This window comes from Moschus berezovskii, chromosome 28 (assembly GCF_049115385.1).
Source record: "Moschus berezovskii isolate FMDL1 chromosome 28, NW_MosBer_1.0, whole genome shotgun sequence".
NCBI lineage: Eukaryota > Metazoa > Chordata > Mammalia > Artiodactyla > Moschidae > Moschus > Moschus berezovskii.
Genome location: NC_142487.1, coordinates 18,926,401 through 19,070,579, shown reverse-complemented (window position 1 = coordinate 19,070,579; position 144,179 = coordinate 18,926,401). Strand labels below are relative to the sequence as shown.

Below are 144,179 nucleotides of genomic sequence, written 5' to 3'. Positions count from 1 at the left end.
ACACTTCTGATCCTTACCTCTCTGATCTCATCTTCTGTCCCTCCTCTCCTGGATGACTCTGCTCTGGCCTTACTGACCTCCGCCCTGACCTCAGAAGACACCAGCCAAGCTCGCAAGGTAGGACCTTTGCATTAATTCTTCCCTCTTCTTGCCACCCACTTCCCCAGATATCTGCACTGCTAACTCCCTCACCTACTTTAGTCAAATACCATCTTCTCCCTGAGGCCCACCCTGATCTTTTTAAAATCACAACCTATTCTGAACCCTCACTGTAAACCCCAGGTCCCCCTTCCCCTGCTCTGCCTTCCCATAGCTCTTATCTTCTAACAGTAGACTGTACTGTCTACTTATGTGTTATGTGTACTGCTGATTGTCTGTCATTTCCCCCTGGAATGTAGGCTCCACAAGAGCAGAGATTTGTCTGTAGTGTTTACTAGTTTATCCCAAGTGCCTAGAGTTCCTATTGCCATGGAGGAGGTACTCAATAAATATTTGTTGAATGAATGAACAGAATATTTCATGCTTCTGTCCATACAAATGTAAACTAGAAATAGAGTTGACTCTGAACCCTATTTTATTCCAGCAAAAATATTTTACACTTTAACAGTTGTTTTTTTTTAATTGGAGGATAATTTCTTTACAAAGTTGGGTTCGTTTCTGCTGTAATTTTAATAGTTGATCAAAATTCATGATATGTAATTTAGATGAATTAGATATTCAAAATTGAACCAAAAATAACAAAATTGTATTGGTAATACAATCAAGATAAATGTTTTAAACATAGGGACTCAAAGCTTTTTTAAATTTTTTATAAGGAAATACAATAGGCTGATCAATAAAAGACTTTGCAGCCTAAAATATCACATTAAAATGTTCAGGGGCAAGTGGAATAGAAATACAAGATAAGGAGAAAAAGAATTATGTTAAATTTCTCTTAAAGAATTGCTTGTTCATGTTTTTTTTAAGTGGATGCTAGATACATCATGGTATTTAGATTCCCTTGGATACATTTAAAGAATGATGTAACAATCTTATTTTTAAATGGCAATACCTATAATATGCCAGAAATAACAAACTTTGCCATTATTTAAACTTAAGATGAAACGTTTTACATATGACCTTTAAAAATACAAGAAGAAACATAATTTGTCAAATTTCTTTTAGGAGGTAAGTAAGAAATTTGAAGAGAAGCAAAAAGCAAAGGAGAAAAGGAAAGATATAAGCATATGAATGCAGAGTTCCAAAGAATAGCAAGGAGAGATAAGAAAGTCTTCCTCAGCCATCAATGCAAAGAAATAGAGGACAACAACGGAATAGGAAAACAAGAGATCTCTTCAAGAAAATTAGAGATTCCAAGAGAACATTTCATGCAAAGATGGGCTCGATAAAGGACAGAAATGGTATGGACTTAACAGAAGCAGAAGATATTAAGAAGAGGTGGCAAAAATACACAGAAGAACTGTACAAAAAAGATCTTCACGACCAAGATAGTCACGATAACGTGATCACAGACCTAGATCCAGACATCTTGGAATGTGAAGTCAAGTGAGCCTTAGAAAGCATCACTACGAACAAAGCTAGTGGAGGTGATGGAATTCCAGTTGAGCTATTTCAAATCTTGAAAGATGATGCTGTGAAAGAGCTGCACTCAATATGCCAGCAAATTTGGAAAACTCAGCAGTGGCCACAGAACTGGAAAAGGTCAGTCTTCATTCCAATCCCAAAGAAAGGCAATGCCAAAGAATGCTCAAACTACCACACAATTGCACTCATCTCACACGCTAGTAAAGTCATGCTCAAAATTCTCCAAGCCAGGCTTCAGCAGTATGTGAACCGTGAACTCCCAGATGTTCAAGCAGGTTTTAGAAAAGGCAGAGGCACCAGAGATTAAATTGCCAACATCCGCTGGATCATGGAGAAAGCAAGAGAGTTCCAGAAAAACATCTATTTCTGCTTCATTGACTATGCCAAAGCCTTTGACTGTGTGGATCACAATAAACTGTGGAACATTCTGAAAGAGATGGGAATCCCAGACCACCTGACCTGCCTCTTGAGAAACCTGTATGCAGGTCAGGAAGCAACAGTCAGAACTGTACCTGGAACAACAGACTGGTTCCAAATAGGAAAAGGAGTACGTCAAGGCTGTATATTGTCACCTTGCTTATTTAACTTATATGCAGAGTACGTCATGAGGAACACTGGGCTGGAAGAAGCACAAGCTGGAATCAAGATTGCTGGGAGAAATATCAATAATCTCAGATATGCAGATGACACTACCCTTATGGCAGAAAGTGAAGAGGAACTCAAAAGCCTCTTGATGAAAGTGAAGGAGGAGAGTGAAAAGGTTGGCTTGAAGCTCAACATTCAGAAAACAAAGATCATGGCATCTGGTCCCATCACTTCATGGAAAATAGATGGAAAAACAGTGGAAACAGTGTCAGACTTTATTTTTGGGGGCTCCAAAATCACTGCAGATGCTGATTGCAGCCATGAAATTAAAAGACACTTACTCCTTGGAAGGAAAGTTATGACCAACCTTGATAGTATATTAAAAAGCAGAGACATTACTTTGCCAACCAAGGTCCGTCTAGTCAAGGCTATGATTTTTCCCGTGGTCATGTATGGATGTGAGAGTTGGACTGTGAAGAAAGCTGATCGGCGAAGAATTGATGCTTTTGAACTGTGGTGCTGGAGAAGACTCTTGAGAGTCCCTTGGACTGCAAGGAGACCCAACCAGTCCATTCTAAAGGAGATCAATCCTGGGTGTTCATTGGAAGGACTCATGCTAAAGCTGAAACTGCAATACTTTGGCCACCTCATGAGACGAGTTGACTCACTGGAAAAGACTCTGATGCTGGGAAAGGTTGGGGGCGGGATGAGAAGGGGACGACCGAGAATGAGATGGCTGGATGGCTTCACCGACACTGTGGACATGAGTTTGAGTGAACTCCGGGAGTTGGTGATGGACAGGGAGGCCTGGCGTGCTGTGATTCATGGGGTCGCGGAGAGTCGGACACGACTGAGCGACTGAACTGAACTGAACTGAAGAAATTTTCAATACCACAGTCCCAGAGGAGCTAAGCTGCCACCTTTCCTGAAACCTCCCTGAATGAAACGTCTCATTTCCCAGACCCATCCTGTCCTGGGCAGGCAAAGGCTTGAAAGCTTTCCTTCTCTTTTGTCTTTAATGATGGCTCCACCTCCTGTGAAATGGAACTTCCCCAAAGACCCTGATGGTGGGAAAGATTGAAGGCAGGAGGAGAAGGGGGCGACAGAGGATAAGATGGTTTGTTGGCATCACCGACTCAACGTACAGGAGTTTGAGCAAATTCCGGGAGATGGTGAAGGACAGGGAACCCTGGTGTACCGCAGTCCACCGGGTACCAAAGAGTCAGACACAACTTAACATCTGAACAACAACAGGGTGAGGAAAATCCAAAGCTTTAACCTTTTCATCTCAGAAGTGGAGACAAAGAGCTCTCACCTCTTGCACTGCCCACCTAGGAAGGAATAGGATAATACAGTATTCCTCTGGAAATGGCCTAGCAGTTAACAGTTCACAGCTCCAGGCAAGAGTTAGTACACAGAGATTTTAGAGTTAACCCAGTGTTTTGTTTTGTTTTTACAGTTATCCAAGTTGCCTTTGCAAAATCACTTGACATTGATTAACCTGAATACTATGTGATTTCCACATTCCTAAAAGCACTATAGGTCATCTCCTTTGACTTAAAACTATAACTGACGTGCATTTGACTTATCAAGTGATTTTTTCCTTCAGCTTTGTTTTATTTAGTCACTAAGTCGAGTCTGACTCTTTTGTGACCCCTGGGCTGCAGTCCACCAGGCTCCTCTGTCTTTGGGGATTTTCCAGGTAAGAATATTGGAGCAGGTTGCCATTTCCTTCTTTGGGGGGGTCTTCCCAGCCCAGGGATCGAACCTGTGGCTCCTGCATTGCAGGCAAATTCTTTACCCCGGAGCCACCAGGGAAGCCCTCTTTCAGCTTTCTAGGTGGCCAAAGCCAAACTCAGCGAGGAAGAGAGTAGACGGATGGAGCCAAGGCTCCATTCCCTTCCTTCCTCCGTCCCTCCCTCTCTCGTTTTTCTTTCCTTTGTAAATGGCTGTAAGAGCCAGATCCAGCAAGGGCCACAAGAGCAGCTGTGGACAGAAGCTGCCAGAATCCCAGAGTGGAGCGTGGGGGTGGGGTGGGGAAGGGAATGTGAATGGAGTGTGAATCCGTAGCCTCTGTTCAAAAGCTTAAATTGAAACTTGAAATTCAGAGTGACTAGAATGTATCTTCTTCTCTGTCTCCTTTAAGACTCAGTGATCCTCTAGGATCCCTGGTGTTTGTCGGGATTGGGCACCCTTTCTTTCTGCTCCTAGACTGGACCGTGAGTTCGCTGAGGACAGAGGCTCTCTTTTCTGGCCCTGTGCAGAATGTCTAACACTGCGCCATTCGTGGAATGTTCAAATGTTTGTTGAGTGAATGCGCGGAGGGGAGAGGTGGGAGCTAAGACTGGGAAGATAGGTTTGGAGCCAGGCTGCGAAGGAAGACACACTCCTGAGTTGAACTCCAATGGAAGACGGATATATTTGGGTTTTGTTTACAGTTTTATTGAGGTATAATCTGCATTAGACTATAATCTACACTAACTTTTTTAAGTAGAGAGTGAATTTAGGTAAATGTATACTTGGTGCGATCACCACGATGTCCCAGTTTTAGAACACTTCCATCACTCCAGAATGTTCCCTTCTACCCCTCTGCAGTCAGTCCTCGCCTCTACACTCCAGACCGCAGGTAACCACGGACATGCCTCCTGCTGCTAAGGTTTTGGTTTTTCTAGAATTTCACATAAAATCTTACAGTGTGCAGTTTTTTGTAACTGGGTTCTTTCACTCAGCATGCTTGTTTTTGAGATCCAAAATATTATTCTGTGTGTCAGTAGCTAGTTCCTTTTTATTGTTGAGTAGTTTTATATTGTGCTGTCATTGTTTAGTTGCTAAGTTATGTCCTATGCTTTGCAACCCCGTGGACTATAGCTCACCAGGCTCCTCTGTCCATGGGATTCTCCAGGCAAGAATACTGGAGTGGGTTGCCATTGCCTTCTCCAGGGGATCTTTCCAACCCAGGGATTGAACTCACATATCCTGAATTGGCAGGTGGATTCTTCAAAATTTTAATAATTGGTGACTCGGGATAAAGGCTATATGGAAGTTCTTTGTACTATTCTTGCAAGTTTTCTGTAAGATTAAAAGTTTTTAAGTCACTTGCCCACGTGATAAAGTTCCTTTAGCAGTACCACTGGAATTTGAACCCTCTGTAGCCTCCAGCCCTCCACACACTTTGCTTTGTGGAGCTGCCCAGTGACCCTAATAGCTGTTTGCTGAAGCCAGGCCCCAGCAGTCCTCCTGACCTGCTGCCTCAGGAAGGAGGGGGCCCAGGTGCCTTAGAGCAGGGTTTCTCCAACTTTGAACACCCGCACAAATCACTCTGAGGTCTTGTTACAATGCAGAATCTCCTCTAGTGGATCCAAGGTGGAGATGGAGGGTCTATGTTTCGAACAAGTTTCCAGACGAGGCCGATACTGCTGGTCCCTGAATCAGAGTCCCAAAGGCAAGGCCCTAGACTCTAGGACCCAGAACTCTAGGGCCTAAAATGCAAAATTTATGGGGGACGGGAGGAATAGAAAGGAAACTTTAGGAGGCGGTCCACAGTTGTGATGCTATGTACTTTAAATGCTTTTCAACCAAAAGCTTTCATTTTTCAAACAGTCTGTCATTCAATAAAGACACAGAGGGCGCCATACTTTAGAGTAAGGAGCTGAATGGTGATTAACATTAACTGAAAGAGTTATAATTTATCCAGTCTTCCCTTGTCCTAAGAGACTCCAGATCAGCCTTAAATCTAGACAGTTTTTAGCCCAACAAGTGAACTTGTCATCCGACAGTCTCACTGAGCATCACAGGCACAAGAGAGAACACTGCAGGCCCTGTAAATGATGATTTCATCAAAAGCAAGAACAAAACATTTAAAAAACAGTTGGCATTTGTACTGTGGCATCATTTTAGTGACAGAAGAATTTTACAAAGAGTATTTGTACAAAGGACTTTCAGCTTTCAGCCCTGAGGGGGAGACTGTCTTACCTTAATATCGCCAACATCTTTTATTATTTTTAAAACATTTTTTTGCGGAGACAACCTTGAGGGAAACAATTGACCTTACCGAGGACCAAAATTACTACTTTTTTAGAGGTTTGAGGATAATCAAGTGCCACCTTTAAGGGAAGAGGTATCTGAAGGAGAAGGATCTTCCCTAGAGGCTCAGTGGTAAAGAATCTGCCTGCCAATTTAGGAGCCATAATGCAGGTTCAATCCCTAGGTCACGAAGATCCTCTGGAGGAGGAAATGGCAACCCACTCCAGTATTCTTGCCTGGGAAATCCCATGGACAGAGGAGTCTGGCAGGCTACAGTCCGTGGGGTCGCAGTGTCGGACTCAACTTAGCGACTAAACAACAATTTGAAGAAGAAGAAGGATGCTGTGAGCATTTGAGCAGCATACCCCTCACATCTGCCTCTCAGGAAGGAGCCCTGAAAAGGATAAGGATACCTGGTTCCAAGACTCAGTCTTTCAGTCCCCTTCTTCCAAGAAAACGTGGCCAGGGACCTCCCTGGCGGTCCAGTGGTTGGGAATCTGCCTGACAATGCAGGGGACACAGGTTCGATCCCTGGTCCAGGAAGATTCTGCTTGCTGTGGGGCAACTGAGCCCACTGCACCCCAGAACCTGTGCTCTGCAACAAGAGAAGCCACCGCAACGAGGAGCCTGCAGACTGCAACTGAAGCATGGCTCATGCTCTCTGCAACTAGAGAAAAGTCCGCACCCAGCAATGAAGACCCAGGGCAGCGAATAAATTATTAAAATTAAAAAAAAGAAGAAGTGGCCAGCAGGACCCTCACTCTCCGAGGCTCCCAGAACTCTGAGCCCGCTGAGAGTTTTCTTTCCCTTTCTCCTGGTGGTGGCTGATGCCTCTCTGCTTTTGCTTCTTCCCTTTTCCTTCGCCTCGCTAATTTTCACTTCCCAGGCACAGCTGATAAGCTGCCCTAGCTGCTGCCTTTGAACTGTCCCTACATGCTTCCTGCCCTCTGCTCTCTCCTTGCCGTGGTTATCCAGAGCTGGCTGGAGCCTGGCCTGCAAGGTGACCCCGGTGAGGAAGTGTGGCAGGAGCCAGGGTCTGCTCCTAAGACGTCCGGGGGCCACAGCCCTCTCCCAGGCCAAGCGAGCCTCCTCCATCGCTGGAAATGAGAAGGCCCTGGACGTCCCTTGTGATCGAAGCTGTTTCCTCGCCCTCATCCTTTTTGGTGGAGGCTGATTATCAGGTCATCTCCTACCCGGTTCAACAGTAACCCCTATCCTCTCTAAATAAGACACGCTGGGACTTCCCTGGTGGCCCCGTAGTTAAGAATCTGCACGCCAATGCAGGGGACACAGGTTGGAACTCTGAGCTGGAAATATTCCATGTGCTGCAGGACAACTAAGCCCCTGGGCCACAACTACTGAGCCGGTGCACCGTAGCTGCTGAGGCCCTTACGGCTAGAGCCCGAGCTCCACAACGAGAGAAGCTACTGCAACGAGAAGTCCATGCACCGCAACCAGAGAGTAGCCCCGCTCGCTGCAGCTAGAGAAAGCTCACATGGAGCAACAAAGACCCGGCGCAGCCAAAAATAATGAATAAATAAAAGCCCTGGCTCAGAAGCCCTCTCCAGCCTGGATGCCTCCCCCGCAACCGCTCTCCCCAACACACAGATAATCGGCTTCAAGGGGGAGTTTGGACTTGGTCTGAACTTAACCTGAGGCTGCACTCATTAGAATTTGCATCTGTACCGCCCTCCTAACCGCAGTCCGCAAGGCTCCTTGGTAAGGGTTCTTTGTTGAAGTGTTTGACCCAAAGGCCCCAGAAGGCAGGCTCATGCCCTTCTCCCCTACAGCCTACTCTCCACCCTCCCTGCTCCCCCAGGGAGCAAATCAGAACCGATTCTTCAGCCAAGGAAAAGGCTACAGTGGGCAATCATGGACCAAGCCAGGGGTTTGCCCTCACTCCCTTCCCTACCTTTCCAACTCTCAGTCATCAAAAGCGCCCAGCCCTCTGCCGAGCAATGACTTCATCCCAGCTGATCTCATCAGAAAAACCCCAAGCCCCCAGCTTACATTTGATTCCCTATGGTCTTGTGTGTTTGCATCTCCTTCATTAGGAGACAGTAATATGGTGGTGGGGATTATGGCTGGGCTGTGGAGTCAAAGGGACCTACATTCAAATCCTGCTCCATCATTGTGTTCCCAGGCAAGTTATTGAAACTTCTCAGCTTTATTTTCAGAGACAGCAATGGCAACCCACTCCAGTACTCTTGTGTGGAGAATCCCATGGACGGAGGAGCCTGGTAGGCTGCAGTCCATGGGGTCGCGAAGAGTCAGACACAACTGAGCAACTTCACTTTCACTTTTCACTTTCATGCATTGGAGAAGGAAATGGCAACCCACTCCAGGGTTCTTCCCTGGAGGATCCCAGGGACAGGGGAGCCTTGTGGGTTGCCATCTATGGGGTCACACAAAGTCGGACACGACTGAAGCGACTTAGCAGCAGCAGCAGCTTTATTTACTTCATCCATAAAAATAGGTACCCTCACACTTCTTTAAAGCTTCTTTCTTGAGAGTTAACTGAAAATTCTCTCAACAAAAATTTAGTGAGTGTCTACTCTTTGCCAGGCACTGCTCTAGATGTCTTTAAAGAGCTTGCATTCTAGAGACAATAAGCATGTAGCCAAATAATGTAATATTATACAGTGATAACTGTTACTTGAAAAAAAGACCACAAAGAATGACTAGATTGGGAGAGAGGGTGGTATTTTAAATAGGATGATCAGGAAAGGTTGTCTGAAGATATGACATCCGAGCAGGCCTGAAGTGTAAAGGAGTGAGCTACGAAAAGTCGGGGGAGAGCAGGTATAAAGATCCTGAAGCAGAAATGAGCGTGGTAAAAGCAACAGCGGTAGGATCAGTGCAGATGGAACAGAGTCAGAGGGAGGGGGTAGGTTGGAGACGAGATCAGAGAGGTGATATGTGTGGGAAAAATTTCCCAGATTAACACAGATAGTAAGTGTTCCATCAATTATTCTTAAAGGGATCTCATTTCCCTAACAAGGCTGTATGTTATTTGAGGGCATTGATATTGAGCAAATATTTACTGAGTGCCTACTAAATGTCAGGTGCAGTGCTACCACATAGGAATATAATAATGAACAAGACCATTGTGGGAGAGAAAAATGACGAGAAAATGAACAGGGTACTGTGCAGGATCAGACAGCTGAGGCTGCCCATTGCAACTTGAGGAGATGAACTTGGACTCGGGGGCATCCTGATGTTTGTCATGCTATTGTATGACACTGCCAAAGACAGTGCCCAGTGAATCATTATTCGAATATTAAGAGATGGAAAAAGAGATACAGGACAAATATGAATCAAAAGAAACCATTTACTATCACTCACAATAGGCATTAAAGTAGAAACCCTCAGAAGGGACAAAGAGGACTTCATATACAGTACAGACTGAGAAGCTATAAAGATTACAAACTATACGCACTCAACAATATCACCTCAAAAAATGTAAAGCAACAACTGATAGGAGAATCAACAAGCATAATTGGACACTTAATATTGAGATCTTCATTGACTTACTAAGGACTTTTATGTTGAAAACACTTGAAAACATTAAAACATTGAAAACACTTAATACACTTAATCAACTAATCATGGCTTAGCCTAGCCTACCTTAAACATGCTCAGAATACTTACATTAGCCAACAGTTGGGTAAAATTATCTAACACAAAGCCTATTTTATAATAAAGTGTTGACTATTCCACATAATTTATTAAATTCTGTGTGCTAAGTCGCTTTAGTCATGTCCGACTCTTTGCAACCCTGTGGACTGTAGCCCACCAGGCTCCTCTGTCCATGGGACTCTCCAGGCAAGAATACTGGAGTGGGTCGCCATGCCCTCCTCCAGGGGATCTTCCCAACATGGATTGAACCCACGTCTCTTATGTCTCCTGCTTTGGCAGGCAGGTTCTTTACCACTAGCGCCACCTTGGAAACCCATTGAATACTGTACTGAAAGTGAAAAGCAAAGCAGTTGTTTGGGTACAGAATGGTTGTAAATACATCAGTTGCACACCCTGGTGATCTTGTGATTGACTAGGAACTGTGACTCACTGCCAGGGCCCAGCATCAGGAGAGAATACTGTACTGAATACTGATAGCCCAGGAAAAGATCAAAGATCAAAATTCAAAATACAGTTTTTACTGAAAGGGTATCACTTTCCCATCACCATATAGCTGAATAATCTCAAGTTGAACCATCGTAAGTTGGGAACTGTGCGTATGAACTTAGAAGCTGATAGACTGAATAGTTGATATTTAAAAAGTGAAGAAAAATATATTTAATAACTCAGTCAGCTCACTCTAATAGGGAGCTTTATACTCAACAAATAAAGGATACATATTCTTTCCAAGGAATATAAGGAATAGTCACAAAGATCAGTCATGTATTGGTCACACCCCTCAATAAATTCCAAAGAATTAAAATCATGCAGCCCATGCTCTCTGACCATAATGCAATAAATTTAGAAATCAGTAACAAAAGGGTAGCTTAAAATTCCTAAAAATCTGAAAATGTAAAAAATACTGTTACATACTAGAATAGAGAAATTGTAATAAAGGAAACCGCAAAATACAATGAAAGCTGCTGCTGCTGCTGCTAAGTCACTTCAGTCGTGTCCGACTCTGTGTGACCCCATAGACGGAAGCCCACCAGGCTCCCCCGTCCCTGGGATTCTCCAGGCAGGAACACTGGAGTGGGTTGCCATTTCCTTCTCCAATGTGTGAAAGTGGAAAGTGAAAAGTGAAAGTGAAGTCGCTCAGTCGTGTCCGACCCTTAGCGACCCCACGGACTGCAGCCTACCAGGCTCCTCCATCCATGGGATTTTCTAGGCAAGAGTACTGGAGTGGCTTGCCATTGCCTTCTCACAATGAAAGCACCAAGTGTCAAAGTGTGTATAAGATAATACTTAGAAGGGATTATAGCACCACACACATTTATTTGACAAACAAGATGTATTGAAACCAAAGAGCTAAGTGTTTAGTGCAAAAGATAAGAGCAAAAATCAATGATATTTGATGATGGTGGGTGAGAGGGAAGAAAAGCAATAAATATTAACAACAAAATAAAAAACAATTTGCTGAACAGACTAGATGATTCTGTAGTAAGACCAAGAAAAAGTAGGAAGATATACAAGTAAACAGAATGCAAAAAATAATGAGGAAATAATTTACAGTCAAAATAGTTCTAGAAAGATTATGAACTACTGCATGCTAATAAATTGGAAAATCTAAATGAAAGGAATTAAAAGCTGGAAAAACATAAAATACTTAATGACACAAGGAGAAACAAGTTTGAATAGAAAAATAAACATTCAGTTCAGTTCAGTTCAGTCGCTCAGTCGTGTCCGACTCTCCGCGACCCCATGAATCACAGCACGCCAGGCCTCCCTGTCCATCACCAACTCCCGGAGTACACTCAAACTCATGTCCACAGAGTCGGTGATGCCATCCAGCCATCTCATTCTCCGTCGTCCCCTTCTCCTCCCGCCCCCAACCTTTCCCAGCATCAGAGTCTTTTCCAGTGAGTCAACTCGTCGCATGAGGTGGACAAAGTATTGGAGTTTCAGCTTTAGCATCAGTCCCTCCAATGAACATCCAGGATTGATCTCCTTTAGAATGGACTGGTTGGATCTCCTTGCAGTATAAGGGACTCTCAAGAGTCTTCTCCAACACCACAGTTCAAAAGCATCGATTCTTCGGCGATCAGCCTTCTTCACAGTCCAACTCTCACATCCATACATGACCACGGGAAAAACCATTGCCTTCACTAGACGGACCTTGGTTGGCAAAGTAATGTCTCTGCTTTTTAATTGTGAAATCATAATGTGATTTCCTCACTCCATCAGATACAAACATATATACATATTTGCTTATATTAAAAAATAATGGGAGACTAAATCATAAAAAAAAAACTCAAAAGCTGCCTATGAGGAAGAGCCAATAATAGAGAAGCTAGAATTCTCTAAATATATCTGTTCCGCAGATTTTATTGTAGAACTATTTAAACATTTAACATAATAAAATTCAATTTATATTAAAAGGCAATCCCTAAAAAGTGAAAACAAATTGAAACAAATAAAACCTAACTGTGCATCAAGTTGATTACTCACAGGGAGCTGCTATTCCAAGTGACTTTAAAACAAATAATTGGACTCTACATGACTGGTAGGATATACCCAAAGGATGAAAAAATGGTAACACATGCAGCACACACACACACAAACACATACACACATATAAAGTCTTAAACATTTCTAAGTAATTTTACTTATTTTATCTTATTAACTTATTGGCCATACCACAGGGCATGTGGGATCTTAGTTCCCCAACCAAGGATGGAACACACTCCCCCTTTATTGGAAGCACAGCTTTAACCACTGGACCACCAAGTAAGTCCTTAAAATTTTTTTGGAATCACATTGGTGGTAGAGTTTTGGTTTTATTATCATTCTGAGACTGTTAATGTGTATTACTAGATAAAGGAAATAAGTGTATTGGTGTTACTGAGAACTGAGATTTTGACACACAGAAAAGAGATAATGGTGGAAGATGGAAGAAGTTAGGTACTTTTGAACTGAAAGTATGTGGTAGGCAGAATTCTAAGACGATTCCCATGGGGACAAACCTTTGTATAATTGCTTTCTCCTAAGCGTGGGCAGGACCTGTGACTTTGACAAGATGCAATTCTTGTGATTAGGTTTTATTATAGCTGTGTTCATTGGAAGGACTTATGCTAAAGCTGAAACTCCAATACTTTGGCCACCTCATGCGAAGAGTTGACTCACTGGAAAAGAGTCTGATGCTAGGAGGGATTGGGTGTAGGAGGAGACGGGGACGACAGAGAATGAGATGGCTGGATGGCATCACCGACTCGATGGACTTTGAGTGAACTCCGAGAGTTGGTGATAGGCAGGGAGGCCTGGCGTGCTGTGGTTCATGGGGTCGCAAAGAGTTGGACACCACTGAGCAACTGAACTGAACTGAACTGAACTGAAGGGATAGGATAGGAAAGGATAGGAAAGGATTTGACAGATATAATTAAAGTTCCTAATCAGTTGACTTGAAATAAATGAAGAGCGATTATCCTGTGTGAGTCTGACCTAATCAAGCAGCTCTTTAAAAGAGGATCTAGAAGTCAGAGACTATACACAGTGCGCCCTTAGATTGATCTCTTTTAATTCAGAAAGAAAACAGAAATCTGCTGCCACCACTGCCGTTTATCATAGCTGCTGCTGCTAAGTAGCTTCAGTCATGTCTGACTCTGTGCAACCCCACAGATGGCAGCCCACCAGGCTCCCCTGTCCCTGGGATCCTCCAGGCAAGAATATTGGAGTGGGTTGCCATTTCCTTCTCCAATGCATGAAAGTGAAAAGTGAAAGTGAATCCGCTCAGTCATGCCTATCTCCTAGCGACCCCATGGACTGCAGCCTACCAGGCTTCTCCATCCATGGGATTTTCTGGGCAAGAGTACTGGAGTGGGGTGCCATTGCCTTCTCCAGTTTATCATAGAGGACTACCAATATATTGCCATGCGAAAGAGAGAGACTAAACTGGAGGAAAAGGGAGAAGTTGTTTTTGTCATTTAAATGTCATTTCCATTATCTGGAAAACCCAGGATAATTCACAAATTATTAGGTCTAAATAAAGTTCACTTTCACTGATAGCTCAAGTCAGTAAAAAATCTGCAGTGCAAGAGACTCTGGTTTGATCTCTGGGTCAGGAAGATTCCCTGGAGAAGGAAATGGGAACTCACTCCAGTATTTTTGCCTGGAAAATCCTATGGACAGTGGAACCTGGTCGGCTGTAGTCCATGGGGTCGAAAGAGTCGGATACGACTTAGTAACTAAACCACCACCAAAGTTCAGGAAGGTTGCTAGATAGCAAGGTAATATACAAAAATCAATAATATTCCCGTACACCTTCAAAACCCAGTAAATAAAATACTACATTTAATAGCCATGAAACTATAGCATATGTTTAAATTAAACATATGTTGACCTGGAGAAGGAAATGGCAATCCACTCCTGTATTCTTGCCTGAAAAAGTCCATGGACAGAGGAACCTGGTGGGCTGCAGTCCATGGGGTTACACGACTGACATGCATGCATGAGGGTGGAGGGAGATGGGTTGGTAGCAATAAACTGGTAGAAGTTTAAAAATATATATATATATATGTATGTTGAATGCACATGAAATATGGTTGGGCTCCACACCCTCTGATTCAACCAACTCTGCATCAAAAATACTTGGAAAAAAATGTCCAGAAAGATCCAAAACACAAAACTTGAATTTGCCATATGCTGGCAACTATTTACATAACTTTGACATGGTATTAGGTATTATAAGTAATTTAGAAAGAATTAAAAGTATACAGGAGAATGAGCATAGGTTATATTCAAATACTACGCCATTTGACATAAGATACTTGAGCAGCTACAGATTTTGGTATCTGAGGGGCTTCTGAAATCCGTCTCCCGTGGATACCGAAGGATGACTCTATCTGGATTAAAAATGTAAAAGCCTATTAAAATGCATAAAAGAAAACCTGAATCTAGAGTGAATTTTATGTTCGTTGGTAGAAGGGCTTAACATTGTAAGAATAGTAATTCTTCACAATAATTAATCTACAAATTAAATGTAATTGCATCAAAATCCTAGTTGAAGAGAATCTGATTCTAAACTATATGTGGGAAAAGCACATCTATCGATAGTTAAGACACTTCTCAAAAGAGGGGCAGAAGGGGTATGTACCCTTCCAAATAACGGGATATACTGCAAAGCTAGAATCATCAGGACAGTGTGGCACTGATGCAAGAAGAGCAAGTAGAGCAGCAAACCAAAGGAGGAAAGAAGAAAACGCTGGTAACCAGGGAGACCAAGACGCCACTCCTCAGGGAAACCAGTGAGTCACTCAGGGCACAGCTGGGAGAGTTGCCTCACTTTAAGGAGAAAAGTTCAATATCACAACACAGGTATTAAAAAAACCTCGAGGAGATTAAAGTCCTAACTTTGAAAAGCAGTATTATAATGCCAGTAGAAGCAAATGTAGAAGAATATTATTGGGAATTTGGGAGTAGGAACATTTTCTCCAAGAAGGGGGTTATTGTATGTAATAAACCCTTTACATTGTCTAGCTTTCTATTTACCCATTTCTACGTCTAACATCAAATGCTCTGCACTGGTCTATGCCAGTTTACACTCATCTGGTCAGAATTCACGTAGTAATTGCATGGAGATTTCATTCATTCTATCTCTACCACTCTCACTAAGCCCTTGACGTCATCAACCACATAGAATCAGACCCCATCAACTGTAGGTTCAGGCTACTTCTTTTTCTAGTTCTTTTTTTTTTAAATTAATTAATTAACTTGTTTAGCAGCATCGAGTGTTAGTTGCGGCACACAGGATCTTCACTGAGATGGAAAGTGAGATCTTTCGTTGCAGTGCATAGACTCTGGTTGTGACTCAGGGGCTTAGTTACTCCTAGGCATGTGGAATTTTAGTTCCCCAACCAGGGATAAAACCTGCATCCCACCCACTGCATTGCAAGGCAGATTCTTAACCGCTGGACCACCAGGGAAGTCCCTCTTTCTACTTCTAACCCTGCGGCCTCCCATCTATTTAGTGACAAAAAATTCTACTGTGGTGGCTCTCTCTTTTAATGAAAATAGACTTTGCAAAACTAATGTAGCTTTTTGCAACTGTGTATTCTATAGTATTTTTTTCATTTGGTGATATTTTAAGTGTTGATGTTTATGACATTATGCTTTGTACCATTTATTAAATTTTATAAAAACAAAACTATGATTGCTTTTATTCAAAATTCTGTCTCCAAAAATATCTTCTGCTGCTACATTATGTGGGGTTTTATGGGCTGCTTTAGCTTAAAGTGAGGAGCAGAGAGGCTGAGTACTTGACTGGAAGATTCTCCGCCATGATTCAAGTTCTTTCTTCAATGATTGTTTTTGGTCTTTGAATTCCAAAGTCCCTCAGTTCTAGCAGATGCAGTTAAATACTGTTGGGACTTCCCTAGTGGTCCAATGGTTAAGACTTTGCTTTCAATGCAGGAGGTGTGGGTTTGATCCCTGGTCAGGGAGCTAGGGGGCTTCCCTGATGGCTCAGCTGGTAAACAATCCACCTGCAATGTGGGAGACCTGGATTCAATCCCTGGGTTGGGAAGATCCCCTGATGAAGGGAACAGCTACCCTCTCCAGTATTCTGGTCTGGAGAATTCCGTGGACTGTATAGTCCATGGGGTAGCAGAGAGTCAGACACAATTGAGCGACTTTCACTTTCAGGGAGCTAGGATCCCATGTGCTTCATGGCTAAAAAAAAACAAAATGTGAAATAGAAGCATTATTGTAACAAATTCATTAAAGACTTTAAAAATGGTCCACATTAAAAAATAAATCTTTCAAAACTAAACAAACAAACCAACAAAAACGGTTATCTGCAACATTTGCCTGGGATAAATCCTTGTTGTCAAGGGGTTGGGACCTATCGGGGCTAACCAGAGGAGGCCAGGATTTACTAGAGTCTCACACAGAGACCACTCTTGGCAAGTACTGTCAGGTTCTTTGTACAGTTGGCTGTAAAACTTGGTGGAAGAATTCCTAACTTTCCCTCTGCCAGCAGAGTGGAAAAGGGCACTGGCTGGTGGCTAGAAAACAGCAGAGTCTTGGCTCTGCCACTTGTTCAGTTTAGTTCATTTCAGTCGCTCAGTCGTGTCTGACTCTTTGGGACCCCATGAATCACAGCACACCAGGCCTCCCTGTCCATCACCAACTCCCGGAGTTCACTCACCACTTAGTAAACCTGGGATTGTAGAATTGTGACTATTCTACTTCTAAGAGCGAAAAAGTGAATTTCTAAGTAACAAACTTAGGCAGTTCAGTTAACACCTCTTGGTTCGAATTTCTTCATCTATAAAATGATACTTCCCTATTGCCTACCTCACTGAATGACTGTAACCATTAAACAAGGTGTAATACAGACATAAGATATTGTTATGCACCAAACAAATGTAAAGTTTAATCTTGACACCCTACTCCTGGACATCTATATTCAAACCTGGGATTGCAGAATTGTGACTATTCTAAGAGTGAAAAAGTGTATAGCTTCTCATAAATCAACTTGATTTAACATCCATAGCTTATAAAGAGTTAGGAACTATATGCAGGCTCATACATAGAGTAGCATCGAATTTGGAACATTAGTTAGGATATTACCATACGTAAATGGTTGAAGATACCAAGTATGGATGCACGTAACAATGTAAGTAGATGCTACAAATTTCTGCAAAATATGCCTAAAAACAGTCTTCAGCAGATGCTTCTAAATTCTCTCTAGATAACAGATTTCAAACAAAACAAAAGCCCAATGGATTTGGACCAGAGATGTCTAAAATTTCCTCTACCCCACAACTGTCTTTATTTAGTAATAAATTTTGAGCAGATGGAGAAACCAATAAGCAAGATCTGCTAATAAATTAATGTCACTGAACCAAAGCAGTGGAAATACCTTGAGTGGACTCTACATGTTAGCTGAGCACAAAGAATGCCAGGGCTTCTGCTTTTCAGGAGTTTATAATCTAAATAGTTTACATATGTTATTGTTTGCTAACATTTTTTGAGGACTTAGTATATGCCGGGTACTATTCTTAGTGTGTTATTCATGTTAACCCATTTAATCTTCCCAACAACCTATGAGATAGATAGTGTTATATTATCCAGTTTACAGAGGAGGACACTGAATCTCACAGAAACAAAGTGTCTTTGCCCAGGGTTGTGTGCTAGAGACAAAACAAGCATTCTAGTTTATACTCTTACCACCATGCTAAACTGGTCTTTTACAAAGACACAGATAGGAAGGAATAAAACATCCTATGACTTCACTTCATATTTACTCTATATTTTTTTAACTAATTTATTTTTAATTGAAAGATAATTACTTTGCAGTATTGTGCTGGTTTCTGCCTTACATCAGCAGGAATCAGCCACGGGTATACATATATCCCCATCTTCCTGAACCTCCTCCACTATATATGCTTTATTGTTTTTGCAAGTGCACCTTCCTAACCCTCTTAGAGTGCTTTATACGCCTGTATTTCAGCACTTAACGTAAGCTTGCATGTAGTAGGAGCTCGGGTGGTATTTATTGATTTGATCATGGGCTTTATTATCTTAGATACCTAGATTGCTTTGAACATAAAACCATCATAAGAACTTAAGGATCTGACCAATGTCATGAAAGATGTGTCCAAGCCTTGGCGAGTCCCAATCCCATGATGTTTATACTTCTTTGCAAGTCATTTTCCCTCCGTGTCTCTCCCTGGAGGATGTAAGCCTCTAGAGGACAAGGATAGTGTCCAAGTCCTGGTTGCATCCTCAGCCAGCAGCCCAGTGCCTGATGCACTGTGTTATTGAGGAGGTTTAATTGTGAGTGACAGAGCCCAGCTGGCATTTGTTAAAGCAGAAAGAAATGTGTTGGAAGGATGCTGGGGGAGTTTGTGGGCTGAAGACACAGGAAAGCCAGAGCTGCAGGAAGTAGAGGATCACCCAGGGCTCCATGCTGCGGGAGCTCACTTCCTTTCAATTCATCTCTTTTCTGCCTGGGGAGAGAATACAGCGTCCAGGGGCCCTTACTTGACAGCCTTCTAGCAGAACTAAGAGACACAACAGTCTGGGCGTCTTTACTTGCTCTCCCTCAGCTCCAGTAAGAGCAATCTTGAGGAAGACTCCGATTGGCTGAGCTCAGGTCACGAACTCATCCCTGATCAATCATTCTGGAGCACTCCCACTGGCCAGACCTAGGACATGTGCTTATCCTTGGATGGTGGGGAGTAGGCTACCAAGCAGAGGCTGAATGAAGCACTGGGTGTAGGATGATGGGAGTAGGAAGCATGCCAGGCAGACAAAAAACAGAAGCTACCATATACCTAGTAGGTCCTAAGTAATGATGATCGAGGAGCTTTTCGGCTCAGACGATAAAGAATCTGCCTGCAATGCAGGAGACCTGGGTTCCATTCCTGGGTCGGGAAGATCCCCTGGAGAAGGAAATGGCAACCCACTCCAGGATTCTTGCTTGGGAAATCCCGTGGACAGAGGAGCTTGGCGGGGTACAATCCATGGGTTCACAAGAGGCAGACAGGACTTAGTGAGTACACCACCAACCACCACCAGTGATGACTGAGGATATGGGTTAGGAGTGCAGAGTCAATTATTTCCTTGAAGAAATTATTTCATATTGAAAATGATAGGGCTTCCCTGTCATTCAATTTATATGTGTTCACTCATTCAACAAAATTTTTTGAGTGTCTATCAAGGGCCAGGAACTCTTCTTGGTGTTCGGTATACCTATCAGAAACAAAGTTCCTGTTCTCCTGGATTTTCCTTTCTAAAGGAGGGAGACTGATAACAAATAATCATGCAAATACATACTACGTCAGTTGGTGATAGCATTTTGGAGACAAAGCAGGGTGAAGAGAAGAGGAAGTGAGGAGAGCAGCGTGGGGCCAGGCTGCTTGGATGAGATGACATCTGAGCAGAGACCTGACGGATATGAGAGTGCAAGCTCCGAGGGCGGTTGGTGATGGAATGTTTCAGGCTCAGGAAACAGCAAGTGGAGGAGCCCTACAGTAGGCACACGCTTGATGTGAGAAACGGCAAGGAGGCAGAGAGAGTGGAGGATGTGACGGGTGGGATTTACTGTGAGGCCAATAACACTTGCCTGGACCTCTGCTCCTGCCGGGGGTTTTGGATTTGCAGAGTTTTAGGTGGGGTGGTGAGCCAGGCTGCAATCTGGAAGCATTTCCGTGTACATGTGTCTGATAAATTGCCTAAAGGAATATCAAAGGAGAGGGACTTACTGTTGAGATTTATTCTCTCACTCTAAATTAGCTCTCAATTCCATACTTAGTTTTATATTTGTAGTTTGTATTCTTTTCCTTACTGAAGACCCAAGTCCCTCTTGACCTTCCCTCCTGTTCACCTATGGTAGAAGCTTCAGGTTCGGCAAAACCTGGGTCCCACCCAAGACCAGAGGGATTGGAGGTGGCAATGGCTAAAGCTGGTCGCTAAGGACCTAGTCAACCTTGGTTGAGATTTTGACATTTACTCTTAAGTGAGATGCAGTATCACTGGCAATTTTTAAGCAGAGTAGTAATGTGACCTGAATTATCTTTCTAAAGGATCACTCTGACTGCTGACCTTGAGGCAGACTGTGTGAAGAAGCACTATCCAGTTGAAATGCAATGAGCGCCACATGTGTCATTTTAAATCGCTTATTGTGACTGTGGCTTAGTTGCTAAGTCATGTCTGACTCTTTGCAACCCCATGGACTTTGGCACACCAGGCTCCGCTGTCTATGGGATTTCCCAGGCAAGACTACTGGAATTGGTTGCCATTTCCTTCTCCAGGGAAACTTCCAGACCCAGATCTCCTGTGCTGCAGGTGGTCTCCGGCTTTGCAGGCAGATTCTTTACTGATTGAGCTATGAGGGAAACCCCTACACATATAAAACAGACAAAAGAGACAGGTGAAATTAACTTTAATAATGTACTTGGCCTGGCGTGCTGTGATTCATGGGGTCGCGGAGAGTCGGACACGACTGAGCGACTGAACTGAACTGAACTGAACTGAACTGAATGTACTTTATTTATATTTAACCTAATATGTCCAAAATATCATTTCAACACATAATCAAAATGATTGAAATATTTTACATTCTTTTTCTCATTTTGTCTGAAATCCAGGGAGTATTTTCAGACAAAATGGACCAGTCATTTTGGACTAGTCACATTTCAGGTACTCACTAGCACATATGGCTCGTGGCTTAAACAGGTCCACAGCAGTGTGCCCTGGCCTCAACCTTCCCAAACTAGAGGGTTGTCAGCACTTCCTTTCCCTCCTCTGGGATGGTGAAGCACTCGGAGGGCAATTTCCAAACTCCTTGGCAATTAACCGTCCAACAGGCGGTGGCTGCGCGGGCGCAGGAGGGCCGAGAGGAGCTACTCCGCGTTCAAGGTCAGGAGGGGGGCCTTGAGGAGATACCCCTCGTCCAAGGTAAGGTACAGCAGCTGCACTTTGCTGGAGCGGCTGTGAAGAGATTTTCCATGACCAAGGTAAGAGAAACCGAAATAAGACGGTAGGTATTGCTAGGGGGCACCAGAGGGCAGACAAACTGAAATCATAATCACAGGAAACTAGCTGATCTAATCACATGGACCACAGCCGAATGTGGTCCCCTGGAGAAGGGAATGGCAAACCACTTCAGTATACTTGCCTTGAGAACCCCGTGAACAGTAACAAAGGGCAAAATGATAGGATACTGAATGAGGAATTCCCCAGGTCGGTAGGTGCCCAGTATGCTACTGGAGCTCAGTGGAGAAATAACTATAGAAGGAATAAAGGGATGGAGCAAAAGCAAAACCAATACCCAGTTGTGGATGTGACCAATGATAGAAACAAGGTCCGGTGCTGTAAAGAGCAATATTGCATAGGAACCTGGAATGTTAGGTCCATGAATCAAGGCAAATTGGAAGTGGTCAAACAGGAGATGGCAAGAGTGAATGTCGACATTCTAGGAATCAGTGAACTAAAATGGACTGGAATGGGTGAATTTAACTCGGATGACCATTATATCTACTACTGTGGGCAGGAATCCCTTAGAAGAAATGGAGTAGCCATCATGGTCAACAAAAGAGTCCGAAATGCAGTACTTGGATGCAATCTTAAAAATGATAGGATGATTTCTGTTCGTTTCCAAGGCAAACCATTCAATATTACAGTAATCCAGGCCTATGCCCCAACCAGTAATGCTGAAGAAGCCGAAGTTAATCGGTTCTTTGAAGACCTACAAGACCTTTTAGAACTAACACCCAAAAAAGATGTCCTTTTCATTATAGGGGACTGGAATGCAAAAGTAGGAAGTCAAGAAACACCTGGAGTAACTGGCAAATTTGGCCTTGGAGCACGGAATGAAGCAGGGCAAAGGCTAATAGAGTTTTGTCAAGAGAATGCACTGGTCATAGCAAACACCCTCTTCCAACAACACAAGAGAAGACTCTACACATGGACATCACCAGATGGTCAACACCGAAATCAGATTGATTATATTCTTTGCAACCAAAGATGGAGAAGCTGTATACAGTTAGCGAAAACAAGACCAGGAGCTGACTGTGGCTCAGATCATGAACTCCTTATTGCGAAGTTCAGACTTAAATTGAAGAAAGCAGGGAAAACCACTAGACCATTCAGATATGACCTCAATCAAATCCCTTATGATTATGCAGTGGAAGTGAGAAATAGATTTAAGGGACTAGATCTGATTGATAGAGTGCCTGATGAACTCTGGACGGAGGTTCGTGACATTGTACAGGAGACAGGGACCAAGACCATCCCCATGGAAAAGAAATGCAAAAGAGCGAAATGGCTGTCTGAGGAGGCCTTACAAATAGCTGTAAAAAGAAGAGAGGCGAAAAGCAAAGGAGAAAAGGAAAGATATAAGCATCTGAATGCAGAGTTCCAAAGAATAGCAAGGAGAGATAAGAAAGCCTTCCTCAGTGATCAATGCAAAGAAATAGAGGAAAACAACAGAATAGGAAAAACAAGAGACCTCTTCAAGAAAATTAGAGATTCCAAGGGAACTTTTCATGCAAAGATGGGCTCGATAAAGGACAGAAATGGTATGGACCTAACAGAAGCAGAAGATATTAAGAAGAGGTGGCAGGAATACACAGAAGAACTGTACAAAAAAGATCTTCACGACCAAGATAGTCACGATAATGTGATCACTGACCTAGAGCCAGACATCTTGGAATGTGAAGTCAAGTGGGCCTTAGAAAGCATCACTACGAACAAAGCTAGTGGTGGTGATGGAATTCCAGTTGAGCTATTTCAAGTCTTGAAAGATGATGCTGTGAAAGTGCTGCACTCAATATGCCAGCAGATTTGGAAAACTCAGCAGTGGCCACAGGACTGGAAGAGGTCAGTCTTCATTCCAATCCCAAAGAAAGGGAATGCCAAAGAATGCTCAAACTACCGCACAATTGCACTCATCTCACACGCTAGTAAAGTCATGCTCAAAATTCTCCAAGCCAGGCTTCAGCAGTATGTAAACCGTGAACTCCCAGATGTTCAAGCAGGTTTTAGAAAAGGCAGAGGCACCAGAGATCAAATTGCCAACATCCGCTGGATCATGGAGAAAGCAAGAGAGTTTCAGAAAAACATCTATTTCTGCTTCATTGACTATGCCAAAGCCTTTGACTGTGTGGATCACAATAAACTGTGGAACATTCTGAAAGAGATGGGAATCCCAGACCACCTGACCTGCCTCTTGAGAAACCTGTATGCAGGTCAGGAAGCAACAGTTAGAACCGGTCATGGAACAACAGACTGGTTCCAAATAGGAAAAGGAGTGCGTCAAGGTTGTATATTGTCACCTTGCTTATTTAACTTATATGCAGAGTACATCATGAGGAACGCTGGGCTGGAAGAAGCACAAGCTGGAATCAAGATTGCTGGGAGAAATATCAATAACCTCAGATATGCAGATGACACTACCCTTATGGCAGAAAGTGAAGAGGAACTCAAAAGCCTCTTGATGAAAGTGAAAGAGGAGAGTGAAAAGGTTGGCTTGAAGCTCAACATTCAGAAAACAAAGATCATGGCATCTGGTCCCATCACTTCATGGGAAATAGATGGAAAAACAGGGGAAACAGTGTCAGACTTTGTTTTTTTGGGCTCCAAAATCACTGCAGATGCTGATTGCAGCCATGAGATTAAAAGACGCTTGCTCCTTGGAAGGAAAGTTATGACCAACCTTGATAGTATATTAAAAAGCAGAGACATTACTTTGCCGACCAAGGTCCGTCTAGTCAAGGCAATGGTTTTTCCCGTGGTCATGTATGGATGTGAGAGTTGGACTGTGAAGAAGGCTGATCGCCGAAGAATCGATGCTTTTGAACTGTGGTGTTGGAGAAGACTCTTGAGAGTCCCTTGGACTGCAAGGAGATCCAACCAGTCCATTCTAAAGGAGATCAATCCTGGATGTTCATTGGAGGGACTGATGCTAAAGCTGAAACTCCAATACTTTGGCCACCTCATGAGACGAGTTGACTCACTGGAAAAGACTCTGATGCTGGGAAAGGTTGGGGGTGGGAGGAGAAGGGGACGACGGAGAATGAGATGGCTGGATGGCATCACCGACTCTGTGGACATGAGTTTGAGTGTACTCCGGGAGTTGGTGATGGACAGGGAGGCCTGGCGTGCTGTGATTCATGGGGTCGCGGAGAGTCGGACACGACTGAGCGACTGAACTGAACTGAACTGAACTGGGAATTAAGACTGAAGTGAATGATAAGGGAACACCCCCGGCTCAGATTGGAGGTTTCACAATGTTAACTTATATGTAACACTTTGAGTTCTAATTGTTTATCTGTGTTAAATCATTTCATCTTAATAACAATTTATTCATGGTAATCCTATTATTTAACTTATATGCAGAGTACATCATGAGGAACGCTGGGCTGGAAGAAGCACAAGCTGGAATCAAGATTGCCGGGAGAAATATCAATAACCTCAGATATGCAGATGACACTACCCTTATGGCAGAAAGTGAAGAGGAACTCAAAAGCCTCTTGATGAAAGTGAAAGAGGAGAGTGAAAAGGTTGGCTTGAAGCTCAACATTCAGAAAACAAAGATCATGGCATCTGGTCCCATCACTTCATGGGAAATAGATGGAAAAACAGTGGAAACAGTGTCAGACTTTATTTTTTTGGGCTCCAAAATCACTACAGATGCTGATTGCAGCCATGAAATTAAAAGACGCTTGCTCCTTGGAAGGAAAGTTATGACCAACCTTGATAGTATATTAAAATGCAGAGACATTACTTTGCCAACCAAGGTCCGTCTAGTCAAGGCAATGGTTTTTCCCGTGGTCATGTATGGATGTGCGAGTTGGACTGTGAAGAAGGCTGACCGCCGAAGAATCGATGCTTTTGAACTGTGGTGTTGGAGAAGACTCTTGAGAGTCCCTTGGACTGCAAGGAGATCCAACCAGTCCATTCTGGAGGAGATCAATCCTGGATGTTCACTGGAGGGACTGATGCTAAAGCTGAAACTGCAATACTTTGGCCACCTCATGCGACGAGTTGACTCACTGGAAAAGACTCTGATGCTGGGAAAGGTTGGGGGAGGGAGGAGAAGGGGACGACGGAGAATGAGATGGCTGGATGGCATCACGGACTCTGTGGACATGAGTTTGAGTGAACTCCGGGAGTTGGTGATGGACAGGGAGGCCTGGCGTGCTGTGATTCATGGGGTCGCGGAGAGTCGGACACGACTGAGCGACTGAACTGAACTGAACTGAATCCTATTACTATTTCAGATTCGCAGATGAAGAAACTAGGGCCAAAGAGAGATGAAATAATTTATCCAAGACCACACTACGGTCTAATTTCAGAGTTTGTGTTCCAATCTACTATACCAGTGGTCCTCCCTATAAAATATTTCATTCTTCCTTTTCTCCCTCATGTGTTTTCCATTCTGCTTCCCTTTATTGATAGTATTCTTTATTTTTTTCATACTTTTATTGATCACTCTGTCATATTTTTCTGTAACAAAAAGTTTTTATATGTACTTTACAATCCACTGACTTGGGACTTTAATTCTATTTGCAAAATCCATTTTAGTTCGGTGCTGGACTGCATAGCCAGAGAATAAAAGTCTTTAGAATTCTGCCTGAGTTTTTCACAAAAATGTTCTTTTTTTCACCACCTTTATTGGAGATAGGTGACATATAATTCAAAACTGTTCTTAGGTCAACTTTCCATCAATGTATAACCTACATACAGAAAAATGCCCAAGTCACAACTGAATAGCTTGTTTATTTTCACACCAGAAACATATCCATGTGACCTTCATCTAAGACAAGACTTTAAAGAGTTTCATAATGTATTGTTGTCATAGGCAGCCTCTAAGATGGCCCCCCACAATGACCCCTGCCTCCCGGTACTTTTGCCCTGTGTAATGCCTTTCCCTTGAGTGTGGACTTAACTGATTCACTGCTAATGAATAGAATATGGAAGAAGTAATAGGCTATCATCGTCAAGGTTGAATTGTAAAGAAGACCATGGTTTCTGTCTTGAGTGCTTACTTTCTCTTGGGTTGCTTGCCCTGTAGGGAACCAGCTGCTCTGTCATGAGGCAGCCTCGTGTCCCACGAGGCAGAGGACAAAGGTCTGCTGACAAGCTTCCTCGTGTAGGAACTATGGACCCCGGCAGCTGTCTTTAGATGAACCCGCAACTCTAACTGGCAGCTTGACTACAACCCCATGAGAGATCTAGAATCAGGATTACATAGCTGAGCTGTGCTCAGATTCCTGACCTACCAAACTGTGAGACACTGAACAGCAGTGTTTGGGGGTAATTTGTTATGTAGCAACATATAACCTCTATTAACTTCTAGATCCAAATCGTTTATCAGCTATCAGTTCAGTTCAGTTCAGTCGCTCATCGTGTCCGACTCTTTGCGACCCCATGAATGACAGCACGCCAGGCCTCCCTGTCCATCACCAACTCCCAGAGTTCACTCAAACTCATGTCCATCGAGTCAGTGATGCCATCCAGCCATCTCATTCTCGGTCGTCCCCGTCTCCTCCCACCCCCAATCCCTCCCAGCATCAGAGTCTTTTCCAGTGAGTCAACTTGTCGCATAGCTATAGGTATCAGTAAATATATTCTACCACTCTGTGGCTTGCCTTTTCACTTTTTTGATAGTATTGTTTATAATTAGAAGTTCCTAATTTTAAGGTCCAGTTTAACAATCTTTTCTTTTATTGTTAGTGCTTGTATTCTGTTTAAGAAATCTTTGCTTTTCCCAGGTCAAGGAGCTAGTCTATGCTATCTTCACATTTATATATAAAATCCATCTGTAATTGATTTTTGTGTAGAGTGGTTTAAGGTAGGCATCAAAGGTTACTATTTTTCATTACAGATATCTGATTGACTCTCCATTTATTGAGAAGACAATCCTTTCCCCATTGCATAGGAATTCCATATTTGTCATGAGTAAAATGGCCATATATGTGAGGAGGTTTTTGCTGGGCTTTATATTATTAATACTCCTTTGGTTGATTTGTCCTCCTTAAAGCAATATCACATTGTCTTAATGATTGCAATTTTACAATAAATCTTGATATCTGCTAGTGTTAAGTCTTAAATTTTCTTTCTTCTTTCAAGATTTTTCTGGCTATTTTTGGTCCTCTGCATGTCCCTATAGACTTCAGAAATAACTTATCAACTCCATCATATATATATCCACATAAAATGCTATGGAGCTTTTGACTAGGATTATTACAGTTAAATTTAGGAATGAATGATATCTTTCCAATACTGAATCTTCCAAATTCATTTAGATGGTATGCCATTCTGTGTATTTGAGTCTTCTTTAATAAATATCAATGTTTTGTAATTTTCAATGGAGGAGTTTCACACACCTCTCATTAGATTTATTCCTAGCTTTTTTATGATTTCAATGTTCCTGCAAATGGTGTTACGTTAAGAAATTTCAATCTGTTTATTGCTGAAACATAGAAATAAAATAGATTTTCTTTTTTAAAAAGTATGTGTTTCTTTTTGGTTGCATGGGGTCTTCGCTGCTGCTCTCAGGCTTTCTCTAGTTGCAGGGAGAGGGGGCTACTCTCCAGATGCAGGGCCCAGGCGTCTCATTCTGATGGCTTCTCTTAGTGCAGAGCACAGGCCCTAGGCATGCAGGCCCAGGAGTTGCAGCTCGTGAGCTCAGTAAATGTGGCACACTGCCTTAGTCGCCCTGAGGCAGATAGAATCTTCCCAGAGCGGGAATCAAACGTGCATTGGCACGTAGATTTTTAAGCTCTGGACCACCAGAGAAGTCCTCCCACTGTTCTTTATATACTAAGTGTCCTTACTATATTAACACATGAGTAATAAATTTTACCAAAGAAAATTTCATAGCTATGTAGATTATTTTACCACTTTCCCCCATTTATTTTGTTAACGTGGTGAATAACATTGATTTTGAAGTATTAAACAAAACTCCCTTTGTCAAAATGTTTTATTCTTTTTCCATGTCACTGGATTCAACTCACTATTTTCTTTGGGGTTTTTGTGAGAGAAATTAGCCTGTGATTTTCCTGTCTTTAAGTTTTGGCATCAAGGTTATGCTGATCCTATAAAATGAGTTGGGAAGTGTTCCCTCTGTTTCTATTTTCTGGAAGTGTCTGTGGAAGAAAGGTATCTTTCTTCTTTAATTGTTTAGACTGATTCTAGCGAAACCATCTGGGCCTAGAGTTTTGTTTGCTGTTTTTGTAAGGAGGGTTTTATTACAAATTCAATTTCCTTAATAAATAGAAAACGTGAATAGGCCTATACTTTTTTCTTATGTCAATCAGTCATAGAAAGTTGTGTTTTTAAGGAAGTTGTTTTAGTAATTTTATTTAAAATTAAAGTTATTTATATTATCTTCTTTTGACTTATTAAAAGATCTATAGCAATGTCTCCTTTTGCATTCTTTTATAGGCATATTGTAAACAAATACTTTTATAATCTATTATTGGATTGACTGATGGATAAATGAAATTTGGTATGTCCATACAATAACATATTATTTGACCATAAAAAGGACGAATTAGTGATCTTTGTTACAGCATGGAAACATTTTGAGAATATTAAGTGAAAAAAGCCCGTCACAAAAGACCACATACTATACGATTCAATTTGCATGGAAAGTACAGAACAGACAAATTCCCTGGTGGCTCAGACAGTAAAGAATCTACCTGCAATGTGGGTGACCCCGGCTCAGTCCCTGGGTCAGGAAGATTCCCTGGAGAAGGGGATGACTATCCACTCCAGCGTTCTTGCCTGGAGAACTCCATGGGCAGAGGAGCCTGGCAGGCTATCGTCCATGGGATCACAAAGATTCAGACACGACTGAGCAACTAACAATTGCACTTTCTCTTTCTTTCATAGAGACAGAAAGTACATTAGTAGGTAGAGAGCAGCTTAAGACCCTGGGGTTTGGGGTGAAGGTGAGAGTGACTGCCAAAGAATACAGAGTTCCTTTTTTCCTTTTTTGGCTGGCACAGCACACATGGCATTCAGGATCTTAGTTCTCCAACCAGGGATGGAACCTGTGCCCCCTGCATTCGGAGCTCAGAGTCTTAACCACTGGACCACCAGGGAAGTCACCATAGTTTCTTTTGGGGATAATGTAAGTGTTCTAAAATTGATAGTGGTGATAGTTGCCTGACTTCATGAATATGTGAAAACCCATTGAATTTTATGGTATGTGAATTATATCTCAAGAAAGCAATTAAAATCTATTATTGGACAGAGTAACTACTCCTTGATCTGAACTTGGTTAGATCCTCCTTCAATTCTATCAAAGTAACATATTGGAAACTACCCAAATTGAAAAGAATTTATTACCTAATCATCCATGTTTTCACCACAATACCAGTATTTGAATTATCCCTTTCTTTGGTAGCCTTGAGCATTGTACGATAGAACCAATAAGACAGTTTGCCTATGCTAGTTCTCAGGAAGATTGATTTTAGGAAACATTTTATATGAATGCATGCTTGTATATCCTTGCTGCTACTGCTGCTGCTAAGTCACTTCAGTCGTGTCCGACTCTGTGTGACCCCATAGATGGAAGCCCACCAGGCTCCCCCGTCCCTGGGATTCTCCAGGCAAGAACACTGGAGTGAGTTGCCATTTCCTTCTCCAATGTGTGAAAGTGGAAAGTGAAAAGTGAAAGTGAAGTCGCTCAGTCGTGTCCGACCCTTAGTGACCCCACGGACTGCAGCCTACCAGGCTCCTCCACCCATGGGATTTTCTAGGCAATAGTACTGGAGTGGCTTGCCATTATTCAGGGGCACAAATAACGCTAGTTTGAAGTTTACCGCAGTAGGCTATACTGCCTCTCAGTGTAGCCATGCGAGGGAGGGAATCAATCACGTTCCAGTGTCTACTAGCTGTATGACAATGTGTTCCACACAAGCCCCTTTGTAAGCCAGTCAGGAACAGCATTTGGGTTGCTGCCCCAGACATGGGTACGTCTACAAGGTCAGCTCCAGTCCAGGATGTTTGATGGAGATATGGCGTCATTCAGACAAGCCTATCTGGAAGCCACAACAATGAGCTAGACAAAATAGCCGTGGCTTCATTCCGTGACACTGAGCTCAGTGTGCCTTGGCTCTACCTGAGTCTGCCTGCACGGTTTTGTCAGTTACAGGGGGATTTATATAGCAGGAAACTTAATCCTTTGCCTTTCCCCTTTTACTTTTTCATGGGCAAATTTAATCTTTGTACCTGCCATGTCTGCTGAGTATAATTAGCATGCTGACATCAGAACGGCAGTGTTTCTCAGCTAGCTTTATTTTGGAGTGGAAATATTTGTTACTTTGGATAAACTTAGGCACCCCCTTCAACTTCCTTATCCTGAATATGACAGCTTTTTAATCCTTAAAAATATGTTAAGGGCACATAAATATCTGTGTCCAGACGTCACCTAGAGTTACTCTGCCCTTCTAACCTCCCCACTTGGTGGGTGACATAGGGTCAGAGGCCTCTTCACAGACTCCTGAGAATTCCTGGGAGACCTTGGTCCTTGAGATCGCCTGACTCCACAGCTCTGAGCCGTTTTCGTTTGGGACTGTCTCATTCTTTCACTCCTGTTGTCCATGTTCCACCCAGGCCAACCCAGTGATGGAGTTCAGAACCTCTTCTTGTTTGGTGGCATCAAAGGCTGAGGAGAGATCCCGAAATCCTATGCGCTGGCAGACGTCAAAGAAAATTTGAGGGAAATAGAGGGACTTACTTTCAATCCACACAGCCACTGTAAGATTGAACATCAGACATCTGTGTTCTTAAGGCGATCCCACCATTTCCCTACCTTGCACGGGGCTTCAGATGCCTGCACGGGTTTGCTTGGCCTTCTCTTCTCATTCTTTATATCCTGACTTTCTTACGAAGGAGGAAACAGACAGAACAGGCTCCATCTTGAAAGCAGGACTCCATCTAGGGCTGGACTGTGGACTTTGAGCTCTATGCCTAGTATCTATGGAAACAACATACCAACTGGAAAACCAGGTCCCTGGAAGGAAGAGCCCCAGGGCTCGTACCTAGACTCTCCGCCTAAAAGAAAATCCTAATTATCTGTGTAACCGAATAGAATTGGGGTATGACCACAGGCCTATTGATAATTGTCCACTGTTAACTACCTAGGCTTAAGTCATATGAATCACAGGTCAACTTTGATTGTATCTTTCTTTTCCTTTGTTCAGACTAGTTTCAGGGAATTTGGGGAGGTGGGTTTGGGTATGTACACTTAGGGTATATAAGGTTTTCACGAAAACTGGTCGGGGTCCTTGGCTAAGAGGAGACTCTGCCTTGGGCCCGCCAGTGTATCAGACTGCACTCCACTGTCTGCATCGTCCTTCTGAGTGAGTGTGTTTCCCAGAAACGGAATGGGTGGCTATAACACTTCTGCATAGTGAAAGCCAACATCCTACTTTCTTAGACAGAGAAACTCCTTTTTCCAGCCCTTTCCGATTCTAGGTATCTGCCTGCATTCCTTAGGACACCAAGCTAAAGCTTTAAAATTAGTATTTACAAAAATTTGCTTCATTTGGAGACGTGGGCTTGATCCCAGAGTTGGGAGGATCCCCTGGAGAAGGAAATGGCAACCCACTCCAGTATTCTTGCCTAGAGAATCCCATGGACAGAAGGGCCTGGCAGGCTACAGTCCATGGAGTCGCAAGAGTTGGATATGACTTAACGACTAAACCACCATCATGAAGGTTATGGGCAACCATTCTCTTCCTCCCGGTTTTTAGTTTAGAGATTAAGGGTGAGGATTTTTGCTTTTTTAATATTAATCAGGAAAAATCCCTAGGAGAGAACTGTATAGAATAATAGGATGGCAAGGAAAATGGAACCAATCACCACTATTTACTGAGTGCCTAATATATTCCAGGCACTGACCTAGGAGCTGGGGCCCAAAGGGAAGCACAGGCAGACACAGTTTTGCTCTTGTGATGCTTACAGTGCTGGAGGGAAAGAAAAACATCAGTTGGATATTCACAGGAAGAAAATGAGAATATGAAGTGACAAGCAACAGGAATGTGGGGTGCAGTCACATGCTACCTAGTGGGGAAGTCTGGGAAGGCTTCCAGGAGGTTGTGGCTGCAGAGCTGTGAGCAGAAAGCTCAGGAAGGGTTAACCCGGGGAGAGGAGAAAGCATTCCAGGCCCAGGGAGCAGGGTCCAGGCCCAGGGAGCAGTCTGTGCCAAGACTGGGCAACAACAGAAACCTCTGACAAAGGACTAAAAGGCCCACATGGATGGGGCTGCAAAAATGAGCAGAATAAGATTAGCTTGGAAAGGCGGGTAGGGCAAGGTCATTCAGATCTGGGTACTAGGTTCAGATTTGCATTTTGAAAAAACCTCTTTGCAGTATGGGGAATGGATTGGAATGTTAAAAAGCCTTGAAAGGAACTGTTAAGCTGCCTGGAGCACCCATAAGGAAACCCCAGTTGACATACTTATTTGGAGCAGCATTTCATCTGCTGTGTAGGTATTTTAATGTAATTTTTTAGGTATTTTAATGTAATTTTTTAACTAAATGAACACACACGCGCGCGCACACACACACACAATTCAAAATACCTCATATGTTAGTTGCTCAGTCGTGTCTGATTCTTTGCAATCTCACGGACTATAGCCAGCCAAGCTCCTCTGTCCATGGGATGTTCCAGGCAAGAATACTGGAGTGGGTAGCCATTCCCTTCTCCAGGGGATCTTAAGGACTCAGGGATCGAACCCAGTTCTCTAGCATTGCAGGCAGATTCTTTACCGTCTGAGCCACCGGGGAAGCCAGCTAGAGCCATTAGGTTTGTGTAAGACAGTCCTCGTCACTGTTCCCCCATACTTGCTAAGGATGCCTTCTTCCACTCTTAACCATTCATCTGGTATTCACTATCATCCCGCACCCCAACCCCTTTAAAAACGTAGTGTGGTTAATGCACTCTTTATTTTTTAGTTTTTAAACACTTTTTAAAAGAATTTCTCAATCTTACCCCACATCCCACCACGGCCCCCTCAAATGCTATCCTTGTTCTGCCAAAGAGTGAGTATCACCAGCATTTCCTTTTTATTTTTCCCATGTTAAAAAAAAAAAAAACAACCAATATTCTGACTCATTCAGTACCTAAAAAATCCATCAATCAGTAAGGACAGGATCAATATATTTCACCATAATATATAACTTTGTGAAGACAAAAGTACCTTCACTGTACATCTATCATGAGCATATGTGAAGCAGTAAGGATTTTTACCTTTTAAGTAAGAATTGCATTTTTAAGGTGGCATAAGAATATTCAAGGAAATCATAGTTGAATTATACGTGCTAGTTGTAAGACATAATAAAACTGTTTGCACTAGCAGGCAAAAATAATCTTTATAAGACAAATGTCTGGGAAGAGAAGTGTCAGAAAGGTCATTAATTGAAGATATTCAATATCGTCTATCAATGGAGCAGCAAAACAGGCCTCTCTCCTGCAGCTGAATAGTGTGAGCTAGAAAACAAGTGGAGATTCTTGACCAGAGTCCAGAAAAATAAGTTAGATGTTTTGACCTCCAGAGAAATCAGTGCTAAGGAAATACTCAGAAATATAAAGATTTATGCCTCAGAATATTCACGCCAGTATTATTTACAACAACCTCAAATGCCTCAAAAGTATGAAAACATATATTACATCTATAGAATGGGATAATATAAAATCATTAAATTCATGCTCTCAAAGAACAGTTAATGCTGTGGGAAAATGCTCATGTTAAATGAGAAAAACACTTGAGGTCAACCTGCATGTAAAAATATGTGTGTGTGTAATATACATACATCTATAAGTATGTTTAAATTACATAAAATATATTTATGTACACCTCAGTTTTTCTTCATCAATATAGCTTTTTCTCCGCATGTGGCCTACCACTCACATACTTCAGAATCACCTAGGGAGGGTTATTAAAAATGCAGATTCTTGGGTTCCACCCCAGACATACTGAATTAGTCTTTGGAATTAGAACCCAAGGATCTGCGTCTACCTATGCACACTTGTCCACCTGTGTACCACCTTAAGTGATGCTGACTCACATCTCAGTCTTAGGATCGCTGGACCAAAGCGGTAGCTCTGGATTGGTGGAACTATGAGTGTGAGCATGCTCAGTAGCTCAGTTGTGTCTGACTCTTTGTGACCCATAGACTGTAGCCCACCAGGCTCCTCTGTCCATGGGATTCTCCAGGCAAGAATACTGGAGTGTGTTGCCATTTCTTTCTCCAGGAAATCTTCCTGATCCAGGGATCGAACCCACATCTCTTGCATCTCCTGCCAACTGTACCACCTGGGAAGCCCCCAGCAGAATTATGAGTAGTTATCTTATTTTCTTGAATCTTTAAAAGAAAAAATCACTGGGCATATGCTGCTTTTATGTTTAAAAGTTTATTAAAAGTATACTAATGAAGCATGAGTATTTGAAAACAGAGATGATTTGGGGTCTATTTGGACAAGTCTAAATACCTTTTGAGAAACAGAAAAGTGACTATTTTTTATCTAAATAAGCAGGAGTATGAATTTCTGACAATTGGAAAGTTGGCTTAAGACAAAGAAAATACTATATTTGGTGTAATCATGGAATTTACTATCTCAATAAAGTTTCAGGTAAAAAATATAAATAACATGCTTTTCAATAGTATTCAGTTCAGCCGCTCAGTCATGTCCGACTCTTTGCAACCCCACGGACTGCAGCATGCTAGGCTTCCCTGTCCATCACCAGTTCCCAGAGCCTGCTCGAACTCATGTTCATCGAGTCGGTGATGGACATAGTCGGTGACTATTAATACTTTCAATAGTATTAAGGAATACCATTTCTCTGTGTTATAAGATACTCCTTGGCAAAAGAGGATTCAGTGATCAAATAAGTCTGGGGCACACCACATATTCTAATGCCCTCTAGAGTCATATAACCATGAACAAATAACAGGCTCTGGGAAGTCCAACTTAAGGTTCACTCTTGGGAACTCCCTGGCAAGCCAGTGGTTAGGACTTGGCATTTTCACTGCCATGGCTCTGGCTCAATCCCTAAGTGGGGAACTAAGATCCCTCAAGCTGCATGGCCTGGCCTAACAGGACAAAAAAAAAAATTCACTCAATTCTAGCTCCACAAATTCTTACAATGTGTCCTACCATTAAGAACAAATTCTAGGCCAGAAGAGAGTCCAAGAAAGAATTCTCGCCATGAACTGATAACCCACACTTAATCCAACACATCCATTTGTTCCACATTCCCGTTTTCTCTGAGGGCTTAGCCCACATATATTAATAGAGCCTGATTCTATGGGCACAGCTCAAATCAGCTATCAAATAATGCTCAGGAACAGCAAAACTGAGTGATAGGCTGTAAGATCAGAAAGATCTGAAAGAACTGCATATTCACTTTGGGTTTTCCTATTAGTCTCCACCACTGAGACAGCGAGCTTGAAATTTTGTCTTGTATTCATTTACTCCCAACACAGTAAATGGAATACCACCAATCAAGTAGTTACAATTTTTGGACAAACCCAGCAGTAAAATGGGCTAGGCACAGGTTCTAAATTTTAGGTCTTAAATTTTGTGATCTCGTTTCATTCAGTACACATTTCTGAGGGCATAGTATGGGTGGGTATTCCCAAGAATGTAGAGGTGACCAAACTACAGTCTTTACACACCAGAGCTCCAGGCATCAGAGGTACTAGTACTAGCCACTCCCTCTTGTACAGGTTTGGGCACACGGTGAGTGCATGTGTGCAAAGTCGCTTCAGTTCAGTCGCTCAGTCGTGTCTGACTCTTTGCAACCCCATGAATCGCAGCACGCCAGGCCTCCCTGTCCATCACCAACTCCCGGAGTTCACTCAAACTCAGGCCCATCGAGTTGGTGATGCATCCAGCCATCTCATTCTCTGCCGTCCCCTTCTTCTCCTGCCCCCAAGTCATGCCCAACTCTTTGTGGCCCTGTGGACTACGGCTTGCCAGGCTCCTCTGTCCATGGGATTCTCCAGGCAAGAATACTGGAGTGGGTTGCCGTGTCTTCCTCCAGGGGATCTTCCCAACCCCAGGGATTGAATTCCTATCTCCTGCGGTGGATTCTTCACTGCTGAACCACTGGGGAAGCCCATTTGACACACAGTAGATTAATAAATGCTGGTTTGACTTGAGTTCAGAAATCCAGATACACGTTAGTTCTGGTCCACTTTGGTACTCTGGCAGGCCAGGAGCCTAAAGGAGGGCTGAATCAGCCCATTCTGGAGGCTGCTTCAGAATGACTGAGATCTTGAGTAACTAGACCATTACTATTTCAGGGATTCCAGACCCCTCCGGGAGTCAATTTTTACTAGAAAAGCCCCAGGACTAGAGGAATCCAATAGTATACTATACACCATGACAGTATTTCTGAATAAGTATACTATAAACCTCTCTAGGTTCTTAAGATGTTAACAGATAGTATATGGTGAAATATGACTTTAGAAAGGGGTTCAGTTGAGCTGACGAGCCTCTGTGCTTTAGGACTTCGTGCCTTGAAGCAACGTGCTACGCTCCTTTTATATACTGTCTTTATTTAATCTTTACAGCACTCCTGGAGGTAGGTCTTATTATTTTTCTCACTTTTAGAGATGAGCAAGCTAAAGATCAGCAGATCTAAGGAACCTGCTTCAGAGCACACAGGGACCGTTGTGAGGTGCAGGATGGGACTCTGAAGTCAGGTCCTTCTGGGATCACAGACCGGATGGCGATCACTGAAGCAGTGCTGTTGTTAATACACTGATGGACATTACAGTTCTGCCAGAGGGACCCACAGTATACGGGGTTTCCCACACCAGTTTGATTAACGAACCTTTTTGACTGAATCAGTACTCGAGACTACCTTTCCATGTAATACATTTTGAGAAATACTGTGGGCAAAAGAGTCAGATACCCCAGGACAGACAGAAAGCAGTGGAAGGCAGCTCAGCAGGAAAAGCTAGTCTAGAAAGAACCTTTTACCAAAATGGTGCTCAAAGAATTATTTATCAGAACACGTAAATTAAACCCAAGTCGGACAGATAGTCATTTTTAACCTCCAGATTCACAAGCTCCAGCCAATAGCTCATTTCTGACAAATAATGTTTGATGTGACATTCCAATATGTTCACTTAGCTAGCTTTTTAGGATTTGTTGCAGAATTTGACTTACCTCGTAGTTCAACTCATTATATCACTATTTCTTTTTTTTTTTCTTTTTGAGCAGGGAAGGTTTATTGCAGGGTCATGCAAGGAGACCAGTGATTCATGCCCCCAAAACACCTGAACTCCTATGTCATTGAATTTTTATAAAGTACGTTCACAGTAGGAGTGTAAGTTTTAACTTGATGTGTATTTCAACAGACCTGCAATATGCATTGTGGGAGGAGATAATTCTTCATTGTTTAGGACTGACCAAAATTTTCTACAATCTAGCATCCTGCCCTGTACTGACTAACTGCTGGTAGTAACCCCTCCTAGTTTTGACAAGAAACATCCCACAATTTCAAAATTCCACCTAAGGGAGCAGTATCACCTCCGAGAACCCTGGGTTTAGAGCAAACTGGAAAATTTAATAAAATGTTAATTGAAGGCTAAACACCTACCCTGACTCTGCATTCAATCTTCTAGCAAAGCATTCAAGATTTAACATGCCAGCTTCAATTCTGCATATCCAATATCTCATTACATTTCTCTCTTGTTAATAACATGAACAGATTCAACACAAACTGCCAAAATACCATTTTTAGCCAGGAGGGCCAAGTCCTGCATACTTTGCCAACAACAGCAACAAAGCTAGATAGAAGCTAAGCCCAGGACTGCATGGTACACTGGCTAATCTCTGAGGCAGCAGCCACAAAGCATGAATAGCCTATCATTTTGTCAAATGTGGACTTTAAGAAGGATGCTGGTTTCATTCTTTTTAAAGTGCTTTATTATCAAAAAGCTTGCTCCCTCTCAATGCTGAGTTAGTTCAGCAATGCAGCTCCATCCTTTTCAGGATTATGAGGACTCAAATAATTTAGACCAAAACAATGATGACCACCACCACCATAACAACAAAAAGAAAACAAATGTGACTGTCGGCTCAATAACATATTTACAGACACATCAGAATGCATTCAGGAATACTGGTTTCACTTCTTGATCGGAATGCTGATCACCATAAAATCTTCTGCAAGAGTCACTTCTTGGAGATCTAACACTGATTCAGCTTGCTTTTTAAGTTCTACAATCCCATCTGCTTCTCCTTCTCTGGCCAAGGCAACTGGTTTGTACCTCTGACTGAAGTGAGTCAGAACCAGCCTCTTTGCTTGGCACAGCTTTGCAAACGTCGCCGCCATCTGTGGAGTGCTATGGCCGTGCTCCTTTGCTTTGTCCATCTGAGTGTCATCCAGGGTCGCTTCGTGGATCAACAGGTCTGCTTCAAAGCACAGCTTTACTCCTCCGTCATCCACAACCCCAGAACAGTCACCCAAAATACAGATTTTTCTTCCAACAATAGGCTTCTTTAAGACATCTTGGGGAGAAATTGTCACTCCATTTTCTAGAACAACAGAAATTCCATTTTTCAGCTTCCCATAGGCAGGACCTGGTGGAACACCTAAAAGGTGGAGGCAGATAACATCGCATCATGGGAATGGAATTTATGACTTGTTAAAGAGCGTCTGTTTCAACAGCACCGCAAATAGCAAATGGAAAAGGCATCCAATTCTTTTCATAATTGTTATAAATATTTTATTACTTGTGGGAAACTGGGATATTTATACATTTTTTAAAAGTTCACTGTTGGCTATTGATATTAGCAATGTCCAAGTACTTAAAACATTTCCAAGCACACATTTCAGATAAGTTTAAGCTCTTAAGTCCCCCTAAAATCTTATTATAGTCAAGGTAACAGCTGTGATCCTCTGCTGTGCATGGGAATAACAGTTTTTGAGTGCTGTATTTAATAACCTCATCTTCAGGTAAAATTAAACAGCCCATTTAAATGACAAGATACCGACAAACTGATTAACGTCATAAAAAAATTGTTAGAGGAGACTGTTTGGATCAAAACATCAAGGAGAATTTCAGTTGGTTACACATCATCAATCTTCGTTTTAAACAGAGGCAGTTCCATGCTTACGAAACTGGGCTTAAATCTCATATTAATCGAGAATAACACCTGATGATCACTCTGGGCAACACGTACAAACAGAGTATGTTCACTAATTCCAACATGGATCATGTTTACAGTTTCCCAACACACTGGTATTTTCACAGGTTTGTAGATAATAAAAATGTCTTTGGTCTAAGGCAGTTTTCCTCATTACTTAGTGCTTTGTTTTAGTTGGGGAAGAAAGAAGAGATTGTGTAAATAAAGAAAAAGAACACATGAAAAACCACTGCCATGCTTTTCACAGGTTCTGTTGTAGGCATGGAAAGGAAGGTGGTGGTACGAGAGGGATGATGTACCTGGCACTGCTTTGGGAGAGGTGCTGAAGGACCCGAGCATGTGATGACCTAGCATGGAGAAGGTACAAGGCCTTAGACGGGCCCCAAGCCAATCTTTGAATGCTTGCTTCCAAGTGTGATGAACCCAGGTATATAAGGCGGGTTGAGGGGCTTCCCTGGTGGTTCAGTGGCTAAGCCTCCATGCTCCCAATGCAGGAGGCTTGGGTTCATCCCCAGGAAACTAGACCCCACACACTACAACGAAGACCCAGCACAGTCAATAAATAAATAAATAAGACTGGTTGAGGCAGTGTTCCAAACACCAAACTATTAATAACTTAATCAAAGGTGACTGACTAGGCCAGGTCAATAAAGAAGGAAAACTCAGAAAGCAGCTGGTTGCAGTTGCATGGTTAAGAACTATGGTGAAAAGCATCTGACCAAAGATGCCACTCAAACATATTTCAAAAAGATGACATGAGAAAATAAAAGCCTAGACCTGAGACAACCACCATCAATCACCCCACCAACCAAGATAGTAAAAGCTGAAGATAAGACAGATGAAGAATGTGCCTCTAGAGATCTGAAGAGAGACTTCAAATATATACTTCATTTTTGCTCTGAATAGCGTCTTCTGGCCCTAAAAATTTCCCTTAATAAACAAACTTTGGGAAAAAGAAGTAAGTGGAGAAAAATGTAAGTTTTAGGCCTGGGAAGCAAGAAAGGAAGGTTTCTATGACACTAACTGCTTCAGTTCACAACATCTCAACTGAGGAGAAAGGAGAAAACAAACACTCACCCAGGTCTTTCAGTTTCTGTGCGTTGAGTTTACCTGGGCGTTTCTTCTCCACAACTGAAAATCCAAAGGAGGGTATTCGATGAAAGAGGCGAAACGCTTTCACAACAAACTGTTCATCATCAACCAGGAGGTACGAGTTTTCTTCTGAGTCTAACAGGATAGTTCGTCCTTGTCCCTCTTTGGGAGGGCTGTCTGTTTTATTCACCTGCACAGATTCTTTCAGTTCTTCTGTAGGACACTGATCCGCTGTAGGCACCAGCTCATGGACCACATAAGGGAAGACCAACTCCGTGTGAGAGAGTTCCATGGTTCGCCAGATAAAGTCCCGAAGCCCCACAGGGCCATAGATTTCGATGGGCTGTTTGGTAACCATGGACCCACTCTGCAGGCTGATTGTGCAGAGGAGGCCAGGAAGGCCAAAAAAATGGTCTCCATGAAGATGCGTGATGAAGATCTTGGTAATTCTCCCTTTTGATTGAAGCAGAGAAACAATTTGTGAATTTTTCAGAAATAAAACCCACACAAAGCTACTTGAAACATGCATGTATTTTTCTACATGATTCCAGAAGCAAGAAAGACAAGTATTACTTCACTGGAAGGTTTTAACAAGATATAACTTTTTTCATAAAACATCTTCTATACAGTGTTACAGTTTTAACAGTATTTTCCTATACATCCTCTTACTGGAAAAAAGAGAAAAGGAAAACATGTACCAAAATGATTCACTTAAGTAATCAGCTAGGCCTCAAGTGTGAAAGTATCTGGCAGTTACACTGCCCCCTGCTGCTCCCTCTGAGAAAAGCAAGTATGTACTCCCAGCATGCTAACAAACGGTCCTTCGGCTCCAACGGACTGGACCAGTGCCTGAAACCAAAATTGCCTTTTAAGGACTCCACACTGGCCAAAGACTAACTATCCAAGCCAGAGCCTGCTTGCCTGGATGAGACAGAAGGAGAAGGAGGAAAAAGCGAGGGGGATGAGGGAGGGGAAGACAGGGAGGAGGGAGAAGGAGGTAGGGAGAAAGGCAGTAAGGTGAGGACCAGGGAGGGGGCAGGCAACAGGTGGATATGCTGGAGTGCATATCCGAGGGTAAACCCCCATGCTGTTATGTAAAGGCATGTGGGTCCATCCCTTCCTTTCGGTCTGAACTAAGACGGCAGCTCTTCCAGTGCATACTGACTTAGGCTGTAACTTGACTTAGCCAATGGTAAACTGCATGGGTTATCCTGGTGGCTCAGTGGTAAAAAAAATCTGCCTGCCAAAATAGGAGATGCAGGTTCGATTCCTAGGTCGGGAATATCCCCTGGGGGAGGGCATGGCAACCCACTCTGGTAATTCTTGCCTGGAGAATCCCATGGACTGAAACACCCAGCAGGCTGCAGTCCATGAGGTCACAAAAAAATCAGACACGACTGAGCGACTGAACAACAAACTGGATTTACTCCTGGTACGTGGCAGGATGCCACATCAAAGCTTTTCAGAGATGCACCACAAAGCCTTTTTAAAGTAACAATCTTAATTAACATGCTTTTAATGTAACAGTAGCTTCCAGTCCGAGCTCATGGCACACCTATTTCAAACACTTGATACCATAAAAGAACAGGAATAGTTTATTGTGATGGGATCTGTCCTGTGACATCCAGATAATAGTGTTTTCTCAGTGATACTACATCAAGCCAGGCACTGTAGCAGAGAACAGTGGACCAGGTAGGGGCTGATCTTGAACCCTGAGAATCCCCAGGAGGCACACTAGAAGTTTCCCCAACATGCTCCTTTTTGTTGTCTTGGTTTAGTCATTGTTTTTGCTGTTTTTTGACTTCTGGAACCCTTTCATTTCCCCCTTTCTGCTGTCTGGGCTGCCAACAGCCCCCTGTCCTTCCAAGTGGGACCTAAAGAATCAGCAGACAAAAGTACTACATCAGTTGTTGAGTCCTGGTCTCATGCTGACCTCAAAACTGCCAAGTCAGACTTTCCGGGCCTCTCCCTATTTATTACAAAGCACAGCCAAATCTGAATACCAAACAATCAGTGAACTCAAAGCCACTGAGACATGGTAGGTAAGAAAAAGTGACTTTCCACAGTTATCACAGTTTCATGGAAGACAAACGTTCCATTTTTTAAGACACTTGATTTCAGCAGGAGAAGGAATGGCAACCACAATTATCAAAGGTAAGAGGAAGCTATCAAATGAAGAAAGAAAAATGCAAGAGTTCGCTTTCACTTAAGAACACGAAAATTACCAGGAAAAATGTCATCCATATAGGAGTAGAAGACTAAGCATCCTCTACGCCCAAAGAATGATACACCGGTATTTACTGCTGTAGGAAAATGTCTACAATACATTATTGATACATACTATTCAGTTGGAAAAAAAACAGTCATACCAAATATAGTTTGATTGCATTTATGCAAAATTATATACAAACACACACACAAATATACCTGCACCATTACCATAACTATATGTATAGAAAATTCACTGCCCAGAGAGAGAGCTTTGGGATTTTATTTATATTTTTCTGCTTTGTTTAAACTTTTACAATGAGCATGTAGACTTATTATAATCATTTTAAAATTATAATTGTATAATAATTTTTGAGGGGGGAAAAAAAGCTTAAGCTCACCTTTAAAATTATGAAAAAAAAATAGATATGACAAACCCATACTTTTTAATCAGATGCTTGGATATCAGCACCATGGAAAGTTGAAAGAAGACAGAAAGCACTTCCTTATGAAACCATAAAATATTGTTACCCCAGGAGGTTCAGTTCAGTTCAGTCGCTCAGTCGTGTCTGACTCTCCGCGACCCCATGAATCACAGCACGCCAGGCCTCCCTGTCCATCACCAACTCCCGGAGTTCACTCAAACTCATGTCCGCAGAGTCGGTGACGCCATCCATTCTCTGTCGTCCCCTTCTCCTCCCGCCCTCAACCTTTCCTAGCATCAGAGTCTTTTCCAGTGAGTCAACTCGTCACATGAGGTAGCCAAAGTATTGCAGTTTCAGCTTTAGCATCAGTCCTTCCAATGAACACCCAGGATTGATCTCCTTTAGAATGGACTGGCTGGATCTCCTTGCAGTACAAGGGACTCTCAAGAGTCTTCTCCAACACCACAGTTCAAAAGCATCAATTCTTCGGCGATCAGCTTTATAAGCTAAAAATGGGTCCATATTTGGTTACTGAGAGAAACCAAGATGTATTGAGGATTCCAGGTTGAGATTGGGGCTTTAGAAGTGCTAGAGTGTCTTAGCTGATGTTCAGGAATTACCATATCACCCTCCTCTCTGAGGCCAGGAATTCTTTTTTTAAATCAATAAAAATTTAGTAAGCTAAAGGTTGAGTGAACTCCGGGAGTTGGTGATGGACAGAGAGGCCTGGCGTACTGTGGTTCATGGGGTCGCAAAGAGTCAGACACAACTAAGCGACTGAACTGAACTGAACTGAAAGGTTCCCTTTAGATTTTATTTTAGTATTATTAATTTTTGGCCAAACTTTTATTTTAAAAAGCTTGAGCTTTGTGATCTGTTGAAAAATAACTGTAAAATATAAACCATGAGAGAAAGGTATTACAGCAAACAGAGTTAAGGTGGTACCCATGGCCCCTGCCTCCAGCTGTCCACGTCCCTCTGTAATTCCTTCCCCTTGGGTGTGGGTGGGACTGGGCACTTGCTTCTAACCAGTGAAACATGGCACAAGGATGCAATGTGATTACGTTCTAAGAGTCCATCTTGCTGGCAGACTTGCTCGAAGTCTCTTTCTCCCTTCCAGGCAGTAAACGGTAGCAAGCTAGCCTGCAGCAGAAACCCCTGTGACCAGGACCTGAAGCAGGCCTGGAGTCACCGCAGGCAGCCTTCTCAAAACCCAGAAGGACTCTGAAAACAACCTGAGTGAGCTCTGGAATCAAGTCTTCCTGTAGTGGGGTCTCTCATGAGACCCCAGCACTGGCCAAGACCTCGGCTGCAGCCTACTGAGACCCTGAAACAGAGAATCCTGCTAAGCCTGGCCTGAAGTCCCTGACCCACAGAAACGATGAGATAATAAATGCAAGTAACCCACTAAATTTTTAATCCGTTATGCAGCATTAGATAACTGACACAGGTACTAAGTAAAAACTGGAGACTTATCCCTACACCCAAACCTCTTAATACAACAGTCACTTGTTTCTATTTTAATCACCCTGCCACCTAAACCGCTGCTCTCTGAATGTTACAGCCACCACTCTGCCGTGCGCCTACCCTGCCAGGTCTCGTGAAAGGAACCTTTGTGTGATCCCAGGGAAGTAAAGCATAGCACCGCTCTGACCACAGGGTTTCAACATAAGATAGTATATAATTAGGGTTGAACTATGTACACCTGTCCCAAGTGATATGCCTGGTTCCTTCCTCCAAGAGTTCTCTTCCTAACTCTCTATCTAGGTCTGGGACATCACCACCTATGACTTGGAGTAATTCTGCACTTCTTCACATCCTAAGACATTCCCTCAGTCCCGTCTCCTGCTGGCTCTAGACAGATCTCTTTGGGTCTCTCGTCTTCATCCCTATTCCTGCTTCCTGCTCCAGCATCTTCATCTTCTCTCTCTCACCAGGTGAACGCAACTGCCTTGAGCCTGATGCCACCCTCTCTCCCAATACATCTGCTATTGGAAAACTGTCGTAAAACACAAATCAGACCATGTCATTTCTTGGTTTAAAATGTATTTAATGATTCCTTGTTGACAACAGAATAAATAATAAGGCCCAGACACCTTAGACTATCACAGAAGTCTTCACAGTCGGCCCTCACTTTAGGCATGCCTGCCTCTCATCTCTGCAGTCAAGAACTCAGAGTGCGGGATGGCCTAGGATTCCCCAAACACGCCACGTCTCCCCTGGAAACTCCCTTACTTCCTACTCACTCTGTCATCTGTTCCCTGAATATCCATCCCTGCTTCTCCTCCCAGAGAAACTTCTATTCACCTCTCATATCCTAGCTCGACTGTTACTATCTCTGAACACACAGATACACTTAGTGTCCTTCTTTGTGCTTCAAAAGTAGCCAGGAAACACCTCTTTATTCCTACTTATCACATTACATTATGACTGTCTGCACGTCATTCCACCACTAGACCAAGGGATCCGTGGATGCTAGAGCATCTTTCTTTTAGTCATTAAATGCCAGGTACTGTGCTGAGTCGTAGGAATAATTTCAATAACTACCAGTTATCCAGATCTAACAAGTGAGAGGCCCCATGCTAAGTGCTGAACATCTTACTCATGTACTAACAGATATTACCAGGCATCGACTAGGGATGCGCATGCTCACTGAGTCTAGTCGCACAGGGAAATACACAGTGAACACAGAAACAACTGCCTGCATAACATAATTTCAGATACTGATGATGCTAAAAAGTCAGTAACAACAGTGCAAAGCAGTCGAATGCCTAGGATGAGAGGGAAATTACTTAACCCCAGAGGTCTGGGGAAAGCCTTTGGGGAGACAACATTTGGGTTGCGATTCAACTGACGAGAAGGAGACACCACACAGAGAAGAGGTCATTATGCACGATTCCCACAGCACCCCGCTGAGTGCAGGTATGAGCGAAGTGGGTCAGTCAGTCGGCCGACTCTTTGCAACCCCATGGACTAAACAGTCCATGGAATTCTCTAGGTCAGAATACTGGAGTGGGCAGCCTCTCCCTTCTCCAGGGGATCTTCCTAACCCAGGGATTGAACTCAGGTCTCCTGCATTGCAGGCGGACTCTTTACCAGCTGAGCAACAAGGGAAGCCCAAGAATACTGGAGTGGGTAGCCTATCCCTTCTCTAGCAGATCTTCCCGACCCAGGAATTGAACCGGGGTCTCCTGCATTGCTGGCAGATCTTTACCAGCTGAGCCATCAGGAAAGCCCTGATGTGGGGGGTTAACGCCATTTTAAAGATGAGAAAAGAAAGGCTTAAGCTTGCTGATCTGCTAACATGATAAGCAGAGACACAGCTGGGACTGGAATCCTGGTCTACCCGACTCTGGGCCAAGGCTCCGTGAACACCGGACCCTTTGGTGGGCCTGGGGTGAGGCTCGCTCTGTTCCCTCTGGCCAGAATGCCCTTCTTCTCCCCAGCCCAGGGAGCCCTTCCTCCTCCTTCAACAACTCACATATCACCCCCTCTCGTATGTCTTCGCTGATGACCCCAAGCAGAAAAGAACAACTCACTCCTCAGAACACCTACTGCCTGCTCATGATACTTACGCCCATCTCCTCGGGGAAGTAAGTATGTTCCCGTGCTTCAGCAGTGTCTTTTTAATGTGTCCGATGTATCCCACTCCATCCTCCATGCCCTAAGCCTATGTGCATCCTTGCTCTTCAATTTACAGGAAGAATGAAAAGTGAAGGACTGAAGGGAGGGAAGGAGAAGGAAGGAAGGAAGCTGGGTAGTCAGCCAGCTAGCTCATCCAGCTGTATGAATGCCTTCCGAGTCTTGCCAGGGCTCCAACACTGAAATAGGGTACAACCGCTGGGGTTGCTTCTGAGCAGAAGGCCCAAGGAGAGCCAAGAAAATGAAGACAAGCAAGAGACAGCCCTAATGAGAAAGAGGAACGCACACTTACCTGCTTTAAGTTGGCTCTTCATAAGCTGTGTCTGGGTTCCCTCCCCACAGTCAAAGAGCCAGCACTCGCCTTCACACCGAAGGACCAGCGCGGAGGCACCCCGGGTCGGGGATGGGTATGCTGCACCTGTCCCCAGAAATGTCACATCCATAGACATCTTCCACCCTGCAACGAGAAGATCACTTAGGGATTATCACACATCACTGCTCAAAATCACCAAAAACAGGTTCCTGTGGGTTTCGCGGTTATCTAACTTCTATGTATTGAGAACAGTGTGGATTCCTCTTCTCTAATAGTTTTCCACAGAAATCTAAAGAAAGATTTTAGTAACTCTTAATCAGTTAAAACTACAAATTAACTAACCTTGTATGACTGCTCACACAAATAAAAATAAATTAAAAAAAAAAAAAAAGAGCCAAACTCAAGTTAATTAACTACAGTTGAGGGCTTCCCCGGTGAAACTGAGAGTGTTAGTCACTCAGTTGTGTCCGACTCTTTGTGACCCCATAGACTGTAGCCCACCAGGCTCCTCTGTCCATGGAATTCTCCAGGCAAGGGAGTGGGTTGCCATGCCCTTCTCCAGGGGATCTTCCTGACCCAGGGACAGAACCCAGGTCTCCTGCATTGAGGTAGATTCTTTACCATCTGAGCCACCTGGGAAGCCCTCCCTGGTGGCTCAGTAGTAAAGAATCCACTTGCCAATGCAGGAGACACAGGTTCAGTCCCTGGTCTGGGAAGATCCCACGTGCTGTGGAGCAACTAAGCTTGTGCACCACAAATTGAGCCTGTGTTCTAGAGCCTGGGATCGGAAAAAAGAGAAGCCATTAGAATGAGAAGCTTCTGCACAGCAACTACAACCTGCTCACTTCAAGTAGAGAAGAGCCTGTGCAGCAAAGAAGACCCAGCACTGCTGCTGCTGCTGCTAAGTCACTTCAGTCGTGTCCGACTCTGTGTGACCCCATAGACGGAAGCCCACCAGGCTCCCCCGTCCTTGGGATTCACCAGGCAAGAACACTGGAGTGGGTTGCCATTTCCTTCTCCAATGTGTGAAAGTGAAAAGTGAAAGTGAGGTCAGTCAGTCGTGTCTGACCCTTAGTGACCCCACGGACTGCAGCCTACCAGCTCCTCCATCCATGGGATTTTCTAGGCAAGAGTACTGGAGTGGCTTGCCATTGCCTTCTCCGAAGACCCAGCACAACCAAACATAAATAAATAAATAAAGTTATATATATATATAAAACCAAACTGTAGTTGAATTCCAACCACATGACATTCTGGAAAAGGCAAAGCTATGGGGATAGCAAGAAGACAGTAGTTGGGGGGGAAGGGAGGAAGGGATGGAGTTTTAGGGCAGTAAAACTATTCTGTATGATACAGTGGAGACAGACACATGTCATCACACATCTGTCAAAACCCATGGTATATACAACACAAAATGTGAATGAACCCTAATGTAAACTGCGTATCAATGTTGGCTCATCGCTATTGTACCACACTAATGTCAGATGTCAACATTAGGGGAAACTGGTGCGGGGGCGGGGGTGTTGGTGGGGAGTGGGTATATAAGGACTCTGTACTTCCTGCTGATTAATTTTTTTAAAGTCCTTCTGATGGACATGAGTTTGAGTGAACTTCGGGAGCTGGTGATGGACAGGGAGGCCTGGCGTGCTGTGATTCATGGGGTCGCAAAGAGTCGGACATGACTGAGCGACTGAACTGAACTGAATAAACAATAAACAACTCTAGCGAGGTTCTGGGCGAGACAGGGCACTTAACCATGCTCACCAAGTGCTCTCTCTCTGGTGAGCAGCCCTTTCTCTGAGCCATCAGAAGCCACAGCAAAGCGCGGCAACACGGCCAGTAACGGGAGTAGCGCACAGGGATGCTGAGGGGGCGTGTCCCCCAAAAGAGGCCTGTGAGGGCTGAGCGCTTGGGCTTCCGCTCTCACAAGTGGCCAGCAACAGCCTGTCGAGTGTGCAGATGTCTGCCAACTCCTGATATCTCTTTTTCCTTTCACTATTTCTGGGCATGTCTGTCTCTGACACAGTCCTTCCTTTAAAGACTTATTTATTCATTGATTTGTTGGCTGCAGGAGGTCTTCACTGCTGCACTCAGGCTTTCTCCAGTTGCAGCAAGTGGGGCCACTCTTCATTGGGTGTCAAGGCTTCTCACTGCGGTGCCCCATGCACCGCAAGGCAGATTCCTAACTACTGGGCCACCAGGGAAACCCTGCTGACACAGTTCTGTGACAGGAGATATGCATCAAATAAAATAAACTCAAATTTCAGTTCAGTTCGGTTCAGTCGCTCAGTCGTGTCCGATTCTTCACAACCCCATGGACTGCAGGACACCAGGCCTCCCTGTCCATCACCAACTTCCAGAGTTTACTCAAACTCAAGTCCACTGAGTCAGTGATGCCATCCAACCATCTCATCCTCTGTCGTCCCCTTCTCCTCCCGCCTGCAATCTTTCCCACCATCAGGGTCTTTTCCAATGAGTCTGTTCTTCACATTAGGTGGCCAAAGTATTGGAGTTTCAGCTTCAGCATCAGTCCCTCCAATGAACACTCAGGACTGATCTCCTTTAGGATGGACTGGTTGGATCTCCTTGTAGTCCAAGGGACTCTCAAGAGTCTTCTCCAACGCCACAGTTCAAAAGCATCAATTCTTCTGCACTCAGCTTTCTTTGTAGTCCAACCCTCACATCCATACATGACAACTGAAAAAACCATAGCCTTGACTAGACGGACCTTTGTTGGCAAAGTAATGTCTCTGCTTTTTAATATGCTGTCTAGGTTGGGCATAACTTTCCTTTCAAGAAGTAAGCGACTTTTAATTTCAAGGCTGCAGTCACCATCTGCAGTAATTTTGGAGCCCCAAAAAACAAAAGTCAGCTTCCACTGTTTCCCCATCTATTTGCCAAAGTTATATATAACCAATTACAGATTATCCATATTGAAGGAAACAAACATGTAAGTTTAAGAAAAACTACTAAAACAGGAAAACTTGACAGAGAGCTGGATAAATGTACTATCTACAGGGGGAAAGAAACCCATCAAAAACTTTTCTCGGTCCTTGCAAAAATGAAAAAAAAACCCCAGTCACAAGAGAAAAAAAAAAAAGTCTTACAAAATAGCTAGAAATAAAGTTAACAAGAAAGGAACAGGCCCTAAAAGACTCAAAGAGAGAAACACATTAGCTTCTTTGATAGGAGATTTACTATCACAGAAATGCCTATCTTTCCATAATTAATGCATGTATACTTAATGCAAATTCTATCATATTTCCAGTGTGATTTGTCTTGGAACAAACGTAACCCAAAGATCATGTGAAAGAAAAAAAGTACGTCTGAGAGTGGGCAAGAAAAGCATACAAGTAGCGAGCAGTGGTTTACTTTTCTAGGCAGTAACATGAGACTAATCAGGCACAATGGAGAGATATATTATTGGCCACAAACATAAAGTTTTAAGTAAGAGAAGGGATAGTCCAGAAATAAATCCAGGTACACACAGAAATCAATATATAACAGAAATGTATAAAGGGTGGCTTTTTAAAACGAATGACACTGACATAATTGGTTATTTTCGAAGAAAAAGTAAGCAAAATTCTTATCTTGCATCGTATATAAAAATACATTCCACATGGTTTAGAAATTTAAATGTTTCACATCCAAAAAAAAAAGTGTTTCAGGTCCAAAAAAAAGTGTTCAAAAAAATTAGGAGAATATGTATACAAATTTGGGGATGAAAATCCCTTACTGGCAAGACATGAAACACAAAGCTTTTAAAAAGACATTACATAAAAATTTTCATATATCAAAAGACTCTTAATGTCAAAGGACCTCCCCACCCCACCCCCAACCCCACCAAAAAAAAAAATCTGGAAAAAACTGTTCTGTTTGATAACGTGTTAATGCCCCTAAGAAATGGTTCAAGCAAACGCATTAAAAAAGAAAAGCACAGAATAGAAAACTAAACAATGAATACACACAGGAAATTCACAAAAGAAATCCAAAGGGCCAATAAGCATGAAAACTCTCAGTCCTCCAGGAGTGAGAGGAAATGCAAATTAAAGAAAAAAAGAGCCATCATTTTCCACACATCGGCTGGCAAATATTAATGCTATCCAGTGCTAACCCAGACAAGGAAAAATGGGTACCTACATTTTATTAGTGGTAGAAGCATTAACTGCTATTATGTTTTGGGAGAGTAATCTGGCAATACATATTACCAATAATAATGAGGCTGCTAATAGCAACGTACTTTAATCCAGCAATCCCATTACTGGGAATCTACCTTAGAGAAATAAAGGATCTATGCACAGTGATATTTACTGTGAGACTTTGAAGGTGGCTAAAACTTGGAAACCCATCTGAATATATAGATAGATAAATATCAATATGGAAACAACTGAGTATTTTACTGTACATTCATATCCTGAACTATCTGTTCTACAGTTCAGCCAGGTCTGTGACTCCTGCACTGAAGGGATGACAATGAGATAAGTTACAGATGTCTATGGCGTAATCTCGTTTTTATAACAAGGCCCAAACACCTATGTTACGCAAGACAGAGATAGTCTGGTGAGAAACGACATTCACCGTACTGCTATACTGCTTATCTCGGGGGTGATTAAATGATGCTGGTGGAGATTCACTTCTTAAAAAAATCTTTGAATTGTTTTTGGTTGCAATAAGCAGCATTTTATTTACCTATTTGACTTTATTTTGCATTTAATTTACTTCATGACTTAAAAAAAAAGTGTAATAAAGCTAAACATGCTATGTGTGACCTCATCTCCCTTTCCATTGGGGGTACAGTCAGCTCCCCGCCCCCACCCCCCACAGCAGGTGGGTGGTACATCTCTCCACCCACACATGAGTCTTTAGGTTATCACCAGTGTCCTTTCCATGCCTTACTCCACATTTTCACTTCAAGATCAGGACTTCCTCTGATAACTCTGTAGTTTAATTTGCAAAGGCTTTCTGATTGGACTGCAGTTAGCAAGAGCCAGAATAGTAAAGAGAATACAGAAAGTCAAAAATTTAAGGTAACAAATGCAGAAGGTATAATACAACATAAACACTTTGCATGTATAAATGATAGTAGATCTAAGCCAGTGGTACATCCTGGAGTACTAATCACCTGGAGATCTTTTAAAACATATCAACCATTGGGCTCCATCCCAGAACTATCAACAGGAAATTCCACAAGAGATATGTGTTTTAGAATTGAATAAGAAAAATTCTTCCCCTGTGATCCTAACATGCGGTCAGTTTTGAGAACCAGTTAGTGAAAGGCTAGTGGAGAACTATAATGGATGGATGAGGCTGATCTGAACTCACTAGTAAACAAGTCAATTAAAAAAAAAAAACTTCTGTTATGCAAAATTTCAAACACACACAAAAGGAGAGAGATTCATATAATATACTGTCACATACCCATCACTGAGCTTCAACAATTATCAACTTAAGGTCAATCCTGTTTCCTCTTTATCCCCCATCCATCATCTAAGAATATGTAACAAGTGGTATTGGCAAGTTCCACCAAGGAGCACACGCTGTCTGGCTGTCTCTCTTTTTCTGATGTTAGCAACCATTAATGATCCTTTCCAGGAACCATTATTTCATTAGGGGTTGTCAAAAGGTGATATTCTCTCATTCCTTCTGTAGTTATTAGTATCCTTCTGTAACTCCCTGATCAATCAGTCACCCTGCAATACAATTTGTATGGAAAAGAGCCACTGATCAATCTTACCACCACAGAGACAAGACCTAATCCAACTCCTGATGTGATGCAAATATGAAGCACACAGTAACCGAGCAGGTTTTCTTGCCAAAAAATATAACCTGTATCTGGAAAAGGCTGTCTTCTAAACACCAGTTTATTAGAGCACACCACAGGGAAGGAAAAAGCAAAATTCAGTATGTAAGAAACATTACAGGACAAATGACTTGACTTCTTCAACAACCTAAATACTAGGAAAAAATAATAATCAAGAGAAAGGAGACAAAGAGATATGAGCCATCAAACAAATGTAACATGTCTAGCTTGTTTGAATCCTGATTTGGACAACCAGATGATGAGAGGTGGGAAAAAATGAGAGAACAGGGATAATGCAGACTTCACCGGATAGATAGTAACAGGAGGTTCTTATGAGACTGATAATGGTGTTATGTTCAAGGAGTTACTGTGTTGTATAAACGTAAGCCAGTATTTAATGGATGAAATGGTACAATTTGATTTGCTTTAAAATAGGGTGAGGGTGCCAGATGAAACTAGATCGATTAGCGATTAGTACATGAGTTGGTACATTCTGTACACGATTCTGTTTTTGTATAGATTTGAAAGTTTCCATAATAAAAAGCTTAAAAGCAAGCCAAATAACTGAAACTCTTCCACTAGGTCGGGAAGTAACCAGAAATTTAATCACTGGTGCGCGTTATGCACCACTAGGACATAAGTAAGCAAACCAGATTTTGGGTCTTGTCTTCTTGGACAACAAAACAAAACTCAGCCGTTTGCTTTCTCCTAGTACACATTCCTAGCGAGAACACAACACACGATCGATCTCAGTAGGGTCACTTGACACCCTGGGCTAGTGGTTCTCGGTCCTGGACTGCAGACTACAATCGTCTGGTGGTTCTGGGGTTCTCAGCACTGGGGAAGCTCCCCGGAAGATTATAAAGACTGTCGGGCTCGGAAGGAGTTTTCAGGCAGAGGCGGTGCCAAGCCTGCAACCCAGCCAAGCGGTGCAGGCAGGGCAGGTCCTGTCATCCTCCATTTCAGAGACGAAAGGGCCGAGGCCCGCTGCACACAGTGTCCTTTGCGAGGCCAAGGCCTAGCCAGCCGTGGCCAGAGGCCGGGTCTCCGACCGCCGGCCGGCCCAGCCGCCCCCCACGCCTGTCGAGCAGAAGGGTAGGAGGCGGCGGAAGCGCGGGGCAGGGTGTCCTCGGCCCGCAGGTCGGGGAGAGCAGGCGCGGTGGGTGGACACGGCGCGTCCCAGTTCCCCGGCGCGGGTCCTCGGCTCCCGGCCCAGCCCGCGACTCTGCGGGACGCCCGAGCGCGCGACCGGCTCGCAGGGCGCGGGGGCGGCCTCGGCGGCGCAGACCCCGGCCCGCCCCCCACCTCGGGCGCGCCCTGCCCCACTCACCCACTCCCCGAGGCCCGCGGCGAGGCCCGGCCGTCCGCGCGGCGCAGACGCGCGCGGGCGGAAGTGCGCCGCCGGCCGAGCCCGCGACCCGCCGCTCTAGGAGGCGCCGGAGGTCCGCGCTCGGTGGTTGTCCGCGGAGCGCGACCCCGGCGTGAGGCTGGGCTGCCGGTCCGCAGCTGCGTCCCGCGCCGAGTGGGGCGGTCCCTGAGAGGGCTGCGGTATCCCGGGAGGACCAGAGCGCCCGAAGTGAAAAACGTCCGCTGTGTGGGTTGCTTTTGTATTTTTATTTTTTGGCCACTGCTTGGGGGCATGTGGGATCTTAGTTCTGCAACCAGCGATCAGACCCTCACCCCCTGCCCTTGAAGCCCAAGGTCTTAATCATACAGAGAAGTCCCTACTGTATGGCTTTTTGTTGTTGTTGTTTTTATTTTGCCGTGTAACGCTGATGCTTTTGAACTGTGGTGTAGGAGAATACTCTAGAGTCCCTTGGACTGCAAGGAGACTCTAAAGGAGATCAGTCCTGAGTGTTCATTGGAGGGACTGATGCTGAAGCTGAAACTCCAATACTTTGGCCACCTAATGTGAAGAACCGACTCATTGGAAAAGACCCTGATGCTGGGAAAGATTGAAGGCGGGAAGAGAAGGGGACGACAGAGGATGAGAAGGTTGGATGTCATCACCGACTCAATGGACATGAGTTTGGGTAAACCCCGGGAGTTGGTGATGGACAGGGAGGCTTGGCGTGCTCCAGTCCATGCCATGCTCAGTCAGTCGGAGACGACTGAGCGACTGAACTGAACTGAACGTTTTCAAACAAGAGTGTTCTCCCAGATGCTTTGCTCTGGCATATCTGCATAAAGTCTGATTTTATGGGGATGAACCTATCTTAAGCACTAAAAACTGAAGCGTGCGGTGCCTTGGCATCCGAGTTCATAGTAGAACTTACTCTAGATGCAAAGCCTTCTTTCCGTTCCACTTTGCACTTCCAGGAATACCGCGGAATGTCTCCTGAAATACCCGCAGCTGCGGGTGCTATGCCCGCGCAGGTGTTTTCACTTGCTGAGCTGAGCGCACAGCCACAGCGTCGCCTCCTGGACACGTGGGGTGAGGAGCCCCCGGCCGAAACTGCACGTGGCCCAGGTGGAAAAACTGATTCAGGTCAAACTCCAGGTTTCAAAGCTTCACGCTCTTCTGTGGTGTCAGATGCACTGATTTTTGCTTACATGCTGGAGGTGGTCAAAGAAGTATCCAGCAACTTCATAACAGGGTTAGAAGTGCTGTGGATTGAGGGTTTTTAGCACCACCTGGAGAATGGGATTGTTTACTTTTGGGTCTCTTCAAAGCTTTTATTTATGCAAGTGTTAATTAAGCTCTGCCTTTGTGGAGAGAGAATCCGACTTTGATAATGAATTTTTAATATATGTCATGGTTCCTGGTTTTAGGAGCATACACCAAGGTTGGAAAAAGAAGTAGCAGAAAGTCACTAACAAAATGAGGGAGCAAAGGAGAAACCAAAGAGAGTGACAAAAATAGGGAGATCATTAAATTAAGGAAGGGTTAGGGAATTCCCCGGAGACGGCAATGGCAACCGACTCCAGTACTTTTGCCTGGAAAATCCCATGGATGGAGAAGCCTGGTAGGCCGCAGTCCATGAGGTCGCTAAAGCGACTTTACTTTCACTTTTCACTTTCATGCATTGGAGATGGAAATGGCAACCCATTCCGGTGTTCTCGCCTGGAGAATCCCAGGGATGGGGGAGCCTGGTGGGCTGCTGTCTATAGGGTCGCACAGAGTCGGACACGACTGAAGCGACTTAGCAGCAGCAGCAGCGGCAGGGAATTCCCTGGCAGTCCAGTTATTAAGACTCTGCACTTTCACTGCCAGAGGTGGATTCAATCCCTGGTCAGGGAACTAAGACCCACTGCCTTGCAAAAAAAAAAGCGGGGGGGTGGTGGTGGTGGTTAGACTTGAGCTGGGTCTTGTGGGAAGGTTGAGACTTGGATTAATCTCCTGGAAATGGAAAAATAAGGAAATAAGTTGGATTTGTTCAAGCGGGGACTGGTAACATTTTAAAAACCGGACCTTGAACGTTATTTATTCTGACACTTGCCTAGTTGAGAAGTGCTCAGGAAGACACATTCTGCAGCTAGGTCTTGACCGAAGCGCAGCTAGCGGCTCCCTGTAGTGTTTACCCCAATAGATCTGCCCATTCCAAAGGTTCCTGGCTTAAACCTACCATTGCCTATGCCCACCCCAATCGAGATTTCTTACAACCCCTTTTCTCAGAGGTTATTATAGCGTTAGAGAATTCTAGACAGTGCTTTATGTTCATTTTAAAAACTTTGTGGGAAATTTTTAACATCCACAAAAATTGAGAAAATGTTTAATGAACCTCTATATAGAATCATCATTCATCTTCAATAGTTATTATGTCCAGTTTTTTTCACCTAGAACCCTGCCCCTCCAAATGTAACCTAGCCCTTAATTAACCACTTACAGTTATTATAAAATACTGGCTTTGTTTCCTGTGTTATACAGTACATCCTTGTAACTTACTTATTTCATACATAACATATCTTAATCTGTTAACCCCATCTCACTCCTTCTCCATCCCCTCTCTCTAATGGTAACTAATAGTTTTCTATATATGTGAGTTCTGTTTCTTCTTTGTCATATTCACTAGTTTACTTTTTACATTCAACATGTGATATCATATATTACTTGTCTTTTCTGATGTTTTCACCTACCGTGATGCCCGCCAAGTCCATCCATGTTGCAAACACAAAATTTTGTCTCTTTTTATGGTTGAATGGCACTTCTCTGGTAGCTCAGTGGTAAAGAATCTGCTGGCCAATACAGGAGATGCAGGTTCGAACCCGGGGTCAGGAAGATCTCTTGGAGAAGGAAATCACAACCCATTCCAGTACTTACCTGGGAAATGCTATGGACATAAGAGCCTGGCAGGCTGCAGTCCATGGGGTCACAGGAGTCAGACACTCAACAACAACAAATATTCCATCATATATATACCGCATCTTTGTATGTTCATCTGTTGACGGACATGTAGGTTGCTTACATATCTTGGCAATGGTAAATTGATGCAGCCCCTGTGGAAAGGAATATGGAGATTTATCAATACTACTGTGAATACAAATACATGTGTCTTTTAATTTATTTTTTGATTGAAGGAATACATGTATCTTTTTAATTAATATTTTACTTTTCTTTGGATTAATACCAGGAGTGGAATTGATGCATTGTGTGGTAGTTCTTTCTTTAGTTTTTTGAGAAAACTGTTTTCTCACAACATTTCTCAGTGTTTTCCACATGGCTGCACTAATTTACAATCCCACCAACAGTGCAGGAGGGTTCCTTTTTCTCTACACTGTTGCTAACATTTGTTGTTTGAGATTTTTTTGATAATAGCTGTTCTGAAAGGTGAAAAATGGCTGTTGAGGAAGTGTTGGACCATAGAGAAGGCTGAGTGCTGAAGAACTGATGCTTTAGAATTGTGGTGCTGGAGAAGACTCTTGAGAGTCCCTTGGACTGCAAGGACATCAAACCAGTCCATCCTAAAGAGAATCAACCCTGCATATTCATGGGAGGACTGATACTGAAGCTGAAGTTCCAATACTTCGGCCACCTGATGCAAAGAGCTGACTCTTTGGAAAAGACCCTGATGCTTGGAAAGATTGAAGACAAAAGGAGAAGAGGGTGGGAGAGGATCAGATGGTTAGATAGTATCACCAACTCAATGGACTTGAATTTGAGCAAACTCTGGGAGACAGTGGAGGACAGAGGAGCCTGGCATGCTGCAGTCCATGGGGTCACAAAGAGTTGGATATGACTTAGTGATTGAACAACAAATTCTAAAATGTGTTAGTGATACCTCAATGTTTTTTTTAAATATATATTTATTCTTACTGATTTATTTAGCTGTGCCAGGATTTAGTCGTGGCATGCGGGGACTAGTTCCCAGACCAGGGCTCAGACCTGCGCCTCCTGAATTGGGAGCTTGAAGTCTTAACTACTGGACCACCAGAGAAGCCCCTGTTTATTAGTTTTTAACAAAAGGATCACTCTGGGTGCAGAGGGAGGTCATTTCTGTGGTTTGGATGATACTCAGGTTGCCCATGTATAGACGTGATGGTCTACACAGTGACAGATTTCATTTCCTTGGGCTCCAAAATCAACGCAGATGGTGACTGCAAAAACAAAGTTAAAAGATGCTTGCTCCTTGGAAGACAAGCTATGGCAAACCTAGACAGTGTATTAAAAAGCAGAGACATCATTTTGCCAACAAAGGTCCGTATTGTCAATGCTATGATTTTTCCCAATAGTCATGTATGGTTGTGAGAGTTGGATCATAAGGAAGACTGATCGCCGAAGAATTGATGCTTTTGAACTGTGGTGCTGGAGGAGACTCTTGAGGGTCCCTTGGACTGCAAGGAGATCCAAGCAGTCCATCCTAAAGGAGATCAGTCCTGAATGTTCATTGGAAGGACTGGTGCTGAAGCTGAACCTCCAGTACTTTGGCCACCTGATGCAAAGAGCCGACTCATTGGAAAAGACCCTGATGCTGGAAGAGATTGAGGGCAAGAGGAGAAGGGGACGACAGAGGATGAGATGGTTGGATGGCATCATTGACTCAATGAACATGAGTTTGGGTAAACTCCGGGAGTTAGTGATGGACAGGGAGCCCTGACATGCTGCAGTTCATGGGGTCACAAAGAGTTGTACACAACTGAGTGACTGAACAAGACGTGATATTGGAGTGACCTTGTTTTTGTCTTAATCCATTGTGGTCAGAGTGGCCTTGTCTGATGTCAATGAGATAAACCTCACTAACTGCCGCGGGGAGAGCTCACGGAGGGAACTCTGGGTGTGAGTGTGAGTGTATCCCATTCAACAGGAGAGCTCAGTCGTGAGTTCCTAGTATCAGGTCAGCTCCTGGAAGTTGGGAGCTGCTGCTTTTCACTTTAAGGTTCCTAGAGAGGTGAGGGGAAGGGGAACTTGAAGACACCTTCTTCTGATCACCCTATTTCTCTGTGAAATTGAAGCAAGGCTGTCTTGAGAGCTAGGATGCAGGAGAACATCAGGGATCTGACAGCAGGGAAGGTACCAGAGTTACCGGACTGGGATATGCCAGGAGCATTGAAGCTGTCTTGAAGTTAGTGATTCTGACTCAGTGAGACAGCAGGGCTGTGATGTTCTGCTGCCCTGTTGTGCAGGGTGGGCTGTGCTTAAGAGGAGGAGAGTCTAAATAGGATTGGAGTTTCTGTCACAAACATGTCACAAGAGTTCTGAATCGTGGCTTTGCATTTTAGTAGCTGTGTGGCCCCCTCAGATCCTACATCTGTAAAATGGGGGAAATATCAACATTTCAGAAGGTTGTTGTGATGTTTGAATGAGTGAAAAAGGTATCAGGTACTTAGGACAGTGCCTGGCTTGAAGAAGCACTCAGTAAGTATCAGCTCGAATGCCATCTTCTCCCTTAATCACAGAATCAACATACAGTCTTCCTGCTTTAGTATTCTAACACTGAGGTCTGGGAAGGGGTATGTGGTGGGGGAGGAGGTGAGAAATCATTCCTTTACTCCTCTGATTAAACAAAATAAGGAGAGAAAGAGGGTAAGGAAACAAACAGAAGGAAATGAAAAGATGAGCAGAATCACTCGGTCTACAGTGACCTTCAGTCTAACAGCATGTTCCCAGGGGGTCAAGTATTTTGGAGTGAGTTTAATACCAAGTGAGTGTGTTCTAAGATAATACCAAGAAAATACCTTACAGCTGCCTTTAAAAACAAGATCCGAACACATTTTTGATACATAGCAAAATTTTATTATGAAAATACACACATCTCAGAGTTTTAGATTAACATATACACACTACTGTATGTAAAACAGATAACCAACAAGGATCTACTGTATAGCACAGGGAATAACCTCTAAGGGAAAAGAATCTGAAAAAGAATATATATATATGTAACTGAATCATTGTGCTGTACACCTGAAACTAACACAACATTGTAATGAACTATACTTCAATTAAAAAAAGAACAGACACACATCTCAGTAGAACTCATGAATCACAAATGAGAAAAAACAGTTCACACCATTAGGAAGTTTTTAGACTGACTCTTGGAAGCATCTGGAATATGTCAATCTGGTACAACACACTCTACACAAGGTTTTCCCCTTAAACTGGTATTTCCATTTGCTTATTCCAAATACAAAGGTGAGAAAGGGTAAGCAATGACTTTTGCTATGTGCAACTCCCTTCAAGTCAATAATGAATGCTTCACAGGTTACCAAAGGAAATACAGTATCAATTGCAAAAACACAGTTTTAATTTCAGTTAATTTTAAAGGTGATTAGGCAAAGTTTAATAAAACATTAGGCAGAAATGTTATTGTGTCAAATATTTAACTAAAATAGGCTTCAGAAATTCCTAAATTCCTTATTCTGCATACATTTGATGCCACTATGAATATTTTCCATTATGACATTTTAATGGAAGAAGTTATAGACATGCATATAATAGATATTAAAAATACATCTCACAATTCCCAATTCATGTTGACATTGGCAGATGTCAAGATACGAAGTGTAGTACAGCAGAAACCAACACAACATTGTTAAGCAACTATAAAAAAGAAAGTTAAAACAAGATACAAAGTGTTTAAATGCTACTGAAACAGTGATAGCGGTTGGTGGTTTTTGGAAGATTGGCAGCTGAAAATGTGAGTGAAAATGAGTCACTCAGTCGTGTCCGACTCTTTGCAACCCCATGAGCTATACAGTCCATGGAATTCTCCAGGCCAGAATACTGGAGTAGGTAGCCATTCACTTCTCTAGGGGATCTTCCCAACCCAGGGATCAAACCCAGGTCTCCCACACTGCGGGCAGATTCTTTAACAGCTGAGCCACAAAGGAAGCCCTTGTGGTCATTTTTTAAGATTACCAAATCAAAAGATGTTAGTGAGCTGGAAGTTTTGGTGTATTTTATCAAATTCAAAACCAGATCTATTGTTTACATTCAGTACTTAAAATGCTTAAGACTAATGGATTAAATAGGTTTATACTGTATTTTAATTATAAATGGGAACAAAGTAAAAAAAAAAAATCACATGAACCAGTAAAACACATTAAAAAGGACCTAAGACTAATCTTACGAGAATAGGTGAAAATTTTTCACTTGAAATAACAATTCTTAAAAGTAAGGTATTTAAGATCCAAATAAAATCGCCTGTCACAGAGGCCCCTCTTCCCCACTAAGGGCTGAGGTGAGGCAAGCTCTGCCTCTTACCAGCAGAGAACTTGGGCAAATCTTTTAATCTCTCTGTGCATCTGTGTCCTTCTCTGAGAAAGAGGCTAGTGACAGAAGGTGGTCATGAGGATTAAGTATGCTGCCTCATGTAAGACGCTTAGAACAATGCCCAGCAGACTAGGTGCTATCCATAAAATTCAGTTTATCATCCTTTGTTAACTGAACATACCTGATTTGTTGGTGATAATTCAGTGACTATGTAGGAATCAACGATTTACTAGAATGACACTTAAAATTAGGAAAATCAAGGAGAACAGCTTTCCCCAGAACATAAAAGGACATACCAGAAACTGGGGAATAAATACCCATTAATTTCCCCTTCGTCTTAAAACTTTTAAAAGTGTGCTGAATGTAGGGGTAATTTCCTATAAAGCAAAGTAGCAAATACATCTTTATTTGGGAAAAACAGGGTTGATTAAATAGCCACATCAAAGAGTCAGTTTACTGGCAAAAAGCTGTTACAGAAAGATGCGAAGCATCCAAGTCACGTGACTTGTATTTGTATATTTTACGTCACTGAACTATGCACACATTTCCAGACCTTTTTCTCCTTGAGAGGCACTGTCTTCCGTATCCATGTAAGGAAAACAATTATTGTTTTAAAATCTAATCACTGGTTTATCTGAGTAACTCCTGGCAAGGATTAAGGGAATTATGCAATAAGAATCGTGTCCTAATTAGGCCCAGCTGAATTTGTAAAATTCGGAACAAAGCATTGAGCTTTTTCTCCACTTCTATTAAAACATCTTGATTTCAGATGAGGGGTAAGGTTTCTGTAGTAAAACTGTCTTGATCATTTTAAATATTATGTATGTTACTTTATTTAGCTTGTCTGTGGAGGACTGATCTTTTTAAAATCTGAATGAACATTAAAATGCCAGTCATAAATCAGTTGAGAGCTGAAGTAGACAAGGAGTATCTCTGCCGTTTCCTATAAAGTCAGCAATACGCGTGTACCTCTCTTGGCTGGAAATATGATGTTGGTGCTACTTCATTAGGACAGTCCCTTTAAGTGGAATCCCAGTAGAGAGCTTTGAGCTTTATATTAATGTTCTCCAGTATTCTGTATGCTCAGCAGAGCTGATTCTGATTCAGTGAATTTAACAGAACCCTGGAGCTGTTCCGGGCTTGAAGAGGTTATTTTTGAGGGATACTGAATAGGCTTGGGAAAAGCAACAGCAGCATCTAGATGAAGTGTTTTTTCCTAAGGCAAGAGTTTTCCCACTACCCTGCCATCACCCTCGGGCTTTTTCAGTAATCTGAGAGTAAATAATGCTCCATGCCCCTCAATAACTACTATACTTTGGTCTTAATTCATTAGCAACTCCTTTACAAAGGAAAATGTGGAATATTCTTTCTCCAGAGGCTGATAATTTAGAGAAAGAAAAGACAAAAGATAGGGTAAGTTATATCATAAGACTAATAAGAGAACAAATATTTACTTGATAATCTTTTATAAGTGAAACTAGTTGCTAGGTTTTACTTAACAAAGTATATTAATCTAATTAAGAACTGAACAAATGTTCTAATTACATATTTTCAGAAGAAGCTGTTTAAAAGTTTTTTATTTTTGTTCTTATGAACATCCTATATAGGTTATACATAACAAAAGCAGATGCAACAAATTTGGTCTAAGAACAGGATTTCAGTTTTCTTTTCCAGAGAGAGCATATACTATCTGAGCACTTAAACGCACTCCACTCAGGACTCCGGAGCAGTGTCACACACATGCCCTCTGTACAGCAGCGTGGGCGCACCTGGGAGATTACCATAAGTGCAGAATCTCAGGCTCCGTCTCAGGCCCGCTGCATCAGCAGGAGGGTCGGTTAGCTCCCCACACACGACAACCCAGCTCCTGGTGTGGTGTAGGGCCCTTAGAGGAGGGGCCGGAGGCATCTGAAGTTTAAAACTTCACAGTAATTTGGTGGCCACTCCTGGTTAAGAATCCATCCCTTAAAAATTTTTTTAACTATAATCTTTTGACACTTTTCCCATTATAGTCAATAATAAACTTTACCCTCACTCGCTATCCAGTTTGTTTCACAGTACAGGTGGCAGGTCGTTCCAGATTAGAAAAACATGTATTCTCACTTTTCCCTACTAAATAATTTGACAGCCTGATCTACAGAATTTCTTCAAAAGAACAAAAAGAACTCTCCATTGCTATTAGGTTCAAATGTTGTTTCTTTTCCAATTTGTTGCCATGATGCCACCCCTCCCCCTACCACCATGATGATAGTTCCTGCCTGGATTCTTAGCTTAAATAATAAAACATTTTAATTTACATCCAAAAATTGTTACGTGTTGAAATTCTGGTTGGTAAATAACACATAATAAGAGTAGGCAGCTTTTATTCTGTCTTATTTAAATAAACAGGCTATATGTCATTTAGCCTTGTTTTTTCCTTAAAATATTTCCATGTATACTATATTAGACACATTTGAATAAGTCAACATCTGAGTAAAATTAATTTTGCATTTTCCTGTCTTCAAGAAGAATTGAGGGAAACAGGTTTGTAATTATTTTACTTGTCATGTTAAACTAAAATCAAGATTTCACAGAGAGTATTTTTGTGGATGATTTTGACAAAGGTAACATGAAAACCGTAAGCCTTGCATTTTTAATTGAGGAAAACAAATAGTGATCTGATTGTTTATTTTACCAAACAGATAAAACATACCTCTGATTTTACTTATCTGTCAAGTATATTTAACCAACTGCATTTTTCCATACTCCAAATGGCAATGCCATTTTGAGCATTCTTAAAACACTGAATTATATTCAAAATTACTATGAATCAATTAATCTCTACTTATTAGGTAAAAGGAAACAGGGACATAAAAATGAAGCCCTTTTATCACCCTCCAGAATATCACATCTAATGAACCAAGGACTGTGGAGGGAAACTTCAAATAATGTGCATACTGATATGCAGCTATGAATAATTTTTTAGTTTATCTTGTAGAATGGGCATTTTAAAGTTTTGTTTGTTGCTCCAAAGCAACTATGTTAGGGTTATATATAGCAAGACCATTTCTCAAAATGTTTGGGATTTTCCTTTAGAACTCTCCAATGTGTAAGCCACATAAGAAAATCGATTTCACTAGCTAGTTACTACCCATGTTACTGGGACTAAAAATGACATATACTGCTTCACCTATTCACTCCCACTTAGCTCTAAATTAATTTTGGTGATTTCAAAAAATTAAATCCATTTTCAATGGAGAAGGAGTTAGTTATTACTACTAATGATATTTAAAGGAATGTATCAGAGGAACATTCCAAAATTATCTCAATAAAGACCATCACTACTGGAATAAGGGTACATATAGATTCACGTAGATGAGTCTAAATGTGATTCATTTAGATGGGAAACACATGGTCAATTTGTTAAAAATCACATGTCAAAAATCATAATTTATGAGGTCTACCTATACCCTCTTCTTTAGAATCATCCAGGATAAAATGAAAATGTGTTTTTCATAATAAGCAAACCTAAATTTCTAGTTATGTAATAAAAATAGCATAATTAAAGCAATTAAATTTAAGATATTACCTTTATTTTACAAAATTACACTGATTTTCACACACTGTTGAAAACAATGACTATTTAATTTGTGTAAAGGCAGCAATAGTTCCTGTTTCACTTTATAATTAAGCTCAGTTTAGTCCCAGAAAATAAATAATAGGGTAGATTTTTCTGTATCTGTCTACTGGAAAGGCATTTCAGAGGATGAAGGTCAAATAAAGGAGATATAAAAGGATATTTTTATATACTGAAAACTTGTCCTTAGAATTTGGTTAAATTTGGCTTCTCAAAATTCTATACTCATATCCACAGAAGTAAATTTCTATTTTAGTAGCCCTACAAGAACTGGACGAGAGATTTTTAGCTGTAGTAAGTAGCAAATATTTTGCTAAGAGGGAACAAGAGAACAAGTGAAGACATTCACAAGAACATTTTTAATATCTCTGATATGACGTGAGCTATAAATGAGAATAAAAGCATTATGGTCATTTTGATTGCAGGGTGCAGGTGGGCATTAACAGAGTAGTCAACACATCCACCCTGGTACAGAAGTGCAGGTTCATGGGCCAAAATAAGGTGGAGGGGGGGTTAAACACAGAAAAAACCCGAATTTAAGAACATTATCTCTTTCTGTATGAAAAAAGGAGCTCCCTGATGCATGGAAAGTATCAGTGGTGTGCTTCTATTCTGTTATCGGGGGAGGGTGTGCCGCAGCCTCGGGCCACTCATACACATCCGGCAGCAGGGAATCGTACTCGCTTCGCCATATTCTCTCTCTAATGTATTTGGCCTTGTCCTCAGGTTCTGGGTATCGGAAAGCCATTTTATTAGCATACAGGTATTCTGTAACCTGAAAAATAATAAGATTACTGTATGGCTCGAGTATTAACCTATTTAAAAGAAAAGGTATTATTAAAACACAAAGTAATGAATTTGGAAGGATGGTGTTTTTTTCAAAAGAAAAAATAACATTACTTTGACTCACTTCAAAACATTCAGAAACTATTAGAAGATTAAAAATATCTGCACTCTCACCATAAGTTTGATATGTTTTAGAGTGACTTTAAAGTTTCCCTCACCCTGAAATATCAGCATTTCCTTGACACTGCAATAACTTTCCGCTTTACCGTGTACGGGTCCAGCAGACCTGTTCGGGTAGCTGCCCTGCCTGTTTCCTTTCCCACAGCCCTGCTGAGACGTGTGTCGGAGACTCTACTCCCTGGTCACAGCTGACGGGGCTAGGGTGAAAATCTAACCCAAGTGAGCCAGGTGTTTTTGCTCTACAATTTCGATGAAAGGACACAGAAATTGTTAAAAACCAGGTGCTGGACACTAGAACTATAAGGCCAAGTAAAGTAAGGGCTGGAGCCTGTGCATGGTACTAACCCAGCAGCAGTATCACTGAGCGTCAGGCATGGCTTTCTGTGCATTACACGGGTATCTCACTTAACCCTCCCAAGAACCCTACAAGCACTATTATCATCATTCCCATTTTATACATGAGAACAGCAAAGTCTGAGGAGTTTAAGTAACTTGCCCAAGGTATTTAAAGTGAGAAATATGTTTCAAGCCCAGAGCATTCTGAGACTAGACCGCAGACCACCCTAAACAGTTAAGTTAGGTACTTCCCACCTAAACTGGCTTGAATGAATTTCTGATCTTTGTAGAAAGCCACACACCATGACTGGTGGTGAAGATAAACCCTCTGAGTCTTGGTTATGTTGTAAAATGAGGCAGAATGAAAAAGCTTCCTCACAGGGTAGCACAGTGTCTGTCATATAGTTAAGTTCTCAAGTTATGGTCTAACTTTAAAAAGAACATAGTGATATATGATAGAAAAAAAATTTTTTTTCAAACAATTATGTCTCCTCTAATTTTCATTCTAAATGATGATTACTATTAGTTCTTTCAGTTTTCTAAAAGAAATATTTAAGGAAAAATGATGGTTATTAAAGGTAGTCCTTGGTCTTAGGAGCTCACTCATGGTATTTTGTGATGGAAAATGTGTCAAATTCAGTTGACCCTCCAACAACAAGGGTTTGAACAGCACAGGTCCACTTATATGTGAATTTCTTTTACTAAATATACACCACGTGATTCCCAGTTGGTTGAATTTGTGGATACAGAACCTCAGACACTGAGGACCAACAGTAAGGTAATAGGTAGATTTTCAACTGCGCAGAGAGTCAGCAGCTAACTTTGGCATTGTTCAAGGGTCACCTGATTGTCTAGTCTATTGTAGGAAACACGTCTGTATCCACTGGAAAGACTGGGGGCAGGGCCTGAGATCGAGTCCTCCTTGGTTGCACAGATATCCAGCAGGTGACCAGTGGCTATGTGGAGCTGCCCGGTGGCTGTGGGTAGTGTTGGGGGACAGACACAAAGCACTGTCTACTCTCCTGATCCCTTGGCTCCCAAAAAGGGAAACCTTAGGACATAGAAGGAGGAAGAGAGGGAAAAGACACAATCCTGGGGGACTCTGCTCCCCTATCACCCCCAAGCATAGATCTTATTTTTCCTTATATATTACCTTTCATGTGGACATACTAGTAATCTAATTGACTGGTATCTTCCAAAATCTGTCCCACCTATAACATTCTAAAGTTGAACTCTATTCATCTAAATGTTGGGCTCTAAGTTCTTCAGTTGTTTTACAGTAGTAAGGTATTCAGAGTCCTAAATATGGCATTTGTGTATCTGTACAGCCGGTCTTAACTTCAAATCATACCTAATGCCTTTTTCCTATCTATATTTCAGACTGCAGGTCAACTGAATTGATTATTTCCTAGGCATATCATTCTTTATCAATTTCCAATCTTTGTTTATGAGTATTAATATAATGCAACAATAACATTAATAGTCAAAGGGGTAAAATCTTATGATCATCAGCATTTAAGTTGAAAGTGTAGTTGATAAATTCTACACCTAATCCTGATGTTGATGAAAATCTTGGGAGTTTCCCGGTGGCCTAGTAGAACTAAGGCCCAGGTTCACTCCCTGGCTGGGGTAGAGATCCCACAAGCCATGCAGAGCAGCCAAAAGTAGAAAAGAAAATCTTATTAAATAGTAGGAACATAAGCCTACTTCTTCAAAAAGATTTTAAAAGTACTTATTTCAATCCTTATTAAAATACAAGGATGTGTGCCCTTATCAAGTCAATTGTTTAAAACTGCTCTTACATAGCAAGTAATTTAGTAAAATAGGGAAAAAGTGAGTTATATATATATTAAAAAAGTCATTTTCAGATAATTCACAACTCAACAATTCCAAAAGAATTAACTTAGTTCAACACAGAACAGTTATCAAATAAATTTATCAAAATACCTTCCCTATATATTAGAAATGACCAGTGAGGAAATATATATGGAAAGGGAAAATGTTATTTTAAAGGATAATGAAAATTTTGAATATCTATGAAAACAAGTAATAGAAGACATGCCACATTTCAATGAAGAAAACAACAAAATTATATTGAAAAACTTAGAGAAAAACCTTAGTAAATGGAGAGAGAGATATCCAATAGGGAAGAGTCAATACAGACAGACTCAAATTCACCAGTTTATAAATATGACATAGTCTCACAGTTTGCAGAGTTTTGAATTAAAAAAACTGACTCAAAAATTCATCCAAAAGAATAAAAAGGTCAGAATAAAAGAAAATTCTGAAAAAACAATAATGATGGTTTCGTATGTATAATGTGTAGTATCAAATAGCAAACATTATTAAATGAAAACAGTGCCTAATGATAGGCAAATATGGTCACAATAGACTCCTAGTAAAGGAATCAATGTTTGTTTTTAGTTAACAAGAGTAGCATTTCCAGTCAGCTGGTGCTGAGACAACTGGTTAACCTTTCAGGAAAGAATGTTTCTCTGTTTCCTATCATACACTAAAATCTCAGAGGGATTAAAAAGTTTTATGTTATTAGAAAATGCAGGTAGACCTTTATGACTTTGGAGAGAGAGAAAGCATTAACATCCACAGGAGGTAAGAAAACAATCCGTAAAATAAACAGATAATTCCATTAAAGAAGTGTGAAAAATGGCACTAAGTTAAAATAAATGACAAAGGGGAAAATACCTACAGCACGGAAAACAGAAGGATCATTACTCTTAATGTTTAAAGAGCCTACTGTTAGAAAGTAGAAGACAAATACAGAAGAAATACTACTGTTCAATAAAAACAAAAATATTCTTCAATTTAATAAAGTAAATGCTTTAAATGAAAATAACATGTGCAATTAAAAAAATAATTCTAAGTATTGGCAGAATACACTCCTATCTAACAGGACAGTATAAATCAATCCTTTTTTCTGAAAAATCATTTGGCAATGTTTATCAGAAGCCTTAACATGTCAATCCTGTTCTTATGATGAGAAATTTACCTTAAAAAATGATCACAAATGCATATAAAGACTTATTTAAGGATGTTCACTATTATCTGAGGATGTTCACTGTAATATTATCTGAGGACGTTCACTATAATATTATCTAAGGATGTTCACTATAATATTATTTCTAAAGAAACAGAAGATGCTTAAATGTCTCCCAAAACAGAGAAATGGTTAAACAAATTATGATCTAACAACAAAGAGAATTCCACAAATATTAGTGCTCCTAAGAATTATTATTGATTTACATACTATACTTACAATATATTAAGTGGAAAAAATGCAGTGAGGAACCAGTTTTAAAAACAGGCACAGGTGACTGCACATGTGTGCATTTTATATGTTTGTGGGAAGAAAAAAAAGACTAGAAGGCGTCAAAGGAGGGTTACATTCTGGTAGTAAGAATATGAGCAACCTAAAATTTCTTGTTTGCACTGTCTAAATGTTCCCAGTTTTTCTCGAACCTGTGTTAGTTGTGTAAAAACACCATTAAAATTTCTGTGAAGAGGTATAAATTATTACTTACTTTAATAGCAATGTTAATAGAAACTTCCTGAATATTAGCAAGTGGCGGGTAAAGTCTCCCTTGAGCCAGCTCTTTATCTGTCAACTGACTTGTCAGAGCCTGAAGAGAGAGAAAAGAATTTCATTTTTGTTTGCTTAAATAACAGAGTAATAAGGACTAATGAAATGGGAAAAGGGTTGGGAGAACAGAGAATAATTCTCTGTTATTCTCGTTTCTAGCAGGAATACACTTAATCCACTGCAGAAATTAAAACTGCTTTCCACTAAACAGTAAATATTTAGATTTATTTAAAGACTTTTTATCAGATTTAAAGACATTTTATCTGTGCTGTCACAATTATGTAACCTTCAGATATGTATAATACAGACAGAGTATATATGAAATGATTCACAGCTTGCAATTAAACACTGGAAAAATCATGGTAAATTAATTTTATGTAGAAGGAGAAGGTATACCAAAAAAAAAAAAATGGATGAGTCATTTCCTTTTCATTCACAAGGCAGGTTTAACTCATTCTCTGTTTTTAAGATCCATTCATTTTTATAATTCATCCTTTATAAAATAATCAAACAATATTTAAAACACTTACCTTTGCAGCTTCCAGGAACACATGGTCACTAATATGCCGGGTGTTACAGAGAATAACAGCTAAAGCCACACCTGGAATACATTTAAAATAGTTTTTTTAGTAAGGTCACTTCAAATTATGAAAGGAGTGAAATAAATTCCTAGATTTAAAGCAAATTAATGGTAAGCCATCCCTCCCCCAAACAACCGCTCTGAAAAAAACAAAGCAGCCAAGAGAGAACAGAAATCTGAGCACTAAAATCAAATGATCTTTAACTATTACAATTCTCATTTACTAGAAAAAATAATTTTAGAAATGTCAAATGGCTTTTCGCAATTTAGTTTTCACATTTATTAAATTTACAAATATATACAATTCATCAACAGTTGTTACAAAAACATTAATTCCCAGTCCATCTCTAATCCTCTATTTCTTGCTCTACAGAGGTGACTATTTTTAATTCTCTTAGCTGATTATTTTATTAGTTTGGTGCAAAAGTAACTGCACTTTTGCATTGTTGAATTTTGCCATTTGATATTGGAATACATTCTTAAATAAATGTGGTCATGTTATACATCATTTTAATGTACTTTTTTTGCTTTTTTTTTTTGCTAATGACTTATTACTTTTTGTTTATTTTATATTTATTTCAAACTACAGAAATGATGTCATACAAAAAGCAAATTCAAGTGATTTTTTATTCGAGTTCAAACTGGGTTGTAAAGCAGTGGGGACAACTCACAACATCAACAATACATTTGGCCCAGGAACTGCTAACGAATGTACAGTGCAGTGGCAGTTCAAGAAATTTTGTAAAGAAGAGAAGAGCCTTGAAGATGAGAAGCATAGTGGCCAGCCACCAGAAGTTGACAACAACCAACTGAGAGCAATCATTGAAGGTGATCCTCTCACAACTACACAAGACGCTGCCGAAGAACTCAACATCGACCATTCTACGGTCGTTTAGCACTTGAAGCAAACTGGAAAGATGAGAAAGCTCAGTAAGTGGGCTCCTCCTGAGCTGACTAAAAATGAAAAAAAAAATAGTCATTTGGAAGTGTCACCTTCTCTTATTCTACAAAACAACAAACCATTCTCGACTGGATTGTGACGTTTCACAAAACCTGGATTTTATGGCAGAAAGTGAAGAAGAACTTAAAGAGCCTCTTGATGAAAGTGAAAGAGGAGAGTGAAAAAGTTGGCTTAAAGCTCAACATTCAGAAAACTAAGATCATGGCATCTGGTCCCATCACTTCATGGAAAATAGATGGGGAAACAGTGGCTGACTTTATTTTTGGGGGCTCCAAAATCACTGCAGATGGTGACTGCAGCCATGAAATTAAAAGACGCTTACTCCTTGTAAGGAAAGTTATGACCAACCTAGACAGCATATTAAAAAGCAGAGACATTACTTTGTCAACAAAGGTCTATCTAGTCAAGGCTGTGGTTTTTACAGCAGTCATGTATGGATGTGAGAGTTGGACTACAAAGAAAGCTGAGCACAGAAGAATTGATGCTTTTGAACTGTGGTGTTGGAGAAGACTCTTGAGAGTCCCTTGGACTGCAAGGAGATCCAACCAGTCCATTCTAAAGGAGATCAGTCCTGGGTGTTCACTGGTAGGACTGATGCTGAAGCTGAAACTCCAATATTTTGGCCACCTGATGTGAAGAGCTGACTCACTGGAAAAGACCCTGATGTTGGGAAAGATTGAGGGCAGGAGGAGAAGGGGATGACAGAGATGAGATGGCTGGATGGCCTCACCTACTCAATGGACGTGAGTTTGGGTAAACTCCGGGAGTTGGTGATGGACAGGGAGGCCTGGCGTGCTGCGGTTCATGGGGTTGCAAAGAGTCAGCCATGACTGAGCGACTGAACTGAACTGATACAACAGGCGATGACCAGCTCTGTGCTTGGATAGAGAAGAAGCTCCAAAGCATTTCCCAAAGCCAAACTTGCACCAAAAAAAGGTTATGGTCAGTGTTTGGTGGTCTGCTGCCCCTATGATCCATTATAGGGTTCTAAATCCTGGTGAAACCATTACATCTGAAAAGTATGCTCAGCAAATCAATGAGATGCACCAAAAACTGCAACGCCTGCAACCAGCCTTGGTTAACAGAAAGGGCCCGATTTTTCTCACAATGCCCAGCTACACGTCACACAGACAATGCTTCAAAAGTTGAATGAATTGGGCTATAAAGTTTTGCCTCATCCACCATATTCTCCTGACCTCTTCTCAACTGATTACCACTTCTTCAAGCATCTCAACAACTTTTTGCAGAGAAAACCAGCTTCCATAATCAGCAGGAGGCAGAAAATGCTGAGAGTTCATCAAATCTGAAAGCGTGGATTTTTATGTTACAAGAATAAACAAACTTCTCATTGGCAAAAATGTGTTCACTGTAGTGGTTTCTATTTTGATTAATAAATATGTATTTGAGCTTAGTTATGTGCATGTGCACTCAGTCGTGTCCGGCTCTTTGTGACCCGCCAGGCTCCTTTGTCCATGGGATTCTCTAGGCGAGAATACTGGAGTGGGTGGCCACTTCCTTCTCCAGGGGATCTTCCTGACCCAGGGCTTGAACCCATGTTTGCTGAAGTGCAGGAGGATAATTTACTGCTGAGCCATCAGGGAAGTCATGATGAGTCTAGTTACAATGACTTAAAATCCACGGTCCGAAACCGCAATTGCTTTCTCACTAACCTAATAACATTTCTCTCTCACACAACTTGCCTCTATTTCTTCTGATGGACTTTTAGTTTTGGAGATCACGGACTCCTTCCTGTGGCAAAAAAATATTTAGCTTTCTGGCACATTTCCAGCCTTCTTCCCAATAGAGTTAGAGCATAATTTTGGTTGAATCAATATTTAGTGTTTATATTATTATGACTTCCTTCTTAAGTACTATTAACGGTTGGGCCATGTATTAACACTGTATCTTAACTTTTCCTCTTCTGCATAACTTTATTTTCCCTGAAGTTACTGTCTTTTTGCTTTTCCTTTGATTTTTGAGTACTTAAAATTATTTCATGTTGAGACACTCATTCATTTAGTTGTCTCAATCATCTAGTAATTTCAACAACCTCACATTTCTCTCATTTCATCCCCAGAATACATCTGCTGAAGTTCCAATCTGGCCTCATTGCTCTCCATTCTAGATACGGAGCTATTCCTGGAAACTCTTCATCTTTATACAGATTCCCTTTGCTTCTAAGTTGAATCCATTTCCTAAATCTCACTTCTTCCTAGTATTTTTGTTCCTCTCTTTTTTTTGGTAGGCTATACTCTCCAGTGTTTTCTAAAGAACAGTACATGGGAGAAACATTTTTTTAAGTCATGCATTTTTGAAGAGCCCCCACTGGTCCCTCAACACACATGCACACGCACAATTTTACTACCTTCCACTTATTTGATAGTTTGTCTGGGTTCAGAATTCTAGTTTGGAAGTAAATTTTCCTTCAGAATTGTGACACATTATTTCAATACCTTCCAGCTTCCAGCATTGTTGTTGATAAGTCTGGTGACAATGTGATTCCAGATCCTTTTCCTGTGATTATCTTTTTTTTTTTTTGCATCCCTGGAATTATGTAGGATCTTTTTTTTTCTTTTATACCTAACGTTCCGTAATTTCACAATGATGTGCCTTGAGGTGTCTCACCCACCGTATCTGGTGTGTGGTAGGTGGGCCCTTCCCATCTGGAAATCTGGATCTGGGGAAATGTTAACAGTCTTTGATAATTTCCTTCCCTCCTTTTTTTCTTTTCTCTCCTTGAAATTTCTTGGGGCAAGATCTGCTGTCTTCTTATATTGTTTTGTCTGTTTCATGTTCCCTTTCCTCTTTCTTGCCTTTGGAATTAAAAAAAAAATCATTTCACTTTCTCCCCTCATATTCTCTTATCATAACTTAGAAGTTTCTCCTAGCTTTCTAGTGGTTATCCTCAAATTTGTAACATACATTCTGATCAAAAGTTTCATGCTAATTTTTAATTTACCCTCCTGCCAGGCAATGGAAGCGTCTCCTTAACAGTTTAACTGTATGTAACCAATAAGCTCTTATTATTGTGCATTTTGTTTATGTATTTTTCAAAATCCCATATATCATTATTGCTTTCCCCTATATATATGACATTCCTTTTGTTTAACTCAAATAATCACAGCTTTTTTACTCTTCACTCTTTCCTAAATCTCTGCACTTCTAGCTGGAATTATATTTCCTTTGTCTAAGGAATACTCTTTAGAATTTATTTTACACTTTTACATGTCTGCAGATAGATGGTGAAACCTCTTTTTTTCCTTCTAAAAAATCCTCGTTGTTTTCATTCTTGAAAGGTCTTTACACTGTGTAACAAGTTGAGCTTAACGAGTATTTTGTAAAAGCCACTTACACAGATCACTCCACTGCCTTCTGGCATCTTGCTGCTGTTGAGGAGTCAGTTGTTGGTCTAACAATTGTTCCTTTGAAGGAAACCTTTTTGTTCTGGCTGCATGCATAGTCTTCTCTTTGCTGTCATTTTCTGAAGCCTCATGATGATGTCCCTAGATGTGGATTTCTTTTTATTTATTGCATGTGGATTTCACTGAGTTTCCTGAATATTATATACTGATGACCTTTGTCAGGTCTAAGAAATTCTCAGCCATGAAGCCTGTAAATATTGCCTCTTCTTCATTCTTACTCTCAGCTTCCTCTGGACCTCAATTAAGTGTACCTCAATTAATATATTAATATTGATCGATATAATCAACATTAATATTGATCGACATAATCAACATATTAATATTGATTGATATAATCAATATATTAATATTAATACATCTTAGCTTGTTCTTCTATATCTTCTTTTTTTTTGTCTCTTGATTGTTTCTTCCGGTCTATCTTCCAGTTTATTAATTTTCTTTGGTCTAATCTCTATAAGCCTCATTAACTTAGTTAACTTATTGTACTTTTCAGTTCTAGAATTTAGTGTTACTTGGCTGAATGCTTTTATCTCAAGCATAAGAAGCTGTTTGTCTCCCAGCACTTGTCTGATATCTAGAGCTCCAGAGGGTTGTTGTTGTTTCTGTTACTTTTGGCTTACGTTTGTCTTGTCTCTTCACGCGCCTCATTTCTTTTTTACTTCTTAACTGGGGTTGAATTTGAAGATTTATTGTAAGAGTAACCTGAGGAGCAGGATACTGTTATCTTGTACCAGAGAAGATTTCTGTTTCTGCTGAAGACTTTTGGGCACTGGCAGGCCAAAACAAACGCTTGAGGTTTTACAGGTAACTTCAAGGGTGAACTATCCCCACACTCCAAAGTATAGTCCTTCAGGGTTTCAGCCCAGAGGAGCTGGTTCACTAGCAGCCCATCCTCCACAGGTGTGAGACTCCAATTCTTGTCCTCACTCGCTGAGAAGCACAGCTTTACCTCTCGGCCACTTTTTCCTCATTAGGAAACCTCAGTCCCTTTTCAGGTTTTATTTCTGTTGTTCATCTAATTATAACTACTAGAGCACACAATTCAAACAGAGCCTTAAGTTTTTACTTGCTTCATGAACATTCTTTTGGCCAATCTTGTTTTTAAATTCATTTTAACCTCTGCTACCAAATCATTTTTATGTCTATATTTATAGTCCTAATAACTGTTATTGTTAAGTTAGGACAGGGAAGTGTTATATAAAAGTAATCAACTGTCAAGTGCTCTTTCGGTCAAATGCAATATTAAAAATGGCTTTGGTAAGTCAACAGAAAAGTATTCATGTTTTTAAGGCTTTATGCTAGAGAAATAATGTTGGATGGAACAGACTGATTTTGAACATTATCAAGTTCTAGAAAGAGATAGTCAATGATGGGAGAATTTCTGTTCCAGATGCTCTCTCTCAAGAGACAAGCAGAGTGGAACTCTAAGACAAACACAGCTACGTGGGTGAAAGGGGGTAAAGAGCACCAGGATAGTCACAGGTCCCAATCTTTATTTTAACAAGAGTTATAACAGCATGCTGCCTTGATGCCAGCCTTTGCATGCTATAGCTCCACCTGTCATAAAATCTTACAGCTGGCTGCAGTTCCTCAGGGAGAGGCCCGCAAGGAGAAAGACACAAGTACAAAGGAAACTCATGCCAAGTCACTATTTCACTCTACGTGATTCTTTGATTAAAACAAATAAATGAAGGATCACCAGAAATTGCTGGAAAATAAAACACAAAGGAAGAAATATTTAAAAGAATCTTACTAACTCTAGGAAGAGATCTGAAAGGACACCGATAGCTTTAAAAAGAAAAGTGACCATTCAAGAGTTATTCTATGAATAAAAGGTTACTGGGAATAAAAAATATTTGACCCTACTGAGTTGATATGATATTAAGCAATTATTATTTTCTTTGATGTGATACCAGTTCTATGGTTATGTTTAAGTAAAAAACATATTTTCACTTTTTTAGTGACACATACAGAAGTACTTATTAATGAAATTATATAATGTCTCTGATTTGCTTTAAAATAACCCAGTGAAGGTAGAATGGGTGGGAATATAGATTAAATATATCAGCTACCAGTTTATAATTGCCAAAAGGGGGGAGAAGGCAACATGGGACTTCATTCTTCCCTCTACTTTTGCATATGCTTGAAATTTTCCATAATAAAAAGAAAGAAGACTGTTGAAACAAAACACACACTAGAAGTGCTAAAAACCAAAACAGATACAGATGAATGAATACCACAGAAATCCCCCATATTACAGAACAAAAAAGACAAGAGGCGAAAATATGAATAAAATTTACAAGTCAAGGACAACAGAGGGATTTGACCATGGTTGTCTAACCCAAGTTCCATAAGGAAAAAACAGAAATAATGGAAGGAAATTAATGAGAGAAAATAAAAACAGGAAAAAAAAATCCTTTGGAAGAGAAGATATAGTGAATTGGCCCACTTGCAGACATGCATGATAAATGGAAATAAAGCCCAAACCTGAATGCATTTTACTAATCTTTCAGAAATCCTAAAGATAAAGAGAACACTGAAACATTTTCAGGGACACAAAACTAGTATGTATTATGGAATAAGAACCTCATCAACACCAGATTTTTTTTGTCAGCAACACTGGCCACTAAAAGTGAATGGAGAAAAGTTTTCAAAGGTCTGACAAAATGACTCTGAGGGAATTTCCTGGCAGTCCAGTGGGTAGTGCTACTCACTGCTACTCAGTGCTCTCACTGCTGGGGCCCTGGGTTCGATCCCTGGTAGCGGAAGTAAACTAAGACTCAGCTAGCCGCACGGCACAACTAAAAAGAAGAAGACTTTGAATCTGCAAATCTTTACCCAACCGAGAGAAAAACATAAAGACATTTCATATATGTAAAAACTCAGCTGTCATCCACACTTTATTAAAAACAAAAACTTATTCAAAGATGTATTCCATAGGGAAGGAAATGGCAATCCACTCCAGTATTCTCGTCTGGGAATTCCATGGACAGAGGAGCCTGGTGGGCTCCAGTCCATGGGGTCACAAAAGAGTAGGACACAACTTAGCACCTGAACAACAACAAAGGAATTTAAAAGAAAACCAAGTGGAATTTAAATAGCTCAGGCTAACGTCAGCAAAGGAATAGAAAGGAATAGTGTACACGGGCAAGAGCACCACCACAGAAACGATTTACTGTGGGGTAGAGTTAGATGAAATGAAGAAAGCAAGCAAGAAATTAAAGGAGGATTCATTACACCTGACACTTAAAAGACTTTGTCAAAAATTTTGTGATATAGAATTGCATGTTCTACTGTATTTATCAAAATACACTCTTGTTTAGACATGAATAACACATAATCAGTTAATTTCAGAATCAATTCAAAGACAAAACATGGAAAACAACAAAATACAGCATAAATTTCAAGAATTTCTCTACAATAGAAATACTAACCAACTATAGTTGAGAGATGAAATAAGAGATAAGGAAGCTAAATAGATTTTTTTTCATTTTTCACTGTAGCAAGCTAATAAAAACTATCTTAAATTCCTTACAAAAGCTCTTCTAAGTTCATTATGTAGAGATAAAGCTGACTACTAGGAAAACTAGAAGTAGTAACAGAAATTGAGTCGAGAAGAAGGAAGGTAATAGGAGGTATGTGTGGACTGTTACTTAGATGAAATAGTTGAAGTTCACATGTACCAGTCTAGAGTTGGAAGAATCAAGATAAGGGCCAGTCATGATGGTAACCATCACAAAAACTCAAAGGAAACCACAGTGGTTATAGCTTTTAAGTATGATAAGGAGGTATCAAAGGGAGATAAAGAGGGTTAATTAATTTTTTAACATTCTGTTCCTTTTGCATTTTTATGAACTATCTACTATTTTATTTCTATAATAAAAACAAATTTAATGAACAGTATGATTAAATAAATTTTCAGGGGAAACAGAGCACAACGGATTTGCTGAATTCCTTGACTCTTCCTGTACATTTATAGCAAAATCCTATAAATACTGTTTTTCAAATATTAATTTATAAAGAATTTCAAGAAGAATTTTACTGTAACTAATGATTACTCTAACATAATGATGGCACTTACCTGGAAAAATATATACATTGTTTCCTTGGCCTGGTGTAAAGACTTGCCCATCACTGAGTTTCACTGGTTCAAATGGACTGCCACTGGCAAACAAACACCTTCCCTGTTGAGAAATGAAATAACCTCAATTTTGTCACTTTATGTAGACTAGAAAATTGAGGTGAATGAAAACGAAATTAAACTCTATAGTAGACCAACATGTTACCTGCAAAAAGCACAATTTACTTTAGAACAAAATCCTTTTGTTAAAATTCTTATTAGAATGAGGTTTGTTTTATGCACAGCATACATTCAAATAAAGTTGAAAAATGTTCTTTAATAAATTAAAAACCTGACACTCCTCTTTCCTTTAAAACTTTAAAAATGTAGATGGCAAGAAAATATCATCCCTAATAATAAATAAAGACCACTATAAACATCTGTGAATGAGGGGGAAACATCAAAAATTATATCACTACCATTTACTGTACATCTGCTGCTTTTGGCTCTGTACCAGGTGCTTTATATGTGTTAACTCAGTTAATTTAACCCACACAAAAGGCTTATAAGATTACCATCATCTCATTTCACTAATATGTATTTTTTTAAAAAATCTTAGAAAGCTAAGGCTTAAATATTTCCAAATACTTTGTAAAAAGTCACGCATCACAACTGTAGCCATTAAACTTGAACCCAGATTTTCATCACTCTAAAATGCATGGTTTTTCTATTATGCTACCATGCCCCCCAGTTTATAAAAAAGGCATATGGTATAACCAGTCACTCCAAAAATATATGGCATGTTGTCTTCTAAAGAAAAGGAAGTCTCCAAAATTGTTGTATCCATCAATTTCAGTACTGTGCTCTAAGAATGTCATGTAATACATTAAAAATGAAAGTGAAGAGTCATGTCCGACTCTTTGTGACCCCATGGACTATAGCCAAGGGATCTTCCTGATCCAGGGATCGAACCCGGGCCTCCCACATTGTAGGCAGATGCTTTACTGACTGAGCCACCAGGGAAGTCCATAATACATGAAGTGTTTAGATAATGCTTTGTCTGCTTCTCCCTACATCAAAAGATGTGTATTGGGCTTCCCAGGTGGCGCAGTGGTAAAGAATCCACCTGCCAATGCAAGAGGCGCAAAAGACGTGGGTTGAATCCCTGGGTTAGGATGATTTCCCTGGAGGAGGGAATGGCAACCCATTCCAATATTCTTGCCTGGGAAATTCCATGGACAGAGGGGCCTAGTGGGCTACAGTCCATGGGGTTGCAAAGAGTTGGACATGACTGAGCATAAGCACACACAAAGATATGTATTATGCCAAGAATGAGTATTCTTTGAAATACAGTAGACCCTAGTGGATTTAGTACTCAATAATTTGACCCTCTGGACAATCTGAAGATCTAATATGTATAGCAATTATTACTTTTACAAGACATACTTGCAGTTTCAAAATGATCTCAGGTTTAGGTATAGAAACAAGTCAACTGTGCTAGTGGTGGGCCCAGGTGACTGTCTTGGACCTACAAACCCAGACAGCTATAGCTATTCCCATTCTCTACCTGTTCTAAGCACAGCTTTATTTGTGACAAAAATTTTTTTCTTTGAAGATTTAGGTTGTGAAAGTGAAAGTTGCTCAGTCGTGTCTGACTCTTTGTGATCCCATGGACTATACGGACTATGGAATTCTCCTGGCCAGAATACTGGAGTGGGTAGCTTTTCCCTTCTCCAGGGCATCTTCCTAACTCAGTGATTGAACCCAGGTCTTCCACATTGCAGGTGGATCCTTTACCAGCTGAGCCACAGGGAAGCCAGATTAAGGATTCAGTTCAGTTCAGTTGCTCAGTCGTGTTCGATTCTTTGCGACCCCATGAATCACAGCATGCCAGGCCTCCCTGTTCATCACCAACTCCCGGAGTTCACTCAAACTCATGTCCATCGAGTCGGTGATGCCCTCCAGCCATCTCATTCTCTGTCGTCCCCGTCTCCTCCCACCCCCAATCCCTCCCAGCATCAGTCTTTTCCAGTGAGTCAACTCTTCGCATGAAGTGGCCTAAGTATTGGAGTTTCAGCTTTAGCATCAGTCCTTCCAAAGAAAACCCAGGACTGATCTCCTTTAGAATGTTAGTTCATGGTTAATGCCATGTGTTACCATAATGTGTATAATATAGGTTATCTTTGTGCCACCATTAATTTTAATAGATTTATAAAGTGGGCTATACAATATAGCTCTTCATGGGAAAAATGTTATGTCCTCATGGCATCAGTAAATTTGGAGATTTAGAAAGATCTCGGGCAACTTCTCTAGAATGGCAAGATTCAACTGCAGTTCATCTTCTCCATGCCATCTTTTTAAAATTCTTCTTTCATAATCAACCTATAGTGGCAAGAACTTATTAACAGAATTCTCATTCTGAAGTCCATGTTATTCTATTCTTTGTTCTAGGAGCAACTGATCAATAAAACATGAAAAACTTTTTTTTAAGAATTTTTCTCACTAAGCAGCAGAGGGAGTTAGAGTAATACCAAAACATCCCTCCACCAAAAACAAAAGGACATGGAAAAAAGGAAAAAAAAAAAAAAGGACACTAAAAATTTAAGCAGTAACTACAAAAATATATATTTATATCATTATTTTATGTAACACTAAGGAAAAAATTATGTAAAAATTTGCAATTGAGAACTAACGGAATAGACTGTATCAAACCAGTCTCCTCGGGGAGTTGTCACTCATTCAGTGTACATCTCAAAAAATAAAATTCTTCAATATTTGAATAGTCTTCTACTGATATACTACTATCGCCCAAAACATTTAAGTTTTTTATATTTTGGAAATGCCAAGGCCCATGATACATATAGTATACGTAACAAACAGGCATTGTTTAAGACTAATTGACAATTTGGGGGATGTATATTGTCACCCTGCTTATTTAACTTATATGCAGAGTACATCATGAGGAACGCTGGGCTAGAAGAAGCACAAGCTGGAATCAAGATTGCTGGGAGAAATATCAATAACCTCAGATATGCAGATGACACCACCCTTATGGCAGAAACTGAAGAGGAACTCAAAAGCCTCTTGATGAAAGTGAAAGAGGAGAGTGAAAAAATTGGCTTGAAGGTCAACATTCAGAAAACAAAGATCATGGCATCTGGTCCCATCAATTCATGGAAAAAAGATGGGGAAACAGTGGAAACAGTTTTAGGCTTTATTTTTTGGGGCTCCAAAATCACTGCAGATGCTGACTGCAGCCATGAAATTAAAAGACGCTTACTCCTTGGAAGGAAAGTTATGACCAACCTAGACAGCATATTAAAAAGCAGAGACATAACTTTGCCAACCAAGGTGCGTCTAGTCAAGGCTATGATTTTTCCAGTGGTCATGTATGGATGTGAGAGTTGGATTGTGAAGAAAGCTGATCGCCAAAGAATTGATGTTTTTGAACTGTGGTGCTGGAGAAGACTCTTGAGAGTCCCTTGGACTGCAAGGAGATCCAACCAGTCCATTCTAAAGGAGATCAATCCTGGGTGTTCATTGGAAGGACTGATGCTGAAGCTGAAACTCCAATACTTTGGCCACCTCATGCGAAGAGCTGACTCACTAGAAAAGACTCTGATGCTGGGAGGGATTGGGGGCAGGAGGAGAAGGGGACAACAGAGAATGAGATGGCTGGATGGCATCACGGACTCTGTGGACATGAGTTTGAGTGAACTCCAGGAGTTGGTGATGGACTTGGAGGCCTGGCATGCTGTGATTCATGGGGTTGCAAAGAGTCGGACACAACTGAGCGACTGGACTGAACTGAACTGAACCTTTAGTTTTGATTAAAGTGAAAGAGAAGAGTAAAAAGCTGGCTTAAAACTCAACATTCAAAAAACAAAGATCATGGCATCTGGTCCCATCACTTCATGGCAAACAGATGGGAAAACAATGGAAACAGTGACAGGCTTCATTTTTTGGGCTCCGAAATCACTGCAGATGGTGACTGCAGCTATGAAATTAAAAGATGCTTGCTCCTTGGAAGAAAAGTTACGACCAATCTAGACAGCATATTAAAAAGCAGAGACATTACTTTGCAAACAAAAGTCCATCTAGTCAAAGCTATGTTTTCCCAGTAGTCATGTATGGATGTGAGAGTTGGAATACAAAGAAAGCTGAGCGCCAAAGAATTGATGCTTTTGAACTGTTTTGTTGGAGAAGACTCTTGAGAGTCCCTTGGATTGCAAGAAGATCCAACCAGTCCATCTTAAAGGAAATCAGTCCTGAATATTCATTGGAAAGACTGATGCTGAAGCTGAAACTCCAATACTTTGGCCACCTGATGTGGAGAGCTGACTCACTGGGAAAGACCCTGATACTGGGAAAGATTGAAGGCAGGAGGAGAAGCGGTCGACAGAGGATAAAATGGTTGGATGACATCCATCATGATGGATATGAGTTTGGGTAAACTCTGGGAGTTGGTGATGGACAGGGAAGCCTGCCGTCCATGGGGTGTCGGACACAACTGAGCAACTGAACTGAACTGAACCAAAATGGCAATATAGACTCAGAAGGAGTTTTGAGAGAATATATGTGTCAAAATAAAATTTATAACAATGAGGAAAATAATGTTAAATATATCAAGAGTATGAATATGAAGTTCGAAAGTTCTGAGACAGAGTTCTACTTTGGGAATAGTCTTCCAGGTTGCTTCACACCAATTCTCCCTTTGGTAACAGTAAGAAAAACTCTATAAAATATATTAAACATATGTTTCAAGGAAGTAGGAGTGCTACCTAGATAGGGAGGGCTTGGAGATAGAGATGGTCAAGATTCAAAATAAGAGGAGAACAAGACATTCGAACTCAGCATTTGAAGCTCTCCTCCTTCATGTGAGTGGTTTCAAAAGGAAAATCTGTGGCTGACAGCCTGAACAGCAAAGGTATCACGAGTCTCATGATGAAAGAAAAAAAAGTAAAGTTTAGAGACCACTAGGGGTGGGGGTGGGGTGCCAATAAATACTCCAGGGTTTTTGACTCATACTCCAGAGAAAAGGTTAAATGTGAAAACAGATGAGTCCTCCCATGGACTACATCCTGATGAACTTATGGGGAGTTACTCCAGAAAAGAGGGCTTCCCAGGTGACGAAAATGATACACCTGAGGCTGGCTTCTTAATCTAAGGTGAGTAGGATGTCAATGAAACAAGACTGGCAATAAGCTGACCACTTCTGAAGCAGAATATTGGTACATGATGGGATTCCCCAGTGGTTTACTGGTAAAGAATCCACCTACAATGCAGGAGACCTGGGTTCAATCCCTGGGTCGGGAAGATCCCCCTGGAGAAGTGAACCTACTCCAGTATTCTTGCCTGGAAAATCCCATGGACAGAGGAGCCTGGCGGGCTACAGTCCATGGGGTCACAAAGGATTTAGATATGACTTAGCAACTAAATAACAACAACATTAGTACATGGGAGTTAAATTATATCATTCTTTCTACTTTTGTATATACCTCAAATATTCCATAATAAAACAACTTTAATAGAGACAGAACACTAAAAATTAAGACATATGAATTATTCTTGAGGGCATGACTTAATAATTTCTGCTATATATCACTGTTAAATAAGGCTTTAAAAATCACTTCCTGAATAGCAAGGATTTACTGTATAGCAAAGGGAACTATATTTGATATCTTGTAAAAACCTATAATGGAAAAGAATACAAAAAACTGAAAAAAAAACCACCCAAAACAGTTTACTGTATACTTGAAACTAACACAATATTGTAACCAAATTAAAAAGAAAAAACCCCACTTCCTAGAGCCTCTTAAAGGTCACTTGCAAGAACAATACAGAAAGGGATTACATTGTGGAGATTACAACTATATCCCTATGGAACAGTAGGGAAAAAATCCAGCTGTTCCAATGGTATATAAGTAGATACTTGTAACTGGGACATAAACCAGTGGCAGTGGCAAAGAATTCAAAAGAACTGAAATTTAAACTCTCCCTAATAGAGGGAAAATAACAGACATAACCATTTCATATTGTTATTAATACCTCTGTAAGTGTGTATGCTTCTTCAGCTGTGCACTCAGCCTGTGCCGTAGGATTACTTAATGCAAATATTATAGGCCTTTCATTGATTTCAGCCATTGCTTTGATTACACCAGGAGTGAAAAGTCGGCCAGCTCCTGCAACTCCTATCATAAATAAAGGGGGAAAAAAAGCAACTTCATTACAAGTAAAATATAGCATTCCCATCAACAGCATTTCTACAATAGGTTTAACATAACAAAAGCATAGGCAAACTCCCATTACAAAGATAAGATTTTGCATTGCTAAGATAATTCCAATATTACATCTGAAAAGAAAAACAATAAAAACACTAAAATTTCTACTTAAATATTTATTATCTACCCCAGACATAGTAAACTGTGAGCAAAAAAAAAAAGAGTTAAGACACCTTCCAGGGAATTCCCTGACAGTCCAGTGGTTAGGATTCTATGCTCCCAATGCAGGGGGCACATGTTTGATCCCTGGTCAGGGAACTAAGATTCTGTATGCTACATGATGCAACAGGGAAAAAAAAAAAAAAAGACTACCTCCATCACGTAATTGTTGTCTAGTAAGCACAGAGCTTCAGTTTTAAAAGGTGAAGAGTTCTGCAAACTGGCTGTACAATGTGAACGCATTTAACACTGCTGCTGCTGCTGCTGCTAAGTTGCTTCAGTCGTGTCCGACTCTGTGCGACCCCACAGACGGCAGCCCACCAGGCTCCCCCGTCCCTGGGATTCTCCAGGCAAGAACACTGGAGTGGGTTGCCATTTCCTTCTCCAATGCATGAAAGTGAAAAGTGAGAGTGAAGTTGCTCTACCTTACTGTAAACTTTTAAATGAGTATAATGGCAAATTTTAAGTTGTATATATTTTATCACAATTAAAATTCTTTTTTAAATGAAAAACTTGCATCTCTAAATGTTAACTTGTTAAACTCTGTGGTACACATTATAAAATAACAGAAGGGGAAAAAAGATCTTGACTATAGTCATCCACTTTCTTGATAGAGGTGAGTTTAATGAACTTTCAGCAAGTCCTGACAATGTCTCAGACACTGTATGTAGGTCACTGAGATATAAAAGTGAGTATAATGCAGGCAGCTTACGAGTTGAGAGGGAAAACAACAGAGTAAACAGAAAACCAGAAAACCGGTCACAGGTGCTCAGTGTGCAGTGTACAGAGGCATGGCTGAAAGAACACTCAGCCCAGAGTGGGGATTGGGGGTGACAAGGAATGCCTCAGCTGAACGCTTACATAGTTCATCCAATGAAAAGACTTACAAAGTCAAAGAAACTTTAAATTCCATTTTATAAACTGACATGTAATAAAGAGAAATACTGAATCTGGAGACCAGAATTTTAGTGCTTCCTCTGTCACTCCTGGCTATATGAAATACTCACAAAATCTTGGGCAAGTTGTTTAACAACTCTGTGCTTGTTTTTCTCATGTAAAAAAGGAATGTATACTCAGTGTTTTCCCATGTCGTCACATGAGGTATGTGGACATAATCTTAGGAATCCATGAGTTCTAAAAGAATGAAACTTTTTCTTCTCATTTCCTTCATCCTCCAGGGCCAGAGTCAATGGACAAATTCTTAGGTTTCCATATTGAGTCAACCCACCCCAGTATTCTTGCCTGAGAAATCTTATAGACAGAGGAGCCTGGCGGGCTATAGTCTTGTGGGGATCACAAAAGAATCGGACATGACTTAGCAACTAAACAACAACAAACCACAAAAAATTGAGTTCTGAGAGAAATGCGCTCACAATCTTAAAGATTACTTCCCGCTCTAAAAAATTATGAGTTTCAATCAGTAAAGAATCTAATACAGATATCCTTTTCCTAACCATAAAAACTGCTGCTGCTACTGCTGCTAAGTCGCTTCAGTCGTGTCTGACTCTGTGCGACCCAACAGATGGCAGCCCACCAGGCTCCCCTGTCCCTGGGATTCTCCAGGCAAGAACACTGGAGTGGGCTGCCATTTCCTTCTGTTCGTGACTTAAACAGTTTACTATTTAAAACTCCATAGGGCTCCTCCAAGAAATTGATAAAATACAAGAAAAACGATACATTCAAATATTATAGCTGTATAAGAAATGAAATAGTCCCTCTTTTAAAGACTCTTTACATTTTCTGTTAATGCCATGTTACACAGTCTGATGACAGCTATTAAATGCCTGACTCTTAAAACATACCAAAAGCTTTCAGCTTTGTTGTCAATGAAAATCTTTGACTCTGCATAGGATTTTCTTGGTACAGTCTGTCAAATAACCTTGGTCTTTTTCAGGTTTTGAGCCCACCAGTCATACCAACTCTAAAAGCAAAGCATGAGCAATCACATAGCTTCTAGAAGTTAAAAGTACAAGCAACATCTGTTAACAGAACTGCATACACTGTACCGAAAAGCTATCACATACAACACAGGGAACACAACCAACATTTTTAATAACTATGAATGGAGTATAACCTTTAAAATTTGTGAATCACTACACTGTACAGCTGTCACTTACATGATATTGCACATCAAGTATACTTCAGTTAAAAAAAAAAAGCTATCACATCTACAGTGACCTAAATGGGAAGGAAATCCAAAAAGAGGGGGAATATAGATATACATATAGCTGATTCACTTTGCTGCACAGCAGAAGCCAATGCAACATTGTAAAGTGACTATACTCCAATAAAGATCAATTTAAAAAACAAAGCTATCACAGAAACATATATGTTGAAAGCTAGGTAAAATATGTCATTTCACTTTTAGTAATCCTGCATGCAAGTTAGGCCCGGCATTATACAGGTAAGTAACAGAATGACTTGGCAACAACTTTACTCACCAATTATAGCTGAAGGCTTAAGTATATTTACTGCCTCTTCAAAAGTATCAGGTAGGCTCTCTGGAGCTGAGTGAGCAAATGGTTCCTGATGACTTTCTATTTTAGCTTTCCGCCCCTGAATTTTTAGATAAAACACAAGTTTTTAGTAAATGTTTATTGAGGATTAGTTGAAAAGACATCATTTAAGTCACATATTGTTACTACAGTAAGAATGTTTCATTTTCATTTCTCTTCAACTCATTATCTTCCAATTCTTTCTTCATATTGCCCATAAACCCAAATATAAAACACGCATCGAATTCCATTAACCAATAATTTCTAATCCCTTTCAAAAACTCATTTACTCTGTGAAGTCTTCCTAAATCCAACAGGGCACAAACGCATACAATTCCTTATGTGGGCTAGCTGCATTTTAGAGCTTAGAATTTCATATTTCAGAAATGTCTTATGATAATATATTATAAGTGCTAGTTGCTCAGTCGTGTCTGACTCTGCAATCCCATGAACTGTAGCCCACCACGCTCCTCTGTCCTTGGGATTCTCCAGGCAAGAACACTAGAGTGTGTAATTTATCACAAACACCCTCTCAGTGGGCACTCCACAACTGAATGGAAGTTATGAGCAGTCACATCAAGTGCAAAAGGTGAAAATTAGAAATATCATCTTTGGTCTTGCTAGCAACGTTAGTAGGTAATTTCAGGTCTGCCAGATTTATTACCAAATAAATTTCAGGAAAAACTCAGGGATTTCAGAATTGCAGATAGACATTATGGACTTCTACTACCAAGAGTTCAGAAACAAGAGGAAAGGGGAATTCTGGGTTAAGACAGCTGAATGAAGTAATATGATTTTCTCACCAAATCTCAGGTCAAAACCCATTAAAAATAAACTCCTTAGTAGTGTCACAAGTGTGGGAGATGTACCACTGACACATTAGAACAGTGATGAATTTCTCAATAGTTTAAAGAAAACAAAAACATGTTGAATGCAAAAACCAACCAGGATGACAAATTCATATCCTTATTTCGGCAAAAGAGAAAACCTCCCCCGGCAAAGGTGATTTTTTACATCAGGGTTCCAGACAAGCCCCAGGTGAGGACCAGCAGGGGCCCAGAAAAGCAAAACTCCATCATCACTTGGCTGGGGAAATAACTAAAAGACTGAAATACAGCCTCAATAGATCCTAGTTCTCAGAACAGTGGCTTCACATGCCTGCTCCCAAGAAGACCACATCTCTTCCATGAGGGCTTCAATCGGAAACTCTCAAAGTCTCAAAAAAGAGGGCAGTGTTTTGGGTCCCAAGAAGAGATACAAAGCCTAAAACTCATGCTAAAGGAAAAACATACCCTGAACTTGCAGATGCACATACATTTATCCTAGACTTAATTACTGCAAACACAATAAATAATCAAAACATTTATGAAAACAAACATCACAAACAAAAGCACCAAACTCATTGTGTACTAGCAATACACTCTCCAATGGTCTTCCAGGTACAAGGTCTCAATAACCCTTGCATCTGACATAAAAGTAAATATGGCAGTTATAGCTTTGGGAGGAGGCACAGTTGAATGACTAACAGCATAGGATTCATAGTCAGGCTACTTGGGTGGAATCCCACCTCCACGACTTACAAGCTTGGAAAAATGACCTGACCTTTTTAAACCTCTTCCCTCATTTGTAAAATTTCAAAAAATTTTTGATAAGATCAAATGAGATTGAAAAAAAAAAAGGTTAAATAAGTTAATCACAATGTATAGTACATTTTTTAAATACCTAAAAAGTTATTTAAAATTTAAACATTCAATATTTTTCATTCATATACTTCAATTTTTTATTTCATTTTTATATTAATAGAATACTGTTACTAATTAAGAAAAGATTTCAGGAACTAGAGCAAAGTAAATGATATAAGCTTGCTCCAAAGATGTAAATGACAAGTAGTTTATATATATCAATAAACACCACAAAAATATAACAGCATTGTGTACTACATAAGCTCAACTATGAAACAGTTTACCTATTCTTTGATGTGTTACACAGTATAAGATACAAGGCATTTCTTAAGCTACTAGAAACGGCGATCAATGACAGGAAGGTGGGCAGGAACAAAGGATACCAAGTTGACTGGGATAAACCTATCATCCATCACTTCGCCTTAGGAATAAATGCCTTTTTCTGGGGACAAGGTCCATAGATTTCTTGACTGCTACAAGAGATTGTTATCTCCAAAGAGTTAAAGGATTTCTGTTCAAATATCAGGTGTCCCGCTAACAATTTAATTAGGAAATTCTGACTTTCCATTAAAAGCCACTAGGTTTAGAAGAGTCAGGAGTCAGAAACAAAGCAAGAAAGAATACATCTGGTGCCAACACAGACATTATGATTTGAATATGAGAAGAAAACTCTAAAAATATCACTATAACAACATACTTTCGCTTCTCCAAGTTTTAGAATACCTTACCTTAAATAATAAACCAAACTTGTCAACCATCCAAATTTTCTTTCGTGCCTCTTCTTCTGAGAGGCCATTTTCTACCATAGCCATAACTATCAGATTTGCAATTCCAAGAGCAGCCTGTCCAACAAAACAGAAATTTCAAAAACAAAGATTAGAATGTGATGCGATGTTATAAGTTACGTTATGTATGAGAATTATATGGTATGAGAAATACTAGGTCTATTCTTCCCTTATGAAGCACACAAAACTTGATTCTTTGTGATATTCTTTCCAAATATTTTAAATTACCTATTTCACAACAGAGATCTTGAATTTATGCCCTCGATCTCAACAAAATTAGAAGTTCATTATGCCCCATTTTCCAGTCTAAAGCAGAGTGCTGGTTTTCAATCTTAAAAGCTCACAGAAACTTACCTCTCCTGCTCCAAGAAATAAGATTCTGTGATCTGAGATCGGTTTCCCAATAACCTTTTGAGCTGCGAGCAGACCGGCCAGAGCAACTGCAGCCGTCCCTGTGAGAAAAGCAACACATGGCACAGTGAAAACGGGCACGCTGAAAAGCTTTTAAGTGGGAATCAAAAACCTAAGTTTTTTTTTTTTTTTGCTTTACCTTGAATATCATCATTGAAGGTACAGTATTTTTCTCGGTATTTTCTCAAGAACCTGAATGCATTATGATTTCCAAAGTCTTCAAACTGAATAAGTGTGTTCTGTCCATATCTATAAAACAGCAAAGCCCGTTATATTTGTGTTGAAATACCACTTTTAAACATTTTTAAAATAATATACTAAGTTCACTTAAGGCCACACTAACAATTTTTAGAGTCTGTGAAAGACTACACTCAAAATATAGAAAAATCTATTATTCATTCAAAAAAATTTATGGGATGCTTAAAACAAACATAGCATCATGATGGACCAAAGGGATACTAATCTGTACAGACTATTTCCAAGTGCCAAAGGCAGTATGGTCCTGCAGTTGCGAAGAGTTGGACACGACTGAGTTACTTTCACTTTTCACTTTCAGGAGGGTGCCCAGCACATATATGCACAAATAACTCCCTAAAAAGGAAGAGATTTCTGTCTCTGAGTCTCAAAAAGTATGTATTTGATATGTGAATTTTCATTACATTCACAGTTAAACAGCAACACAGTAAAGTATACATTAAATAAGCAGTTTAAAAAAAACTGCTGTATGAGTTCACTGGCTTTCAAAAAAAGATATCAGTCATCTTGGTGAGGTGAAGTATGGGGAGGCATGAAAAGAGGTGGAACTTTATTTGGATCCCAAAAGAACAACAGAAAGTAAAGTGGTAGGAAGAAATACAAGGTCTATTTTGCTGTCCCTGAATTTTCAAATCCAGCTACATATTTCAGGCTGTGTATGAAAAGTATAAGGGAGAAGTTGGTTAAGGGAGGTTGGAACCAGATAAGGGAGAATTCTGAAAGCAAAACTGGGGAAGGGGACTTTTTCCTGTGTCTGATGTAAAATCACTGAAGGCTTGAGAAGGGAAAAATTCATCTAAGACTCCCTGGAAGGAGGATAAAGCTGCCAGTGAGGCACAGCACATATCAAATGCACGGAGAGATGAGAAAGAAGGGAAAATAACCAGGAAGGCACTGAGGCATGAAGACAAGAAGAGGTGAAGCAGAGCCACAGGAAGTGAAAGGGATAATTACGAGACATCAGAATGAACAAACAGAACCTGATGATGAGGACCACACCTGGGAAGCGGGAAAAGCTGCTGAAATGCCGAGGCAGCCTGGATGACTAAAAAGGGGAAGCGGAAGAGGTGGCAATGTCTGGGATGATAAAAAGTTTAGTTTTAGATATGGCAACAACTTTGACTCTGAAAAGGAGTTAATTTTTAGGATCGTCCATGTACCAGTAATCTAAAAGGGAGGGCAGGGAAGCTTCCTGGGCAGTTCTGTGTTTAAGATTTCAGGCTTCCACTGCAAGGGGCACTGGAACTAAGAATATGTAATGCCACCAGGGGCAGCCAGAAAAAAAAAAAAAAGGTAGTGCAGGCTAGATTATAAAAAGTTTGGACTTTACCCTTCAGGAAATTGAGCAAAAGAATGACATAACAAACAGTATGTTTTTAATTACTGCGGATGCTGATTGCAGCCATGAAATTAAAAGACGCTTGCTCCTTGGAAGGAAAGTTATGACCAGCCTAGATAGCATATTAAAGAGCAGGGACATTACTTTGCCAACCAAGGTCCATCTAGTCAAGGCTATGGTTTTTCCCGTGGTCATGTATGGATGTGAGAGTTGGACTGTGAAGAAAGCTGATTGCCGAAGAATTGATGCTTTTGAACTGTGGTGCTGGAGAAGACTCTTGAGAGTCCCTTGGACTGCAAGGAGATCCAACCAGTCCATTCTAGAGGAGATCAATCCTGGGTGTTCATTGGAAGGACTGATGCTAAAGCTGAAACTCCAATACTTTGGCCACCTCATGCGACGAGTTGACTCATTGGAAAAGACCCTGATGCTGGGAGCGACTGGGGGTAGGAGGAGACGGGGACGACAGAGAATGAGGTGGCTGGATGGCATCACCAACTCGATGGACATGAGTTTGAGTGAACTCCGAGTTGGTGTTGGTGATGGACAGGGAGGCCTGGCGTGCTGTGGTTCATGGGGTCGCTAAGAGTCGGACACGACTGAGCGACTGAACTGAACTGAATCTGGTGGTAAGGTGGAGAGGAAATGGAGGGGAGAGAAGCTGGAAGAAGATTCTGAAGAATCCAAAAGAGACATGAGGATGTGCAAAGAGGCTGTGGCAATGGAAAAGGAAAGATGTATTTCTGAGGCTTGTAAGGGGTAGTACCAACTGGATGTGAGGACTGAATGACACTATATGGGGTTGACAGAAGAGAAGGAAGAGTCAAAGATCAGACCAAGATCAAAGGTTTGGTGATGGATGCTACTGCCATTAACAGAGGCTAGATTTATTGAAGACAGGCAACAGGTAAAGCATCTGTCTGCAGTATGGGAACCTGGGTTCGATCCCTGAGCAGGGAAGATCCCCTGGAGAAGGAAATGGCAACCCACTCCAGTACTCTTACCTGGAAAATCCCATGGACAGAGGAGCTACAGTCCATGGGGTTACAGAGTCGACGTGACTGAGCAACTTCACTTTCACTTTCAGGCAATTTAGAAAGGGAAGGAGATAGCAACAAAACCTCTAGAGGGAGGATCCCAGCTATTGGAAATGCAAGCCTCAGAGGAAGGTGGGACTACAGAGACAGGTTTTCATGGGCTGAGAGTCACAAGCATAAAGGTCACAGGCTACATGACTCAGAAAAGAGAACTATATATTCACCCGCATTTAACAGAAGAGAACAAGAAAAAATCAGTGGAGATGACAAAGGAAACAGAAACGGTTGGAGAAAGACTAAGTCAGGAAAGTCTTTTAGTTCAAGAGAAGAGAGAATCTCAAGGATGCAGCGGTGGAAAACCTGGTCAGATGCTGCAGACAGGAGAGAGAAGACCAAAGTTCAAAATATGAAAGCTGCACAAGAATTCCACTGGAATGGTGAAGTGAGCCTGGATGCTGAAGGCTGAAAAGAACTGCACAGTGAAGGTATTACTTAGGAGCAGTGAGTGCAGACTTCAAGATTTCAGTGTGCTCAGGATGTCAGATAACTGAGGAAAGCAAAGCAGAGAGTATTACCGCATATCAGCACATAGAACTGGGCAGGAAAGAACCAAAGTTCTCAAACGTTTAATCTCCTCTATCCTCACAAGAGATAAAGGAAAACAAAACGGTGGTTCTTTTTTTTTTAAAGATGCTTTCATATACACAAACTTTAGAAAAAATACCTGTCAGTAATGGCCTTCATAAACTCATCAATTAGGTCATCGTAACGCTGTGATCGATCTCTTTTCTGATATAAACCCATATAAAATGGATCCTTTAAGAGAGCCTATAAAACAGAACAAACATAAATGTGAAAGTTTTCTGTTACACAACCAATGTAAACATATTCTGTAAAACAGAAACTGTAAAGTAAAAAAAAATTAATAATTATAAAAACTATATTGCTCTTCTTCAAAAAAACTTTTAATAGTATTAATCTATTGTTATTCATATAGATATTAAAAGAAGTTTAAGACAAAGGCTAATATCTAATCACAGAATTTTCTCTTCTTATCTTTAAAAGAGGGATGCAATTAAGCTGTGGGAGAAGGATCAGAGAGGGAAAGTAATTTTACTCACCGGATTATCAGTTCCTACATCAATACACACAGGCAGACATCTATCAGGCCGTATTCCTGCACAAGCTGTATACAAACAAAGTTTTCCTACTGGAATTCCCATTCCGTAGACACCCAGATCTCCAAGACCTAGAATTCTCTCTCCATCAGTCACCACAACAGCCTTAATCACAAAAAAAATACCAATTAAAAGTTGTCCAAAATGGAGCACTAAACAAAAGCATTTTTAAAAAAGACTCTCTTCATCACAAAATAGCACGTATTCTATTATTCCATTCACATGAATACGTAAATCTACAGAGAAAGAAAGTACATTAGTGGTTTTCTAGGGCTGAGGGGAAGGGAATGACCACTAATGGGTACAGGGCTTTTCTGGCGGGTGGGGCTGAGGGAGCTGTGACGAAAGTCTTATAAGTTATGATGGCTGCACAACTCCAAATATACTACAAATTACTGAATTTACACTTTAAGCTGGTGAATTGCATTGTCTGTGCATATCTCAGAAAAGCTATTAAAACAAAAAAGAAATTAAAAAAAGATTTTCTTCATATATTTTCACTCTCACTTTAAAAAATAAAATTGTTTCTTAACTAACTTTCAAAATATACCACCCAAGAATACTTAAAATTCTAGGATTTCTAGACTGTAGATGTAAAAAGGAAAATTAACTAGATTCGATTTCCCTGTCTTTGGTTTAGGAGTAGAATGCTTCTGACTAGAAAGTGTTAAGTTGTGTTAAGTTGTTAAGTGTTAGTTGCTCAGTTGTGTCTGACTCTTTGCGACCCCATGGACTACAGCCCACCAGGCTCCTCTGTCCTTGGAATTCTCCAGGCAAGAATCTGGAGTGGTTTGCCATTTCCTTCTCCAGGGGTACAACCTGGACCTCCTGCATTGCAGGCAGATTCTTTATTGTCTGAGTCACCAGGGAAGCCCCCTGACTAGCAACTTAAATATGTTCACAATAATTAAAACAGGGGAGGAAGGAACAAACTTCTGATAAGGATTAATCCTAAGAGAAAAATAAGTACGTAAGTGAAGTCGCTCAGTCGTGTCCGATTCTCTATAGACCCTATAGACTATAGCCCAGCAGGCTTCTCTGTCCCTGGGATTCTCCAGGCAAGAATACTGGAGTGGGTTGCCATTTGGAGTCTAGAAATCACATGCTACTCCAAACAACTGAAGCCAAACAAGAAAAACCTCAGAAATTGTGAAAAAAATCTAAAATAAAAAATATACCTACAAAGTTTTAAGATGATACTGTGAACTTAATGATCCAACCAAATTTTTTCTAGGCTCTTTGAACAAATAATAATTCAAAGATTATTTTGGTGAGGAAGACACGCAACAAAGGCAAGCAAGATTACTGCCTATAATAAACACTAAAGCCTACCAAAAGATCTTAAAAAAGTCCTTAGTTTTTGTTTTGTGAAAGACAGCCAGATTGATTAAGGATCTAAATCTACCTTGGATTTATAAGAAAAAAGACATAATGAATCCTCCTCATCACCCACCAGAACAGAAGTTTTAATAGGGCATTTTAATGTATTTTCTTTACCTAGAACAATATTAATTGAAGGCAGGAGGTACCAGTGGTACTAAAGTGAGCAGGCTCACCTTACTACAATTGCTTTCCCACGGCAAACTCTATACAACCCCTTTTGTAAAGACCATCATGATTTTCTCAGAGCACTAAATCTGCATGTATGTAAGTATAAAGTAAAACAGAAAAACAATGAAAAAAACTGTTCTCGGAAATTGAGAGGTAACTTACATAGAAAGAAAAAACATTGTGAAAGGAAGGTTGTGCTATTAGTACCTTAACATGATTTTCTGGCCAGTTATCCACAATTGATCTAACATGACCTCTGTCTGAGATTGAAATAAATAATCCCCTGCAACAGAACAAAAACACCTTTGCATTTCATGACAGTTTTTGGTTTTTTCCTAAGTTTTTTTCATAATTGGAATATTTAGATATTTTAATAAAAACATCAAGACACAGTGTAGTTTCCAAGCCGATTTAGGTAAGTGACACTGGTTTATTTTCAAATATTTTCAGCTACTTGAAGCTGTAATTGCATTACTCACACAGTAGCTGCAACAAATATTCTTATTAAATGATGCAACCATTTTACCCAAGAAGAAATGTATCCATATCTCCTGCTCAAATAAACTCAATATACCTCCATAAAATACCTCAAAAAATCAATATAAAGACATCCCATCAATGCAACAGAACATGAAACCACTAAGTAAACTACTGTTAAAAGTCACTGGAAGTTTGAATCTGAAGAAGCAGGAAGGGAGAGAAGAAAACTACAGTAATTTCAAATAAAAAATACATTCTTGAAGCATTAGGAAAAAGGAAAAAGTTATTCTAAATACAGTATATTATTATCCAATTGAGATAATTAAGCCAGGTTTCAAAAAAGGAAGAGAGAAGCGAAAGAAGAGAGAGAAAGAAACACAGGTTCTGGACAACAGGGCAAGTAGCAACGAGGGCCAATAGTTTCTTATATTTAACTTTCTCATTGATATCTTCTTAAAAAATTTTGTTTTATTGAAGTATAGCTGATTCACAATGCTGTGTTAATTTCTGCTGTACATCAGTGATTCAGTTATATAAATATATATACACACACATTCTTTCTGATATTCTTTTCCATTATGGCTTATCTCAGAACACTATATACAGTTCCCTCGGTGATACAGTAGGACCTTGTTTATCCATTCTTCTCATTGACATCTTAACTCTGGCATTACTATTCTAGCTCAAAGCAGTTTAAACAGTTTCTCAACCATAGCTGCCTAGTACAGTAGAATCATCTGATGAGCTTTTTAAAAATGCCAGGGTTCTACTCCAGAGATTCTGATTTAACTGGCCTGGAGTTAACCAACCAAGACTTACCGACCATCTCCTATGTAAAAAAAACCCCAAAAAACCCACTGTCACTGCATAAATGATACACAGTATCTGCCCTCATCCAAAAGCTCTTTATGTTTCATGTGAGTTCTTAATTCTGGTGCACAACAAAATCACACCAGGAGCTTTAATGAAACAGCAGTACCTGGGCCCAACTCTAGACTAAAGGAATCAGAACCTCTGTGCGTACGGTGGAGGGGAGCAGGGCATCAGGATCCTTTTGTTTTCCCTTTGTCTTTTAGTCTGAACTGAGAAATGCTACTACTCTAAGTGACAATGAAACTATAAAAGAGCTGAACAGCTGGGCCATATCACAGAAATGTTGAGACACATTAACTGATAGCACAGAACAGACAGTGTTCTCAAAAGTGTCTTCCGGGGAATACCTGCCACACCATCACGGACGGTGTTCATTACCATCCGGACCTCCAGACCTTTCTCTGTTTCATCTGAATCTTGGGAATAGGAAGGAGAGGAAAAGTTGGCAAGGATCAACACTTAAATAAGCCACACAGAAGCTTCCATATGCACGTTAAAGTCTGAGAGCCACCAGACTAGATGAGAGGAGAGTGAGGACGAACGCTGCCACACGGCGTTCTGAATCTCTACACTTATGTCAGTATGTGAGCAGAACACCGGGAAGATACAAGGACGGTGGGAGAGACAAAGGCTGCAACACGGCGTCTGAATCTCTACACTTGTATCAGTATGTGAGCAGGACACCGGGAAGATACAAGGACGGTGGGAGAGACAAAGGCTGCAACACGGCGTCTGAATCTCTACACTTGTATCAGTATGTGAGCAGGACACCGGGAAGATACAAGGACGGTGGGAGAGACAAATGCTGTCACACGGTGTTTGAATTTCTACACTTGTATCAGTATGTGAGCAGGACACTGGGAAGATACAAGGATGGTGGGAAATGACTACAGGTTAGAGGAACAAGACAAGAAAATCAAATTAAGTAAAAACAGCACTGACACAACGCTTATAAGTTTACAAAGAACTGTCACATCAATTTCCTCATCTGACTTTCTCAACAGCTCTTTGAAAGGTACTGGAATCCCTATTTTATGATAAATGGATTCAGAGGGATAAAGTGACTTACTTACTCAAAAGCTTGAGCCAACGCTCACCCCAGCATCCTTTCCACTTAAAATATTTGGAGGTTCTTGAACTATTTGAAATTAAAATTTGTGTAAGGTCATAAAAATGAACAAACAATAGAAATAAAGCTGATAAAAAATTGAGATTTACTCTCTTAGTCAGCCAGATTGTCGAAAAGTTTTATGATTATTCTGTAGAATATGCTACTAAAATGGAGAACACTTTTTTTCCAGTACAAAAATGCACAATTCCTCTAACAATCAAAACTTAAAGGATAGGAATGAATGATGCTATTTCCACAAAATAAAGAATATGACACATTAGATGTTTATGAATCCCTTTCTGTCCAAATTAAGTTTTTGTGAGGAAGGGATAAGACTGCAACACAAAAAATAGAAATGTAATCGGTGCTGTGATTTTTTTTCCTATACAACAGTAATTTGCAAAAATATTTTTAAAATAAGCCTTACTTAGGTCTTCTAAAGATGTGTCCATACTGGGAGCAAGCAAGACCAACTGTTGGTGTATATACAATTGGCATTAGAGTTTCAATATCATCTTGCAGTATTCTGTAAAACAATTTCTCATTTCTTTCTTGTATTCCCATTATATAGATGTATCTGAAATTGAGCAGAATAAATCAGACAGCATTAAATATTTTAGCCTTTGAAATGAAATCTAAACATGTACAATTGAGGATCCCCTCCCCCTGGAAAACAAAACCTTATATATCCTTATGTAATAACCAGGACTAAAAAATAAGAATGCACTTAAATGGTAGATGGTGATGATGAAAAGAATCAGAAGCAACAGCTAACATTTATTGAGCCCTCACTGTGAGTCAGGCACTGAACCAGGCACTGGAAATGCAAAAATTACCATGAGGCCCTCACCCTTAGGGGTTTCCCCCGTAATTCAGTCGGTAAAGAATCTGACCACAATGCAGGAGACCTGGGTTCAATCCCTGGGTTGGGAAGATTCCCCTTGAGAAGGATATGGCAACCCACTCCAGTATTCCTGCCTGGGAGAATCCCAGGGACAGAGGAGCCTGGTGGGCTACAGTCCAAGGGATGCAAAGAGTCGGCCACGACCAAGCGACTAAACCACCACCTCACCCTTAAGGAGCTAATCTTCAAGGTGACTGACATGTAAACAAGAAAACAAGATAAAGTGGCATTTATTCAAATATTCACTAAATATTAAATATGTGCCAGGCATGACTGTAAACTCCAGAGATGTAAGAAGTGCCCCTGTTCTCATGGAGTTTATAATCCAGGAAACTTAGAAGCATTTTAAGTCTATTATAGCGCACAGAAGTAGCATAAAGGAGGCAATGGTTAATTCATATAAACCTATAAATAACAGCTTTTAAAGAATAAAGTTTAGAAAACAGGGAGAAATGGACTGAAAAATCAGTTATCACCTTGAATTAAATATAAAATAGACTCATTTTTTCCCCTCATTTGTTTCTTCTCCTGCTGCCATCTGATCAAACAGGAACCCATCTGGGGTCCATTCCTGAATTCTTCCTCTCCCACCCTCCCCCACCCCAACCTAATACATCCTCAGGTCCTACAGAGACTATCTGCTAAATACCTTTCACATAGTTGTTTCCTCCCTTTTTAACAAGCCTCTATACACACAACTTTGTTCCCCTGTGCCAATCTATTCTCTTAAAAACATACCTCTGATCAGTTCTCTTCTCCTTGAATGGCTTTCAAACACCAGTTTAACAGGCTTAAGCTCTTAAAATAGTTAAGTAGACTTCCCTGACTACTTTCCAGCCTTGTCTTTGTTTGTACTAAACTTGCTTCAGTTTCTCAAACTCACCAGAACTCTCACCTTGGCATTGCAGCACACGACGACACACCTGCTGCCTGGAACACCCTCTATCCAGGCAGAGTCCTCTCTACTCATGCTCTCCAAATGCACCTGAGGTGGCACACTCTCTGAGGGCTTTTTCGGTCATTCCCATCCCCCACATTTTAGATTTTCCAATTTTCAGGTCCCATAACACCCTACTCCCTCTGTGACCCTCACAGCACTTTTTGATTTTCTTTCCTCTCCATGATGAGTGAGAGACTATACACACACACGTACATATGTACGTACGTATGTATACGCACTTTCCTGGTGGCTCAGACAGTAAAGATTCCAGCAATGTAGGAGACTGGGGTTGGGAAGATTCCTCTGAAGAAGGAATGGCTACCCACTCCAGTATTCTTTCCTAGATAATCCTATGAACAGAGGAGCCTGGTGGGCTACAGTCCACGGGGTCACACAAAGAATTGGACACGACTGAGTGACTAAGCACAGCACACACGTGTGTGTGCGTGTGCAGTCTCTCACTCATCACCCTCACTCACTCACTCATTTGACATTAGTGACTAAGCACAGCACACACGTGTGTGTATGTGTGTGTGTGTGCAGTCTCTCACTCATTTGACATTAGTGACTAAGCATAGCACACACGTGTGTGTGTGTGCGTGTGTAGTCTCTCACTCATCACTCTCACTCACTCATCTGACATTATGCCCCATAATGACTCACTTGTCACCAATATCCAATAATCCCCTACACTTTACAAACCAAATGAATATTTTAGTCCGATGCTTTTGAACTGTGGTGTTGGAGAAGACTCTTGAGAGTCCCTTATATCGCAAGGAGATCCAACCAGTCCATTCTAAAGGAGATCAGTCCTGGGTGTTCATTGGAAGGACTGATGCTGAAGCTGAAACTGCAATACTTTGGCCACCTCATGCGACGAGTTGACTCACTGGAAAAGACTCTGATGCTGGGAAAGGTTGGGGGCGGGAGGAGAAGGGGACGACGGAGAATGAGATGGCTGGATGGCATCACTGACTCTGTGGACATGAGTTTGAGTGTACTCCGGGAGTTGGTGATGGACAGGGAGGCCTGGCATGCTGTAATTCATGGGGTCGTGGAGAGTCGGACACGACTAAGCGACTGAACTGAACTGAACTGATAGTCAGACTGATCCCTTTACCCAAAATACCATGCCCTTCTTTCTCATTTTGCCTGCTCCCTGTAACATACTGTTTCAAATTCAACTAAGGCCTCACTTCCTCCAGGAAGTGCTTCCCCAGGCTGCAGAAGGCACCCCTCTTCACGCTTTCAGAGTACACTCTGCATGTCCCTCTTCCTCGCTGTCCTGCTCACTGCAGTAGAGCTACAGAGACAGTCATAGCATAACTCTCTATGGATGAGCACCTAGAAGGCAGGCTGTGAGTTACGAGGGTGGCTGCACATTCCAGTTTGCCTGGGACAGTTTCATTTACCTCTCTTTCACTCCCCAAAGTGTCCTGGATTGGATGATATACTACATGGCCACCCTGTCTGTTACTCACTTCATACCCTCAGTGGCTAGCCACAGCACACAAAGTAGGTGATCAGTAAAAGCTGAACAGAACGGGTGTCTCTGCTTCTACCATTCAATCCAAACCTCAGAGCTCTGTGATTTTAACTATAAACAACTGATTCCTGCTGAGTTTTACTACAGTGAAAATAAGAGAATTATTCACTGAAGTGAAAGAAATGTAATCATTATAAAATAAATCAACTAAAATACAAGTTTCATTATGAGACTTATTTCTCATGCCATCATAATAGTACTCCCAATTTTTCTGATCAAAACATCAATTAAAAAAACACTAAACATCTAATCAACTCTCACTTTTCCAAAGGGCCATTCAACTTTTTCACGTTTCTATGGAACCGTAAGGCTTGAATATCTTGTGTCTCTATTTTGGGAGGTAGAAGTCCTTGAAGACCAAGCATTTGTCTTTCCTGTAATGTGAATGCCATCCCCTAAAAAGGAAAAAAATAAAAGAATTAAAAATTATTAATTACAGGGGTAGCAAATTTAATGTAACCTACCAAATGTAATTTAAACATAAACTTAAAAAGATCAGCCAGATAATATTTTGGCCCCAACTTTCAAAATCTTGTAAGATTGAGCATATCTAGTACTGGTAAGAATATAGTAAAAGAATTACTCTCATACCATTGCTGGGAATATAAACTGCTCTAGGCTTTTTGAAAGTATTCTTAGATTTTTTTTTAAATCCACATATTTTATTTTTTTAACTGAAGTATAATTGACTTACAATATGTTAGTTTCCAGTATACAACATAGTGATTCAATTTCTTTAAACTCCATTTAAAATTACCATAAGACAATGACTATATTTCCCTGTGCTGTACAATATATCCTTGTGGCTTATTTATTTTATACACAGTAGTTGTATCTCTTAATTCTCTATCCCTACCTTGTCCCTTTCCCCTTGCGTCTCCTTACTGGGAACCACTAATCTGTGCTCAGTATCTGTGAGTCTGTTTCTGTTATATCCATTCACTTGTTTTATTTTTTAGCTTCCACACATAAGAGACACCATCCAGTATTTGTCTTTGTCTGACTTACTTCACAGAGCATAATGCTCTAGATCAACCCATGCAAATGGCAGAATTTCATTCTTTTCTTATCGCTGTGTGCTATTACATTGTGTGTGTGTGCGTGTGTGTATCTTCTTTATCCATTCATCTGTTGATGGACACTTAGATTGCTTCCCTATCTTGACTGCACATATAGCAATTCTACTTCTACCTATTTATTCTAGAGAAATATTCATAAACAAAGAGGTACATATGAAGAAATTAGTTGTAGCACTGTTTCTAGTTCTCTTGTCTATTACAAACTAAAAGTCCATCAGTTATGGAAGAATTATGAACTTATGACACTTCCATACAGTTAAACATATACCTTTAAGTGTATAGTGGAAAGACCTGAAAGATACACAGTTAGGAAAAAAAGTTGAAAATCAAAACAAACTCCCTATTATTATGTTTAGAAAACCCCCATAAACTACATGTTATATAAAGATGCACGCACACATTAAAAATGAAAGCAACAGACAGTTTGAAAAAATACAAACCAAACTAAGAGGTTACCATGATTAGACAGGAATGAGGCTGAACAGAGGGAGGAGGGAAGAAGAAATGATACTTAAGAAAAATTAACCTATGTAATAAACTCTTTTTCAATTTCTGGTATTCAGCTATGGGTTGAATTTTTTGTTATCAAAGAGATGTCAGTAAAAATGCCAGAATAAGGACTTCTAAAAAAATATTTTCCTCCATAAAAGCAACAAGAACCCTGGCCAAAAGTTCAGAATTCTGAAAATTAACCAAAGGTTTCAGCAATTGAAGAGCATTTATTCAAGAAAAACTGCTGCGTTTCAGTAAGAACAGAAAGCTTCATGCCATTTTAACTTTCCTTCTTCCTATTCTCCCCTGCCCAGCTCCACAGTAACCTTGAAAAAGCAAACACTGTGAAGCAGTCACTTTGAAATTTAGAGCTTGGCTGTCACTGGAGAAAGGCAGGAAAGGTCGGAGATTGTTCTAAAGCCCAGTATCCAGGTAACTGTCATTGTTTGACCTGAAGACCCTATCTGCAAGGCTGTCTTTATTTGACCTGACTTGCAGCTCAGGCAGTGTGAACAGCCTTCTCCCCCAGCCCCCAGAACAGTTTGTTGTAAACAATCAGAGGTAATTATTTAACACAGCATCTCCCCGAGGCAGTAGATAACATCTGGGGCAAACAACAGGTTAACCAAAAAACTGAAAAGGAAAACTGAAAAGTTCAGGGGGAACTTTGAAAAGCTGAGACATATTCTTAAGAACCTAGATGGCCATATGCATAGCTGTAAGCGTGTCCAGGAAAGACTTGAGACCTCTGGCTAGCCTTGAGGTTCTGCGTAAACAGGAAGTGAAGGCTGACACATAGTTGGAAACTGCTTCTGTGCTGTGTTAAGTCACCTCAGTGGTATCCAACTCTGTGACCCCACGGACTGTAGCCCGCCAGGCTCCTGTGTCCATGGGATTCTCCAGGCAAGAATATTGGAGTGCGTTGCCATGCCCTCCTCCAGGGGATCCTCCCAATCCAGGGATCGAACCTGCTTGTCTCCTGCATTGGCAGGTGAGTTCTTTACCACCAACGCCACCTGGGAAGCCCTGTAAACTGCTTAGCTGAGTACTAAAGGCATGCCCCAGGCTTCCCAGGTCGCTCAAGTGGTAAAGAAACTGTGTCCCAATGCAGGAGATGCAAGAGACACTGGTTTCATCCCTGGGTCAGGAAAATCCCCTGGAGGAGCCTCCCTGGGGTACCCTCTCCTTGCCTTAATAAAGTCCCACAGATAGAGAAGCCTGGAAGGCTACAGTCCATGTGGTCACAGAGAGTCGGACACAACTGAGAATGCAAGAAAGAAAATTAAAGGCACACCCCCACAGATACACAAAGCTCCTTGGCAAAGAATGGTTCCAGATATTTAAGTTTCTGCTTAATCATTCCCTGATTACTAAGTTAACAAAGCAGAGATTTCAGTAGGCAAATATAAGAAGAAGAAAGAATTCAGAAATGATACTAAATAGACAACAGCAACACTACAAACCCTGGGAGGAATGACTATTTCAACAAAAAATCATAAAGGCAAACAAACAAAAAACACACGAAGTCTGACTCGTCACGACCCCATGGACTGCAGCCTACCAGGCTCCTCCGTCTATGGGATTTTCCAGGCAAGAGTACTGGAGTAGGGTGCCACTGCCTTTTCCGATATAAGAAAAAAGGGCAGTTAATTGAAATTGCCCCCGAGGAAGTCCAAATATTGTACTTACTAGACAAAGATTTTTAATTAGTTGTTCTAGGGGAGGGATAAGTTGGAATTCAGTTCAGTTCAGTTCAGTCGCTCAGTCGTGTCCGACTCTCCGCGACCCCATGAATCACAGCACGCCAGGCCTCCCTGTCCATCACCAACTCCCAGAGTTCACTCATTAACACACTACTATATATAAAGTATATAAACAATAAGGACATACTGTATAGCACAGGGAACTATAAGGAAAAAAAATTTGAAAAAGTATATATATGTATGTATAACATGAATTACTTTGCTGTACACCTGAAACTGTAAATCAATTATAAAAATTAAAAAAAAAGAAAAAAGTTAGTTACTCTAAATATATAAAAAAAACTAAAGAACACCATTGTCTAACAAACTATGGGAAGTACTGCAAGGAGATCCAACCAGTCCATTCTAAGGGAGATCAATCCTGGGTGTTCACTGGAAGGACTGATGCTAAAGCTGAAACTGCAATACTTTGGCCACCTCATGCGACGAGTTGACTCACTGGAAAAGACTCTGATGCTGGGAAGGATTGGGGGCAGGAGGAGAAGGGGACGACAGAGAATGAGATGGCTGGATGGCATCACCGACTCTATGGACATGAGTTTGAGTGAACTCCAGGAGTTGGTGATGGACAGGGAGGTCTGGCGTGCTGTGATTCACGGGGTTGCAAAGAGTCGGACATGACTGAGCGACTGAACTGAACTGAACCAGAGAATATTGATAAGCAGAGAAGCTATAAAAAGGAACCAAACAAATTCTTGATATACAACTGAAATAAAAATTTCATTAAAGAGGTTCAACAAGCAGATTTGAGTGGTGGAAGAAAAAATATTATTAAACATGGGTCAACTGAGATGATCCAGTCTGAGAAAGGAAAAATAAGAAATAAATATGAACAGACCTGAAAAACACCATCAAGACCAACATGTACATAACAGGAGTACCAGAGCGGAGGAGAGAAAAGCATAAAGAATAATTGAAAGAATAATGGCCACAAACGTCCCAAAGTTTATGAGAAGCGTTAATCCACACAATCAAGAAGCCCAATAGCTCCAATCAAGAAAAACACAAAGAGCTCTACCCCAGACACATCCTATTCAAACTGTCAAAAGCCAAAGACAAAAGGAGAAATCTGAAAGCAAAGAGAAGTGACTCAACACATACAGGGGATTCTCAAAAAGAGTAATAGCTAATGTCTTATCAGAAACCATGGAAGCCATAGGCAGTGCTGAAGGAAAAATCAACTGTCAACCAAGAACTTCCCAATTCTACAAAACTATCAATGCAGAAATTAAGACATTCTCAGATAAATAAAAACAGAGAATCCACTGCTAACAGACCTGTCTTACAAGAAATACTGAAGGGAATCCTTTAGGCCTAAATGGAAGACACTAGACAGTAAGTCAAATCCACGCAAAGAAATAAAGAACACAGATGACTAAATAATATAAAAAACAGTGTAAATATATTTTTTGTAGGTTTCTTCCTTTTACTCAATTTAAAAGACAATTACATAAGATAATAACTATAAATCTCTGTTGACAGCCATGCAATGTATAAAATATAATTTGTACAAAAAAGCAGCACAAAAGGATAGACCTCTACAGGAGCAAAGTTCTGGTGAACTATTTAATTAAATTAGTATCAAACTGAACTAGACTGTGATAAAGATGGCAACTACAGTTGTCCCCAGGGCAAACCACTGAGAAAATAACTTAGAAATAGGCAGTAAAAGACAAGGGAATTTAAATAGTATAATGGAAAATATTTAACACAAGTGAAGACAGAGAGAAACAGAAACTACATAAGACTTTTAAAACAAATAGCAAAATAGTAGACATAAATCATACCCTACTAGACATTATATTAATGTAGATGGACGAAATTCTAAAATTAAAAGGACTGGCAGAACTGCTAAAGTAACATGATCCAACTACATGCTAACTACAAGAGACACATGTTGATTCAAAGATACAAATAGGTGTAAAGTAAAAAAATGGAAAAAGATTCAGGATGCCAAGAGTAACCAAAACAGAGCTGGAAGAGGTACGTTAGTAACAGAGAAGATAGACTTTGAAACAAACATTCCTAGAGGAGGACCTTTTGCTGAAAGGGTCACTCCAGTTAAGAAGATACACTCCATGAAGTATATTAAACATACTCTGTTAGATAACAAAAGAGGGCCAAAATACATGAAGCAAAATCTGACAGAATTAGGGAGAAAGATAATTCAACAAGCTGAAAATGTCACTCTCAGTTTCAATAATGGAGAAGACAACTAGACAGAAAATCAACAAGGAAAAAGAAGACTTGAAGAGCACCATAAACCAACTAGACCCAGCAGATGCTCCATCATCAGAAGTAAGATACACATTCTTTTCATCTGTACAAGGAATGTTCTCCAGGATAGACCCTTTGTCAGGCCATACAACAAGTCTCAATAAACTTAAAAGGTTTTAAGTCTTCCGAAGTATGATCTCCAGCCACAATGTAACAAGACTAGAAATTAAAAATAAACGGATATTTGGGGAATCTTAACACACTCCTAAAAAAAGCAACTGGGCAGAGAAGAAAGCACAGGCAAATTAGAATATACCTTAAGATGAATTAAAACACACACACCTTATAGGATACAGTGAAAATAATTTTAAGAGGGAAATTTATAGCTGTAGATGTAGCTGAAAGAAGCAGAATGATCTCAAATCAATTAATCTTTCACTTTAAGAAACTGGGTGGTTGGGGAGGAGAACAAACTAAACCTGAAGCAAAAAGGAAGGAAATAATAAAGATTAAAGTGAAAATAAATAGAAAATAGAAAAAAATAACTGAAAAATTAAAAATTAAACGAAAAGTTGGTTCTTTGAAAGAGACCTATAAAATTGTTGAACCTTTACAATGAAAAAAAAAAAGTCAAATCACTAAATTCTTTGTGTGTCATGTTCCTCCTTATAAGATTTTATCTAAGAGTGAGAAATGTAAAGGGGTTAAAACCCCTGAATTTGTATGTAGTATTAAATGAACTCTTGGTTCATTTAAAAAATGCTTGTCCTATTGCTAAAGATAAATGAGTTGGCCACACAAGGTTTTACTGCCTATCTCCTACCTTAAATCTGTCCCTAGATTTAAGGGACACTCACTATTGCCTAGAAAATCCCATGGATGGAGGAGCCTGGTAGGCTGTAGTCCACGGGGTCGCTAAGGGTCGGACACAACTGAGCGACTTCACTTTCACTTTTCACTTTCATACATTGGAGAAGGAAATGGCAACCCACTCCAGTGTTCTTGCCTGGAGAATCCCAGGGACGGGGGAGCCTGGTGGGCTTACGTCTATGGGGTCACACAGAGTCGGACACGACTGAAGTGACGCAGCAGCAAAGCCACTTTATTTATAACGCGCAGGAGAAATCAAAATGATTATTAAAGAAATAATTTTACATATTGAGCATTCATGTTGCAAGTTGATAAAATTCTTAAATTTGCTGGCCTGGTGTTAGTAAGTGAACGTGACACAGTCTAAAACGGACACCCGAAAGCAGAAACTACCTTCCTCTCACCTGCCCTCTACTCTGTGCTGTCTTCTATCACCACTTGTTTCACCAAACCTGTCTTCTGCTCATGGACACAACAATGCCCTTCTGATTTACATAGTAGAAGTGCACCCGCTTCAGCTGATCCTGAGTTATCTTCCTTCAGATACAATATTGATAAAAATTCCTTAACTAGACTTTTCATTGTGCAGGTAAGCATAGTAAGGGGAAAAGAAAAGGCCTCTTCTATTTCTTTCCCTCCAAGTACAGTGAGAATGAATGATCCATCAGGGATTAAGAAATTATAGAACATTTATTCATTTATTTATAAAAGCAATAAAATGACTAAATGAAGTCAATCTAAATATACTGCATCTGGCCAAAAGTCTCGACCAATCTGCTATTCTTGGATTTTTTTTTTTTTAAGCTAGAACTAGGAAATAAAGTCAACTCTTTCTGGGTGGTAGAAATTGAGAGGGTGAAATTTGGGAAGTATAAAGCAACCCTGAAAAGAGAAACGTTCATGCAGAAAAACAAAACAAAACAAAACACCACTTCTGAATAGTTTTACTATAAAGTCACACAATACAAATCTTTCATACTATATCTGTCTAAAATACACAAACCTTTCCCAGGAAGAGAGCAAACGTACGACAGTGCTATTACTAACCTTGTTTGTTCTTGGGTTCAGCATAAGTGGCTTGCCTTTCTCCTTTGTGTGCAAATGGCGGCATGCCAGAGTACAAGGAGTAGCAACTATTTTAAACCTGGACAGCATCTTTTTTCTCACCTGGGAAAAACAAAGCAAATAAAGATAATGAGAAACCTATTATAGAACTGTAGGTATATCAGGGACAAGTTTTCAAAAGCAGATTTAGAAATCTTCACTTTCCACAAATAAAAAGTTTTTCAAAATACATTTATGTTTCTATAGATAGTAGGGATTATAAAAGAGTAATCTATTTCTGCTTCATTGACTATGCCAAAGCCTTTGACTGTGTCGATCACAATAAACTGTGGAACATTCTGAAAGAGATGGGAATCCCAGACCACCTGACCTGCCTCTTGAGAAACCTGTATGCAGGTCAGGAAGCAACAGTTAGAACTGGACATGGAACAACAGAATGGTTCCAAGTAGGAAAAGGTGTACGTCAAGGTTGTATATTGTCACCTTGCTTATTTAACTTATATGCAGAGTACATCATGAGGAACGCTGGGCTGGAAGGAGCACAAGCTGGAATCAAGATTGCTGGGAGAAATATCAATAAGCTCAGATATGCAGATGACACTACCCTTATGACAGAAAGTGAAGAGGAACTCAAAAGCCTCTTGATGAAAGTGAAAGAGGAGAGTGAAAAGGTTGGCTTGAAGCTCAACATTCAGAAAACAAAGATCATGGCATCTGGTCCCATCACTTCATGGAAAATAGATGGAAAAACAGTGGAGACAGTGTCAGACTTTATTTTTTTGGGCTCCAAAATCACTGCAGATGCTGACTGCAGCCATGAAATTAAAAGACGCTTGCTCCTTGGAAGGAAAGTTATGACCAACCTTGATAGTATATTAAAAAGCAGAGACATGACTTTGCCAACCAAGGTCCGTCTAGTCAAGGCAATGGTTTTTCCCGTGGTCGTGTATGGATGTGAGAGTTGGACTGTGAAGAAAGCTGATCGCCGAAGAATCTATGCTTTTGAACTGTGGTGTTGGAGAAGACTCTTGAGAGTCCCTTATACTGCAAGGAGATCCAACCAGTCCATTCTAGAGGAGATCAATCCTGGATGTTCATTGGAGGGACTGATGCTAAAGCTGAAGCTGCAATACTTTGGCCACCTCATGCGACGAGTTGACTCACTGGAAAAGACTCTGATGCTGGGAAAGGTTGGGGGCGGGAGGAGAAGGGGACGATGGAGAATGAGATGGCTGGATGGCATCACCGACTCTGTGGACATGAGTTTGAGTGTACTCCGGGAGTTAGTGATGGACAGGGAGGCGTGGCGTGCTGTGATTCATGGGGTCGCGGAGAGTTGGACACGACTGAGCGACTGAACTGAACTGAACTGAAGCAACAGGATGAAGGCAAAGATTTATTTTTTCTGACAACAGCTGAAGTCCTTCAATGACAATAATCATTGCTACTACGTACATATTACCTACTACAGTGAGCCAAATATTTACCCTTTCTCTAATTCACACAAGTGTGGCAGGGTATGAAACACCTAAACAGCGAATGTTTACATGGAAGTAAGTTCAGGAATCAAGACCATCCCCATGGAAAAGAAATGCAGAAAAGCAAAATGGCTGTCTGAGGAGGGCTTACAAATACCTGTGAAAAGAAGAGAAGCAAAAAGCAAAGGAGAAAAGGAACGATATAAGCATCTGAATGCAGAGTGCCAAAGAATAGCAAGGAGAGATAAGAAAGCCTTCCTCAGCGATCAATGCAAAGAAATAGAGGAAAACAACAGAATAGGAAAGACAAGAGATCTCTTCAAGAAAATTAGACATTCCAAGGGAACATTTCATGCAAAGATGGGCTCGATAAAGGACAGAAATGGTATGGACCTAACAGAAGCAGAAGATATTAAGAAGAGGTGGCAAGAATACACAGAAGAACTGTACAAAAAAGATCTTCATGACCCAGATAATCATGATGGTATGATCACTCACCTAGAGCCAGACATCCTGGAATGTGAAGTCAAGTGGGCCTTAGAAAGCATCATTACAAACAAAGCTAGTGGAGGTGATGGGATTCCAGTTGAGCTATTTCAAATCCTGAAAGATGATGCTGTGAATGTGCTGCACTCAATATGCCAGCAAATTTGGAAAACTCGGCAGTGGCCACAGGACTGGAAAAGGTCAGTTTTCATTCCAATCTCAAAGAAAGGCAATGCCAAAGAATGCTCAAACTACCGCACAATTGCACTCAGCTCACACGCTAGTAAAGTCATGCTCAAAATTCTCCAAGCCAGGCTTCAGCAATACGTGAACTGTGAACTTCCAGATGTTCAAGCTGGTTTTAGAAAAGGCAGAGGAACCAGAGATCAAATTGCCAACATCCGCTGGATCATCAAAAAAGCAAGAGAGTTCCAGAAAAACATCTATTTCTGCTTTATTGACTATGCCAAAGACTTTGTGTGGATCACGATAAACTGTGGAACATTCTGAAAGAGATGGGAATCCCAGACCACCTGACCTGCCTCTTGAGAAACCTATATGCAGGTCAGGAAGCAACAGTTAGAACTGGACATGGAACAACAGACTGGTTCCAAATAGGGAAAGGAGTACGTTAAGGCTGTGTATTGTCACCCTGCTTATTTAACTTATATGCAGAGTACAGCATGAGAAATGCTGGGCTGGAAGAAGCACAAGCTGGAATCAAGATTGCTGGGAGAAATATCAATAACCTCAGGTATACAGGTGACACCACCCTTATGACAGAAAGCAAAGAGGAACTCAAAAGCCTCTTGATGAAAGTGAAAGAGGAGAGTGAAAAAGTTGGCTTAAAGCTCAACATTCAGAAAACTAAGATCATGGCATCTGGTCCCATCACTTCATGGGAAATAGATGGGGAAACAGTGGAAACAGTGGCTGACTTTATTTTGGGGGGCTCCAAAATCACTGCAGATGGTGATTGCAGCCGTGAAATTAAAAGACGCTTACTCCTTGGAAGGAAAGTTATGACCAACCTAGATGGCATATTAAAAAGCAGAGACATTACTTTGCCAAAAAAGGTCCGTCTAGTCAAGGCTATGGTTTTTCCAGTGGTCGTGTATGGATGTGAGAGTTGGACTACAAAGAAAGCTAAGCACATAAGAATTGATGCTTTTGAACTGTGGTGTTGGAGAAGACTCTTGAGAGTCCCTGGGACTGCTAGGAGATCCAACCAGTCCATCCTAACGGAGATCAGTCCTGGGTGTTCATTGGAAGGACTGTTGCTGAAGCTGAAACTCCAATACCCTGGCCACCTAATGTGAAGAACCGACTCATTGGAAAAGACCCTGATGCTGGGAGGGACTGGGGGCAGGAGAAGGGGACAATGGAGGATGAGATGGCTGGATGGCATCACAGACTCAATGGACATGAGTTTGGGTGAGCTTCGGGAGTTGGTGATGGACAGGGAGGCCTGGCGTGCTGCGGTTCATGGGGTTGCAAAGAGTCGGACACGACTGAGCAACTGAACTGAAGTTCAATGTAAACAGGTGTGGGAGAGTTTAGGTTGAAATTAGAAAAGTAAATAATAAAAAAAAAACCTGGAATACATACATTCAGAGGAAGAGAAACTATTCGATTCTTAATCTAGACTTCAAATTTTAAGGTACTAATAAAGTCAATATTTACATTTAATGTACTAAAATGTTTTTTGTTTTTAGAAAACCTATTACTATTTTAAAATCACACAAATTGGCTAAAAACATGTTTTTGTCCTTTCACATTCATCACAAACATTATGTGAATTTTTCAAAATGGAAAACTACACAATACATTAAATCTTAAATATTTACTGATGAGAATACGTAATAGATTCTCCTGTGTATCAGATCTTCCACTAAAAATCAATTTACAGTGCTCATTTCTGTAATCATCACAAACCATTATAATTATAATACAACAGCTTTTTAACATGATTTTATTTATTTGGCTGTGCTGGTCTTCACTGCTGCACAGGCTTTTCTCTGGTTATGGTGGGCAGGGGCTACCCTCCATTTGCGGTGCATGGGCTTCTTTCTCTCTGTTGTGGCTTCTCCTGTTGTAAAGCACAGGCTCTAGAGGGTTTGGGCTTCAGCACTTTCGGCTCCTGGGCTCTACAGCACAGGCTCAATAGCTGTGGCGCACGGGCTGAGCTGCCCTGCGGTATGGGGGATCTTCTCAGATCAGGGATCAAACCTGTGTCTCTTGCATTGGCAGGTGGATTCGTGATCACTGAGCCACCAGGGAAATCTCCATGCAACAGCTTTTAATGGAATTTCTATTTGTGGAGAAATCCAGGCTGTATATGGGGGTGCAGCAAAATCATCTACATTAGGATTTTAAGTTAAATTTTTATGGAGCAGAAATTCACATCACATAAAATGAACAATTCAGAGGGATTTATAAAATCCATAATGTTGCACAACCATCTCTATCTAGTTCCTAAACATTTTTATCATCCCAGAAGGAAACACCACACCCATTAAGCAGTGTTCCCAACTACCCCAGTGCCTGCAACCACCAATCTGCCTTCTGTATTGAGTTTACCTATTCTGGATATTTTATATAAATGTGGTTTCTAAATATGGCTGCAGAAACAAGCAATCTAAATGATCAAGAATCATGAGAGATGGAAATGAGGGTAAGGGACAGGACAGACGTTGTTTAAAGGTACAAACGTTGGACTCTTCCAACAAGAGTCGTAAGAGAGAAGTCCTAGAGATCTAATGCCTGGTGAACACAGGCAACAATACTGTATTACAATCTTGCAAGGAGACTAGAGCTTAATTATTCCAATCATCAAAACTAAATTATAATTATGTAACATGCAGAGGTGCTAATTATCAGTACAATGGCACTAATTACAATATGTAAATGTATCAGCTTAATACGTTGCACCTCTTAAACTTTCACAGTGTTTTATGTCATATAAATATATTTCAATAACAGTAATTTAAAAAATCATGAGAGACATACCATAAAACAACTGACGAGTTTTCTTCAAAAATGTTCATGTCATGAAAAACACTAAGTAACAACTGAACTTCAAAGAAGACTAAAAATACAAGACAACTAAATGCAAAATCTGATCCCAAAAACTGCCATTAAAGACATGATTGGGGATAACTGGCATAATTGGAAAATCTACTATAACTTTATAAGTATTGTATAATTTAAAACTTTCTGAGTTCGATAACCATATTTAGAGGTATCCCTGTTCTAAAAATACAGTGAAGAATTAATGAAGTATAATTAAACATAATGTATACAACCAAGTCTTTCAAATTATTTCAAAATAAATTTTGAAAAGACAGAAATTGAAACTGTAGCACTGATCATGTTTCAATGGGTCTTCCAGGAGAGAAAGCATTATTTATCACAATTAAAACTTTGGTACCAAAAGACTGGATTAGTATTGTAGTCGAGTGGTGAGGTAGGCAAATCTAAAATAGAGTTTGAAAAACTTTTTAATTTAAAATCAAACACTATCTGAAAAAAAAAAAAAGAAACAGTTTGTCATACCACAAGTATAATAAAATATATTTGGCCTTGGTCCCCAGTTCTTGGCACACAGCTCCTAAAAGTCACGGAAATTTTGAGTGACAGAAGTATCTTTTGCTATTCATAGGGAGATCCTTTTGACCATACCTGAGTTTATGCTACTGAACTCAATTAGGATGAGCCCACTGCATAACCTCAGAACAGAGCTGATCACCATAAAGATCAAGTAATTATTAGAGTGGAAATGTTGCAGTACCACTCCAGGTCCCTAGGGAAAAGGGGTGGGACCAACAGAGATGAAGATCCATAAAGATTTTTGAACAAGGAGAGGTGATGAGCTTTCAGGTTGGTGAACACATCTAGGTGTTGGGGTTGACAAGCCCAGAAGACAAAGACGCGCCATGCTCTCCTGAATCCAGCCCCAATACCCAGACCTATGTATCTTTTCCATCCATCTCTTCCTGTGATGTATCCCTACACGACTCTCTGCGACCCCATGGACTGGAGCCTACCAGGATGCTCAGTCCATGGGATTTTCCAGGCAAGAATACTGGAGTGGAGTGCCATTTCCTTCTCCATTATAATACACCAGTGATTGCAAATAAGTGTCTGAGTTCTGTGAGCCAGGAGAGCAAACTATCTAACCTGAGGAGCAGGGTGTGGGAAGCACTGATCTACAGCCAGTTGGTCAGAAGCATGAGTCAAAACCTGGGACTTCTGATTGGCATCTGAAGTGAGGGCAGTCTTTCTGAAGTGAGTCCTTAACTTGTGGGCTTGGAAGCTATCTCCAGGTGGAGAGTGTTAGAATTCAGCTGCAGCACACCCAGGCAGTGTCTGCCTAGAAGGGGAGAATTTCTGGGTGTGGGGAAAAAACACACTTGGTGGCCAAAAGAACTGAGCCTGTGAGTAGGGAGAAAAAACACCTTTTCCTTTCAGTACTTAAGATCAACATTCTGACATAAAATCTTCTATCTTCAGTTCCTGGCTATAAATTTGCTTCCATCAAATACTGAATTTATTCTGTAAAATAAAGACTACCTGTCAAATCTACCTCATAGATAACTGTAATGATCAAATGAGAGAACAGATGCAGAAAAGTATTAAAGACTTATAGAGTGGTGTCATAGCACTCAAATTATTACTTTATTACTAAGTGACAGAGAGTAAAATAAAAAATAAAAGTAACTTTAATAATGTCTTTAAAACAAGTAGCCATCAGTCAAAAAACAATTTAAGGAGAAAATCCCATTTCTGCCAAAAATAAAACCAAGGACTAAGGAGAGAGACAGACAGTAGGCGTAATACCAGCTGGAGGCAACAAGATAAAAGGGGGGAAATGCACACCTGAACTCCTCATATTAAAAGACATGATGAAAGAGCTGTGAAAATGAGTGAAGTAAAAACAGGAAACAAAAGAAGGTGGGGCTTCCCATTCTGAATAAATATGAAAAATCAAGCTGCTTACTACTCGAGAGTTTCCTGGATGTTGAGGTATGTCTGTGGTTTCTTCCTCTGGTGTGTCATTCACCTTGCCTAGGAGGGGGCGGGGATGGGGGTGGGCAGTGAGTTCACACTCTGGGTGGTATTTCTAAACCCGACTGGAACTGAAACTGCTAGGTCACTGACTGCTGAAGATTCCTCTCCCCAGCTCCCTAGCTAGGGGTAGAAAGCAGAAGTTCAATGAAATGGAGACCTCAATTGGAGAGAAGTCATGATTCAGTGGTCAAGAATTCACTTGACAAGGCTGGAGACCCTGGGTCAGGAAGATCCCCTTAAGTAAGAAATGGCAACCTGCTCCAGTATTCTTGCCGGAAAAATTTCATGGACAGAGGAGCCTGGGCGGGTACAGCCCATGTGGTCATAAGAGGTGGACACAACTGAGCATACCCTCTGTCCTCCTCATGACCAGGTGCAGGGAGCATAAACTCGGCAGTCAGGCTGAATCTGGACTCAGCTAATTACCAATCTGGAATCATTGTGTCACCCAAGCATTCCCAAATGGTCTCTGAATTGGCATCAGCCTGCAACACATTTTTCACTGACCTATAACCAAATGAGAAAAACTAGGACAATATAGTTTTTCACGACACTAACTTTATTGTCTGTTTTCACGTTGTAATTGTCATCTTCGTCCCTTTTTGGTGGTTTAAAAAAAAAACCAAACTTTTTTTTAAAGGATGGGGATGGTAGATTATAGTAATTCTAAAAAAGGTCCATAACGTCGACGGAATTAAAAGTTGGGGATCTTACATCTGATCCCAATTGCCCACCTACACTCACACTTCTTTTTTCTTTTTTTAAACTTGCTGGTAAAGTCCAAAACTGGAAAAGAGTCTGATGCTAGGAGGGATTGGGGGTGGGAGGAGACGGGGACGACAGAGAATGAGATGGCTGGATGCAACACCGACTCGATGGACGTGAGTTTGAGTGAACTCCGGGAGTTGGTGATGGACAGGGAGGCCTGGCATGCTGTGATTCATGGGGTCGCAAAGAATCGGACACGAGTGAGCGACTGAACTGAACTGAAAGTCCAAAAGTCTGGGAACCCCTAACTTGAAGATCTCACTTTTCTCATCCCTATTTTGGGAAGGGAAGGGAAACTATTATGCACCTGTGTGCAGTTATGATGATATTTAAATACAGTATCAAGTCCTCAAGGCTTCCCAGGTGGCTCAGACTGTAAAGAATCTGACTGCTGTGCAGGAGACCCAAGTTCAATCCCTGGGTCAGGAAGATCCCCTGGAGAAGGGAATGGCAACCCACTCTAGTATTCTTGCCTGGAGAATTCCACGGACAGAGGAGCCTGGCAGGCTACAGTCCATGGGGTCACAGAGAGTCAGCTACGACTGAGCGACTAAACAGCAGCGGTAGCATCAACCCCTTAGAGCTTTATCATCATCATAAAGAGCTTGACTACTTCACTTGGTTCATTCAGTAAGATCCACATCCAGGCGATCTGGCAGAGAGGTTGAAAGTAAGCTCTACGACCAAACCACAGGACTTCAATTCTAGATTTGCCCCTGGGACACTACTAGCTCCATGACCCTGACTCCATTCCGTCCCGTTTGGTCACTCAGTCGTGTCCGACTCTATGCGACCCCATGGACTGTAGCCTCCCAGGCTTCTCCGTCCATGGGATTCTCCAGGCAAGAATACTGGAGTGGGTTACCATTTCCTTCTCCAGGGGATCTTCCCGACCCAGGGATCGAACCTGGGTCTCCCGCATTGGAGGCAGACGCGTTAACCTCTGAGCCACCAGGGAAGACCCTGACTACGTCACAGTTAAGCCTCAATCTCCTCGAGTAGCAGTTATCTCATCAAATAGGGATGACAAACAACAGGACCTACTGAATAGGGCCATTTAAGACTAAAATTACATAATCCATGTATGATGCTTATCACAGTGCCCTCAAAGTGCTCTATGTTATTTATTTAAGTACTGGTATTAGTAGTAATAAATGAAGGAGGTCAGAAGGTGTCTTCTATAAGGCTGTTTCTGAATCATCTTCCAAAGTGAAATCCATCGTAAGAGGCTACGAAGTTTGTATATTAACGATATTTCAATAAAAATTTGTCTTAAAAAAGGACCCCTATTTAATCCCTATATAAAAACATGAGGCTATGAGGATAATAATGGATAACATTTATTCAAATGATTTCAAATGAAATCATTAGGTCGAGAATGAGAATTCGGATGGCATACAGATTCAGGCAAATATCAAATGTTATCCTAAACAATATCTACATAATCAGTATATTCTTCATAACTTTAAAAATTTGTATATATTGATCACGGCATGTGTAACAGGCAGGTATAATAATTAAAATGGCTACTTTCAAATTGGAAGGAAAGTTATGACCAACCTTGATAGTATATTAAAAAGCAGAGACATTACTTTGCCAACCAAGGTCCGTCTAGTCAAGGCTATGGTTTTTCCCGTGGTCGTGTATGGATGTGAGAGTTGGACTGTGAAGAAAGCTGATCGCCGAAGAATCTATGCTTTTGAACTGTGGTGTTGGAGAAGACTCCTGAGAGTCCCTTATACTGCAAGGAGATCCAACCAGTCCATTCTAGAGGAGATCAATCCTGGATGTTCATTGGAGGGACTGATGCTAAAGCTGAAACTCCAATACTTTGGCCACCTCATGCAACGAGTTGACTCACTGGAAAAGACTGTGATGCTGGGAAAGGTTGGGGGCAGGAGGAGAAGGGGACGACGGAGAATGAGATGGCTGGATGGCATCACCGACTCTGTGGACATGAGTTTGAGTGAACTCCGGGAGTTGGTGATGGACAGGGAGGCCTGGCGTGCTGTGATTCATGGGGTCGCGGAGAGTCGGACACGACTGAGCGACTGAACTGAACTTTCAAATAGTTAGCTTTTAATAAAATGATTACCATTTCATTAAATCAAATGTGGAGTAACTTTGATATTTAGTATGAATTTTCTCCAATATTGATCCTTAGTAAACAACTACACATTTTAGTGTTATTTATGTTTTAAAATATGGTTGCTAAGTTGGCCTGAAATTCACCAAAACAGATTATAATTTTAGTTTAATATAAAATGTAATGCAGTTTAAAATAGCTTACTTTTTTATATGAAATTAAATACAACTTATGCACAAACAGCTTCATAATAAGAGTTAATTTACGAAAGATATTCTCAAGTGGTAAATGGGTATTTCCTTTATGAATTTTAAAGTGTTTTCATAACAAATATATTGAAAGACAAAAACATTATACATAAAAACCTTATAAGAGTGAAACCTGTAAGCAGTTCTTTTTTAGGAGTAACTATTGAGCAAGAATCAGAGAAGGCAACGGCAACCCACTCCAGTACTCTTGCCTGGAAAATCCCATGGGCAGAGGAGCCTGGTAGGCTGTAGTCCACAGGGTTGCACAGAGTCGGACATGACTGAAGCGACTTAGCAGCAGTATTGAGCAAGAATAACTACTGGACTTCCCTGGTGGCTCAGGTGGTAGAGAATACACCTGCAATGTAGGAGACCCATGTTCAATCCCTGGGTTGGGAAGATCCCCTAGAGAAGGAAACGGTAACTCACTCCAGTATTCTTGCTTGGGAAATCCCAAGGACCAAGGAGCCTGGGAGGCTACAATCCATAGGGTTGCAAGAGTCAAACACGACTTATCAACTAAATCACTACCACTGAGGAAGAAGTTTTAATTCTCAAGAAAATGCAAAACTTCTACAAAAGCAGAGCCCAGCATTTTCTCTAACATATGGTAAAGATATATCAGCATTTCTTCCTTCTATGTTTAACTTTCAAGTCTTTATTGCTACCATAAAACAATCAGACACAGCTTACAAAACAGTGCCCAAAGTTGACTATTTAAAGGTCCACTACTAGAAGAAAATTGCTAAACCTTTTTTCCTTTATTTCTGCAAACCATGTAATATAACATGTAACTTAACTGTTATAGTAGTTACACAATATATATTTACCTAGCATTTGTGTAACTACTACAGTGTGTGTGTGTGTGTGTGTATAGGGAGGGGTAAGGAAACGACTGTTTCTTCTTTAATATCCAGAAAGCTTGGCAACTAAAGATCAAAACTTAGGAGCACAACACTGCAGTTAGCTTTACAACATGAACAACGTTTAAGGAGCATACAAGGTTAAGAGGAGGCTGAAGCTATTAAGTTAGACTGCCTGAGTTTGAAACCAGGCTTTGCCACTTAATACCTGGGATCTTGGGCAAGTTACTTAACCTTCGTAATCTTCCTTTATAATGCATGCATGCTCAGTCGCGGCGGACTCTTTGTGACCCATGGACAGGAGTCCACCAGGCTCCTCTGTCCATGGGATTCTCCAAGAAGGAATACTGAAGTGGGTTACCATTTCCTCCTCCAGGGAATCTTCTGGACCCAGAGATGGCACCTGTGTCTCCTGCGGTCCTGCATCGGCAGGTAGCTTCTTTACCACTGAGCCACCAGCTTCCCTTCCTTTCTAAACCGGAGATAATAAAGAATAACAACCTCAGGGCATTATTTTGAGATAATTCTTGCAGGAAACAGCTCTCCGGCCTCTAAGTAACAATTAATACGTGCTTCCATTGTTATCGATTGCAACACTAAAACAAACTACAGTGCTATCAACTCTTGTTTTGAAGTGATTGCCATAAACATTAAGAAGATAAACAGATATGAGAGAACGTGTTCTGTAAAGAAGCACTTCTGTTGAGATTCGTTATTTGGATTAAGCTTCTTCTCACCAAATGGCAAAGGAAATTTTCTAGAATTACCTCCGGAACCAAGAAAGTCAAATCCAGGATCTCACTGTGTAACATCACACAAGCAGAAATGGATATCACCTGCGTCAAAGAAACACCTGCCAATCCTAATCCACAGATGTCATTTCACATGGTCAGAATCGTTCCCATCTTAGAACTTTCTAGCCTGCGACAAACTTCCTTTAAAGCGAGCAAACGATCCAAACACACGCACAGTGTCTAACTCCTGCCATTAATCCATCCCTGCAGAAAATGAGAACTATTTGACAAAGGGATACAGAGCCACAAAATCGGTCTCTAAGGGGAGCGAGAATAAAGGGTAGAAAGATGCTCGCGCTACTGAGGCCACCGGGCCTTTCCCCGGGTCGGGAAGGGGGGCGCCCTGGGACCAGCGAATCTCGCTCGGTTAAGTCGCGTTCCTAAACCTTGCGCAAGGGAAGCGGTGTCCACGGAAAGAGGGGTGTCGCCGCTCCCCGAGCTCTCAGCCCCGGCTCGGCGAGCTCCGTGCCCTCCACCCCGCCCTCCCATCCGCCCAGCGGGTCCTCGCGGGCCGAACGCACGGCTCCACCCGCCGGGGTGAGGAGGCCGGCGCGCGCTCGCATCCCGGAACTCCCGGCCCCGGGGGCCCGCGGCCGCGCGAAACCCTTACCCCGCTTCTCGCCCCGCGACAGGTGGTGCTGCCGGCGGAGAGGCCGCGGCCCCGCAGGCCCCCCGGACGATGCTCAGCTCCGGCCGAGTGCGGCCCTCCCCTTCCCGGAGGGAGCCGGCGCCAGCTCAGGCTCGGGCCGGCCGGCTCTGCTGGACTCGAGCCGAGGCAGCCAGCACACCCGCGCAGTGAGGAGACGGACCGGGGAGGACCGCCGCCGCGGCCCCATGAAGGGGGTGAGACTGACGGGCGCGCGGGCCAATGCGGAGGCAGGAAGCCAGCCTTAGGGGGCGGGGCTTCGCCGCCGGCGCGCCCGCGTCCCAGCCCCCAAGGACCTTCCTCTGCCCCGTCGCCTGAGGTAACTGTCTGGGGGCCTGGCGGGTGCCCTTGTGGGCCCGAGCGCCAGGAGTGAGCCCGCAGGCGTGTAGGGTGGGAGGAGTCCAGACACGCAGAGGACAGCTGCCGCCCCACGGAAAGAGCTAGGGCTGGCTAACCGCAGACCTCCCATCCCGGCGACGGGCGCTGGGGTCGGTCGGGGGAGATGGCCGCGCGCTCGCGCGAGAAGAGGCTGTGCGCAGGCGCGGGCGAGGCCGGGGCCGGGGCGGGGTGGGGCCTGTCGGCGGGTACCGGGACCCGAACCCGGGAAGCGACGGAGTCTGCGCGCGTGGGCCGCCCCTGGACCGCCTGTGGAGGCAGGGAGAGGACGCAGAGGTTCGGAGAGCGGGACACTAGCCGGGAGAATGGCGACGCGGAAGAAAGCGGGCCTGGGAAATGTGAAGCCTCTGCCCTGGAGGAACAGCTTTATGTTTTTGAGCAATTTTTGTCTGCCTTCGAGTTGCTCTACTGCCAAATTCTTTGCTGCTCTCCATGGTTACTGACACAATTTCTTTTTTGTAAATTTATTTATTTATTTTAATTTGAGGCTAATTACGATATTGTAGTGGTTTTTGCCGTACATTCACATGAATCAGCCATGGGGTGACACAACTTTTGACCCGCAGGGAATTTACTGTCATCAGTTCAGTTCAGTCGCTCAGTCGTGTCCGACTCTCCGCGACCCCATGAATCACAGCACGCCAGGCCTCCCTGTCCATCACCAACTCCCGGAGTTCACTCAAACTCATGTCCACAGAGTCGGTGATGCCATCCAGCCATCTCATTCTCTGTCGTCCCCTTCTCCTCCCGCCCCCAACCTTTCCCAGCATCAGAATCTTTTCCAGTGAGTCAACTCGTCGCATGAGGTGGCCAAAGTATTGGAGTTTCAGCTTCAGCATCAGTCCTTCCAATGAACACCCAGGATTGATCTCCTTTAGAATGGACTGGTTGGATCTCCTTGCAGTACAAGGGGCTCTCAAGAGTCTTCTCCAACACCACAGTTCAAAAGCATAGATTCTTCGGCGATCAGCTTTCTTCACAGTCCAACTCTCACATCTATACATGACCATTGGAAAAACCATAGCCTTGACTAGACGGACCTTTGTTGGCAAAGTAATGTCTCTGCTTTTTAATATACTATCAAGGTTGGTCATAACTTTCCTTCCAAGGAGCAAGCGTCTTTTAATTTCATGGCTGCAATCAGCATCTGCAGTGATTTTGGAGCCCCAAAAAATAAAGTCTGACACTGTTTCCACTGTTTTTCCATTTCCCATGAAGTGATGGGACCAGAGGCCATGATCTTTGTTTTCTGAATGTTGAACTTCAAGCCAACCTTTTCACTCTCCTCTTTCACTTTCCTCAAGAGGCTTTTGAGTTCCTCTTCACTTTCTGCCATAAGAGTAGTGTTGTCTGCATATCTGAGGTTATTGATATTTCTCCCAGCAATCTTGATTCCAGCTTGCACTTCTTCCAGCCCAGGGTTCCTTATGATGTACTCTGCATATAAGTTAAATAAGCAAGGTGACAATATGCAGCCTTGACGTACTCCTTTTCCTATTTGGAACCAGTCTGTTGTTCCATGTCCAGTTCTAACTGTTGCTTCCTGACCTGCATACAGGTTTCTCAAGAGGCAGGTCAGGTGGTCTGGTATTCCCATCTCTTTCAGAATCACCATGTCCATAAAGAGATATTCGAATATTCTCTCTCAGAAAAAGGCACTGGTACCATAAATGGTCATGGTGAAAGCAGCGCGGCCCTAATATGTGTATAATTCACCCATGGTTATGATATTAGAGGATAGTTATTCATCTTTATTTCAGAAAATGTGGCCACCGAAAATGCTTGACTGTAATGGAGTTTGCGTGCTTTTAAAGTGTAGTGATAAAAAATTTTAAAGATGTAAAGGGTGAAGAAGAGGCAAGGCAGATGGAATGAGAACATGAAGTGATGGGAATGTAGGATAGAGAAGATTGAGCAGAGGTAGAGAAAAGTGGATTCTCGCTTCCTAAACTCTTTGACAATTCTGTAAGATTTGGAGCAGCCCTGTCTCTCTCAGTATCCAAGGGTGGGGCATGTTGGGGAAACTGTGTGTGCTTAGCGGCTCAGTCATGTCTGACTCTTTGCAACCCCCTGGACTGTAAGCGCGCCAGGCTTGTCTGTCCATGGGATTCTCCATTCAAGAATATTGGGGTGGGTTGCCATTTCCTAGTAGTTGGAGCATAAATGGTAACTGTGGCTGCTATAGTTAACCACCGCTGGAACAGAGAGACTAGAAATAAACATGGGCCTTCCCTGGTGGTGCAGTGGGCAAGAACCCACCTGCCAATGCAGGGGACACAGGTTCTGTCCCCACTCTGGGAAGATTTCACATGCCTTGGAGCAACTAAGCCCGTGTGCCACAGCTACTGAGCCTGTGAACCACAACTACCCAGCAGCAATTACTAAAGCCCCAGTGCTTAGGGCCTGTGTTCTACAAGAAGAGCTACCACAGTGAGAAGCCTGTGCACTGCAACAGAGTAGCTCCCGCTCTGCAACTAGAGAAAGCCTGCACACAGCAAGGAAGACCCAGCACAGCCAAAAGCAGATAAATAAAAGTATTTTTAAAATGAGCATGACCTCAAATAACCCTGCTTGCGAGAAACTGTCAAGATGCTTCAAGCTGAATACAGAAAATTTTAAAACTATGTGTCATTATAAATGCTTCATTAGTAGAGGTAAAATTATTTTGTCTTTGAAAGACAGTCTGTCCTACAGTAGAATCATCCCAGCTTGAAGGGTTGCAGAGAGCTTGTCATGGATGGGATTTCTTTTGGTTAAACTGAGATCAAGTCATTCCTTAGTAAATGAAATATCTGTTAATGTCAAAGAGGCAGACAGTGCTGTTTTGCTGGTCCACCCCAATTCAATTCTTCTCCTTAGTCACTTTGGGGAATGGTTTGAGGCTTCCTCCCAGTACAGTGATATATGGCTATTGAGCATTTGAAATATGGCAACTCTAAGATACACACTGAGTTCCAGAACAGTACCAAAAAAAGGTGAAATATTGTACTTTTAAAAATATTGATCACATGTCAAAATAATATCTTGGATATTTTGGGTTATGCGAAATATATTATTTAAATTAATTTCATCTCTTTCTTTTTACTTCTTTAACGTGTCTATCATAAAATTTAAAATTGCATGTACAACTCCAGTTTGTGGCTTAGACATTATATTTCAGCTGGACAGTGCTGGTCTAAGGGGACCCTGTTAGAGTCACATATATGGAAGCTGTTGGATGGAACTTTGGAAAAGGCTTTTTTTAAAGAAGGAAAAGCTTTTTAAGAAAGACTCAATTGGCATGTACCTTTAGTTTCACATCCCACTTCTTACCAGAAATGTTTGAAGTCCTGGCACCCATTATCGGCCCATAGGATGAAAAGCAAGAAGATGAAGGCCTATAAGTATTTTGGCAGGATCAAAGCACCTGGATCCCCAGTAGTATTATTGAGCCACATTCCGCCTTGATTCTTATTCCATATTTCTTATTCTGTGAAATAAACCTCTGCTTGAATAAATCACCTCAAATGAGGTTTTCTTTTGTTTGGACTAACAATAACATCTACCAGTTACTGTTAAAATGCACAGAAATCTTATTATTTTAATTTTATACTTGTTTCTTTAGGATAGCTCATAATTCCCATTAGGTCAAATTAAGATCTAAAGTTGCTGGATCTAAAGTTGCTATTTTACTACTGTAGTAATACTAAAATTTTATTACTGTATTAACAATGATAATATTACTGCTTTGATTTTGTTTGCCACTAACCTACTGTATTAGATACTGAACCTTTGCTGCTGCTGCACTGTATTAGATACTGAACCTTTAAATTCATTCAAAAATAATTCTATACTTGAAATTTGTTTGTATGCTCAAATTATTTCTGGAGACCTAGGGATGTGGTGTGTGATCGCACTTAGCCTTTTAAATTTGAACTGAGACATCTTAGTGTCTCATCAAAATAGCATCACTTACAGATGAAATAGCTCAGTTCAAGCAAGAATGTTGGATAGAGGCTAATAAGGTGAATTCAAAAGAGCACAGTGTTTTTCAAAGCTTAAGAGGATTGTTGTGTTTAAAGTGTTGGAATGAGTTTTCACGTATTTGTTTGCAGTCATACAGAAAATTCCCCACTGGTTGCAGAATAACAACCACTATATTACAGTGTATTATAGAATAACAACCACTGTATTACAGGAGTTGTATCTTTTGGGGTGGTCCTTGCTAATAGAAACCATCAGAGAAAATTTGGAAGGTTTTAGATTTTATGTCTCTGTTAATGATTACTCATGTTTTCCAATTACATCTGTCCTTTTCCTATGCTTTCATTATCTTATCTAGAAGCAGAATATATGTAATCTATCTCCAAGTACCTGTGACATGAAAGGAACATGTTAGTTGCTATATTAACTTTCAGTATGCATGGGTGTGTTGCAGAAGAGGACTTTCTTTACTCAAACTTGTTTTACATTTTCCACTTTCTGAATTTCCTTGAGAGAATGAAAGGACCTCTCTGAAATGTAGAATTCTCTTCAGAAAATGGAGTTAGGAGCTGACAGTCCTTGACTGGAAATACAGCTGAATGAGAAATACAACTCCAAGTAGAATATAGATTATTGATAGATTAGACACCCATTTATGGATCATCTGGGAATGATAGAAGATGGTCGAGATCCCTGTGAACATGTATGTGTATATAGAAAGGTATATCTGCAAAGGAGTTGGACAAATTCCTCAGTTCAATTTTTTTTTTTGTTTTTGTTTGCTTATTTATAGCAAAAGAAAGAGTACTCTTTGGGAGGTTTGAATACACGATTCTATCACACTCTTGAAAAATCACTCAACATCTTTCTCCTGTCAGGTGGACAAAACTAAACTCCCCCTTCCTGTATCAGAGGCCCTTGAAAGGAGGAAATGTGATGAAAAAGAAGCAAGGGCTTTGAAAAGTTGAAAGGATACAGATACAAGGGAAGCATTCTCACTCAGGCTCTCTGCCAGTCATGTAGATGATGCTCAATAAATAGCTATTCACTGAACACTTACCTGCTAAGTATGGCTCTGAGTCTCCCTGTGTATATATTAAAATGACTTAATTGTCTCAATACTACGATGTAGGTATAATTATTATCCCCATTTTACAAGGGTACCACTAATAAGTGGAAGAGAGAAACAAATTATGCTGTGTACACTCTGAATACCTGTGAGTATTTTTATGTGAAGTTCACTGTCTTGGGAAGACCAGAAAGAGCATCTGGAACTAATGGCACCCCCACCACCAGCCTGGAAAATGGGAAGGCTCTCCCCACTTAAACTATTAAAATCTCTTTCATAACTCAAACTCTAATCTCTTCAGTGAGTCCTGGTGTGCATGCATGCATGTTCAGTCTCTTCAGTCGTGTCCGCCTCTTTGTGACCTTATGGACCATAGCTCGCCAGGCTCCTCTGTCCATTGGATTCTCCAGGCAAGAATACTGGGTTGCCATGCCCTCCTCCTGGGGATCTTCCCAACCAGGGATCAAACCTGCATCTCCTGCATTGCAGGTGGGGGTTTTTTACCACTGAGTCACCGGGGAAGCCTGAGCCGTAGTGTAAAGTTAAGTTGCTCAGTCGTGTCCGACTCTTTGCGACCCTGTGGGCTGTAGCCCACCAGGCTCCTCCGTCCATAGGATTCTCCAGGCAAGAATACTGGAGTGGGTTGCCATTTCTTTCTCCAGGGGATCTTCCCAACCGAAGGATAGAACCCAGATCTCCCGCATTACAGGCAGACGCTTTAACCTCTGAGCCACTAGGGAGCCCTGGTGTAATAGTATGTAAATACACATCGGAATTACCTTCGAGCTTAAAAACAAAAAATGCTTTGCCGCCACTATACCAATTACATAAAAATCTTCTGATGGGAGACTTCAGCTCCTGTGTTTCTTAGTAGTTCTCATGCATGTATTTCTTTTTAAAGTAATTTTCATCCAATATAAGCTTCATGAAAGTGGGGATTGATAAAAATCCTCTCTCCCTGTATTCCTCCTAAGTCCTCACATATGATTAATATTTGAATAATTAGTGGGCAGGTTTAGACTATTGATGTCTTCTTTGTTCTAATGAAAGAGTTCTCAAAGCGTGGTTCTGGATGGTCATACATCACCTGGGAACTTGTTAGATATGCAGATAGTCAAGCCCCACCCTAGACCCAACTGAAGCTGAAACTCTGTGGTTGGAGACCAGCAATCTGTGTTTTGCCAGGTCCTTCTGTTGATTTGGATACATACTCAAGTTTAAGAACCACTGTCTGAGGCCATGCGTTTATTAAGCAATCCTCAGAGTGTAGTTTATTTTGTGTGTATAAACAAGTTTCTGGTGAGGACTTCCTTGTTGGTCCAGTGGTTGGGAATCCACCTGCCAATTCAGGGGACATGTGTTCGATCCCTGGTCCAGGAAGATACCACATGCCTCAAGGCAACTAGACCTGCTCATCACATACTGAAGCCTGCAGGCTCTGGAGCCCGTGTTCTGCAACAAGAGAAGCCTCCGCAATGAGAAGCCTGCACACTGCACCTAGAGGGTAGGCCCTGCTCACCGCAACTAGAGAAAGCCTGAGAGCATCATTGAAGACCTGGTGCAGCCAAAAAATAAAATTAATTAATTAAACTTAAAACGTTTCTTCTGAGCTAATTGGGAAACAGGAATGAAAAAGATACACTGCTTGCCCTCAATGAGTCTACCTTATAATATGGAGATAAAGCATTTTTCACATGGGTGAATTCAAAGAGAAGTTTGTTGTTAAGCATGTATTTACAGGAAAATAACATAATCATGATGTCATGAGTTTCCTTTACATTGTTCTAGGGAGAAAAATGGTGATAGATGAAACAAGATTAACAAAATGTCACCATTTTGTTAAGACTGAGTCCTGTCTTTAAGGGGGCTTATTATACTGTATCCTCTACTTTTGTGTGTAATTGAACATTTCCTTATAGAAAAATTTAAAGGCAATATGTAAAGAATAAGTTCAAAGCATTGTAGTAGTTCAATAGAAGTGATTACTTCTTTTATTTCATTAATTGCATTTATAACCTCATAAATTGAAATGTTGAGATGTTAACTCAAAATGAACATTTTAAAATTCTTATCCTGCTTCTCTAGGTTTTCCAAAATATAAAATCCCAGCAGTCTTTGTTTCTGCAATGGCAATTATAATTTGACTTCCCTTATGAAGACTTTTATAGTAAATTTAAACAAAAGTGCTCCCACATTGATCTAAACACAATGAAGAGCTTTTTAAAAATATTTCCTTTTTGTTACTGACGGAAGAAATGTTCACACTGAGGTATGAGAAAGTCATTTAGTCTTAAACTTGATTTAATTTAAACCTTATGCTACCTAGAACAGCCTATTTTGTGGCCTATTAAATGTGCATTGCACATATGCTTTAGCCATGAAAGGAAGCAATGCATTTGAAAAATCAAAATGGGATAATTGTGGTTCAGGTATTCAAAACAAAGTCTGATGGCCACTGTGGGTGTGGCTTCAGACGTGCTCCTGCCTCACTGAGAGCCTGAGTTTTTGGAACTTTAATCAGAGACACCACCAGCCTTTCTCAAAACAGGGGCTGCGAGCAGCTCCCAACTGCAGCTTTATGGTCTCAACGCCTGCCCCATAACTTTGTCCCCATTTTGAACCCAACCAATCCTCGCAGAATAAGCAAACTAAACTTTTGCCAGCTCCAATCCTAACTGTTGACAAACAACTTATCAGTTTTGTGGGCTTTGCCTTTTATAAGCCTCCCCCATTTTGTAGTCTGGCAGAACACAGCTCAAGTGCCTCTCAAGTCTGTCTCTGGGCTATAGTCTTCAGCTTGGCTCAGATGAAGTTCCTTTTTGTTCTTCTCATAGATTGTTAATTGATTATTTTCATCAACATTACCATCGTATCACCTAAATCAGATTAGATGAAATTGTGTAATATAGCTCTGTGTTTGTGTGTGCGCGCACTTGTGCATGTGTGTTAGTTGCTTAGTTGTGTCCAACTCTCTGCGACCCCATGGACAGTAGCCTGCCAGGCTCCTCTGTCCATGGAATTCTCCAGGCAAGAAGACTGGAGTGGGTTGCCATTTCCTTCTCCAGGGGATCGTCCTGAACCAAGGATCGAACCTGGGTCTCCTGCATTGAGGGCAGATGCTTCACTGTCTGAGCTACTAGGGAAGCCCAATATAGCTCTGGAGCAGGCATCGTCAAGCATGAGATCTCTTGCATGTGTCCATGTCATCAGGCAGAGGTCATGCATACAAGCCTGACTTAGTTTGATGGGAGAGAGAGGCTGCTAGTATGAGAAGCTTCTGAGGGTAACCATTGCACCCTGCGCACAACCTCTCGCCCCCCACTGCTGACCGGCTTCCTCTATTCTAGGAAATACGTTTTCATTCAACCTCTCACGAATGGTGAAAAAGACAGTGAACTCAGAGTTCTTGGGTGCCATTCATGTGTTTCTCCTTGCTTGTCTCCAAAGGCCTTTGGAAATTCACTTTGGAGCCCATCACTGTCTCCAATCTGCTAAAAACCCAAAATTTAACTGAGTAAATTAGAAGATCTAATTGGCTTTATTCATGAATCAGGTAGCATCTCATCTGGCAAACAGAAAGGTACTCCCAGAAGTAATTATTTCTTCAACGTATGTTACCTAGAAGGCTTGGTGGAGGATGCAACATAAGAGTGAATCTTGATTTAAGCAGAGAAGTTTAATATATTACATACAAGTTCACTAACTCTTATCCATAATTCTAGAACCCAAAATGTTTTTTCCCCTTCTGGGGGGATTCTGTCACTTTGGTGGTGTCAGAATTTATTTGATGACAAATAAGAAATTGTCACATCTGTCTATAGTCTTTGTTTCCCCAACATGATGTAAGTATTCATATATTTCTCTTCAGTAATATGAATATTTTTACGGCACTACCTCAGATCCCACTGAGGACATTATAAAACATAGAGTGTATGCTCCTTGGAATGTTTTCCTAAATCCCAAAGGAGTTGGTGATGGATAGGGAGGCCTGGCGTGCTGTGATTCACGGGGTCGCGGAGAGTCGGACACGACTTAGCGACTGAACTGAACTGAAAGTTTCTAGATTCTGAAACACAGCTGGCTCCAAGCACTTCATCCATTTGTATCATCCCAAAGTGCAATCCTTCTTTATGGAACAGGAAATTAGGGAAAGGCTGTGTGTAGTTCTTAATTTCTATTTTGCTGGGAATAAGCAAATAATTTTTTACTTTAATACTGCTTATTATAATCCTCAAAAAGCTAGACTTAGTGTGGGTGAGAGACAATTGTGACACTTGGTGCTATGAGCACAGAAATGACTGATTGAATGAGTTATAAGAAATTAGCTTTTAAGGAGAATTTTTTTTAAATCTTTTTGGCTACACAGTGCAGCTTATGGGATCTTAGTTCCCCAATTGTGGATCAGACCCGGGCCTACAGTGGGAACAGTGTGGAGTCCTAACCACTGGACTTGCAGGGAATTCCTTAAGGAGAAATTTTTGATGACAGAAGTCAGTAAAACAGGTTTAAGGGGGGTTGGCTGAAAGAGACACGAGGGAACATTCTTTATCACAGTCTGGACAGGAGCTACACAAGTGTATACATGTATAAACATTTATCAGATTTGAATGACATAACTTACCTTACTGCACGAATTTTATATCCACTCCAATAAATACATGTTTGAAAAAATGAAAGTGAAAGTGTTAGTCGTTCAGTTCTGCCTGACTCTTTGTGACCCCATAGATTGTATCCCACCAGGCTCATCTGTCTGTGGAATTTTCCAGGGTAGCCATTCCCTTCTCTGGGGGATCATAAAATAAACTATTTGCATTATGCATTGTTGTTTCTTTTGGAGCAGACATTCCCTGTGGAAATTCTGTTGTGGATCTAATACCTTTTTTCTAGGCTTTTCCTTGTCCTCCAGTAGACACGCTAAGAAAAAGGAAGGGACCGTTCTTGCTGCCCAGAATGTGACTCACCAGGCCTTGTGGGTTGTCAAAATAGCCATGCAGGGAAGTTCCCTGATGGCCGAGCAGTTAAGATTCCATGCTTTTACTTCCTTGGCCTGGGTTCAGTCCCTGGTAGGGGAAATGAGATCTCACCAGATTTGCAGAGCAGCCAAAAAAGAAGTAGTCATGCAGAAAATAGAAGAAATGCTGAGCCTGGAAAGACAAGCTTTTCATGGAAGGATAAATTACAAAACAGATGATCAGGTAAAACAAGGTGCCAAGGCCCAAATCAACAGGAAACAAGGAGGAATAAATAGGTTATTGGGTTAGGTCACTGAACAAAGAGAAGGACATGGGTGGGGATTCGTTTATGTGAGTCCTGCGCTGTTGGGATGGAGAAGGCAATGGCAAGCCACTCCAGTACTCTTGCCTAGAAAATCCCACGGATGGAGGAGCCTGGTAGGCTGCAGTCCATGGGGTCGCTAAGGGTTGGACACGACTGAGCGACTTCATTTTCACTTTTCACTTTCACACATTGGAGAAGGAAATGGCAGCCCGCTTGGTGTTCTTGCCTGGAGAGTCCCAGGGACGGGGGAGCCTGGTGGGCTTCCTTCTATGGGGTCACATAGAGTCGGACACGACTGAAGTGACTTAGCAGCAGCGCTGTTGGGAATAGAGGTTGGGATCTCTGGGTTTGCCTTTGGTTTGCCTGGTTCACCTGTGAAGTGGGAGGAGCTGTAAAGGGGCAGGCTGCTGGTGAACACCTAGCTACATGACTTTCCTGTAAAGCTCTTCCTTAGGCAGAGTTTAAGGAGGTGTGTAGCCAGTTGTCTCAAGATAGATACACATTTGCCACTTTCTCCAAATCAATGAAAAATGCTTGGAAAAACAAACATGCCATGGAAATAGAGCAGCTTGATTTACTTACTTATTTTTAGGCCACGCCAAGCAGCTTATTCCCCAACCGGGGATGAACCCAGGCCCCAGCAATGAAAGCACCGAGTCCTAACCCTGGACTGCCAGGGCATTCTCTAGAGCAGCTTGACTTCATCCCAGTACCACAGTGTGTTTCCATAGCGTTAGTGTTAGCCACTCAGTCGTGTCTGACTCTTTGCGACCCCATGGACTGTGGCCCGTCAGGCTCCTCTGTCCATGGAATTCTCCAGGCAGGAGTACTGGAGTGGGTTGCCATTTCCTTCTGCAGGGGACCTTCCCAACCCAGGGATTGAGCCTGGGTCTCCCTCATTGCAGGCAGATTCTTTCCGGTCTGAGCCACCAGGGAAGCCCATGTTTCCAAAGGGAAATCCATATTATTGAGGTTCCAGAGAATTATGGAAGGTCAGTCTCTTTGTAATGAGAATGTACATGAGCAGGATCATTGGTTTTATGTTGGCACATTATCTGTAGCAAAAACAGACTGTCCTAATCACTATATTTAGATTTACACAACTCTATGTGCCTTAGAATAGGAAGTATTAATAATGAAAGCTGACTGTGGCACTGGGAGTTATCCTTCAATAAATCAGGGTTATTAAAAATGCAAACTCTTTAAAAATACAAGATAAAGTAAACAGTATAACACAAAAGATGTTTGTGTTAGACACTGTAGCAACAAACCTGTTAGCCAGTCTGGGAGTGAGACATAAAAACATTTGGTGAAGGTAAATACTATCATTAAGAAACAATAATGTTTTTGTTATTCCCCAAATACAATGACACGCTAACGATGATAATTACCTCCAAAAAAGTGCTAACAACTCCTTACATAATTAAAATAAATCTAACTTTGCAGACTGTCTGAAAAAGTCAACTAACACCATAATCGGAGAAGGCAATGGCAAGCCACTCCAGTACTCTTGCCTAGAAAATCCCATGGACGGAGGAGCCTGGTGGGCTGCAGTCCATGGGGTCGCTACAAGTCAGACATGACTGAGCGAGTTCACTTCCACTTTTCACTTTCACACATTGGAGAAGGAAATGGCAACCCACTCCAGTGTTCTTGCCTGGAGAATCCCAGGAATGGTGGAGCCTGGTGGGCTGCCATCTGTGGGGTCACACAGAGTCGGACACGACTGAAGTGACTTAGCAGCAGTAGCAGCAGCAACACCATAATAAGCAATGTCTTCATTACCAAAATATCTTAAGGAAAGTTCTGGAAATCTTTGTGAAGAACAGAGAGGTTAATATCATAGGCTTATTAATAATAGAAGAACCTTTACCCCCAGGCATTTTGATGCTTATGGATGATATTACATCACAATTGATTTTTCTCTAGGACTTTCAAGAAACCTGGAGTGAGTAAGGCAAAAATTTACCACTGTCATTGTCATTGCGAAAATACCCTCTGAGTGACCCAAAGTGATTCGGTCTTGCTAAGGCTGCCCCTAAGATCTTCCTGAACTGGCTGCTTGGTGTCACTTATTCTAAATCCTAGTCCTGGAACCATCATTGTCTATAAACCCTTAAGGGAGGACTCCAGGAATAGCAACTTTGGTGTCACCTGGGAGCTTGTTAGAACAGGTTCAGGTGGTTCCACGCACATTGGCACTTGAGAAGCACAGAAGACTCCTGAAGTCCTAGATTCTGTGAACTCATGTTGCTGTGAATGGGGGGTCTTAGTAACCTCACAGACTGTAGCATGCTAGGCTCCTCTGTCCTTCACTATCTCCTGGAGTTTGCTCAAATTCACTTTCATTGAGTCGGTAATGCTATCTAACCATCTCATCCTCTGCCAACCCGTTCTTTTGCCTTCAATCTTTCCCATCATCAGGGTCTTTTCTGATGAGTTGGCTCTTGGCATCAGGTGACCAAAGTATTGGAGCTTCAGCTCCAGCATCAGACCTTCCAAATGAATATTCAGGGTTGATTTCCTTTAGGATTGACTGATTTGAACTCCTTGCAATACAAGGGACTCTCAAGATTCTTCTCCAGTACCACAATTTGAAAACATCAATTCTTTGATGCTCAGTTTTCTTTATGGTCCACCTTTCACATCCATACATGACTACTGGAAAAACCATATCTTTGACTATATGGATCTTTGTTGGCAAAGAGATGTCTCTGCTTTTTAATACACCGTCTAGGTTTGTCATGAACGTATGTGAGCTAAGTTGCTTCAGACACGTCGACTCTTTGCAATTCTATGGACTGTAGCCTGCCAGGTTCCTCTGAACATGGGATTCTCCAGGCAAAGAATACTGGAGTGGGTTGCCATGCCCTCCTCCAGGGGCTCTACCCCCACCTGGGATCAAACCGGCATCTCTTACATCTTCTTCATTGGCAGGTGAGTTCTTTACTCTAGTGCCACCTGGGAAGCCCAGGTTTATCATAGCTTTTCTATTGTTTCTAAGCATAGAATAATAAGCCTGTGTTACTTTGTATACCTTCAAAAATTTCCTGAGCGAGGGAAAACACAATTATTCTTTCCCTCTCATAGTGAGGATTTATAATGCTTAAATCATGAGCAGTGAAATTTTTTAGTTATTTCTCCAGATGTGTAATTATGAGCTAGGCACCAGGTGAAATGTTAGCACTGAATAGGACCCATGCAAAGTCTCTGAGTGATGTTTAGGAACAAAATCTTAGGAATGTTTGCCTTGATTATCCAAGTAGTGTTCCTGGTATCTTGAGTATAACTCTGTATACAGGTCCTTAATAGACCAGGCAGGCTTCGTGCTTCTCTGACTACATGGGATGAAAAGCTAGCTCTGCGGTTCTATCTCTTGGGGGCAGTACAGGGACATATTTCTATAAAGTGCTTCAGATTTCTCTGGCCAAGAGGGTAATTACAGAACCTGAATTCACAGAGTTTGACTATCCAGTATGTTTTCCTACTGAGCAATAAATGGTGAGTGCTCAGTACGTGGAATATCAGGAACCTAAAACAGCTCTGACATCGTTAAGTTGGATATTTCACCTTTTTTTACATCAACAAGATGTGGTCTAACCACAAAGGAAACCTAGTTGCCTCTCCTCCAGTGCTCTTTGACCTTAGACTTACTAGCATTCTGAAATGCTCCCCAGAATGAATCACCTTAGCACCAAGCTGCACTCCTGGGCTGGGAATCCTAGATGTTCTTTCCACAGCCATTCATTGCCTTAGGAATGTCTGGGGGAACCCAGGACCTCTCTGGAGATTTGATTCCATTCTGATGGCTCATGTCAGGGTCTACACCAGCTCCAGCAATTAATTGGGAGCATTCTGCTTTAACAGGCATCCAAAGGGAGGTAGAACATTTTTCCTTTATTACACTTGAACCAAAATTAAGTTGCACAGAACAACATGGAGTAAATGATTAGTCCGAAACAACACAACCTTGCAAAAATTATATCTGGATTCTAACTTATTTAAGGCACCAAATGGTATAAATCTTGTTCATATCTTTGTGCCTCAACTAGAAATGATGAACCATAAGCTTTATTCATAAAGTACCAGACCAGGGCACTTAATCTTTTGTATGTAATGGTCAGCATTGAGAGTCTGGTGAAGTTTACAGACTACTCTGAATTTTTTTTTTAGTGTATAAAATAAAATACATGGAGTCACTGAAGATCTAATTATAATGAAATAAAGCTACAAAACATTTTAAATCTCAAATTTCTGGCATAATGATACACATGCTGCTTTATACTGCGTTAAACAGAAATCTAGTGATCGGCTGAAAAACTAGGAAGGACGAGTGTAAATCACTACATAGTACCTGCCATGGCTGGACTCATGGTTTCTATAATCCCAGCAGTTTGCTACCTGCATCCATAATGGGAGAGAATGCTAAATTCCAGGCAGCGTTTACTGAAAATGAATAAACTTTTCTCAGTCCGAGTTCACGTACTCCCTGTAGTAGGCTGTTTTTGTCTGAGTTCAGCTAAGAATCTTGTTCCACCTGTTGGCAATTTATGAGTTCAACGCTCGCCACTGGAAAACAGTCTCCTGTAGCAATTTCTTTCATCAGAGCTCCAATTTCACGGTTATGTTGAGACATTCTCTGTCAAAAAACTTGCGTTGACTTTCCATAAATTTCCCTCCATTTTAACCTGTTGAGCATTGCTTGGGACAGTGTTGCCTGGGCTTTCCCTCACTCTGGTGTTGCAGCCTTATGACTCAGGCAGATTTACCTGGCTAGTGTTGCAGAGGTTGCTTTCAGGTTGAAACTTGGCTAGATTTCCTAGCCTCCAAGGTGTGTGATTTAGAAAACTCCTGTTAGTCAACTTCTGATCCTTCTTAAGAGGCATTTGTTCACGTCTCTCCCTGCTGCCAGAGGCACATACTGTTAGACATGTTAAGAAAGTAATTTATTCTCGACATTCTTACTCTTGGAGTAAAATTGCTCTAGAATACCTTTTTTAAAGAGTCCATGAAGATATTTTTAAAAAGCATTTTCAATTTTTTTTTCTTGGTAGAAAAATGTATGTTAGCACCTTTCGTGGAAGAAAAAAAGACTATGTTTTTAGATTTCATTCACAATTTCTGAATAGACGTGAAAAGTAACCAGAGTCCTTATGTAAGTCTGGGGAAGGACGAGAATGTCATTTTATGCCAGCGGTGAAAATAGCATTTAATAAACACTATGCTAACAGCAAGAAATGGGAAATTGAACTCTCTGTCATGAACTCACCCCATTCTGTACTTCTAAGGGCAGAAAGGAGACGTGAGAAGAAAACATGAGAAGGAGTATTCTGGAGCTCCTTTTACTTTATCCAAATAGGGGAGCTGGACTCGTCTCCAGGCTGCCAAGCCCTTTCAAGAAACAGCCCACATCTCTGCTCTCTCCTGGGAAACCATTCCCTTCTTCTTTTTCATAAATCTGGCTTCCATTTCCACAATGTTTTTTAGAAACTGTGCAGAACTTCCTCCTTCTAGAGGAATTCAACCCCCCGCCTTTTTTCTAGTCCTCAACTTCCTTATTCTTTCAGCAAAATATGAACCAGTGAAATTGTCTTTCCTTCTTGAAACTTTTTTTTTTTTTTTAACATCCCTGGCACAGTAATCCTCTGGATCTCTGGCCTTGCCTTTGCTATCTCCTCTCCCTCCTGCCCCTCAATAAACGTTGATCCCCAAACTTCAATCTTAAATGTAAACCATTGAGATGATGCACAGATCTGGGTCCTACGATGAATTCCCACTTTTGATCCTGTTCTTTTCCCCTCAAGAGGCTCCATTCATTCAGTAAACATTTTTCTTGAGTGCCTGCATGCGTGCTCAGTCGCTAAGTCACATCTGACTCTCTGCGATCCCACGGACTAGAAAAAATCCTGATGCTGGGAAAGATTGAGGGCAGGAGGAAAAGGGGACACCAGAGGATGAGATGGTTGGATGGCATCACTGACTCAATGGACACGAGTCTGAGCAAGCTAAGGGAGACAGTGAAGGACAAGGAAGCCTGGTGTGCTGCAGTCCATGGAGTCACCAAGAGTCGGAGATGACTGAGCAACTGAACAAGAACCATGTATGATGGGGACACAGAGGACACACCTAACCCATCTGGGATAAGGGTGAGGAAACATTCATTTCATTTAACTGTGTCATATTATTTTTTATTCCAGTGTTCTGAGATATAATTGACATACAGCGTTGCATCAGTTCAAGGTGTTCAGCATAAGGGCTGGACATACATACATCATGAAACGATTACCACAATAAGTTTAATGAACATCCATCCTCTCAAATAGAGATTAAATTAAAGGAAAACACTAATTTTAATTCAAATGTTAATTGACATTCAGCAAACCGTAGCAAGAAACAAACCATAGCAAGGACCTACTATGTGCTGGTTATCACGTCGGGCACTAAGACTGCAAGGCAAGCCTAGCCCTTGCCTCTCTGGAGCTTGCCGTCTGCGAAGTGGGAGAAACAGACATTAAACAAGTCACACAATTTTATAATTGAGATGTTTTCTCCAAAGAGAGAGGCACAAAGTGCCAGAGAGTGTTTAAGATGGGGAGGTAAACTGGCTTAGAAATCCGTGAGGGGACTTCCCTAATGGTCCAGCGTTTGACTCTGTGCTCCCAATGCAGGGGGCACAGGTTCTGGGCCTGGCTGGGAAACTAAGCTCCCTCATGCCACACAGTGTGGGCCCCACCCCTAAAATGAAGGAGAATCGGTGAAGGCTTTCCTGGGGAAATAAACATTTATGCTGTGGCCTGAAGCGGAGTAGAAAATGGGCGAAGTGAAAAAAGAGTAGTCAGGGTGTCTGATGACCCAGCAGAAGGAGACTTTGAAGGAGGACTGTTTGGTTGATACCAAGATGATTTGCAGGACTTTGAAGTTCAATAATTTAGCCTTTAAATTTTTAAAGACAAAATTACTATTTAAAAACAAAGATCAACCAGCCAACAGTTTTTTAATAGCGGGTTGACAAGATCAGATTTCCATTCCAAAAAGGTCAGTTTGACTACAAAGAGAGTAAGAGATTGAGGGAGGCAGGGACCAGTGAGAAGAGAGGCTATTAATAGACTTCTAGATTGTTTTGGAGAACTGTTCAGATTTAATACGTGTGTGTGAGGGAGAAACTCTAGAGTCTGGAGGTTGAATGTTGTTGGTAAGGGAGAGGTGTACATAGAAAATCTCACAGGAGAATCCGCTTTGACAAGAAGGTAGAGGAACAAGACCTGGAAAAGCTGGGATGCTGGGGGACAGGCAGAGTGGGATGTGGACAGGAGCCCAAGCTCTTGTCCTCTTTGAAGAAAGAATTCAGCAAAGAGACTAAAATTATGAAAATGATAAAAGCATTTATTAGAAACAAAGTACGTGTGGAAGAAGTGAAGTGCATGTGGAAAAAAATCAAACTACATGTGGAAGAGAACACAAGTGAGCTTGGAGTGAGTTGCCTTTAATAAGGGTGGCTTAGGCTGTTTATAAAGGGGCAGTTTTTTGGGTTTTTCTCTAGACAGTCATCTCCACATTTGGCCCTGGTGTGAGTGTGCATCTGTCAGCCAAGATGGCTTCCAGTTGGCATCTTCCCCTCCTTTTGGAACTTCCCCTAGACTGAGGGCTTCTCTGCACATGTGTCGGGTGGGGAAATCCACAAGAACCAGTGCTCCTGCTGGTATCCCATCTTGAAGCATCAGCAGTTACTCAGCCTCAGGCCTGTCCGTCTCCTACCTCAGCAGGACTGGGCCCCCAGGGAGTCCAGTGGTGGCTCTGGCCCTGACAGTGGGGGTGGAGCAGCCTGGGGACCAGTGACTGGGGGGTGGAGATACCTCTCTGCCTGCCTCGCCACTTGTCATGCCTCACGACTCGAGCATCTTCTATCTGAGTCCTGGGGAAGGGTTTTGCGGGGAGGCATCTGCCCTGAGCTGGTCTGTCTGTTTGTTTTTTCCCTGAGTTTTAAATGAGTAAATTAGCTCCAAGGGGCCATGGAGGAGGAAAGATTTTCCAGGCAGAGGAAACAAAAGATGAGAAATAGCATGCATGCAGTTCTTTACCACTAGCACCACCTGGGAAGCCCAAGAAACACATAGCTCGAGCAATTCAGAATTGCCGGAGCAGGGGACGGGATGAGAGGTGGGCAAGAGATGATGCTGCGGAGGAGGCAGGGCCAGAGGAGGGAAGGACAGTGGGAGCCACCAAAGAGTTGATTAAAGGGAGGGAGAGACAGGGGTTTTGAATGGGCCACTTAGGCAGCTGTGTGAGTTTAAGGGGAGGTGGGCAAGAAGAAGCAGAACATTGAGGAGGTAATAGACTCCTCCAGGGGGAGCCAAATGGAGGCCTCAACTGGGACCGCAGAGCAGAGATGGAGCAGAAGGGAGGGAGGATCTGAAGAGATATCTGAGAGGCAAAGAAGCTATTGAGAGAAGGAGCCTGCAGGCTTCTGGATGAGCTAGGTGGGGCCTGGCGGAGACAAAGAACGCAGGGTTAGAAGCCATAGGAGGAAGGGTGACAAGTCAGTCTGTAGCCTGTTCCAGTTCTGAGCCTCTGTGCTGGAGGTTTCCAGCAGGCAACGGAAGAGAAAAACGTCTGAAGTTCAGTAGAAAGACACAAGCTTGGGGTCACCATAAGAGTTTACTGGGGCTTCCCAGGCGGCGCTAGTGGTAAAGAACACGCCTGTCAATGCAGGAGCCTTGAGAGATGTGTGTTCAATCCCTGGATCAGAAAGATTCCCCTGGAGGAAGGCATGGCAACCCACTCCAGTATTCTTGCCTGGAGACTCCCCATGAACAGAGGAGCCTGGAGGGCTACAGGTTCATAGGGTTGCAAAGAGTCAGATACGACTGAAGCAACTTAGCTTGGTGTGGCAGCACGTAAGAGTTTACTCCTAGAAAATTGAAAAGCCTCCCCTCAAGTGTGTTGAGTGAGGATGGTGGGCCCAGACTAGAACCCCAGGCTCAGCATTTGTGCAATGTCTCCAGCTCCTCATCTGCCCTCTAGACTCTGCTCACTGAGGCTGCAGCTGGGACTTCGGTTTCCCCTGATTCCCTTACCAGCTGGATTCCTGCTGGCTTCTGCCAGTGAGACCACTAAAGGGAGACAGGGAAGCATGAGGGGGCAGAATGGACTTTCTTCCTGCTTCTAATTGTTACCATTACCACTCAAGTCTCAGCACTGAGCTCCCCGGGTGAGGGCCTGGGTACCAGCTGGAGCACATGGAAGGGGCCTTCTGAGAACTTCCAGTTGCCCCTTGGGGATGTGGGGGAAGGGACATTTCCCCCTTACCCTTCTTGTGCACTTTTGGCTGGCCCAATAATGAAAATGGATATAACACAGTGTAACAGGAGGGAAAAAAAAAACCAATAGGTTCAATTTATACATGGAGGTCTTACAGACATGGTCAAAGCACTTTTATACTTTTTAGATAAATGATAAATTTATGAAGAATTGACAGTACAAAGAAACCTAGACTTTGGGTACGAAATTAGTGAAGAGTCAAAACAGAGTTTGGGCTTGGGTAGTACATTAAAGGCAAGCCACTCCAGTACTCTTGCCTGAAAAATCCCATGGATGGAGGAGCCTGGTAGGCTGCAGTCCGTGGGGTCGCTAAGAGTCGGACACGACTGAGCGACTTCACTTTCACTTTTCACTTTCATACATTGGAGAAGGAAATGGCAACCCACTCCAGTGTTCTTGCCTGGAGAATCCCGGGGACGGGGGAGCCTGGTGGGCTGCCGTCTATGGAGTCGCACAGAGTCGGACACGACTGAAGTGACTTAGCGGCAGCAGCAGCAGCAGTACATTAAAGAAGTAACAAGGTTTGTGTGTACAGACCTGTCTGCCTGAGTTCCCAGCTCTGGCAATGAGGGTGTCCTTCTTCCAGGTGCAAGGAGGGCACCTTTCACAGGGGAGATTTATTTCCTGCTTTTAGGGAGAGACAGAGGAGCGCCCAGGTGTCTCTTTCTCACAGGCTGTTCCTTTCTTGTTTTGGGCTCACCTTGGAGCAGGCAGGATCGTAGTACCCCAACCAGGGATTGAACCCGCAAACGGTGGAAGCATGGATCTTACACTGGAGCACCAGGGACTTCCCCATAGCCTGTTTCTTAAGTAATTTTAATTCAAAATAATCTGCCATGGTGGCAAATTTTGGGGAGGCCCACTCTGAGCCCCAACGATGATGAGGGTTCACTTCATCTCTTCCTTTGTTCCCCGGTTCTAGGAGTGGGAGTGGCTTCCTGTGGCTTTTGAGCTGGGCTACCTTGACATCCCCCTTCACATCCTCTCAACGTTCCATTGACTCTATAACCGACTTTCTGCATCAAAGACCCTCTCTTTGAAAGGCAGTTTCTATTTTTCCAAATGGACCCTGAGGGCAGGCAGAGGGAGAGCCAGAAAGGAAATTCAGAAAGAAGGGTACAAAGAAAACTGGATGTGAGAACAAGGACGGTGTCTCACAGAAAGTGTAGCAGAGAGCTTCAGGAAAGGGGAAAGGACAGGCTGTAAAAACGGAGCAGATGATCTGATCTAGTAATCCCACTTCTCTGGGTATCCAAAAGAATGGAAAGCAGGATCTCAGAGAGATATTTTTATAGCTGTATTTGCAGCAAACAGTAGTCTAAGGTGGAAGCAACCGAAATGTCCATCAACAGATGAATGGATCAAGAAAATGTGGTCTCTCCATACAATGAAATGGTGTGCTGTGCTGTGCTTAGTTGCTTAGTCGTGTCCAACTCTTTGCGACCCTATGGACTGTAGCCCACCAGGCTCCTCTGTCCATGGGGATTCTCCAGGCAAGAATGCTGGAGTGGGTTGCCATGCCCTTCTCCAGGATATCTTCCCAACCCACGGATTGAACCCAGGTCTCCTGAATTGCAGGCGGATTCTTTACATCTGAGCTACCAGGGAAGCCCACAATGAAATGGTATTCAGCCTTAAATAGAAAGGAAATTCTGACCCATGCTATAGCATGGATGAACTCTGAGAACATTATGCTAAGTGAAATAAGTCGCACACACACACAGACACTTATATATGTTATCTAGAGTTGTCAGATTTAAAGAAATAAAGTGCAATGGTGGTTGCCAGAGGCTGAGGGGAATGGGAAGTTGTTTCAGGGTTACAGAGTTTCAGTTTTGCAAGATGATTGCACAATACTCTGCATATGCTTAACCGTACTGAACTATACACTTAAAGATGGTAACATTTTATGTTATGCGTGTTTTGCCACACACACACAGAATAGAGCAGAGAGGTCCAGGAAGATAAAAACTCTCAATTCAGAACACTGCTTTATGAGCTGGTTGGAGGTGAAAGCCAGGCTGAAGCGTGTTGAGGGGC

At 41.5% G+C, this 144,179-nt stretch overlaps 2 protein-coding genes across 3 annotated transcripts; both read right to left on the bottom strand.

The window, feature by feature from the left end:
• Positions 1-37,539: 37,539 nt before the first annotated feature.
• On the bottom strand, positions 37,540-54,460 carry ELAC1 (elaC ribonuclease Z 1). The gene is made up of 4 exons (XM_055417375.2): positions 54,309-54,460; positions 47,158-47,322; positions 40,576-41,043; positions 37,540-38,943 (listed from the first exon to the last, which is right to left on the bottom strand). Exons 2-4 carry the CDS (start codon positions 47,312-47,314, stop codon positions 38,477-38,479), a joined length of 1,092 nt encoding a protein of 363 aa, XP_055273350.1. The 5' UTR covers positions 47,315-47,322; positions 54,309-54,460; the 3' UTR covers positions 37,540-38,476.
• Positions 54,461-65,585: 11,125 nt separating this feature from the next.
• On the bottom strand, positions 65,586-122,636 carry ME2 (malic enzyme 2). Of its 2 annotated transcripts, XM_088833438.1 has the most exons (17): positions 122,081-122,636; positions 109,660-109,779; positions 102,453-102,586; positions 99,229-99,378; positions 98,760-98,828; positions 96,545-96,620; positions 94,730-94,891; positions 94,333-94,436; positions 91,117-91,226; positions 90,921-91,018; positions 90,510-90,623; positions 88,046-88,160; positions 85,213-85,355; positions 79,186-79,288; positions 70,672-70,742; positions 70,083-70,181; positions 65,586-66,016 (listed from the first exon to the last, which is right to left on the bottom strand). In XM_088833438.1, the coding sequence occupies exons 2-17, from the start codon at positions 109,765-109,767 to the stop codon at positions 65,849-65,851; spliced, it is 1,824 nt and encodes a 607-aa protein (XP_088689564.1). In that variant the 5' UTR covers positions 109,768-109,779; positions 122,081-122,636; the 3' UTR covers positions 65,586-65,848. The 2 variants fall into 2 exon arrangements, with proteins under 2 accessions (XP_088689564.1, XP_055273348.2); XM_055417373.2 differs by lacking the exon at positions 98,760-98,828 and having other exon boundaries at positions 122,081-122,628.
• Between the last annotated feature and the right edge of the window lie 21,543 nt (positions 122,637-144,179).

Excerpts from the sequence above, each read along its gene's own strand:
- ME2 (XM_088833438.1), bottom strand. The coding sequence starts at position 109,767 with ATGCTGTCCAGGTTTAAAATAGTTGCTACTCCTTGTACTCTGGCATGC. Across the intron at positions 98,829-99,228 it reads CACATCTTTAGAAGACCTAA|TTCAAGAACCTCCAAATATT; the intron begins GTAAGGCTTATT and ends AATTTCAAATAG. Across the intron at positions 66,017-70,082 it reads CTATTAACATTGCTATTAAA|GTTACAGAATACCTGTATGC; the intron begins GTAAGTAATAAT and ends ATTATTTTTCAG.
- ELAC1 (XM_055417375.2), bottom strand. The coding sequence starts at position 47,314 with ATGTCTATGGATGTGACATTTCTGGGGACAGGTGCAGCATACCCATCC. Across the intron at positions 41,044-47,157 it reads GAAGAGCCAACTTAAAGCAG|GGAGAATTACCAAGATCTTC; the intron begins GTAAGTGTGCGT and ends TTCAATCAAAAG. Across the intron at positions 38,944-40,575 it reads ACAGAAACTGAAAGACCTGG|GTGTTCCACCAGGTCCTGCC; the intron begins GTGAGTGTTTGT and ends TCCACCTTTTAG.